Raw genomic sequence first — 117,638 nt, 5'->3', positions numbered from 1 at the left:
CTTTGAACTATCCCTTTATGCTGGCACAGATCTACTACTCACGGGTATCCTCTCAGGATCCCTCACCCTTGAACCATCCTCCTCTACTTTCTTCACTGCCTCAGCATACGACACCTTCTGTACTAGTCTGACCCTGGCCACCTCAACCTGCCTCTCTCGCACGGACACTTCCGATCCCCAGCAATATGGGTACCACTACAGTTGACACACACACAACTTTTTCCACCTGAACTACACATTCCTCTGTCCCATGCCCTCCTGCACACTTGGAATATCCCTCCTACACACTGCTGCAACATGACCATACACTTGGCACCTGAAACACTGCAGTGGGTTCGGATCAAAAGCTCTAACAGGATAACTGATATATCCTAACATGACTTTGTCGGGTAAAGACTCTGATTCAAAACTCAAAAGGACAGACAGTGAGTCCTCTACTTCCCCACGCTCACTACTAGGTCTGCGTGGTACCAAACAGCGGGCGTCACAAACACAGGGAATGTTCACCTTCAATTGCTCTACCTCCGCACCTAACACTACCCCAGAAATCCCTCCTTTCAATGGCACCCTGTTCCTAAGAGCAAAGCAAGAAACCGATCTTGCCCCGAGTTGCGTTACACGGAGTGCCCGCTCCCTCTGGGCGGAAGAATCACACACAAATATCACAAGTCCACTATGGGTTACCTTCACTGAATCAACTGCACCCAACTCCTTCACACCCACCCTGAAACCACAAATGGATCCGCCAAAAGGCATGTATCCACTTTCTCCAAAAATGTCACTGCTGCTGGACCAGATTCTTCTTTATCATGTCCATCGATGCAAGGCTCGGGCTCCGAGCTCTTCACCACACCTTCCACTTCACTTAACAACTCGCCCTCATTCACTTCCATTTCACCTCCAGAACTTGACCTGGCGTACTGCTCATTCTGTTCATACTTTCCACCAGTCTTCTTCGCCCTCCATCTCACTTTCTATCGCCATCTTCATCAAATTCAACCACTGCTTTCCTCATTCGCTTCTTTTTATTATTCTGTTTATATGGCGGTTGGCAACCAACTATAAGGTGCATTACCGCCACCAACTGGACTGGAGTGAGGACTAGCGACAGGGAAGGTCTAAATCCTACCCATTATTCTCGCTTCTTTAAGGAAAAAAACAACAACATTACTCCTTAAATCTGATAAATATCCCTTTCCCTTCCATATTGCTGGCAGTGAAATAACGTGTTCCAGTGTCTCCATCTCCTCCTGACAGTGATTACACTTCCCAGTCAGATGTTTTCCTACCAATTTGAATATACTGTTATCCTTGTGATTACACTTTCCACCCTTCTCTCTCGACCTGAGGACCTCCCTGCCCCCACCTTTTCCTGGATCTTATACAGGTGTCTTCCCTTTCCCCTCCCAATTCCACAACTCTTGCCATTAGTTTTTGACCACTGTTCTCATAAACCCCTTGGCTTCTGTATTACTGATTGACAATTCCATTTCAACACTAGGATGTTTGAGCGCCTGCTTGGCAAGAACATCAACCTCCACAAATTCTTATTTACAATGACGGCCTACACCGGCCAAACCCGGACGACGCTGGGCCAATTGTGTGCCGCCCTATGGGATTCCCAATCACGGCCGGATTGTGATACAGCCTGGAATCGAACCAGGGTCTGTAGTGACGCCTCTAGCACTGAGATGCAGTGCCTTAGACCACTGCGCCTCTCGTGATACAAGTTAATTTAAACTCATTAGTGCTGTGGAGGAGGACCACGGACAGTTACCATCCGCGCAGCCATAGCAAAGAAAACAAGAGCGCAGGCCTGCACGGCCTCCGCCATTTCAGCACCACAAGCTGGCTGGACGAGCATTAGACCTTATGCAGTGTGTTAATTTATTACAGAAAGTATCATCATGGCTTACCTTGAAATTATTTATTCCTCGTTTTCCAAGCAGCAAAATCTGCAACTATGTCCTTGAAATCAAGTGCCTTGAGTACATCATTCTCAAGAACAATAAGAGTCAAATGGTTCAGTCTTTCCTGTCCCATTGTTGATCTCAGTCTGTTTTTGACAAGCGCCAGCTTTGAAAAGAACCACTCCCCTGATGAATTGGTAACAGGTAAAGTCAAGAATATTCACAAGGCAATGTCAACATTGGAAAACACTGCTTGTAGCAGTGGCATCATCATCATCACTACCGTTTCCCTTGGCCACAGTGGCACTGGTGCTCTTGCTGCCGACCACATCATCATCTAGGGACAGTCATAGCAACATTGATTAGCTAATCATAAGCTTAGTGTGATGCATGATGGAATCTGACTGACTTGTTAGCAAGCAAGCCAATACATTTTATTACATATCCCTAACATCCAGATAGCTAAATGATTGAACTAATGGGATCGTCATCATCATGCTAAGTATTGAGCTGGTGGTAGCTAGCTAGAGGGAACTCAGTTAGGGCCTGCCTGCCTACCTGATGCTGCTGGTGTTGCTGTTGGAGGCATGGTCGGACCGTTTCCCTCGGTGTCGCCAGTGGCCTTTGTGTTGCGCAGAAAAATAACCAGTCACTTTGGGTATTTTCAATTTATGTTCTTGCTCCTGCTATTTTATTTATTTTTAATCTGGGCCCAACTCAGGCCACTGTGACTTTTTCCCACCATTTTCAGTACAGAAGATAGCCCTATTTGGTAAAAGATCAAGTCCATATTATGGCAAGAACATCTCAAATAATCAAAGAGAAACGACAGTCCATCATTACTTTAAGACATGAAGGTCAGTCAATACGGAAAAGTTCAAGAACTTTGTGTGCAGTCGCAAACACCATCAAGTGCTATGATAAAGCTGGCTCTCATGAGGACCGCCACAGGAATGGAAGACCCAGAGTTACCTCTGCTGCAGAGGATAAGTTCATTAGTTACCAGCCTCAGAAATTGCAGCCCAAATAAACAGACACATCTCAACATCCACTGTTCAGAGGGGACTGTGTGAATCAGGCCTTCATGGTCGAATTACTGCAAAGAAGTCACTACTTAAAGACACCAATAAGAAGAAGAGACTTGCTTGGGCCAAGAAACACGAGCAATTGACATTAGACCGGTGGAAATTTGTCCTTTGGTCTGGAGTCCAAATTTGAGATTTTTGGTTCCAACCGCCGAATCGTTGTGAGACGCGGTGTGGGTGAACGGATGATCTCCGCATGTGTATTTCCCAACGTAAAGCATGGAGGAGGAGGTGTTATGGTGTGGGTGTGCTTTGCTGGTGACACTGTCAGTGATATTTAGAATTCAAGGCACACTTAACCAGCATGGCTACCACAGCATTCTGCAGCGATACGCCATCCCATCTGGTTTGGGCTTAGTGGGACTATCATTTGTTTTTCAACAGGACAATGACCCAACACACCTCCAGGCTGTGTAAGGGATATTTTAGCAAGAAGGAGAGTGATGGAGTGCTGCATCAGATGACCTGGCCTCCAAAATCCCCCGACCTCAACCAAATTGAGATGGTTTGGTATGAGTCGGACCGCAGAGTGAAGGAAAAGCAGCCAACAAGTGCTCAGCATATGTGGGAACTCCTTCAAGACTGTTGGAAAAGCATTCCAGGTGAAGCTGGTTGAGAGAATGCCAAGAGTGTGCAAAGCTGTCATCAAGGCAAAGGGTGACTATTTGAAGAATCTCAAATATTACATATATTTTGATTTGTTGAACACTTTTTTGTTTACTACATGATTCCATATGTGTTATTTCATAGTTTTGATGTCTTCACTATTATTCTACAGTGTAGAAAACAGTAAAAATAAAGAAAAACCCTTGAATGAGTAGGTGTTCTAAAACGTTTGACTGGTACTGTATATATATTTATCAGTTACCTAATCAAGGCATGACCCCCCAGTAATCACGTGGGCCCCCTAGTTTCCCACGTGGGACCCCTACCTCCTCCCCCCATTTGATGATTAGCAGAGTGGCAGAAGGCAGCATCAGGCTGTCTACTCTCATTGAGAGCGGGTTCCTGAGTCATCCTGTGGTTGGCGGTTGCAGTAAAAAAAATTAAAAACGGAAAGAGATATTCTGCACGTTTTCAAGTTAAAAGTCTCCATTACTCAGTTCAGTTTACTTCACATTTAGTTAGCTAATTTAATGGATTTGTTTGCCAGCGCAAGTCTAGATAGCACTAGCTGTATTATGCCTACAACAGTGAAGTTTCAGTCTGCTAGGTGTATCTCTACACCATGGGCATATCTCTGGGTGACGTGGACATCCCCATGCATGTACCTTATCAAAATATGACTCTGTACCGGTACCCCCTGTATATAGCCTCACTACTGTTATTTTACTGCTGCTCTTTAATTATTATTATTATTATTTTATTTTTTTACTTAACACTTATTTTTCTTTAAACTGCATTGTTGGTTAAGGGCTTGTAAGTAAGCATTTCACTGTAAGGTAAATATACTTGTTGTATTCGCCGCATGTGACAAATACAATTTGATTTGATTTAATTCAATATTGCACTCTCTCATTGTCTGGGCTCTGTCTGCAATCATAACCAGTAGTATCTACCAGGAATAATGAAACACAGAATATTAATAGATGTTTGGTGAATCTATGAATTATGCATGACGACTGGAGTCTTTGCCACTCAAAATATTTTTTGATTGAATATTTTGATATTTATATCACTCAAAATCTTGCGAAAGCATATTCTGTAGGAGGGGTTAATATGAATGTAAAATAATTTGACATCATTTATATGAATCGGGTCATGAACATATGGACTTTGAAATGAACAAGGGAGAGGTTAAACGTAGGCTAAGTCTGGCATAAGCTTATTCCCACACTTTACAATAACTCTGTTGCAGTGGTCTTAGGTAGTCTCCATTTAGGCTATTCCCTCCATCGTGACACTGCTGCCCAGTTGAAGAGCTTGTGATCTCCATGCAGCACCACAGCACCATGCGCCTTCGGAAAAGGCCTATCCCCCCAAAAAAATTGGCCTTCAACTTGTAGGCAATGCAATTTAGGAATTTAGACTATCATTTTGGGTCCTGGTGTCTTGTGGAATAATTTTAGAACTCTATTTGTTGTTGTTTTTATAACTGTTTTTATTATAGGGGCTCCTCTTAAAAAGAGACCCTAGCTCACAGGCCTCTAAATATAGCCTCTAAATAAATGTTTAACAAAATAGTTAAGAAACACATGAAGTGGCTGATAGGGGAAACAGATCTGACAATAAGAATAGGCTATAGATAGTCTTGACCATTTGGGAACCCTTGGCTATTTCGCTCAGGACAGTTTATAGCCAAGACTTAATCAATATTTTGTTTTGTCTCATTTATTGATATGGATATAGCCTCTGTGTGATTGGATTGTGCAACGCAAACGGCTATAACAAGCCTACATACAGAGTGGAATTCACTAATACAACAGTCAAAATGCCTAATATAAGGCCTACAATCCGTACTCCCAAATAGTGGAAAAAGTGTCATTAGGTTACATGATCACCACAATAGCCCCACGTGCTGGCTCCATAGTTCAGTCCTCAAAGCCCCAACGCCCAATCCAGCTATAGACTTTAACATATTCTTACCAGTGGCCGTCAGTGCCGTTTAATATCTGGTGTGTGTGTGACTTCAACTCCAAGGACAACATTAATTTACCACATTATTTATAGGCTAATCCCCCTGCACTTAAGTGGTAGCTTCCACTTGAGCAACATACTAGAAATCACCCCGTTTTCCCAGCCACACCAATATTTGAGCTTTCATTTTGAAACGAATAAATGTACATTTGAAACATTTGAAAAACGATATAAAAATCTCAATTTTACATTGAAGAAAAATCTGAAATTGACAAATGTATTACATTTAAACGAGTGGATCAGACAATTGAGAACTGAAGAAATTAAAACTAATTTTATATTATTCAATTTGAAGAAGTGTTTTAGATTATTAGACTGATAATCGTTACATGGACCGTGAAATGATTTGCATCAAAAATAGTTGTTGTTTTTATCCCGCATCAGATGGAGACGCCCGATATGTAAATACATCTGGGCGGAGATACGCAGGCGCGATTCCTTTCAAAATCACTACGACGACGTTTTTGAATCGCCATTTTAGAAAAGAAGAAGAGCGGTTCGGAACAAAAGCAGTTAGCGACATTCTTCAACGTTTCATTACATTTACTCGACGTTATATTACGTTTATTTTTATCCAGTGATCCTACAACGCAGAAATGTCTCGGGACAGATTTAACATTAACGTTAGAGGAAATAACCGTGGAGCTGGATTTCAACGCCGTGGAGCTGGGCCTGGTGGTCCGATGCGAGGTGGAATGGGTAACCTGAATAATTTCAGACAAAACCAACACCCCTTTCAAAGAGGGCCTCATCCCGGTAACTTTGGAAAACCACCCAACCAGATACGTCAGATAACTCCTCAGAAGCCACTGCCACCTACTATTTCCCAGCCAGGCGCTCAACCGATTCGGCCACCACCTACACCTGGCCCTGCGCTAACCATGAAGGGCCCGGTACAGCAGGCCGCGGCTCCGGCGCCCGCAGCAACACCTCCGGCGGCCGCAGCAGCACCTCCAGTGACCGCAGCAGCACCTCCAGTGACCGCAGCAGCACCTCCAGCGACCGCAGCAGCACCTCCAGCGGCGGCAGTTACTGCTCCGGCGGCTCAACCAAAAATGCAGTCCCCACCTCCGAAGCCTGTTCCTCCGAAACCCGCACTCTCATCTCCCCCACCAAACCAAATGAAGAAACCAGCACTCTCATCTCCCCCACCAAACCAAATGAATAGGAACCAGCAAAGACCAGGACCCGGCAACGCCAATGGAAATGGCCATAAATCTGCACCCGCTAACAAAAAACCTGAACCTCAAACTCAGAATACTTCAATGGAGGCGGAGGAAGCCCAGCACCCCAAGGTTAGTGACTAACGACGTCGACGCGTTACCCAGTCACGCTAACTAACATTCCGTAATTAGCATGTTAACTAGCTACTTAGCTAGAATAAACTGTCTCTTTAATTTAAACTGTCTCTTTAATTTACGTCAGATATGCAACTGTGTTATGTGAAATAAGTGGGCCCATTGAGCTACACGTAACACGTTGCGGAGTTAGCCCCCTAACGTTAGCTAATTAAGCTAGGTGGCTACATGGGAGATACGTCGGCCATTTTGTGTGAGAGTCTAGCGACGACAGTGTATATTTTTTAAAACCACGGGTACATTTCGACAATGTTACTGAAAGCTGATTGCTAGATATGCATCCACACGACACCGTTACAAGCGCATGGAAGAAAGTCACTGAGAAGACGTAAACTAAAACTGGCCTTTTTTCCTCAACTGTACTGGGGGGGGGTAAATCGGTTGAGTAACATGCAACCGGTTGAAACACATACCGTAGGTAGCTAGTAGTACTCACTGTGGATCCTTTCTTTGTCCCCATGATAATTTACATAATTTCATACAAACCAAATAGCTAATCTTATCCCAACTACTTTTACATTTAGGTTATGTTTACTGTATTTGTAATTAACGTTAATCTTAGTCATGTTCTATGAACACAATATCATGGACATTTTAGTATTGGAATTTGAACTGAACGTTGTCTGGGTCTGTAGGAGTTGAGAGCGACATTGTCATCGCTGCGCAGACCTGGCGAGAAGACATACACTCAACGATGCCGCCTTTTCATTGGAAACCTTCCAAATGATATCTCAGATGACACATTCAAGAAGCTGTTTGCGAAGTATGGCGAGCCCAGTGAGATTTTCATCAACAAAAACAAAGGCTTTGGCTTCATACGCCTGGTAAGTGCACCACACTGTAGTTACCATAAACATTGTCCTTTTGGTAATTGGCTCTACCGTAAACATTGTAATTTTTGTGTTTAGTGCCCTGTCTAGTTAAAATGTAAAAGCCTAATTTCTACCATTCCAGGAATCCCGTGCATTGGCTGAGATAGCTAAAGCTGAACTGGATGATGTGCCCATGAAAGGCAGACCGCTTCGGGTGCGCTTCGCAACTCACTCTGCTGCACTGTCTGTGAAGAACTTGTCACCTTTTGTTTCCAATGAGCTACTGGAGGAGGCCTTCTCCCAGTTTGGAGTGGTAGAAAGGGCTGTGGTAATTGTAGATGATCGTGGGCGCTCCACTGGCAAGGGCATTGTTGAATTTGCCTCTAAGCCTGCTGCACGAAAGGCCCTGGATCGTTGCAACGATGGAGTCTTCTTGCTCACCACGTAAGTTATATACATTTATTTGGCAACATTCAGTAGAACATGAAATGCACATGAAGGTTTCTCCAAATGGCTCATGCTGTTACGCTGTAATTAATTGATACTCTTAATGTCTTAGGTCACCTCGTCCAATCGTCGTTGAGCCCCTTGAACAATATGATGATGAGGATGGTCTACCAGAGAAACTGGCACAGAAGAACCACAACTATCATAAGTAACCCTCACTTCATATAACTAAATAGCTTTAATTCAATAGCGTATGGCTTTTTGGGCTTGATTGGTGTGCATATTTTGTTTTCTTATTACCACACCCACAGCACTCCTTTGTGATGTTATGCTCATTTTGAATTGAGATTGGAAGTGCAAATATAGCTATTGTAGCCAGGTGCCGCCCAGTGTGCCATGCAAATTGCACTGCTAACCCTATCATTCCCGAGATCCCAGCAATCTGCTTTTCATTTATGTCCAGCTTTTATATTTAGCCTCACAATTAAGTGTTTTACCATTTTCTTTTCAGGACCACCAGGGCTACAAGTAGAAAACAACAAAACATTAAACAGTTGCATTCATGAGTTTTATTGACATAATAAATTGGCGCCTCCAAAGCAAAAACCAGATGCACGTGAATTTATACATCGACTGTGAGCTTATTACAGTATTATAGACACCATGTCCTTGGATTTCCAATGATCTATGTGGAAGAACCCCTTACCTTCTAACAACTCTTGTGTAGCTTGTGAGTGTCAGAGAGCAAAACATGTTACGTGTTCTTGAGTCTCAGCTTTTAAAAGTTTGTATTAAAGACCCGGGGCCCTTCGGGATCTGTCCGCGTCTCACCAACACCACTCTAGCTCAGCCCCCGTTAATCACACATACGAATGGTTGGTATCTACGGATGCAGAATAAATAGTTGAATCTAATGCCACAACCCAGAAGTCTAGCTCAAACAGTGTTTGAAAAGGGTTAAAGTCCAAAATGAGTGTGCGTTACGGTGGGCCTCATTGGGCAAAAGTTTTTACCAGGGGTTGGGTTAGCAGATGCCACAGCTGTTAAAAACCCATTCCAGTTGATTTTCCAATAAAAGGATTACCCATCTTGAGTACCCCTCTTTGTTGTATGTCTTGGTTACAACTTTCTATTTTAACCAAACTTATGTGGCTGCAGGGAGCGGGAGGAGCCACCCAGGTTTGCCCGTCCTGGCACGTTTGAGTTTGAATACTCTAAGCGCTGGAAGTCCCTGGACGACATGGAGAAGCAGCAGCGCCAGCAGGTGGAGAAGAACATCCGCGAAGCCCGTGAGAAACTGGAGGGAGAGATGGACGACGCGTTCCATGTGCACCAGGCCAACATGATCCGCCAAGGCAAGTTTAGCTGGAAAGAGGCGACCACTTTTCAAAAAAGAAAAGTAGTTAGATGTAGCAGTGTCTTACATGTATGTTCTTGCACTCTGTTTAGATCTGCTGAGGCGGGAGGAGGAACTACGACGCATGGAAGAGATGCACAGTGCAGAGATGCAGAAGAGGAAAGAGATGCAGCTCAGGTATTAAAACTTGTTTGAGTAACTGTTTGTTCCACACACTTCATTTATTCATTGGAATGTTACTGAAACGTGACAGTGTGCATAACAGGCAGGAGGAGGAGCGTCGCATACGCGAGGAGGAGATGCTCCGCCAGAGGGAGATTGAGGAGCAAATGCGCCGCAAGCGTGAGGAGGCCTACAGAAGTGGCAACTTCATGGACAATGTAAGTTGAGCAGAGTACCATACAACCATTCAGACCTTGACATTTGCGTTTGAGATATGAGTCTTACTATTTTGATTTCAGAGGGATATGAGAATGACTCAGGGTGGCGCCATGGGCATGGCTGGTGAGTAGTATATATTTTTTAAATTTAGTATATCTTATAACAATTTGTTTTCATGAACTGTAATTTTTTGTGTGCTGTGTTCTTGCTACCCATATCTTCATTTTCAGCTGGACCCAGAAATGTGTTTTGAAACAAGAATAGGAAGTTTGAGACTGCACTTTATGAAAGCATATGACAACATTGCCCCCTAGGGCTGCCCTGACTCTCATTTTAATGTATGACGTGTAGTCCTGTTGTCCCTACTAGACAATCAATTTGGCTCACCCAACCAGAAGTTCCCCATGGGACACCAAGGCATGGGGGGACCCAACGCTGGGGGAGCCATGATGCCCAACGAAATGGTAATGTATTCCAAATGGATTCCAACACTAATAGGGCCCATTTGGGTGTGGGTTTCTCAACTGGTTGCTGTAGTTGTCATCGGGGAGAGAAGTGGATGGTTTTGCTCCGGTCGGCCCAGTTTGGAAGCGTATGGCAGAAAAATGAAAGCTTGTGTGATTCTTCTGAGGCGTCTGTGCCATGTCGAGATTGAGACAGTTTTCTGCAACAGCATGTCCTCTCAGTTCCTCTACTATTACAGCCTGTATTTCAGCTGAAAATAATCAGCCTGTACTAAACCCGGTGACTTGCTTTCCAGTGCTTTTTCAAAGCTCCTACTTTGTGTAATGGACCTATTGCAAGCCCTGTCTTGTGTGAGCCAGACAGGCACATTTTCTTGGCAAGTGGAAAGATGTCACCCGGCAGCATTTTTTTGTGGCTATTTGTAGAAAACATTTTTAGTTGAAGTACTTTCCCATACTGTCATTGAACTTCATGCAATCACATGAAATGGTACAGATGGTGTCTTGGTGTAACCTGGAAATATTTTTTGGGGCCTCATTGTGAAAAGTGAATTTCCTGCAACGTTCTCTTGTGTCATGGATTGACTCCCTAGTTGTTGTAACATTTCCCCAGCCACCACCTTGTCCAAGCAATTAAAATTAGGGGTTTTAGTACAGGTTGCTTTATGAAGCAAATGTGTCTCTTGACATACCATTAAGCTAATGAGTAAGCTCCTAAGTGCAACTTGCATAACACAATATGAAGAACTGAGGGTGACAGGCATTGCGTTGACTGCTTGGATACCTGTGCTATTTGTACCCTGTGGGTGAAATCCTCTAATTTCATTAAGGCCCAGAATGTGATGAAGGCCTCCGCATTAGGCCTATGGCAAGCAGGTGTGTTAATGCCCTTTTGTATTATAGGCTAAATGCAATTAATAAGTTCACCAGTTAGATATCTGGTAACTTCCTTTATAAATGGTCTGACGCAAAGCTGTTTTAAGTCCATTTTTAAAATAGATACAACTTGTGATTTGTATGAGTTGTTTTTATACTGTCAAGGATCTATCAATTCATGTAATGGAACACAGCCGCTTTGACGTAAGGGTGGCAAACAATCTGACAGGAAAAACAGCACAACAGGTCGGCTGCTTTTGCAATGGTGAGCAGTTGTTGCTTTTCGATACTGGATTGTGCAGTCCGACAACGTATCTGTCGTGTGTCTTACTGATAGCTCCACATGTCAGTTTTTCTGTTCTTCAGTGCAAGCAATGCAAATGAACCAACATTTTAGTGCAGTGATTGCAGAGATTCTCTCTTACTCTGAAGGGAAGATGGCTAGTAGATATGTTACTGGCTAGACTGTCTGGTCTTGCCGCTACACACATGGAAGCAATGACAAATCAGGATGCCATTTAGTCAAGTTGACAGAACTACCATTAATTGGCCAAGCATTTATTAGTTCGCACAAAATGGCTGATATGGCTAAGGCTACCTTACCCAAGCCTGCAACTTTTAGGAAAATTGTGTCCAAATAGAATCAACAATTAATACATAAATTTTTTTACACCATGGGTCTAGATCAACATACTTGTAGGTGATCATTCATTTTGAGAGTTTATGCATTTTAGTGTAAAACATGGCTTAAATCAAACAGAAGTGTTCTGAATACGACTGGGGAAAACGGTCTACAAATTTGTAGAACACCTTAAAGGACATTATTCCTATATCTGAAGTAAATCTCTATTTTTGATGTAAAACTGAAATGTTCTAGAAGGGTCCATACACTTTGTGATTTGGCTTGTTTTTGAGAAACTTAGCCCAGCCGCGATACACTTCCTCATTGCTCCTTGTGCAGGATCAGGGCACGCAAACGACATGAACAAAAGCACCCAAATACATCCATTTAGTATAGTGATGTATGTCTTTAGATGTTGTACACATGAAATTGTCATTTAAAACTTTTTTCGCAACGTTGTAATCCATTTTGGTCAAGTTGCGCTGTTTACCCCACGCAGCTTTGCAGGCCGAGCGTGTCCCTATAGTACATGGACACCGACTGCGCAAAACAGCTGCTAGAAGAAACGGTTTGAGTCGAAGTAAATGGAACATAACGTTGTGGATAAAGTTCGTAATGACACAATGTAATGTGTACAACATCACTATACTGACAGCGTGTCTAAAAGGACGTGTTTTTTTTGTTACGTTTTGTTCGTGTCTTTTGCTTGCTCTGATACTGCGCAATGAGGAAGTGAATTGCACCTGGGGTAAGTTTCTCAATCAAGCCAAAACGCCAAAAAAAGTGTAAGGACCCTTCTATAACATTCCATTTGCATAAAGAAATTGAGATTTACTTCAGAAAAATAAATTTGCCTTCTAAAAACATATTGTATTTTGCCACAAGAAGTGAACAGGAGCAGGGTGGCAATTTGTGTGTATGCAAAATGAAACATGGTATTTTTCATCCAGGAACACCCGCTGTGAAACTTCAGTTTTGAGTCTTTTAACCAGTATGGACCACCTCTTTCGCCCAACTACTGGCATATTTCCAAATATGTGATGCGTAGTAAATTGTAGGTTTGGTTGGTGAAATGGCACTCAATAAAGTCGAGACCCTGCAAATAACATGGCAGGATTAGGCCAATTAACATCTACTTGAATTAGGCCTAGCCTATTGGCGAGCCTGTAGACTTGTAGTTTGTAATGTGAAATTCACCCCCCTGTCCAGCGTATTACTAAGGCCATGAAAGCTTCAAGTGTAACAACTGGGCAAGACTTCATGTAGGCTCATTGATTTAAAATCATATTTTTCCCTCTTTTTTTTTTTACTGCCATTTGAAAGGTCAGCAATACTGTAGTTGTGCAGTGATATCCTACTTGTGTGTTTAAGCAATAAAGGCAACGCAAGCAACAAAGATTTACAGCTATATTGGAAAGTATGCCTGATAGTTCTACACAAAGCATAAAAAAAAAAAAGTGGAATTGTAGCGCTGAAGTGCATTTATCAATTGGCCAGTCTGGCCTACCTATAGGTTTTGGCATTAAACGTTAACATTTGGCCATAGCAAACCGGCAGTCTTCCCCAAAATTCTCCACATGATGCCAGTAGTGAGTGATGTAGCCCAGCCTTTGGCATGCACAGCAGACTATGGTAGGACCTAACTAACGAAAACATTACCCTTTCTTCCTTCTCCGTATGTTACCTGTGGCACCTGTGGATCTGCGTATTGGAACTATTTCAACGAACGTTTCCCTTGGACGTGTCTCCTGCTGTTTATTTTGTCAAATGGCTCTCAAACAAAACCAATTCTCTCTACCCCCTCCCCTGAATATGGACTTGAACTGTGTGCCATCGCACTGCCCTCCCCTCACCCCCTACAATCTGCCTCCTTGGTATGGTCGTTAATCCCAATAGCGAAATGAGCGAAACTTCCCTCAGGGAGGCCGGGGGGGAATGGGTCCCAACAACCCAGGGTTTGGCAGGGTCCGTGAGGAGTTTGATGGGCCTGCCAAGAAGCCCCGCTTTTAAATCTGTTCAGTGTCATTCATAGCAGCGTTTTTTGTGTAGATTCTCTGAACATCTTCACATTATTGAGTCAATTGTTGTATTTAAGTTGAAAGTGTTCTTGCATTTTAGCCTGAAGACTCATTCATTTTTATGGCAAGTTAGGTTTTTTCTTTTTTTGATTTTGTATTTGGAGTAGTGTGAAATTTAATAAATTGGTCACCCTCAGTGATCACATAGTGCTATCCCACCTATGTATAACTTTCTTTCCAGTTGTATCATGCTCTGTGACTCGTGTCGTAAATGGTGATAAATGTCAAATTTTCTCACCTTTCAATGGCTGTGTTTTTTGCCATTTAAGATTTGAAGTAAAAACATGTAACTTTACAATAAAGACTTCAATTGGTTCTCTCCAAACCCTCTTAAAGTTTATTTTAGCCTAATTTCAAGTTATCCTAAATAAGCCCAGCAAGAGTTTACAATACTTTTGCTCTAGCAGCCATCTATTAAGTGGATCAATTACTGACATATATATTGTCTAGTATAACCTGGATTTATTATGTTGGATGCCGGGGTTGACTTTGTTAACTAACACAATGTTCCCATGTGAACGAAATGGAAGAAATGTGTATACTGAGACCGTATTGATAAAGCAGAGAAAGCACATTTAGTCCTAGTAGAAATTGTCTTTATGGAGCCCAATTTTGACAACGGAAATAAGCAGTCCTGGTGTCAAACGTGACTAATGCTTCTAGTAGTGTTTTGTTTATAAAAAATAAACAATCTGGATTTTGTAATGTCCTTGGAAAGTCGCAGTTAAAATGACAGTTTTGGTGCAGTTTTGCAACTTTCATTAACAAAGGTATGACTTTGTGTAGCCCTAATTGAAGTGATATGGTCTTTGACAACTGCTGTTTTTTTTGCGTTGACAAAAAAGGAGTATGTTGGACTCGTCTATTGTTCCCAAGCCGGCTACGTATTGAACAGAGGTCAAAGGTCCACCTTGACCACAGTTAACGTTTCAAAGCAGCACTTCATCAGTGTCTCTTGACATTGCATTATGTCATCTATTTAATTGGAATGTATGTATCATACAAGCGAATGTATGAAAAGGATCTACGAATGTTACCCTAAATAATACCTGTCCCAGCCACTGTCTGACAGATGTGTGTAGGTCATAATTCAAATGGCATGTTATTACGAGAAACTGAGGGGAAACGGTAGCGTGTGCTTTTACCCTTCATGCTACCATAACTTTTCAGCCTCCCTTTTCCACTTTTATGGATCCTTCCATGAATTTCTTTAGTAGCTTTCCTAGCCTAAGCGCTGATGATAAACCAAGTGTGATGTGAACTGATTAATTCCAGCGAGTACCACTGTCACTTAGAATTTTCACATGTGCAGATTAGACAACTAAGTCTGAAACCATCATTGAAATTAACTTTTGTGGCTACCATTTTATGCCTCTGCATCCACTATGATGAAGGAGAGTTTTGCGAGCCAATGCTAGCGTTAGTGCTAGCTTAGCGCAAAGATGAAGTCTTGAGGATGTTAGCTCTACCTGAACGTCCAGTCTGCGTTAAGCTAGTTAGTATTGGCTTGCTAAACTACCTCTTTCTTCATACTGGATGCAGAGACCAATGGTAGCCACAAGTTCATTTGACTCCGGGGAATTAAATAATGGCCTCAAACTTTCCCTTTTTAGGATTAGGGCAGATTGACAGTATTGAACCAATGTTGGCATTAAACAAAATTACAACAAATTGGTTATAACGTGCTGGCACGTTCATACCTCGAACATCTTCATAGTACGTTTGATTAGACCTCTAAATCTATTTTCCAAGTGAGACTTAAGGCGACGCACACCAAAGGCTAGATATGTCAGCAATTAAAACAATCGTTTTTTTTTTTACCAAAAAGGCTACAGAGAAGTGAATGTTTCCTGTGTAGGCATTTTATTTATTTATTAAAGGTAACTTGCTCCTACTAGTTTGAATTGTTTTGTACTGTTTTTTATAGTTATGGAAATAGCACCAGTTACTATGTAATTGAACTCAATAGGCTCTTAAAATTTCGTCTAAATTTCGAACTCAACAATTACAGCAAAAAGATTGATCATGGTTGTGCAGCATGTTACTCAAATGACTACAAACATTCAGTTTATCTAACCCGTTGTCGTCTAAACAAATATCTGATTGGATACCTTGACAAAAGTAATGTAAACCATTCAATGTTGTTCCTGTATGTTTGTTTTCTGTATATTTCTTCTTTGACAGGTTTGGCCACCTTAAAGGTTGCAGTGTGTAAAGGAGACATTTCTAAACCAAGAAATCATAGGCCTAACTGAGTAGCACTTAATACAGTTTACTCCTGTGACTTGTCTTAAACAGACCAACCTGATAAAGACCGTCTTGCCTTAGTGAAGAGTTGGCAGTTAAGGTTCAAGTCACTGTTCAGTAATGTAACAGGGTACCAGTTGGTGAAATGGTTTTGATTAACAAGAAATTGGAACGGACACCCCATCTAATATTCTAACTGGGTGTTATTCCCAATGTATCTAGGTGATTTGGAAGACGATTGAATTAAGTTGGCCAGAATGGCTGAGTAACAAGAAGACCAATGATTGGATCTGGCAATGTTTCTTAGGGTGTATGTTTCTAGGTGAACTCTTTGTCAGCTCTCGCTGGACTACTCACAAAGTTGGTCAACTTGCCATACTAATTAATGTAGGCCTACAGGAAACTCAGTGGGATATAGGCCTCGTAGTAGCAATATACTGAGAAAGAAAGATCAGACATCTTTAAATGGAATTTCAACTTAATCTGTGGAGATCTTATGTTAACAAAGAAAATGACCAGGGGATGCTTTATTTGAGCTTCTTGGGCTGACCAATCAGCCCAATTCTGATATTTTTCCCACAAATTGGTCTTTTGACATCACATCAGATCTTTTCAGAGCTGGTCTGATTGGTCAAAAGACCAATTAGTGAGATAAAATAATCAGAATTGGGCTGCCTGTCTAAACGCAGCACTAGTATCATACTCTTATCTGTTTGCAGATGGAATCACAGATCAGGGGACAAACTAATGGTTAAGATAAATGTAGCTAGCTTTGTTTATATGCACCTGTAGTGGGGATGTAGGCCACCCCTTAGTTTTTATATATAGTACCAGTCAAAAGTTTGGACACCTACTCATTCAAGGGTTTTCCTTACTTTTACTATTTTCTACATTGTAGAATAATAGTGAAGACATCAAAACTATGAAATAACACATGGAATCATTAGGGCAAAAAATGTGTTAAACAATTTTATATTTGAGATTCAAATGGCCACCCTTTGCCTTGATGACAGCTTTGCACACTCTTGGCATTCTCTCAACCAGGTTCACCTGGAATGCTTTTCCAACTGTCTTGAAGGAGTTCCCACATATGCTTAGCACTTGTTGGCTGTTTTTCCTTCACTCTGCCGTCTAACTCATCCCAAACCATCTCAATTGGGTTGAGGTCGGGGCATTGTGGAGGCCAGGTCATCTGATGCAGCACTCCATCACTCTCCTTCTTGGTCAAATAGCCCTTACACAGCCTGGAGGTGTGTTGGGTCATTGTCCTATTGAAAAACAAATGATAGTCCCACTAAGCCCAAACCAGATTGGGATGGCGTATCGCTGCAGAATGCTGTGGTAGCCATGCTGCTTAAGTGTGCCTTGAATTCTAAAAAAATAATTGTCACCAGCAAAGCACCCCCACATGCGGAGATCATCCGTTCACCCACACCGCGTCTCACAAAGACACGGCGGTTGGAACCAAAAATCTCCAATTTGGACTCCAGACCAAAGGACAAATTTCACCGGTCTAATGTCCATTGCTCGTGTTTCTTGGCCCAAGCAGGTCTCTTCTTATTGGTGTCCTTTTTAGTATTGGTTTCTTTGCAGGGGGTTCTTTCCCATCTGAACAGCTGATGTTGAGATGTCTGTGACTTGAGCTCTGTGAAGCATTTATTTGGGCTGCAATTTCTGAGGCTAGTAACACTAATGAATTTATCTTCTGCAGCAGAGGTAACTCTGGGTCTTCCATTCATGTGGTGGTCCACATGAGAGCCAGTTTCATCATAGCACTTGATGTTTTTTGCGACTGCACTTGAAGAAACTTTCAAAGTTCTTGACATTTTCCGTATTGACTGACCATGTCTTAAAGTAATGATGGACTGTCGTTTCTCTTTGCTTATTTGAGCTGTTCTTGCCATAATATGGACTTGGTCTTTTACCGAATAGCAAATAGGGCTATCTTCTGTATAATCCCCCCCCCCCCACCTTGTCACAACACAACTGATTGGCTGAAACGCATTAAGAAGGAAATAAATTCCACAAATGAACTTTTAAGAAGGCACACCTGTTAATTGAAACGCATTCCAGGTGACTACCTCATGAAGCTGGTTGAGAGAATGCCAAGCGTGTGCAAAGCTGTCATCAAGGCAGAGGGTGGCTATTTGAAGAATCTCAAATATAAAATATAGTTTGATTTAACACTTGTTTTGGTTACTTCATGATTCCATGTGTTATTTCATAGTTTTGATATCTTCACTATTATTCTACAATGTAAAAATAAAGAAAAAACCTTGAATGAGAAGGTGTGTAAACTTGACTGGTAGTGTGTATATATACTGAACAAAAAATATAAACGCAACATGCAACAATTTCAAAGATTACAGTTCACATAAGGAAATCGGACAATTGAAATAAATTCATTAGGCCCTAATCCTATGGATTTCACATGACTGGGAAGGAGCGCAGCCATGGTTGGGAATAGGCCCACCCACTTGGAAGTCAGTCCCAGCCAAGCCTAATTTGTTTTTCCCCACGAAAGGTCTTTATTACAGCTGTCCGAGTGGCTGGTCTCCGATCCCGCAGGTGAAGACGCCGAATGTGGTCCTGAGCTGGCGTGGTTACACGTGGTCTGCGGTAGTGAGGCCGGTGTGACAACTGCGCATTTTAGTGGCCTTTTATTGTCCCCAGTACAAGGTGCACCTGTGTAACGATCATGCTGTTTAATCAGCTACTTGATATGCCACACCTGTCAGGTGGATGGATTATCTTGGCAAAGAAGAAATGCTCACTAACAAGGATGTAAATAAATTTGTGGTGAAAATCTGAGCGAAAATAGCTTTTTGTGAGCATGGAATTTTTGGGGGGATCTTTTATTTCATCTCATGGGACCAACACTTTACATGTTGCATTTTATTTTTGTTCAGTATATCTATTTTAGAGTAGTGTTGTCCTGGCTATATATGGATTATGGAAGTACTCCGCTCTGAAATAGTTTTGTTTCAAAGACCTTGTATAACCGATGGAAGTCTATGGTAGAACTTCCCCTTATTCCCCGTCACCCTTCAGCAGACCTGCGTACCTAATAAGGAGCGAGAGGCTTGTCTTTGTCAAGTGTCTTGAGTGCATGGGGGTGCAGTAGCTGTGCAATAAAGTCCAACAGCCAGCCTGCCCCATTCCACAGTAGAGGCTCCAAGTAGAGGCTCCGGCAGTTGGTTACGTTGAGGATCAGTAGTTCAGCAGAAGTCAGTGGACAGTAGAGCCTGGACTTGTGTGCAGCGAGAGGTATGCTTACAGAGCCACTGAAAAGGTAAGTGTTCCTGTTTATGATTTGTTTAAATGCCAAACTTTACTGCTCTACCTTCCTCTGTCACCTGACGTGATGTGACAATACAGGGGTTCTGGCATCACACTTCTGAAAAATGGAATCACAGTGCAGTACTTGTTCCTCCCTCTGTATGTGAACTTGTGGCAATGTTTGTTTTAGCCTGAGCAGTATCTGATATTTTCCCTTCCATTTCTGACTGAAGCTGGTATCTGTATGAAACGACCTGTATATGGATGGCTGTGTCACTGGCTCAACAATGAATAGTGTATGATGGTGTATACCCACAACCCTACTTTAGGTCAGTGCAATAAACTACTTTCTTTGCAGATACTTCTCTTTCAAGCTGTAATGACCTTTGAAACCAAGTGCAAAGGCCTCACAAACGTATTGCCGGGGTGGGGGGGTTGGATTTAGCTGGCAATAGGAGGATTTTGACATTGAATTCTTTGCTTCCTTGGCACTGTAGAAGGGACTCGTAACCAATTGGTAGTCACAGGAAATCCCATTTGATTTGGTTGTTGGTTGGGGGTGCTTTATTGTTGATCATGACATCCTATTTCATCAAGTAATAGATGAAGCGATTTGTGAAGCTTGTCCAGTGTTTGCCTAATATTAAAACAGCATTTACTTTGCCTATATTGCAAACCTCTACAGTAGTCTAAATCATGTAGACCTAGGCCAAAATGTTGCAGGTAAAGTGTATCGTAGTACTCGGGCACAGGACTCTTGACTCAAGTTGGACTAGTTATTTGCAATAGAGATTGTAGCATTGATGAAAATAATATTCAGAGCTTGACATTTGTTGGGGGGGATTGTTGTCTGGGGAAATGAGAATCATACTGGTGACCAATTTATTTCATTTGAACTTCGTGTGCTCTACATGGACTGGCTTTTTTGGGAGTTTACAATGCAACACTGGCTAGCAATATTTGCCCAGTCCATTCAATATTAAGGCAAAACTCGAAGGACCCCTAACGTGTAATTGTCAATGTATTTTAACAGACTTCAGACTCTGTCCGAATATACATACTAGCGTACTACATACTTAAACTGCATACTATGTACTCATCGTCGCATACTATTTAGCACATACTGTTTAGTTAAAAGTATGCAGTATGCTACGGCCGCAACACAGTAGCGGCTCCTGACTGGCTGAGTAGGTGGGACGGGGCAGTGTGGGGGTTGATTTTTAGACTGATAATAGATCATTTCCAATTCAATTAATTTCTCTAAACTCTGAATTAGGGCTGTCCCCAACAAAGTATTTTTGGGTCGACTGATTCGTCCGTTCTTTTGACCAATCGATTTGTTGACATTTTTTTACGAATTTCCCCGTATATAGAAACCCTATGTGTTTTAATAAAATCAACTGAGCTTGTCGAATGCTTTAAGCTTACCGTTTGATGAAATAAGACAAATGACTCGGGAGCCAGAGATCTAGATAACCAGAAGAAGAAAAAACTTAACCATTCTACTCCTTCTGGCTTTCACAGATTCTGTTCATTACTCCTGAAGTTGGCGGTAATAGGCTACACAAGGAGTTTGCAACCTTTTCTCATGTGGAATGCCAATATATTTGACAATTTCTACCGATCTGCGTGCCAGTTATGTTTCCATATGCATATTTTCGTGGAACTGTTTCATTTTAATTTATAATAACGTCTTCATATTTCAAAATCATTGTCATGTGGTTAATCAAAATTCTATCCAAATGAAAATGATACAAACCTAAAAAGTAACTTTACATTTTTGTCATTTAGCAGACGCTCTTATCCAGAGCAACTTCTATTGCCATTACCAACAATGTAAAGATAGCCCACATAAAGCCAACAAAAAAATTGCAGCCTGCAGGTAGAAAGTATCCTGATGGAAAAAAGGGAAAAACATTCCTATAAATTACATTGACTATGCATGGCCTGTCTGCAACGAACTTGAAACATTGTATCAACTTAACTTGGGTCCGCCCCAGAGACTTGCACTAGCGAACTTGCAACATTGTATAAAATATTCTGGGCCCTCACTTTCCTGCGCCAGTGAGCTCGGGACAGACCGGCACCTCAACTTTTCTACTGCTTGAGCTCCGGTTCCTCATAGAATATTAGCTCAAAAGTATTGTGGAGCTCCTGCACCTAAATATAAACAGTACCAGCACCCAAAATGAGTACCGGAACCTATTTCAGTCCAAGTCAAGCGCTGATAAGAAGTAATCAGGTAGGCCTATTTTATGACGTTTCCACTAGATCAGAGCATGACGTTGTTCCCATTCGCGCTGAATACATTGAGAAACTATTGTCATTCTCAATGGATGTAAAAACAGACTTTGTTTGCTTGCTGTTTGAGGTGAATAAAACATTACTTTGAGAAGCTCCACAGCTCATTATTGGTGGTGTGTTAAGCCAATCAAATACTATCGGATCCCCAAATGGGCACATTTATATGCCTACATTTGCACGCAGGCCAGGTAGCCTATAGGCTTATTTACTTCATTGCGTAAACCTTACTCAACATTGATAGGAGCGCGCCAAACAAAAGACAATGACTACATTGAATTGACAACTCGTAAATGGAATGAAATAAACCAAAACTTGTTTCTCACAAGTGTAGCATAGGTTGTGCGCTCTGCAAACAGTGTCCACTTCGACAATGAGAACGGTAACAGACTGGAATCATAAAGAATACATTAAGAAATTACCATAACCAAACAAACGTAGATTAGAAATGATTGGAATTAACTGTAAATGTACTGCTGGTGACATATGTAATGGGGGAGTGATAAACACTAACAATCAAACGCAAACAATTCATACAATTAAGTTATGAAACAATGAATGTGTAAATTGGCGGGAGAGAAGTGCATCTGGGCGCTGCATAGTCAATCTGACGCAGCATTTACGGTAATACAGCCTCTGCGGAATTCAGGAAATTCATAGTACTTGTGCTTTGCGGAGCAGTGCAGAGCTGTTGTGAAGGAAGTGAGTAGAGCTGTTGTCAAGGAAGTGAGTTTGTATTTATACATTATGTACTGCCTCCACTTACCGTCAACCAATCATGTCAATGCAGAGTTATACAGAGCCCTCCGCATAGCCACAACATTTGGAAGGCGCATGGCGATGCGGTACAGAGCTTGATTTGGCCTCTGTGTGCCTCCATAGGCTCCACAATTGTCACACCCTCCATATGGAGCCTCCGACCACATTTTCAGATCAAGCATAAATTGGATTTTAGTTTCTGCCTCCGCAATGGATTAGTTCTCTGAGATGGACGCATATAAAAAAATCTTCGACCAAACAATCGATCAGTCGACTAATTAGGGTCAGCCCTACTCTGAATAGGAATGGAGTTATATGCCTACTCAGGCTAGTTATAGGTAGACTCACTTTTGACCTATACTATAGCCCATTTATCGTATTTAAAAAGGACTGAAGACAAACTGATAATTTGGTTTCATTTCAACATATGTATTAGTGAAACCAAAGTGCTGTAACATGTATAAATTAAATCAAATAGCCTAGTACACATAGCAACTTTTCAAATGAAGGCTTTTGCAAATAAAAACATGGACAATCAAATTTTATGGTGTAGACTTTACAGTGAAATGCTTGCTTAAGAACCTTTCCCAACGATGCAGAGTAAAAAATAAATAGTAACTAACACGAGAAATAAAATACACAAGAATGGAGGTATATACAGGGAGTACCAGTACCAGATCAATGTGCAGAGGGAGTTAGATATGTACATGAAGGCAGGGTGAATTGACTAGGCATCTGGATTGATGATGATGATGATGATAATAGAGTAAATGAAAGAGTAGCAGCAGCAAATGAGTAAAAGTGCATGTAGTGTTTTGAATGTGTGACGGATTTGTGTGGTAGTAACAATGTAGTGAAGCGTTTCAAACTCTGTCCTCGGGAGACAGGGTGCGTAGGGTCAGTGCAGATAGTTTGTGTACCATTAACTATTTAGTGGTCTGGCTATTTAGCAGTCTTATGAAGCTGTCTCGGAGCCTGTTGGTTCGAGTGCCGATGCTCCGGTACCGTTTGCCGGACAGAGTGAAGTCTATGGCTTGGGTGGCAGGAGTCTTTGGCAATTTTGGGGCCTTCCTCTGACACACCATCTGGTGCATCGCAAATTCAGAACCGCTGGACAGCAACATAATACACTAAAGCACTGATCATTGGGAACGAGATAATGACTGCGAAGGCTTGATCCATAAATTGAAATAATTAAATGGGTAGCCTAGCTTACAAAACTAAAACAATCCATATGTTAAAATCAAGAGGCCTAATTTAATGACATCAATAACCCAGACACATTCAGAGTCCCCGGTGCCGACGCATTCAGTAATCATAAGATGGTTTAGTATTTAGTTTAAAAGCGCTGATGAAGGCCAATAGACGAAACACTTTTCAATGAGAACAGAAATCAAATAGACTTCTGTTTTCAAAGATTTAGCCTACGATGCAATACTCAATCATTTTAAGGGGAACAAAAATGACTTAGCCTACATTTGAACACCACCGCAGAAGCTTCGCTATTCGAGATCTTCCCAATTAAGTAGCCTGGTTTTGTTGTTTGGCTACTTGAAGAGAACTAGGGCCAATCCCTCACAGTCCACCTATTCCAATGCATTGTGGAAAAGTGCATTGAATTCTACTAGATGAAGAGCCGAAATGACTAACATTCTGGCATTTAAACCATACTATTTTAAACAATTACAATGCTATGACGCATTCTATTTTCGCATACTGAGAATGCATCATTACATTTACATTTTCGTCATTTAGCAATGCGAGATTGCGTTGTTTCCCACTATTTGATGATTTCGGCAGCACATCCCCATTATCTAATTGATCAGCTGTTGAGTATGACATTTAAATTATACTCGATTTTCTAAATGTTGCATACTAAACTTTTTTTTTTGCATACTCAAATGGCCTATTTAGGACGCAAGTATGGGTATTCGGACTCGGCCACTGCATTCACAATGCAGAAGTACTGGAGCAGTGAATTGTACTAGTATTGTTATTTGGGCTCTTTGTCATAGCTTTTCTGCCTGTCTTGTCACATACCAGTAGCCCAGTTTTTTTGGACATGTACATGATCGGCAACCTCAATTTCTAGATTTTCTTGGTTGTACGGATCATCATTACTCCTGGGATCTTACACTTTTTCATTTGTTCCCCTAGGTAATTTAGGAAGGCTTTAGTTTGACATGACTTTTGTTAGACCCAGCTTTGTTATTATGTGATGAGGTAGTAATGGGAATAACCAACATTAACTTGAATTGATTTCATTTTATACTTGACAGCTGAGTCTAGGCTGGGAACAGCCTAACTTCTGTAGAATGCAGCTTTGGTGTTTTGCTAAACTCAACTAGAACGCGTCATTTTCAAGTGTTAATCCACTGGGCTATTCTTGGGCGGGTGGACAGTCAGGAGACTGGGTTTGGGTCTATTCACATGCTTTGGAACGATGTGTGGCACTGTCCAAAAATGGCATCCTGTTTTTTTTTTTCCCTTGTGCATTTCATGCTTAGAAGTATCCTCAATCGTCCTTTCTTATATCAGTGACATTCTCAAGCCAGTGACCAGCCAGCCAATCGTAAAGGGTTCTTCTGTACAGTTCACAAGGACTGTGCCAACCTTGGTGTAGCAGCTTGTATGTAAACGGTGACTCATGCAGCAAACTTAGTGTTGGTTATCTTGGACTAAGCGTCTTGTGTAGAGAACTACCATGAGCAGTGAAATCAGCCCCAGGGCTGTCGAGTGTGTCTGTCTGCACTGTGATCCATTTCCCCTCTGAAGTATCCTCTTTGAGTGGCCAGTCTGCTTCTCCGTATCCCCTTCAGAGTGTGATGCCAGAACAACCCTCCAGGGCCTCAGGGCCACTACTGGAAGGGCAATGCCCTTTCCAAACTCGCTCTGCAAGACCGACGTCGCAAATGCCCATCATGATGTATAAGGTGAAAGCGTCTTCATAGGTGCAACTCCTCTGACGTTTTGGGGATTTGCTATAACAATACTTTTCCAATGTCAAGCTTATCTTGCTTTGTAACCATTTCCAGTCCTCACGTATTTGCATGATTGGTTTCATGGCTCTTACGCATTTGCCTGTTTCCACGGAAGTTACAAAAAATTAGCTATAATGTGACGTAGGCTACATACCTACTACTTTGTCAAAATGCACCCTTATTATTGGGTTTGCTTTATAATTAATTTGTTTATGTATTTTGGCACAAGTTCTTAAGTCTGTCAGTCAATTACATCTAGTGCATGCCTGTACTGTAGTTTTTGTAATTTAAATTCCCAAAAACCTTTATTTACACTTTCAAAAGTCCTCTACATCCATGTAGTTTAGCCCTCATATCCACAGTTATTTGTATAGGAGTGTCTTAGGATCACTTTCCCAAGTTCCTAGCTTCAAGCTCATTGTTTCTCTCTCTCACTGCAGGGGCCTCGCGTGATTGTAGGAGCCTGAGGAGCTGCTCCTGGTCTAACATATGGTAAGCTACCTGCAGAGTGGTTAGGTGAAAGACTTTGTCATTGTACTAAGCTATATGGAATTTAAGGTCATACCAAGGATAATTTAGCTATTTTATTTTTAATTTTAAGACTAGGTATAAAAAATATGAATAAAGTATTAGAAATGATTTCTAGCCTTACTACTATTACCCCATACAAACGCATTGAATAACCGATTCACTACATGGAACAACAGTCCCAAAAAACATCTAAAGGAAGTGTCCTATCTATCGATCGATCGGGAAACATTTGTTTTTGTATTTAATTCCTTATTTTTGGCACTAAACAGTCTCCATATATACTTCCATAAATTTTTTCAACTGGTACCGGGGACCTTCAGACGAGTCTTGTGAGGCCTGTGGGCATCCTAGAGCAAAACAACCGTCATCTTCCTGAGAGTCTCACCTTTCCACAGAGGGGTCATATTAGTGTATAGCCCAACCTATGCGGACGCTACAGACAAAGTTGGCAGATCGGCTGTACCGACTTCAGACGAGTCCCAAGACGCTTGTGGAGGTTGTAGAGCAAAACGTAGAACACCATCGTGTTCGTGGGAGTCATCTTTCCATAGAGGGGTCATAATAGTTTGTAGGCCAAACCATTTGGACGCTACAGATTTTGTGAGAAGACCGATTTTCAGGATGTCTGTCTGACAAACACTGCTCTAGCTCTGTCACCTTTCACCGCAGATGCAAAAGTGCGACATAAGCGGATGCGGTGGATTGAGACGCATCCAATCTAGCTTAAACTGACGGATTTTGATGAGGTTTTTTGTATTATGCTAATTAGATTTCCACGGGGTGTGGACATCAACCTTATGGGGTTAAGTGCTTATATTAAACAAATGGAAATCTTTTTGTAGGGCTTGTCAAGATTTTTCTTTTCTGGGGGAGTGTACCCCCGGACCCTCCTGATTTTTGCCAACGTTGCTTCGTTCTAAGTGGAAGTTGTTGACTTATGTTATTTTTCTTTGTTGCAGGTTAACTGAAGAGACTGATGTCTGTACAAACCTGAGCAGAGGCCTCTCTGGTCTCTCCTAAAGCAAGGAAATGGATCTGCAGGTTGATGGAACTATTCTTAAACATGTTAGTCTAAATTGTGTGGTTGCGCTGTTAATCCTTGATTCACATTTCCAATGGATGACATTATTTGTAACGACTCATTCCATTTTTCTTATTTTCTCTCCCATAAGGGAATTCTGACGTCGCACCAGGATCCAACCAGCAGAGAAGCTAGAAGTTCAAGAGGAGATTTTTATTTTTTTCTACACACTATTGTAATAAAAGGTTAAACTTGGAGACTTGTGCAGTTTTGTTTTTAATAAATCTGTAATTGTTATAGTGCATCTCTAGAGTTCTATGACTACTATCCACAGGGATGTTTTGGCCATCAAATAGCACTGGTAGCATTTTATTTTACGGTACTGTTTCCACTGGAATTTACCAGACAAAATAGTAAATTATTGTTATTGGTACTAAATTGTGCCTAGTGGAGCTTGTCAAATTGCCATAATTACAATGCCACTTAGTGTCATATTTATAAAGTAAAATAAAGTACTGCCTCTATTCACTTTACTTTCCTTATTCAACAATTTAAATAGAACTGATTGAACTTAAATGTGCAGGTTTTACATGGAAATCCACTTACCATTATCACCAAGTATGATAACATGTTTATAGATCTGCCATGAATAGATTTTGGTAGAACTATTTAGCTTGTTCTGACTGAGGCATTGTGATCCCTGTCTACCAGTATATCAAAGCTTTTAAACTCTGAATCACATACAGTGGGGGAAAAAGTATTTAGTCAGCCACCAATTGTGCAAGTTCTCCCACTTAAAAAGATGAGAGGCCTGTAATTTTCATCATAGGTACACGTCAACTATGAAAGACAAATTGAGGAAAAAAATCTAGAAAATCACATTGTAGGATTTTTAATGAATTTATTTGCAAATTATGGTGGAAAATAAGTATTTGGTCACCTACAAACAAGCAAGATTTCTGGCTCTCACAGACCTGTAACTTCTTCTTTAAGAGGCTCCTCTGTCCACTCGTTACCTGTATTAATGGCACCTGTTGGAACTTGTTATCAGTATAAAAGACACATGTCCACAACCTCAAACAGTCACACTCCAAACTCCACTATGGCCAAGACCAAAGAGCTGTCAAAGGACACCAAAAACAAAATTGTAGACCTGCACCAGGCTGGGAATACTGAATCTGCAATAGGTAAGCAGCTTGGTTTGAAGAAATCACATGTGGGAGCAATTATTAGGAAATGGAAGACATACAAGACCACTGATAATCTCCCTCGATCTGGGGCTCCACGCAAGATCTCACCCCGTGGGGTCAAAATGATCACAAGAACGGTGAGCAAAAATCCCAGAACCACACGGGGGACCTCCAAACTCCACTATGGCAGGTCATATGGCGAATGACCTGCAGAGAGCTGGGACCAAAGTAACAAAGCCTACCATCAGTAACACACTACGCCGCCAGGGACTCAAATCCTGCAGTGCCAGACATGTCCCCCTGCTTAAGCCAGTACATGTCCAGGCCCGTCTGAAGTTTGCTAGAGTGCATTTGGATGATCCAGAAGAGGATTGGGAGAATGTCATATGATCAGATGAAACCAAAATAGAACTTTTTGGTAAAAACTCAACTCGTCGTGTTTGGAGGACAAAGAATGCTGAGTTGCATCCAAAGAACATCATACCTACTGTGAAGCATGGGGGTGGAAACATCATGCTTTGGGGCTGTTTTTCTGCAAAGGGACCAGGACGACTGATCCGTGTAAAGGAAAGAATGAATGTGGCCATGTATCGTGAGATTTTGAGTGAAAACCTCCTTCCATCAGCAAGGGCATTGAAGATGAAACGTGGCTGGGTCTTTCAGCATGACAATGATCCCAAACACACCGCCCGGGCAACGAAGGAGTGGCTTCGTAAGAAGCATTTCAAGGTCCTGGTGTGGCCTAGCCAGTCTCCAGATCTCAACCCCATAGAAAATCTTTGGAGGGAGTTGAAAGTCTGTGTTGCCCAGCGACAGCCCCAAAACATCACTGCTCTAGAGGAGATCTGCATGGAGGAATGGGCCTAAATACCAGCAACAGTGTGTGAAAACCTTGTGAAGACTTACAGAAAACGTTTGACCTGTGTCATTGCCAACAAAAGGTATATAACAAAGTATTGAGAAACTTTTGTTATTGACCAAATACTTATTTTCCACCATAATTTGCAAATAAATTCATTAAAAATCCTACAATGTGATTTTCTGGAGAATTTTTTTTCTCATTTTGTCTGTCATAGTTGACGTGTACCTATGATGAAAATTACAGGCCTCTCTCATCTTTTTAAGTGGGAGAACTTGCACAATTGGTGGCTGACTAAATACTTTTTTCCCCCACTGTAACATGCCTATTCTCACCTGTGTCTGGGAAGCCTCTGATTGTCCAGTTACAATTAAGGCCAAGGTGCAGTGTTTCCCTGTGCTGGATCACTCTTGTATCCTGTGGGTTGGCTGTCAATGCTGGAGATGGTCCAGCTGAAGGTGCACCAGGCTGCAAGCTGAAACCGAGGGAACAGAAGACATGGAGAATGTGGGTCGGTTTTGTTTGGTCTGACCTGCATTACATCCTGGCACTAGTCTCTGTAAGGCTATAGTTATTTGGCCAGAAACACTGCTCCAACATTTCCCCAATGCCCTTGCTCTAGTTATTTAGAGTAGACATTTCATGACACATTTTTTTTAAATCCATATCTGACAAAGACCTTATTACTGCTCTGATGTAATTGTTGCTTTCATGCAGAGCAACTGAAGACAGAGCAGGAAATACTAATGTTAACGTGGGGCATATATGACCATTACATTCATTTAAAGAACCTAAAAGCAGTGGTTTTGACTTGTTCAGATTCAACATGAAGCAGACTGTTAATTAGTCCTTGCTCTGACTTGAACGCTTCCAAATTTCTCAACTCCAAACATCAAAAATACAACTTTTTAAAGTTAAGAGGTGAAGTATGGCCCACATATGCACTATTGCTCCACAAACTTTTTGTTACCCTAATAAGTACAACATTTAAAGAGTGGATCATCAGATACTTCTGCAGCGCAGGACCCAAGTGATATGTTTTACAATACAGACTATATTTAATGTTATGATTATTAATTACATTTACATTTTAGTCATTTAGCAGACGCTCTTATCCAGAGCGACTTACAGTTAGTGAGCGCATACATTTTCATACTGGCCCCCCGCGGGAATCGAACCCACAACCCTGGCGTTGCAAGCACCATGCTCTACCAACTGAGCTACACGGGGCCTATTAATAAATGCAGCTTTGGAATGGTGTTAGGGTGAAGGATTGATGAGTCTCGATTACAAACCCTAATTGCTAAATCGGCAACAGTGATAAGAACTGGATATATTGAGGTCAGCCTACATGTCATTACATTTCTAAGAGGTCCAATAGCCACTTGCCCCTGCACCACCTGTTGCCTGCTAGCCGTGTAAGTTGACCTCTGGAAGAAGGAAAGGGGGGCGAGGGTAAAAAGTAGATGGCGTCCACCCCGCCTGCCTCATTGATGCATCTTTAATGAACATGAATCATTGATCAGTCTCACCTGGCTGCATGCACCCCCGGGGGCGCCAGTGCACACACTGAGACGGCCTGTGCAGTATGCTGGAGACATGAGCACCGCCGGAGCCCGTCCTGGCCTCAGCCTGGACACAGGTGGGCTATGGCACCAGAGAGCCATGCAGAGGAGCAGAGCTCTAGTCCGAACCTACCTCCAGTTCAACTCTGTGCCCCCTCTGCCTCAGCCCAATGGGACCCGTCAAAGGGACACTGTCCGACTGCCTTCCCTAGCTGCCGTTAAAGCCCCGCACAGGCAGACCACCACGACTCCGCTCAGGTAAGCTGATACCCGTACTTCTAGGACCAGCCTGGGGCCCATGCAACCAGTAGAAGCTTGGCTGCAGAATGAATTGTTCTTGCTATTGGAGGACTTAATTGCGAACCAGATATAATGGAGGAACTCTTTACAAGTGAGTTTTGTGCTGTAGTCTCCTCATTGGTGCAATGTTCAAAAGATACATTGCGTAAGAATCCTTTGCAATTGCCTATCTAAACTGTTGTCTTTGTATCTTAAATATATACTGATATTGATTCATAATACAGTATCATTATCATATAGTGAATTGATTAGATAATGAGGAAAGGAAGGATGATGATTATTTCCTGATTTGTCTGGAAATTGTATTTAATTGCCCTAACTAAACTTCTGTTGGGAAAGAAGCTAAGCAAAGCTAATTGTATAGTTCCCAGCAATTAAGTATCAAATGAGGTACTATATACTTTGCTTTGACAACAGAAGCCTTCCTCCATAAATCTCAGGTGTAAGAGGATATGTTTCTGTTTGGGACACTAACTACAATGTGGTGCAAGAACAATGCTGAGTTTGTGTGTCTTGGAGGATAGGAGGAGAAACTGAGTGAGGCACTAAAACACCTCATGAATGGAAACCCAGCAGCACACATCCCCTGACACCACACCTTCTGCTGCAGTCAGTTAATGTCTTCATCTCTAGAGTGCAGGTTTTGAATAACTAACTAACTTAATTCACACTGTCTATCTCAACAAGACTCAATACAGTATTTCCTCAATGAAGATAACAAATGTACAGTATGAATGTATCACTTTTGGTCAACCGCTTCCTTTGGCAGGGTAGGACTAAAATGCTTGTTTGAATGCAATTGGTTTGTTTCTGTTCAGGCCCCTGATACACAAATGATTACAGGATGTTTAAAGTGTGTCAACATTTCATCTTTTACTCCTTCATGTCTAGTTTTACAGCATGTTTTATGTATGTTATTTGCCCGTAGTTGCTGATCAGTGTTTCTCTTTGCCTCTGTCCCACCTTCACCTGTCTGACTCCTCTCCTCACAGCATCAGCAAGCCCTCCCTCTTCACCCCGGGAGAACGAGCCTTGTTCGAGGGGTTTTCCCGCAACCGCCGTCACCCTCTGCCTCTCTGTATGTCCTCTGACACAGTAGTAGGAAATAACCTGAGCCAGAGCAGCAGACCAGTGTACACCCACTTCTCCTACCCCATCAGACCCAACCCAAAGCTGGTGAAGCCCAGATCACAAAGCCTGACCCTGGCCACAGAGCAAGGCGAGCTCTGTCCTCTGGTGATGCAGTACCGCCAGTCGTCACATGGGGAGGGTCTAACAGTAAGAGGAAAGCCCTGCCTGAGCCTCCCCAGCCAACCTTCGCCTCCCGCCGCTCCTATACCAGCACGCACACAGCTTCACATATTCTTGCCCACGGAAGGAGTTGGAGAGGGGGAGGAGGGGGACAGTGAATCTGTGGATGAAGGGTTTATGGACGAGCTGGATAGTAAGATCACTTCCCTAAAACTCCAGCAGGGGAAGGCCAAGATTCACATACACCCTGATTAGGCCCCTGGAAAAATAAAGTGACTTTCCACGACCCACTAAGCAAGTTGACTGGGTTTCATGTTTAGGAACAACAGGTCTTAATTGAGGACGGGTCAGTTATGCAAGCCACTTTGTATGGTGTTCTTTCAGTTGATCCCAGGCATTTAGCCTGAATAGAGCCTTGGATAGTTCTACATTTTCAAAAGTGTGTTACAAATCTTCATACCCTGAAAATACTGTAAGGTGGAAAGGCTCAAAATTAGTGTGATGGGATCACTAGTCCTTTTTTTGGCAATGTGTATGTGTAGGCTCAGAATACAGTGGAAAAGTGCATGAAGCCCTCCACTGGTATTTTGTCACAGAATAATAAATAAATCCAACCACTGATAAGCTTTTTATGTGCAGTACCTGTAAATACAAGTTTCTTCAATTAAACTATGTTATAAGAACGTTAAAGGTTAGATAGAACAGAACATATTATATAATTAAAATGAATGTATTTATACTAGAACAAAACACATGTACACATAAAGAATGTGGTGTTAGTATAAGGAATTATACTCTCAAAAAGAGAACAATAAAGCCAAATCACATATACAACACTATGTACATACACTACATGGCTAAAAGTATGTGGACACCTGCTCGTCGAACATCTCATTCCAAAATCATGGGCATTGATATGGAGTTGGTCCCCCCTTTGCTGCTATAACAGCCTCCACGCTACTGGGAAGGCTTTCCACTAGATGTTGGAACATTGCTGCGGGGACTTGCTTCCATTCAGCCACAAGAGCATTAGTGAGGTCGGGCACTGATGTTGGGCGATTAGGCCTGGCTTGCAGTCGGCGTTCCAATTCATCCCAAAGGTGTTCGATGGGGTTGAGGTTAGTGCTCTGTGCAGGCCAGTCAAGTTCTTCCTCACCGATCTCGGCAAACCATTTCTGTATGGACCTCACGCACTGCAACTGCCTCTGCAACGCAATGCTTCAAGGCAAACGCAGCGTTCCATTGGAAATGAATGTACTTCTGGTGTACCAAAACGCAATGACACAGTCGGTGTGGGAATTGGTAGAATCTTAATGAAAATGATTCACAGCTATAATGGCTGCCAAAGGTGCTTCCACCAAGTATTAACTCAGGGGGTGGAGACTTATCAAATTATGATATTTTCACAATTTTATTTTTTTCTTAATTTCTTTCACTTCAAAAATGTGGAGTAGGTTGTATAGATCTGTAGGGGAACATTTTAATGTCATCCCTTTTTTAAAAAAAAATGTAAGGCAGCAAAATGTGAAAAAAAGTCAAGGGGCTGTATACTTTCTATAGGAGCTGTAAATGCCTCATGTAGAGCTTAGAGAGGATAAGGTAGACAGGTGTGTGTTTGTCATAAATGTGTCACAAGTATCCATTCAATTGCCAAGATTCTCCAATGCAACATCCCAGGTTGCTGAGATTGTAGAACTAAACCAGGGGTTCCCAAAAATGTTTGGCCCACGACCCCATTTCGATATCTGAAAATTCTCGCAAAGGCAACAATGTGAAAAAAAGGATGTAATTAACAGCCAATGTCAGTGGAGCCTGGTGGGAGGAGCTATAGGAGGACGGGCTCATTGTAATGGCTGGAATGGAGTAAATGTAACGATATCAAACACATCAAACATATGGAAACCACGTTTGACTTTGTTCCTTTCATTCCATTCCAGCCATTACAATGAGCCCGTCCTCCTATAGCTCCTCCCACCAGCCTCCACTGGCCATTGTTTACTTTTTTATTTGGGGCTATGCAGTCAATTGAAAAACATTCTAACAGTATTTCTGATTGTCTTCTCAACTCACCATCACATACTTTTAATGTGAGGCTATGACAGTCAATTACAAATTACATAATGTCTCTTATCTCACCACCACTAATGAGATAGGTGTGCTTGAAACATGTGGCGTCGGAGCTTCTCAAAATCAAGGGGCGTGGTCGACAGTACGCACCTAATCTCTGCTGTCACATCCAACCTGGATCGATATTTTGTTTTAATGCAGACCAGAGCACTGAATCCAGCTTCACACAGATATGAAGGGTACCATGAGTTTTCATGCTAAAAGGGAGACGGCCGGGTATTCCCTTTGAGTCAGGAACCAAAACTCCTCTGTAGTGACCCGTGAATGCGTTGTCTGCAGCATTTGGTCACATGACAGCTCGATCAGCTGTTCGAGTTCACTTACCGGCATGTCGACTGAGCCAGGATCACGGTCAAACGGATTGGGAAGTAGGTCCCAAAGTGCTCTTCCAAGCGTTGGGAGGTGAGCAGTCATCACTCGTGTGCTGTTTTATGTTAGAAACATGCACAGCTGAGGGAAGGGGGCATGGTTCTCTTTTGAAAGACTCTCTCCCCAATAATAATAATTTCCTCTGAATCCACTGATTCGGTCACTCATCTGTAGAACGTTTTTGTATTTCCTCTGCATGCTTGCGTTCAGCTCATTCAGTTTCCTATATGTCTGTTACATAGGCAAGGAGACACATTTTCTTTTCATTACACATAAAGTCAACCAAGTCTTTATTTATTTATTATGTTTTACATCCATTGTTATTGACAACAGTTCCACGCTCAATGCGAAACATCTTTCCAACACTCCCCCTCAATAACCACCAAGCCTGGGTGTGAAATAGAACATTACATTGTCATGCTCTGATCCCATATCTCCACAGAGTTTTGCGAACAGGCGTGTGCGCAGTGGATGTAGTTTACAACTGAAGTTACCTGCTGCAGTATATCTCTGAGTTCTGTACTCAGCACTTTTGCCGGCAGTTGCTCTTGGTGGATCATACAATGCGTCCATAAGGCAGAGGGAAACACATTTATAACTAGAGTTTAGGGGCCTGCCTGCTGTTCCGCCATAGATGTAGCCCCGTCTGTGAAAAAGCCAACCATTCGATACCATGGAATCTGTTTTTTCGTCAATATAGCCACGCAGCACACTGAACATCCCCTGTGCCGTTTCATGTTGGGAAATCGTGAGCTAGAACAATATGTCCTTGTGAATAGCATCCCCCGACATGTATAGCGAACAAAAGTAAATGCATGGGCATCTCGGTCCTCACTGCTAACGTCTATTTGGAGAGCATCAGCTGGGGAGTTTTTGAATCGTTCAGTCAGTTTCCTCTTGATTGCTAGCAATAGGCCCTTTTCACGATGACGTCATCTAACTTCCGCCTTTCCGCGTAGCAGGTTAACTTCACTTCCGTTCGCCCGTAACCTGAGACTTCTCAACGAAAATACAACTGTTGACCACTAACTAGCAAGCTAGCTACTTGAAGAAATTCCAAAAGGTACGTTTAAGTTAAATTAGTAAAGTTAAGAGTAATAATGTTTACGTATATGCAATGGTTTGTAACTTGCTAACGTTATTGTTAATTCATAATTGTTCACTGCCTTAGTTACTTAAAAGTGGGCTAACGTTAGCTAACAACAACTTAGTACCAGATACCGATAACGTTAAAAGGTAGCGTTACATTGCTGCCTGGCTGTAATGTAACAAGTTTACTTAGCTAGCTATCTAACCCTTTGTTAGGCAGTTAGTTTATTCATGAATGTATAGTAACTCACCTATTCAAATACTGTTGTGCATGATAGCTAGATAAATATTGATTCCTGGTCAAAGCTGAATGTTAATTTAGCTGTTTCTTTTCTCTCGGTGTCTGTATCGCAACAGTATCCCATCCAACACCGAAGCATGGCACAATCTTCGAGAAGATGCTATTGCAGTGTACCATTTTGTTCAAACAACAAACAGAAATTCCCGTATCTGAGTTTTCACGATTTCCCTGTTGATGGAGAAATACGTGCCCGTTGGGTGAGGGCGATCAGGAGAGATGAGGGACCAAGTTAAGATTCTTCGTGGAGCACCTTTGTTTGCAGTCAGCACTTTCCCCTGAGGATAGATACACATCGGCCAGTGGACGGATCCGTATTAAACAGGGATCAGTGCCGTCTAGATTCCACTGGAATGATTGGGGTAAGGATAGGTAGACAGCGTTAAACGTAATACTACTGTAATCCAATAATATATTACTTGTACAAAATGTTTAATAATTTAATCCTGATGCAATATAGCTGCTACATTTTGTCATTTTAGGGACTGAAAAGTGATTACCAAAATGTATCATGACAAGCATATGGTTAATTTCACACATATAGGAGGCGGCTCACAAGCTCGGGAGTCAGTTTACCAGCGAGCAAGAAAGCGTCTTGGTGTTGCTGTCCTGGATGATTCTGATCATGAGATGCCTGACAGCACAGAGGGTGCTTTGCCTGCAGTGACAAACGATCACGACTATGCCTGCCGTCCTTCTCCTGGTTAGTATTACAAATAAGAGTAACCATGTATCTGTTTGGCAAAAAAGTAAAGTATATGGCAGTTAAGTAAAAATACTATTTTATACTACGATTTGGAGTAACTGGTCTCTCTGTGAAAAGACTTGGCGTTTTAAACCTCATCCATCTTAGAAGCTTCTTCAGTTTTATTTATTGAAAATGGGATGGGATAGATGAGTAATAACTAACCTACCAACATGTATGCTTTTTCTTCCCCTTAAGGTAAACTGGACAGTGCTACTCAAAGAAGAAGAAGTCTTTATTGCCGTCAACAACCCACATCGGTTTGTAAGAATTTCGTTGTGTATTAAGTTTAATGATACAAAATCAGAGCTCAGACTGAGAAACAAACTGATCCACAGTGGAACTTTGTGGAATCATTCTTATTAAATCTGCAACCGCAGCAAAACACAACAAAAATAAAAAACTTATCTATCTTAACCTATCTTATCATAATGTTAGAGAACTGTTTATCTGAGAAACCTGAAGCCGATGAGCCTCCTCATTTTTCTTCATGGACCTGTAACATCGCCCTCTCACTGTCACCTCACCGTTAACTACACTTGAGACTGTTTCAATACAGTGATTGGGAGAAAGGGCGCAGCATTAGCCATTAATACATTACTGACTCTTATCTTACGGTCGATACAAACAGCAGTAATATTAAAAAGAGGCTGCAAAACAGAAACTCGTCAGCTCATAACCTTCGCCAGCATAGGGCTAATTTAAGCTAAATAAAGATAAACACGTACCTTCATAATCAAACAGGTAACCTTCAACGAAGAACTTGTAGCCTTTATCAAGCTTCGATCTTGAAGTAAGGGACCACTTGTCAGCAAGTCGTTCTACGTCGTTAAGTCGTATTGGTGGCAGATGTGAAAGGGACTGGGTGAACTCCATAATGATGTGCTACTAGCTAAGCGTTCCTAAGCGACACCGGATGTAAACATAACCTGCATCGCGGCAGAACGGAAGTTGTCTGACGTCACGTGAAAAGGGCCTATCGCATAAATTCTTCATTTAACAATATTATCTGACAACGGTATTGATGTGAGTTTCTGTGCCTTTTCCTCCCCACTCATTGTTTTTACCATATCAATTGCGGACGGTAATATCAAAGTCTCTGCAATAGTGTGTGGTTTCATAGCATATGGGGCCTAGCCATTCACCCTAGGAATGATTCAAGTGCAAAGGTCAAGTGCTGCCTTTTCCCATGATATAAGGGCACTCTCTCATTGAATTGTATCTTAGATTTTAATCATTTTCATTTAGATTTTTAAGGTTAACCACATTACAATGATTGAAAGACATATATATATATATACATACACACAGCTGTGAAAAAAATTAAGAGACCACTGCAAAACTTTCTTAAATTAGCATCTCTACATGTATGACAGCCATTCAAGTCCAGTGTCTGTTGAATTCCAACACAGGCACACCTCATTCTACTGAATTAGGTACTGATTAGGTGTTCACATGAACCAAATCTTATTTAACGAGGAAAAGTATAAAAGCCACTCCTGTGGTCATCACTATCCTCTTGCAATAGGACCAGCTGGATGGCAAAAACAGTGCTAATAGTACCTCAAAAGTAATATTAATAAAAATACAAAAAACTATTGACCATGCCAAAAGAGTTGAAAAGGAAAGTTTTGAGTGAGGAAAAGAAGGGTTCAATTCTGGCTTTACTGGCAGAGGGATACAGTGAGCGTCAGGTTGCTTCCATCCTTAACATTTCAAAGACGGCGGTTCATAAGGACAAGGTCGAGCAGCAGACATTGGGGACAACAAAGCTACAGACCGGCAGAGGGCGAAAACGACTCTCTACTGACCGGGATGACCGCCTACTCATTCGAATGTCACTCAACAACCGTAGGATGTCATCAAGTGACCTACAAATAGAATGGCAAACGGCAGCTGGGGTGAAGTGAACGGCGGGGACGGTTCGAAACAGGATCCTAGGGGCAGGGCTGAAGTCGTGCAAAGCTAGAAAAAAGCCCTTCATCAATGAGAAGCAAAGAAGAGCCAGGCTGAGGTTTGCAAAAGACCATAAGGATTGGACCGTAGAGGACTGGAGTAAGGTCATCTTCTCTGATGAGTCCAATTTTCAGCTTTGCCCAACACCTGGTCGTCTAATGGTTAGACAGAGACCTGGAGAGGCCTACAAGCCACAGTGTCTCGCACCCACTGTGAAATTTGGTGGAGGATCGGTGATGATCTGGGAGTGCTTCAGCAAGGCTGGAATCGGGCAGATTTGTCTTTGTGAAGGACGCATGAATCAAGCCACGTACAAGGTTGTCCTGGATGAAAACTTGCTTCCTTTTGCTCTGACATTGTTCCCCAACTCTGAGGATTGGTTTTTCCAGCAGGACAATGTGCCATGCCACACAGCCAGGTCAATCAAGGTGTGGATGGAAGACCACCAGATCAAGACCCTGTCATGGCCAGCCCAATCTCCAGACCTGAACCCCATTGAAAACTTCTGGAAATTTGATCAAGAGGAAGATGGATGGTCACAAGCCATCAAACAAAGCCGAGCTGCTTGAATTTTTGCGCTAGGAGTGGCATAAAGTCACCCAACATCAATGTGAAAGACTGGTGGAGAGCATGCCAAGACGCATGAAAGCTGTGATTGAAAATCAGGGTTATTCCACCAAATATTGATTTCTGAACTCTTCCTAAATTAAAACATTAGTATTGTGTTGTTTAAAAATGAACATGAACTTATTTTCTTAGCATTATTCGAGGTCTGACAACACTGCATCTTTTTTGTTATTTTGACCAGTTGTCATTTTCTGCAAATAAATGCTCTAAATGAAAATATTTTTATTTGGAATTTGGGAGAAATGTTGTCAATAGTTTATAGAATAAAACAAAAATGTTATTTTTACCCAAACACATACCTAGAAATAGTAAAACCAGAGAAACTGATAATTTTGCAGTGGTCTCTTAATTCTTTCCGCAGCTGTATATATATATATAACATTTTTTTGCAGGATTTTGGAAATTCACCCTCCACCCCATTTTCATATAAGGTGACTCCACATGGGGTCACGACCCCTAATTTGGGAGCCGCTGAACTAAACCCATTCAATGAACCACATTCATTCACATGTTGAAGCAACATTTTCCTCCTGCTTCTATTCAAATGGTCCAGATTGGTCCAACCCAACAACCCAGGTTGTTGAGATTGTAAAGTTCAATGCTGCCACAGAGTTTTGATGCTGCTGCTGAGATTGTATGACTCAAGCACAGCCTGAAGTGTCGTCGCCTAGTGTGACCTGCCCCTGGTAGGGTATGTTTGTATAGGCCTACACTATCTTATTTTGTATAGTGTAACTGTCAACAGAGAGAATGGGCCGATTAAGGAGGACAATATATTTTATACGCTGTAAGATCGTTGGACCAGGTAGAACACCTATTGCGAGGTACGAACTTCTCTCATCGTACCCAGTCAATCACCAGCAGAGGTAAGGCCAGTAACAGGGATCCGCACAGGGCAAGTACGCCTAACCACAGGGCCCATCAGGGGTGGAGAAGAGGGGAATGCATACAGGCGTGGATGGATACCTGGCTGGGACAGCCTTCATCATGTCCCAGGCCAGCTGTGGTGACATCCCTCTGCCAACCACAAGACCCCCACCCACACTGTGTGGGATTTGTGAGGGTGCTTTGGATGGACTGGAGATCTGGAGCTGTGTATGATGCAGTCTTCACTGTAATGATGCAGTCTTCTGCACATCTTACCCATAAAACCTCACTGTTGTTTTTCCACCATTCATTTTTCCCCATAGGGGATTTTAGAAACACTTAAAGATAAGGGCTGTGCTTCGTGTAGGCTTACACTGGCGAGACGTTTTGATAACCATGTAAATCTCTCGGACAAGGTGACTTTTATCAATATATTTGGCTCTATTTACTCTCTGATTCAAAAATGCTGATTAGCATCAATGTAGACATCATGTAAAACTACAAATCCCTGCACGCTCCTGTACGGCATCTCTAGCTGACACCTTTGCTAACAGGTATTGTGTCAATTCAAAACTTGCACAAGACAGTTCACAGAATTGTCAATTTAAAGAAATTTATTCATTACTACATTTTGCTATCATTAGATAGCTAATCCAGAGATTCTTACCTTTGTCTTGGTTCGGCAGTCTCGTCCAGATCATGGCATTTCTAGTTCTTTATGATAGCCACATTAGCAGCTAATTTTGTGTGAGTGGGGAGAGGGGTTAAATACAGGCGAATATATTGATAAAAGTCAGCTTGTCCTAGAGAGATTAACATTCTTATCAAAACGTCAAACCAGGGTAAACCTACATGAAACACAGCCCTTATTTTAAGTGTTTCTAAAATCCCCTATAGGGAAAACGATTGGAACCACTTCCGTGTTTGACCACTAGGTTTTATGGGTATTATGACTCATACTGTGGTAATCTATTTCGATCATCCTATAGCGCCTTCTCACACCACGTGCGAATTCATTGTCAAGCTGCATACCATGATCATCTATCATAATTATCCAATTAATATGGGAATAATAGGCATTTTATCTAAGAACATTTAGCCTATTTCCGAACAAAGTAGCCATTTTCATTTGCTATAGAAATATATGTAAAAACGTAAATGCTGAGTATATGGCTTTTGCCAGCGCTAACATCCCTCTCGGAAAAGTTGACAATCCCAAAATGCGCGCATTCATTAACACACACGCACAGAACTGAGGCGCAGTCTGGTCAAAAAACTGAAATAATCTCCATAATAATGGACGACTCCACTGACGCACAAGACCAATACGTTCTTGATATTTTGTAGGACAGCTGGGTGAAGACGTTAAAGTTGTTCTGGCTGATACAGTGTATTTACAGGCAGTGAACTATTCAAGTCAGACGCCGCTTTGTGGAGGCGGAGAAGCGTATCTCTCCAAATACTGCTCTCCAAATACAGCGGTTGGAGAAGTTGATGGGTTGTTATTTCTATAGCGAATGAAAATAGGCTAGCCATTTATTTTCTGAAAATAGGCTACGTTTCACCCTCTACATTTTCTAATATAAAAATGCCTATAGGCTAATACCCATATGTTAACAACAGAACACGAATACATTGAAATATTTGTGTTGATGATGTCTTGTTATTTAGGCCTAAGGGTAAGGCTGTTTCGCTATATCCTCCACAACCTTCTAAGGTAGAAGCATTCTTCTGATACAGCATAATGCGTTTTTATTATTATTTCAGATGGCTGTCTATCCTGTAGTTCCGTTTATAGGCCTAATCTAACGCTAAATTGCAGGTTTTGCAGAATATATTGTTGTCTGCAAAGAGCGTCACAGCGGGGTATTGGCGCGCCCTTTGTTCAAGTGATATTCTGAATCTGATTGGATTCATAGTCTCTCCCCTTTAACTGTCGTAATCGCCCCATTTTTATAACCTCAGATGATCAGAGATTGAGTCGGTTGGAGGTGTAGAATTACTGATCTATCAATTGTATTCCCTGCCAAATATTAGGCTTTGTGCAATTAAGATTCGTTTGCTACGCCTCACCTGGTTTAGGCGATTAAAATAACCAACTCATCATCAAGCTTTGATTCATTTGAATCAGCTGTGTAGTGTTGCAAAATGTGCACACAGGGGGGGACCCAGCACCGAGTTTGGGAAACCCTTATTAGAGATAGCTAGCACAGCTGTGAAACAGGCAAGAATAACTAAGTACTTCCAGGTCACGGATTTTTGGAATCCTTCAGAATAAAAGTCCCGTTCTGTATACTTTGTAAATTAATAATAAAAATAGAAAATGTGCATAATTATCGATATATTTTATACTAATTATCATACAAAGAATAATTATAAGTATTTCTATAAATATTATGTCTTTGTTTTGTTTGTTTATTCAAGTCTAAATGATCGACAATGTTTTTTTGTGCGTGTACTCCTATCATTTAATGCACCATACAACATTATCTGTACATTGTGTCGCAGTATAAGGGGGGTTCATTCTTTACTGTGACACAATGAGGCCAAACGATAATGACTATTGTGTAGTTAGAGAGGTGAAGGTATTTGACTTTGGTAAACCAACAGAATGGCATGCAAAATTAATATGCACAGAACTGTTCTGTGTGTAATTTAGCATGCCATCATACTGGGCAAGCTTGTAATTTGAAATCAGTACTCTATATGGCAGGATTCCCCAACTGGTTTGGCCCGCTAGTTGTTTTATTTGGCCCCCCAGGTTTTTTGAGCAAAAAAACCCCACCAAGAAATCAGCTCCAATCGATTTATATTTAAGAAATCTGTTCCCAAGTATTCCCACGCATACTAGAGACACGACGTGATCGTAAACAAATGTAAGCAAGGTTTGAAATTATTATGTTTTGGTCAAACATATCTGTTTGGGCTTCTTGTGGTCAATTTGCAGTCTACAAATTATTTGTAATTATGTTCCAGCCCCCTGACCATCCGCTCAAGAAAAAAATCGGCTGCTATATGGGAACAACCAGTTCAATTTATTGATGTTGCTACATTTGCTAGAGATGAATTTGAATAAACAAACTAGATTAATTGTTGTAATGCGCCCTTGTGTGCAGCCTATGTAACGAGTAGGTCATAGGAAAATAACTATAATAAAGTTAGCAAGAAAGGCATTTCACTGTACTTGTGCATGTGACATTAAAACTTGAAACTTGCATGTGCATGTGGTGGACATGTGGCGAAGTGCGGCACCCCAACTAGCTTTTCGGACTGCTCCTTTGACAATGAATGACTTCCGCCAGAACGCAAAGAGTTTGATACATCTGGTGAAAATGAGGCTTAAAGCTAATTTATATGCTTAATCCGAAAATGTGGTCGGAGGAGCCATTTGGAGGGTGTGACGCAATTGCGGAGCCTCTGGAGGCATGCAGAGGCCAAATTGAGCTCTGTACTACCGTGCACCACCCAAATGTTTTAACAATGTGGAGGGCTCAGTATAGCTCTGTATAGCTCAGCATTTACATGATTGGTTGAGGAGAGGTGGGGGCATGAGGTCCAGTATAAACACAAACTCACTTCCTTGACAACAGCTCTTCTCTTCTCAGCTAAGCACAAGAAATATAAATGCCCTGATTTCTCTGCATAGGCCCTATGCAGTAAATGTTGTACAGCCACTGCAGACATTGGATTGACCATGCAGAGCCTTTTAAAGGTTATGAATGGTCAATCCGATAACTGCAGCATTTACTGTGATATGGCCTCTGCTGAGGTCAGGGCATTCATACCTCTTGAGATTCACATAGCAGAGCTGTTGTCAAGGAAGTAAGTTTGTTTATATGACCTCCCGCCCCCACCTACCATCAACCAATCATGTCGATGCGGAGATATATAGTCATATACAGCCCTCTGCATTGTTACAAAATTCGGGAGGCGTACAGCGATGTGATGTGGAGCTTGATTTGGCCTGTGCAAGCCTCCGAGGCTTCGCAAATTGTGTCACACCCTCTATTCAGAGCCTCTGGAATCGCATTAACAGATCAAGCATACATTGGCTTTTATTATTCTTGCTGGCGGAACTGAGGTGTAGCAGATGTAGACGTGAATCAGGAAATGACATAGCCAGGTCTTCCATGTTTACGCAGACGTGTGTTTCGCTAGTTTCTTCGAGGAGCTGTGCAGAGTGAAAATACAAAGAACTTGACTTCTGTAAAGTTATAACTCACCGGCATTGATATAATCAAAGTTAACATCGTATGCATGGCAAAGCTTAATAACCTTATTTGGTAATTCAAATTAAGACTCGTTTTAGCTGACTACATAGCGTTGCTAGCTGGCTAACGATACCTAGCTGGCATTCTCCACAAGGAGGCGGGCGGAAGTAGCTAATGCATGTTGGCTAGCAAACCTCTGTTCCGTTTGTAGTATATTTTGGTGGACCTATGTTGTGAGTGAGTGACAATAAGATCTAGCCGTCTTTCGCCTTTGGAAGCAAGCCATGGCTGAATCCCAGAAAGCAGACCATTCAGAGGTAAATTACGTTTTTGAATTAATGCTAGCCTTCTAGTTAGTTGTGTCTTCTGCAAGCTAGGTAGCTAGTTACAGTTGAAGTCGGAAGTTTACATACACTTAGGTTGGAGTCATTAAAACTCGTTTTTCAACCACTTTTCTTGTTAACAAACTATAGTTTTGGCAAGTCGGTTAGGACATCTACTTTGTGCATGACACAAGTAATTTTTCCAACAATTGTTTACAGACAGATTATTTCACTTATAAAACACTCACAATTCCAGTGGGTCAGAAGTTTACATACACTAAGTTGACTGTGCCTTTTAAACAGCTTGGAAAATTACAGAAAATGATGTCATGGCTTTAGAAGCTTCTGATAGGCTAATTGACATAATTTGAGTCAATTGGAGGTGTACCTTTGGATGTATTTCAAGGCCTACCTTCAAACTCAGTGCCTCTTTGCTTGACATCATGGGAAAATCAAAAGAAATCAGCCAAGACCTCAGAAAGAAAATGGTAGACCTCCACAAGTCTGGTTCATCCTTGGGAGCAATTTCCAAACGGCTGAAGGTTCCACGTTCATCTGTACAAACAATAGCACGCAAGTATAAACACCATGGGACCACGCAGCCATCATACCGCTCAGGAAGGAGACGCATTCTGTCTCCTAGAGATGAACGTACTTTGGTGTGAAAAGTGCAAATCAATCCCAGAACAACAGTAAAGGAACTTGTGAAGATGCTGGAGGAAACAGGTACAAAAGTATCTATATCCACAGTAAAACAAGTCCTATATCGACATAACCTGAAAGGCCGCTCAGCAAGGAAGAAGCCGCTGCTCCAAAACCGCCATAAAAAAGCCAGACTATGGTTTGCAACTGCACATGGGGACAAAGATTGTACTTTTTGGAGAAATGTCCTCTGGTCTGATGAAACAAAAAATATAACTGTTTGGCCATAATGACCATCGTTATGTTTGGAGGAAAAAGGGGTACGTTTGCAAGCCGAAGAACACCATCCCAACTGTGAAGCACGGGGGTGGCAGCATCATGCTGTGGGGGTGCTTTGCTGCAGGAGGGACTGGTGCACTTCACAAAATAGATGGCAATAGTCGCAAATGGGTCTTCCAATTCGACCATGACCCCAAGCATACTTCCAAAGTTGTGGCAAAATGGCTTAAGGACAACAAAGTCAAGGTAATGGAGTGGCCATCACAAAGCCCTGACCTCATTTCTATGGAACATTTGTGGGCAGAACTGAAAAGGCGTGTGCGAGCAAGGAGGCCTACAAACCTGACTCAGTTACACCAGCTCTGTCAGGAGGAATGGGCCAAAATTCACCCAACTTATTGTGGGAAGCTTGTGGAAGGCTACCTGAAACGTTTGACCCAAGTTAAACAATTTTAAAGGCAATGCTACCAAATACTAATTGAGTGTATGTAAACTTCTGACCCACTGGGAATGTGATGAAAGAAATAAAAGCTGTAATAAATCATTCTCTCTACTATTATTCTGACATTTTCACATTCTTCAAATAAAGTGGTGATCCTAACTGACCTAAGACAGGGAATTTTTACTAGGATTAAATGTCAGGAATTGTGAAAAACTGAGATGAAATGTATTTGGCTAAGGTGTATGTAAACTTCAACTGTATGTCGACCCTCCCCTTTATTTCCCGTGCAAGAAAATCAACAAACTTAAACAAACACTGCACGCTCAAACTTGGTTCTATTTGGTTCTCACCAAGTTGGTATTTAATTGCAAGCATGAGTTGGACATTTCCCTCATGGTTCTTGACTTTTTCCTGGTCAGGTCACGTGGTAAGGGAAAACTCAGGGCCCTACTTATAGGACCATTACTAATAGAATATTGTCTGAACTCAGCATACAGGAGAGCCAAACCAGGAGATTGAGAAGCCATCTCAGGCTGGAGCAGCAATGGATTCCGTGCACCCTGGAGCATCACACAGCAATGCACCCACAGCCTCGGCAGATGGAAACAGTGGGGATGATGCTACCAATGCAGTCAGTGCAAGTACCTCCTCAACTATAGACGGGGCAGGGGATGCTGGTAATTCAGAAACTGTGAAGGAAACCTATGCAGAGGATTCAAAGACAGTGGAAGAAACGGTAAAAACAGATGCCTCGCTGACTGTGGGAGAAACGTCCAGTAAAGAGGATTCACAGACAGAAAGAGAAACAGTCAGTGTAGATGCTTCACAGAAGGAAAGAGAAACAGCCAGTGTAGATGCTTCACAGACAGAAAGAGAAACAGCCAGTGTAGATGCTTCACAGACGGAAAGAGAAACAGCTAGTGTAGATGCTTCACAGACGGAAAGAGAAACAGCCAGTGTAGATGCTTCACAGACGGAAAGAGAAACAGCCAGTGTAGATGCTTCACAGACGGAAAGAGAAACAGCCAGTGTAGATGCTTCACAGACGGAAAGAGAAACAGCCAGTGTAGATGCTTCACAGACGGAAAGAGAAACAGTCAGTGTAGATGCTTCACAGACAGAAAGAGAAACAGCCAGTGTAGATGCTTCCCAGACGGAAAGAGAAACAGCCAGTGTAGATGCTTCACAGACGGAAAGAGAAACAGCCAGTGTAGATGCTTCCCAGACGGAAAGAGAAACAGCCAGTGTAGATGCTTCACAGACGGAAAGAGAAACAGCCAGTGTAGATGCTTCACAGACGGAAAGAGAAACAGCCAGTGTAGATGCTTCACAGACGGAAAGAGAAACAGCCAGTGTAGATGCTTCACAGACGGAAAGAGAAACAGCCAGTGTAGATGCTTCACAGACGGAAAGAGAAACAGCCAGTGTAGATGCTTCACAGACGGAAAGAGAAACAGCCAGTGTAGATGCTTCACAGACGGAAAGAGAAACAGCCAGTGTAGATGCTTCACAGACGGAAAGAGAAACAGCCAGTGTAGATGCTTCACAGACGGAAAGAGAAACAGCCAGTGTAGATGCTTCACAGACAGTCGGAGAAACAGTTGGTACAGATGCACCCCAGACTGTGGAAGAAACAGGCAATACAAATGCTTCACAGACTAACGGAGAAACAGACAGCACAGACATACCCCTGGACATGGGAGTAGTGGATGCTGATGATGAGATGGAGGTCAATGCTATCAAAGTGGAGGATGACCAGAAACAGGAGGAAGACAACTTGGAGGGGATGCCTGTAACAACTGCTGTGGAAGAGGGAAGTGACATGGACTCTTTTAGCAGCAACTCCCTGGATCATGGGGATGAGGTGGAGAAGATGGACACCGGGACCGATGCACTGACAGAGAAGCAGATTGAGGAGCCCAGCAAGACCGGACAAGTGGACAACACTGATTCCATGCCTTCTATTGTGGATACAGGTAATAAGACTGCTGCCTGCATCTTTTTGTTGGCTATACAAGTTTAGGATCAGGATGATCAATTGTTTCCGTAGTTTGCTGAATTAATTTCTTCAGGTTGAATTTGTTTGTTTTACGGGTGTGATGCTACCCTATTTTGCTGTCTTGCATGACACTCCATTGTTGCTGGAAAGCCCCAGTGTCGAAAGTCCTCAAAGTTCAAACACGTCACCTTATTCACACTATCCCACCTCTCAAACATTGTCTCCATGACAGAGGACACAGAGCAACCTGCTGAGCAGACCAGCTTTGAGGAGGCTCCACTAATGGAGCAGGACCATTCTGAAGATGTCAAACCGTTTCACCCCAGTCCCACCTCTAGCGAAGCTATTCTCCCTCAGAACAGAAAAGGTGAGAGGCCACAAGAGTCAGTCTTTGGAATATACAGTCTTTTTAGTTGTATAATGTTCAGACATGACCCGAATACTTGAACGTTAGTGTGGTCCCTCATAATATTCAGATGCTAATGAGTACACTGCAGTAAAAAAATTAAATAAAATACATTCTCAAGCTGAATTACCTGTTGCTTGTTTTTCTGCAGGCACTGGCAGTCCTGCAGGGCTGGAGAATGGAGTGGCAGGACAGCCAGTCAAAGTTGTGAGTGTCCAGTGCAACTCGATTGTCTCTTTGAAAGAAGTTCCTTTTTGTCGGCGAACAAATCAAGATAAATTGGCAACGAAACAATTAGGACCTCCCAGACCAAATTTAATAATTCAACAGGTTTCTACTAAAGGGGGAAAGTCCTACACCCGAGGATTTTCCAAAAATTGGTACGAACGAAAAACCTGGCTAGCAGGCTGCGATGTAGCTAATGCAGTCTTCTGCTACCCCTGCTTACTCTTTCACCCTGAAGGCGGCACGGCAGACAGCAACGCTTGGACAGCGACTGGTGTAACGGACATGCACCATCTTTCAGAAAAGATTAAGAAACATGAGCTGTCAAAGACCCACATGGATAGCTGTTTGAGATTGTCTGCTTTGGGGAGAGTGAACATTGCCACTCAACTGGATGAGGGATACAGGCTAGCTGTCCGCCGCCACAACGATGAGGTTAGCAAGAACCGCCACATCCTCAGCCGGCTAATCCAGTGTGTGAAGTTTTGCGGAGTGTTTGAGTTAGCTTTGCGAGGCAAAGATGAAACTGAGGGCTCCACCAACCCTGGTATTTTTCTTGGACTTGTCAACTTTGTGGCACAATTAGATGAGGTGTTTTATGGAAATGCATATTGTTTATGCAGTGTTGAGGAATGTGAAAGAACACCCTTGATAATTTTTACTGTGATAACTTATGTTGCTTTTGTAAGCCAACACTTTTGAGATCAGTCAATAAATGCTTCTGGTATTGACTTATATGCTGCCCCTGTCTTCATGTTGTTGCTGGACATATCTTTTTTAAAATGTGTGTAGGTCACCTAAATCATCAGAAAAATTGCCCCCCCTGAGAATTTTTTCAGGAGCCGCCACTGCCTGTAACCATTCACGTTAACTCACATGATTCCATCTACAATTCTTATTGAATGTTACATGCTGTTGTTCAATGTTCTCTGCAGTCAGCCCAGTCTGCCCAGCCGACAGCAGAGCCTGTGTCCACCAGCGCTGACACCATCTCCATGGTGAAGGTGAAAGATGAGCCAGTAGATGAGGAGTATGATCAGGCCCTGGCTCCAGCAGTCCTCACAGAGGGCGTCAAGGATGAACCAGACGCAGCAGAGGTACGGCATCTCTAAACTCACTGGCCAAGTTTTAACTGGACATTTCTATTGTCTGAGTTACATAAAAGTTGTCTATTGACATCAATGCATATAGTTCAAGCTGTGTGTGTATTTGAACCCAAATCCTGAATCCTGTGTGCATGTTAAATGTATGTCACCTTTTTGTTATTTACAGGAGTTGAAAATCAGTAACGTCTTCTCTGTGGGCGGCGCCCCTACCCCAATCGGTGAGTAGGGCACTTTGATATTTGTGCACATCAGGACACATTAGTGGTCGCTCAACGGTCAAAGCTCTAAGGGAGTGTTTCTTAATCATGGTCCTCGGGACCCAAATGGTTAGTGGAATCAAGTGTGTAGTGCTAGGGCAAAAACAGCATGTCTAGCTTTTATTTTGGTGATTGATAGTTCTCAAAGATTGTTCTTAAAAAAATATAGGTACATTATCTTTTCTACATACTTTATATCTGGTTTTAGGCGTTAAAGTTTACACGGAAAGCGTTTTTAACATCCCCAAAATTTGATTGACATCTCAACCTGAAAAAATGCTGAGGCGGCACGCACAAGGATTTCCATTGCAGAAAAATGTCTGGGCTGTGGAGTGGATCTTTATAGTCTACTGCAGGCTCTCAAAGAGCAACATTTGACTGACTACCACCTTATAGATGATACATTTCTCTCATACCCCCTTCCCTCAATCTCCACCCATCCTCTCATCCCTCTCCCTCTATTATCCACAGCCACATCCACGCCAGTAGCCGCCCTCTCCAAGACTGCAATGCCTGCCTTGGCCCCGGCCTCCTCCTCCATCCCTCCGCTGATCCCCATGGCTATGCGGGTGGCCTGCTCGGCCTGTAACAAGGTGTTGCTGAAGGGCCAAACAGCCTACCAGAGGAAGGGCTCCTCGGACCTCTTCTGCTCCACGTCCTGCCTCACCTCCTACAGCCCCCCGCCCGTCGTCAAGATGACTGCCCCCGGCCCGGCCAAGAAACCCTGCCACTACTGCCTCAAGTGAGTCCTGCTGTTGTCATGTCAATGGAGTAGCTATGTAGATAATGAATTAAGGAAAGATAAATGAATGTAAAATAAGAAGCCTTCTGACATTGCTAAACTGTAATTTATTGTTCTCCTGTGAATATATTCCAAACTGTTTCCAAAGGTTTTTACCAAACTAGCCCAACTCTATGATTCACATTTACTTCCACTGTGCTACCTTTTTCCACATGCATTTAAATGTAAAGCACTGTGAGCTAACTGACTGTAAAGAAAAATATGTTTATAGATCAATTATGTTGTTATGAACTTATCACCCCCTCAGGGAGATTGCTAACCCCAAGGACGTGATCACAGCTCCTGTGGACACCATGGGCACGGTGAAGGACTTCTGTAGCCAGACCTGCCTCTCCTCATTCAACTTCAAGAGGAACACTGCAGTCTCCACCCTCACCACCATGACTGGGGCCATCAAGTGCAGCATGTGCAAGAAGGCCTGCATTGTAAGGGACTTATGGTCTTTGAGTGTGTCAGTGTGGTAGTCGCTAGGAGTAACAACATTGGCAATATAAAAGTGGTGATGTCAGAGCTGACAGGGAAGTGAACAATCTGCTCCTTGTTCTCTCCCACACAGAGTAAACACGAGGTGATCTTCCAGGGCAGCATGCACAGGCTGTGCAGTGAGGTGTGCTTCACGCGCTTCCGCTCCACCAACAAGCTGTCCATGAACAGCTGTCAGAGCTGCAACAACTACTGCTACGGCAAGGTCACCGTGCTGGTCGTGCAGGGGGTCAATAAGACCTTCTGCAGCGCCGGCTGTGTCACCACCTTCAAACAGGTACGAATCTGATCCTTGAGATGCAGTCAGAAGAAGCTGTTGGACTGTAACTAGGGATGTTTCTAAAAACGTTACGATCTGTCAAATCATTGCTTCCGCCACCCTTGTTTTCTCAATTCCTCTCAAAGCTGTTCGGAGGAGGAGGTCCGAGGGAGGGACCTTGGATCTTCTCCTCCAGTACGTAAGAACCATCTACCTGTAAGTTAATGCAAGCAAAAGAAGTCACTCACTCTCCCTTTGTGGTCGGTCTGGTTTTTTCAGAAAGCTAAGAAGCATGTGGCATGTACTATGTGCCGCAACTTCCGCGCACCGGTGGAGATGGTTGAGAGCGCCGACTCTGACGGCAAGCTGGAGATGTTCTGCTCTACTGGCTGTGTTACAGCCCACAAAGTACAGACCGTCAGCTCCTCAGGTATAGCTAGGCTAACCACCTCTGCAACATATACACCTTACTCTCTCACTCACTCCTCACTCACTCACTCACATGCACTCTCCTTCTTTCGTGTCAACCCAGGTGCTCAGGTAGAGTGCAACGCTTGTGGTCAGAAGACGGTGCCCTCCTTCCACCTGGCCATGTCGGACGGCTCCATCCGGAACTTCTGCACCATGAACTGTGTCGTCACCTTTCAGGTAACTTAAGAGTAGAAATATTGAAAGGACGGCAACTTAATGACCTTCAATGATATTAATTGCGGCTCTAATAACACTTACTTTTGATATTTTACGCTTTGTTTATAAAACATACCCATGTACGCTGTACTTTGCTGTCCTGCACTGACACTACAATGTTATAATATTTCTGTGGCCTGTAGGATCAGTTCAATAAGAGCAACACCCAGAGTCAGATGAACGTGGCCCCGAGCACAGGGACCACAGCTCCCACCGCGGCCCCGGCCCAGACCAGGGACAGGGGATCCCAAGGGACCAGACTGCCCTGCTTCCAGTGCCACCGCCTCTTCTCCTCCAAGCCCGAGCTCATTCAGTTCAAGGTACCTATATGGTATTTAATTTCTCTCTCTATCTATCTCATTCTGTCACTTTTCTTTTTGCGTTTCCCTCTTCCTCCATTTTGTTGAACTCACACTCTCCCTCTCACAAACACAAATCCCCTCTATTTATGTTGACAACCTCGGTTAATGCTGCTATATAATTGATTTAATGTATGTCTGCAACCCTACAGGATAAGATGGTATTCCTCTGTTCAGTAAATTGCTCTGAGGAGTACAGAAAGATCAACTACGAGATGGCGCGCTGCGAGTACTGCAAGATTGAGAAGCCAGCCAAGGAGGTCAAGAGAATCAACAAGAGGGACTACAGCTTCTGCAGCGAAGGTGAGGAGGGAGATCCATACATGTCTTTAATAGGCCTGCTACTTACAGGAGTTTGCACCTTGGTGAATAAAGACCCATTTCCCTGTCTCTCCCTCTTCTCTCCTCCATACCCAGGCTGTAAGCTGCTCTACAAGCACGACCTGACCAAGCGCTGGGGGAAACACTGCAGAAACTGTGCCTACTGCGCCGCCACCGCGCAGAAGGCCATCACAGGCCAGTACGGAGGCAAGATGGAGGAGTTCTGCTCGGACGAGTGCAAGTCCCACTACACCCTGCTCTTCTGCCAGGTAAAGGAAGGAACCATGCTAAGGAACTGAACAAGACACCTAGGGCTCAATGAGGCTCAATACTTAGAAGCAGTCTTCTGTCGGTGTTTATCTCCTTTTCTTTTGATCTGAAACGGCTTAAATACAAACTTTTGTAGAAGACTTGTCTGAAAAGAATACCAGACATTTTGTTTAGATTGTTGTACAGTTCTCTCATATTAGTGCAGGTGGAAGGAAGAAGGTAGGGATAAGAAACCACATGATGAGTGAATTAATTGAACTTTCCAAATGGTACATCCTAAATGGCAGTTGGAATAGCTGTTTGCAGGGCAATTAGTATTAGTACTTCAGTCTCCCCTGTTTTCTCAGCGGCAGCTGTAAACGGCGGTCGTGTCAGCGGCGGTCTCGTCGCAAAACTAAGACCGCCGCCGAAACAAAGACGGTTCTTTGTTCTGCCGAGTTATTCGAGGATGGAAAGCGAGGAAGGCTCCACACCACTCTCACGAATATCTTACCTGGTTATTTTCAGATCTCATTTTGCTCTTTGGCATCTATGTGTGTGTGTGTTTTCTGTACCTGTTTGCTCCTTTCGCTGTAGGCTTTATAGACTCACCCCACCCCTTGGCTGCAACCCTTCTAATTTAGGTTGTGCGTGCAGGGTACTCTGTGGAATTCCTGTTCTCTTGCAGTGTTTGGAACAGCCGAAATGGGGTCAACAATGCAGAGTTCATCTCAGCCGATGCTGCCCTTAAGTCCTTTGACTTTTTGGCCCTGACTGAGACATGGATCACCCCAGAGAACACTGCCCCTCCAGCTGCTCTCTCTTCATCTGACTACATTTTCCCTCACAGCCCGAGAGCATCTGGTCATCGCGGTGGTGGCACAGGGCTACTAATTTCTCCTAAGTGGAGGTTTTCTCTTTTCTCCCCCTCTCACCTGTCCATCTCCTCATTTAAATGTCATGCTGTCACTGTCACTTGTCCACTCAAGCTTAACATTGATGTCATCTATCGCCCGCCAGGTGTCCTTAGAGAGTTCCTCAATGAGCTTGACACCTTGATGACTGTAAGTCGCTTTGGATAAAAGCGTCTGCTAAATGGCATATTATTATTATTATTATTGATAAGCTAATTTCCTGACGATGGCTCACCGCTCTTCGTACTTGGCAACTTCAACCTTCCGACGTCTGCCTTCGATTCTCTCTTTCCTCTCCTTGCCTCTGTTGTTATATAAACTCAGCAAAAAAAGAAAAGTCCCCTTTTCAGGACCCTGTCTTTCAAAGATAATTTGTAAAAATCCAAATAACTTCACATATCTTCATTGTAAAGGGTTTAAACACTGTTTCCCATGCTTGTTCAATGAACAATTAATGAACATGCACCTGTGGAACGGTCGTTAAGACACTAACAGCTTACAGATGGTAGGCAATTAAGGTCACAGTTATGAAAACTTAGGACACTAAAGAGGCCTTTCTACTGACTCTGAAAAACACCAAAAGAAAGATGCCCAGGGTCCCTGCTCATCTGCGTGAACGGATCTTAGGGATGTTGCAAGGAGGCATGAGGACTGCAGATGTGGCCAGGGCAATAAATTGCAATGTCCGTACTGTGAGACGCCCAAGACAGTGCTACAGGGAGACAGGACGGACAGCTGATCGTCCTTGCAGTGGCAGACCACGTGTAACAACACCTGCCCAGGATCGGAACATCCGAACATCACACCTGCGGGACAGGTTCAAGATGGCAACAACAACTGCTCGAGTTACACCAGGAACGCACAATCCTTCCATCAGTGCTCAGACTGTCCACAGTAGGCTGAGAGAGGCTGGACTGAGGGCTTGTAGGCCTGTTGTAAGGCAGGTCCTTATCATAAATCACCGGCAACAACGTCACCTATGGGCACAAACCCACCGTCACTGGACCAGACAGGACTAGCAAAAAGTGCTCTTCACTGACGAGTCGCTGTTTTGTCTCACCAGGGGTGATGGTCGGTTTCACATTTATCGTCGAAGGAATGAGCGTTACACCGAGGCCTGTATTCTGGAGCTTAATCGATTTGGAGGTGGAGGGTCCGTCATGGTCTGGGGCGGTGTGTCACAGCATCATCAGACTGAGCTTGTTGTCATTGCAGGCAATCTCAACGCTGTGCGTTACAGGGAAGACATCCTCCTCCCTCATATGGTACCCTTCCTGCAGGATCATCCTGACATGACCCTCCAGCATGACAGTGCCACCAGCCATACTGCTCGTTCTGTGCGTGATTTCCTGCAAGACAGGAATGTCAGTGTTCTGCCATGGCCAGCGAAGAGCCCGGATCTCAAACCCATTGTGCACGTCTGGGACCTGTTGGATCGGAGGGTGAGGGCTAGGGCCATTCCCCCCAGAAATGTCCGGGAGCTTGCAGGTGCCTTGGTGGAAGAGTGGGGTAACATCTCACAGCAAGAACTTGCAAATCTGGTGCAGTCCATGAAGAGGAGATGCACTGCAGTACTTCATGCAGCTGGTGGCCACACCAGATACTGACTGTTACTTTTGTTCAGGGGCACATTATTCAATTTCTGTTAGTCACATGTCTGTGGAACTTGTTCAGTTTGTCTGTTGTTGAATCTTGTTATGTCATACAAATATTTACACATTTTAAGTTTGCTGAAAATAAACGCAGTTGACAGTGAGAGGACGTTTCTTTTTTTGCTGAGTTTATTGTTTTGGTTGTACTTTTTACCCCTTGTGATATCCAATTGGTAGTTACAGTCTTGTCCCATCGCTGCAACTCCCGTGCGGACTCGGGATAGGCGAAGGTCGAGAGCCATGCATCCTCCGAAACACGACCCCACCAAGCCGCACTGCTTCTTGACACACTGCTCACTTAACCCGGAAGCCAGCCGCACCAATGTGTCGGAGGAAACACCGTACAGCTGGCGACCGAAGCCAGCGTGCATGCGGCCAGCCACCACAAGGAGTCGCTAGAGCGCGATGGGACAAGGACATCCCAGCCGGCCAAACCCTCCCCTAACCCGGACGACGCTGGGCCAATTGTGCGCAGCCTCATGGTTCTCCCGTTCGCGGCCTGCTGCGACACAGTCCGGGATTGAACCCGGATCTGTAGTGACGCCTCTAGCACTGATCAGTGCCTTAGACCGCTGCGCCATTCGGGAGGCCTCTTTTGACCACACCCTCTCCCAGTCCCCTCCCACTCACAAGGCAGGCGATACACTTGACCTCATCTTTACTAGAGGCGGTTTGCCTTCTAATCTCACAGCAACCCATCTCCAGGTCTCTGATCATGACTTTGTTTCCTTTTCTTTCTCCCTTTCCTCCAACCCACTCAGCCCCTACCCAGATGTTCATGCACCGTTGTAATCATCGCTTTCTCTCCCACTACTTCTATCCTAATCTCTCTTCTGCTAAATCCTTCTCCCTTGTGTCTCCTGATTTTGCATCTTCGACCCTACTCTCCTCCCTATCCACATCCTATGACTCGCACTGTCCCCTTTCCTCCCGACCGGCACGGGCCTCCGTGGCTGAGTGACTCATTGCAAGCTTACAGAACAGGGCTGCGGGCAGCTGAGCAAAAATGGAGGAACACTAAACTTCCGGAGGGCCTATCATCCTTTCCCTTCCTCCTCTCTACCTTCTCTTCCTCTGTATCCACTGCTAAAGCCTCTTTCTATCACTCTAAATTTCAAGTGTCTGTCTCTAACCCTAGGAAACTCTTTTCCACCTTCTCCTCCCTCCTTAATCCTCCACCCCCTCCCTCGTCCCTCTCTGCGGACGAGTTTGTCAACCACTTTGAAAAGAAAGTTGACGACATCCGTTCCTCATTCATTCCGCCTATAAATCCTACGACTATTAAGGTCCGGCCGCCCGACAACCTGCCCGCTCGACCCCATACCCTCCTCCCTTCTCCAGACCATCTCTGGAGACCTCCCGTTCCTCACTTCCCTTATGAACTCATTCCTGATCATTGGCTGCATCCCCTCAGACTTCAAAATGGCCAGAGTCACTCCCCTCCTCAAAAAGCCAACACTCTACTCCTCTGACGTCAAACTGCAGACCGGTATCCCTCCTTTCTTTTCTTTCCAAAACACTTGAGCGTGCTGTCTCTGACCAACTATCTCTCTCAGAATTATCTTCTTGACCCTAACCAGTCAGGCTTCAAGATGGGTCACTCAACCGAGACTGCTGTTCTGTGTCACGGCGGCTCTCCGCACTGCCAAAGCTGACTCTCTCCTCTGTTCTCATCCTCCTAGATCTGTCTGCTGCCTTGGACACCATGAACCATCAGATCCTCTTTCCACCCTCAGGGCTTGGCGTCTCAGGCTCTGCACGCTCTTGGATTGCATCTTACCTGGCAGGCCGCTCCTACCAGGTGACATAGAGAGGATCTGGTCCTCTGTAGCTCAGCTGGTAGAGCACGGCGCTTGTAACGCCAAGGTAGTGGGTTCGATCCCCGGGACCACCCATACACAAAAAAAAATGTATGCACGCATGACTGTAAGTCGCTTTGGATAAAAGCGTCTGCGAAATGGCATATTATTTATTATTATTATCTGTGTCTGTACCACTCTCACTACTGGTGTCCCCCAGGGCTCGCATCTAGGCCCTCTTCTCTCTATACACCAAGTCACTTGGCTCCGTCATATCCTCACATGGTCTTTCTTATCATTGCTATGAGGATGAAACTCAAGTACTTTTCTCCTTCACCCCTTCTGATACCCAGGTGATAATTTTAGCATTTTACCTGCCTACTTACCGTAGATCGCAAGCCAATAATAAGTCAATAGGGCTACCTGGCTAGCTACTAGTACTGTTAGCTAGCCAGATAGCCACGAAGAATTGACATAATATGCATTTTAGGTCATTTTTTTCCTATTAAACTATCTGGTTAGCTACATTATTATGATTCACATATACAGTGCCTTCGGAAAGTATTCAGACCCCTTCACTTTTTCCACATTTGGTTACATTACAGCCTTATTTTAAAATGTATTAAATAACAAATATCCTCAGCAATCTACACACAATACCCCATAATGACAAAGTGAAAACAGGTGTTTAGAAATGTTTGCAAATGTATTCTATTTTTTTTACAAATACCTTATTTACATAAGTATTCAGACCCTTTGGTATGAGACTCGAAATTGAGCTCAGGTGCATCCTGTCATCCTTGATATGTTTCAACAACTTGATTGGAGTTCACCTGTGGTAAAATTCAATTGATTGGACATGATTTGGAAAGGCACACACCTGTCTATATAAGGTCCCACAGTTGACAGTGCATGTCAGAGCAAAAACCTAGCCATGAGGCCGAAGGAATTGTAGAGCTCCGAGACAGGATCTGTGTCGAGGCACAGATCTGGGGAAGGGTACCAAAACATTTCTGCAGCATTGAAGGTCCCCAAGAACACATTGGCCTCCATCATTCTTAAATGGAAGAAGTTTGGAACCACCAAGACTCTTCTTAGAGTTGGCCGCCCGGCCAAACTGAGCAATCGGGGGGGAAGGGTTTTGGTCAGGGAGGTGACCAAGAACCCGATGGTCACTCTGACAGAGCTCTAGAGTTCCTCTGTGGAGATGGTTGTCCTTCTGGAAGGTTCTCCCATCTCTGCAGCACTCCACCAATCAGGCCTTTATGGTAGAGTGGCCAGACGGAAGCCACTCCTCCGTAAAAGGCACATGACAGCCCACTTGGAGTTTGCCAAAAGGCACCTAAAGATTCTCAGACCATGAGAAAAACAAGATTCTCTGGTCTGATGAAACCAAGATTGAACTCTTTGGCCTGAATGCCAAGCGTCACATCTGGAGGAAACCTGGCACCATCCCTATGGTGAAGCATGGTGGTGGTAGCATCATGCTGTGGGGATGTTTTTCAGCGGGACTGGGACTGGGAAACTAGTTAGGATCGAGGCAAAGATGAATGGCGCAAAGTACAGAGAGATCCTTGACGAAAACCTGCTCCAGAGCTCTCAGGACCTCAGACTGGGGCGAAGGTTCACCTTCCAACAGGACAATGACCCTAAGCACGTAGCCAAGACAACGCAGGAGTGGCTTCGGGACAGGTCTCTGAATGTCATTGAGTGACCCAGCCAGAGCCCGGACTTAAACCTGATCAAACATCTCTGAAGAGACCTGAAAATGGCTGTGCAGCAACGCTCCCCATCCAACCTGACAGAGCTTGAGAGGATCTGCAGAGAAAAATGGGAGAAACTCTCCAAATACAGGTGTGCCAAGCTTGTAGCGTCATACCCAAGAAGACTTGATGCTGTAATCGCTGCCAAAGGTGCTTCAACAAAGTACTGAGTAAAGGGTCTGAATACTTATGTAAATGTAGATATTTCAGTTATTTTATTTTTAATAAATTAGCAAAAATTTCTGAACCTGTTTTTGCTTTGTCATTATGGGGTATTGTGTGTAGATTGATGGGGGGGAAAAACAATTTAATCAATTTTAGAATAAGGCTGTAACCTAACAAAATGTGGAAAAAGTCAAGGGGTCTGAATACTTTCCCGAAGGCACTGTAGCTGACAGTTATGAAGTAAAACGGTTGCTTTGTGTATGTCTTGTTTAATTTCTACTGCCATTGTTGGCCTGGCTGGAAGACGGTTCAGTGAATGGGTACATCAATAGGGCTAACTGGCTAGCTAGCCATGAAGAATTGGTAGCTACCCACAAAATGTACATCTACCTTGTATGACATTAGTTTTAGGTCATTTTTGCCTGTTTATCTAGCTGGCTAGCTAGATTATTACGATTCACATATCTAGCTGATAGTTATGAAGTAAAACGTTTGCTTTGTGTATACAGTGGGGGAAAAAAGTATTTAGTCAGCCACCAATTGTGCAAGTTCTCCCACTTAAAAAGATGAGAGAGGCCTGTAATTTTCATCATAGGTACACGTCAACTATGACAGACAAAATGAGAAGAAAAAAATCCAGAAAATCACATTGTAGGATTTTTAATGAATTTATTTGCAAATTATGGTGGAAAATAAGTATTTGGTCAATAACAAAAGTTTCTCAATACTTTGTTATATACCCTTTGTTGGCAATGACACAGGTCAAACGTTTTCTGTAAGTCTTCACAAGGTTTTCACACACTGTTGCTGGTATTTTGGCCCATTCCTCCATGCAGATCTCCTCTAGAGCAGTGATGTTTTGGGGCTGTCGCTGGGCTACACAGACTTTCAACTCCCTCCAAAGATTTTCTTTGGGGTTGAGATCTGGAGACTGGCTAGGCCACTCCAGGACCTTGAAATGCTTCTTACGAAGCCACTCCTTCGTTGCCCGGGCGGTGGGTTTGGGATCATTGTCATGCTGAAAGACCCAGCCACATTTTATCTTCAATGCCCTTGCTGATGGAAGGAGGTTTTCACTCAAAATCTCACGATACATGGCCCCATTCATTCTTTCCTTTACACGGATCAGTCGTCCTGGTCCCTTTGCAGAAAAACAGCCCCAAAGCATGATGTTTCCACCCCCATGCTTCACAGTAGGTATGGTGTTCTTTGGATGCAACTCAGCATTCTTTGTCCTCCAAACACGATGAGTTGAGTTTTTACCAAAAAGTTATATTTTGGTTTCATCTGACCATATGACATTCTCCCAATCCTCTTCTGGATCATCCAAATGCACTCTAGCAAACTTCAGACGGGCCTGGACATGTACTGGCTTAAGCAGGGGGACACGTCTGGCACTGCAGGATTTGAGTCCCTGGCGGCGTAGTGTGTTACTGATGGTAGGCTTTGTTACTTTGGTCCCAGCTCTCTGCAGGTCATTCACTAGGTCCCCCCTGTGTGGTTCTGGGATTTTTGCTCACCGTTCTTGTGATCATTTTGACCCCACGGAGTGAGATCTTGCGTGGAGCCCCAGATCGAGGGAGATTATCAGTGGTCTTGTATGTATTCCATTTCCTAATAATTGCTCCCACAGTTGATTTCTTCAAACCAAGCTGCTTACCTATTGCAGATTCAGTCTTCCCAGCCTGGTGCAGGTCTACAATTTTGTTTCTGGTGTCCTTTGACAGCTCTTTGGTCTTGGCCATAGTGGAGTTTGGAGTGTGACTGTTTGAGGTTGTGGACAGGTATCTTTTATACTGATAACAAGTTCAAACAGGTGCCATTAATACAGGTAACGAGTGGAGGACAGAGGAGCCTCTTAAAGAAGAAGATACAGGTCTGTGAGAGCCAGAAATATTGCTTGTTTGTAGGTGACCAAATACTTATTTTTTCTCAATTTGTCTGTCATAGTTGACGTTTACCTATGATGAAAATTACAGGCCTCTCTCATCTTTTTAAGTGGAAGAACTTGCACAATTGGTGGCTGACTAAATACTTTTTTCCCCCACTGTATCTTGGAAGAAGGTTCAGTGAATGGGGAGGTGAGTGAGGTAATACAGTAGGGGGAGTGAGAGTGCTTGTCAAATGTATTGTTTTATGCATTCTCCACACTCTCTTCCTCACAAGAACATACTCGAGAACGTGGTCAGAGAATGCACTCGGCGCATGAGCGTGTGGAGCACAGTAGTATGCATATTAAGGAAAAACACCCTGTATTTTATCTGCAAACATCAAAGCAGTGACTCGTTCATTCTCTACAACATCCTTAGAGTACGACCCTACCTCACACAGGAAGCAGCACAGGTCCTAGTCCATCTCCCGTCTGGACTACTGCAACTCGCTGTTGGCTGGGCTCCCCGCTTGTGCCATCAAACCCCTTCAATTTATCCAGAATGCTGCAACCTGCCTGGTGTTCAACCTTCCCATGTTCTTCCATGCCACCCCGCTCCTCCCCACACTCTATTGGCTTCTGGTGGAAACTTGCATCCACTACAAGACCATGGTACTTGTTTACGGAGCAGCAAGAGGAACTGCTCCTCCTTACCTTCAGGCTATGCTCAAACCCTTCATCCCAACCCGAGCACTCCATTCTGCCACCTCTGGTCTCTTGGCCCTCCCACCCCTACGGGAGGGCAGCTCCCGCTCAGCCCATTCCAAGCTCTTCTCTGTCCTGGCACCCCAATGGTGGAACCAGCTTCCCCCTGAAGCTAGGATAGCGGAGTCCCTGCCAATCTTCTGAAAACATCTGAAACCCTACCTCTTCAAAGACGAAACTTTTGTGAACTAACACTCTCACTTTACTTCCCACCCCCCCTACTAGCGCTGACTTTGCTGATAGCTACTTTGAGGAAACATTTACTTACTATGACTGTGATATGTGGTTGTCACAACTAGCTATCTTTAAGATGAATGGACTAACTGTATGTCGCTCTGGATAAGAGCGTCTGCTAAATGACTAAAATGTAAATATAAATTCTTACTCTGAGGTACTCTAACTGCTATGTCTACATCTTGATTTTTGCTTCTCAGGTGGCCAAGTGTGACGCGTGTGAGCGCCAGGGGAAGCTGATTGAGACCCTGCCGATGCTGGGCGAGGTGAAGCACTTTTGCAACCTCCAGTGTCTGCTCGACTTCTGCAGCCTGCAGACCCAGAACCAGGGCAAGCCCCAGGGCCAAAAGGGTAGGACTTATATAATATGTTATAGCACATTGTAATGTTTCATCATAGGGTGTAATGTTTCATCATGTCATTGTGTTTTGGATTATTTCTTTATATTTAACATGTCATTGTGTTGCCTGCCACAGCTCATGTTTTGGAAATAGAGGTACACATAATGTCATACAGACTTGGAGTCGTCGTCCCCCCCCTTAAACCTTTTGCTGGTAAAAATAGGAATTACTTGAGATTAATTCTGTTCTGACTAGCCTACATCCACCTGTATATCACAGTAAAGAAAAGACAACATAACACTGTGTTCTACAGCAGTGGTTGTCAACTGGTTTTGCATCGGGACCCAAATTGAACCAGTTTGTCTCAGTCGCGACCCAATATTCGCATCGCGATAAAGAAATCGCCAAAATACAATCTGGAAAACTATTTTTAATGCTATATTGATAATAAATGTAGCAATTATATGACAAGGGGACAACTCAATATTAGGAAGGTGTTTCTAATGTTTGGTATACTCAGTACCTATAGAAAGTCTACACCTCCTTGAACTTTTTTCACATTTTGTTGCGTTACCAAGTGGGATTAAAATAGATATAATTGTAATTTTTTGACATTGATCTACACAAAATACTCCATAATGTCAAAGTGAAAAGAAAATTCTACACATTTTGACAAATTAATACAAATGTAATAACTGAAATGTAGTCGTTGCATAAGTATTCACCCCCTTTGTTTATGCAAGTGTAAATTAGTCCAGAAGTAAAAATGTTGCTTACAAATCACAAGTTATATGGACTCACTCTGTGTGAAATAATAGGTGTTGATATAATTTTTTTATGTGACTACCCCTTCCTCTGTCCCCATACATACAACATCTGTAAGGTCCCTCAGTGAAGTATTGAAATTCAAGCACAGATTAAACTACAAAGACCAGGGAGCTTTTTGAAAGCCTCATAAAGAAGGGCAGGGATCGGTAACAATAACAAATCATACATTGAATATATCTTTAAGCATGGTCAAGTTAATAATTATGCTGTGGATGATGTATTAAACCACCTAGACACATAAAAAATGCAGTCGTCCTTCTGAACATAGACATATGCATACAAACACATGATAACATACGCACTATACACACATGTACACATGGATTTTGTGTTATAGATATGTGGTAGTAGAGTAGAAGCCTGAGGGCACACACTTAATATGTTGTGAAATCTGTTATGAATGTATTGTAATGTTTTTAAAATGTATAACTGCCTTAATTTTGCTGGACCCCAGGAAGAGTATGGGGATCCATAATAAATACAAACTGAGCTTCGGGACAGGAATGAAACTCCTTAGGGATTTCACCATGATTTCACCATTGGTGATTTTAAAGCAGCTACAGTGTTCAATGGCTGTGGGGAGAAAACTGAGGATGGATCAACATTGTAGTGACTCCACAATAATGACCTAAATTAAAGTGAAAAAAATAATACAGACAAAAAATATTCCAAAACATGCATATGTATGCAACAAGGTACTGATGTAATACTGTAAAAAGATAAAAATAAAAATAAAAAAACACTGCAAAGGAATACACTTTTTGGCCTAAATGCAAAGCCTTATGTTTGGGGAAAATCCACAACACATCACTGAGTAACTGCTTTTTTTTTTTGTCAAGCATGGTGGTGGCTGCATCATGTTATGGGTATGCTTGACAGGATGAGAAGAAACAGGATGGAGCGAAGCACAGACAAAATCCTTGAGAACCTGCTACAGTCTGCTTTACACCAGACACTGGGAGAGGAATCCAGCTTTCAGCAGAACAACAACCTACAACACAAAGCCAAATCTATACTGGAGTTTCTTTCCAAGAAGACAGGGAATGTTCCTGAGTGGCCAAGTTACAGTTTTGACTTAAATCTGCTTGAAAATGTATGGCAAGACTTGACAGTTGCCGTATAGCCATGATCCCCAACACCTTGAGCTTGAAGAATTTTGAAAATAATAATGGTCAAATATAGGCGATATGCACAGTCGAGCATGACGTATTTCCGGTTAAATCTCAGGATGGATGTAAACTTCCGGTTATCGTAGAATGCTGTGCTACCGTATGCTAGCATTGAATGCTTGTCGTCGAAAACATCCGAAACGGTTAATTTTCGTTGTTGTTGTTGTTTATCTTAATGTTTATGTTAATGTTTTTACTTGTAATACTTCGTCTTTACTTATAACACGATGACGTGTAAACGTACGAAAGTGTCCTTTCAAAAACGGGATGACCGCTCTTCCAGCCATCACTGCTGTGTGCCGCAATGTACAGTGTCTGGCAGATGCAATTCTTCTGTTTAGTTTTTTTTTACTTTTCCCAAAGACAGTGAATTACATAAACGGTGGGTGATTAACATTCGACGAGTCAACTTTCTTACAACAAACACACAAGTCTGCAGCCGACACTTTCTAAGTGAAGATGTGATAGAGCCTCCGACTCCAGCTGGGCGCAGACGTCTGAAGAAGGGAGCTGTTCCAGTGCTGTTTCAATGGAACCATTGTTCGTGGTTTATGCCACTTCTGCTCTGTTTAAGTGCACGAAAGTACAGGAGGGACGACAGACATGCCACATTCTGAGTAATGGGCAGTCTGGTATAGTAATGCAACCAAATGATTGCATATGCCACACAGGAACAGTAGCTTTTAACAAGCACAACTGGCTGTGAATCACGCAATGTCATCTGAAATACACAGAAGCATAATTTAATGGGTTTTGAAAGACGAGGGTCTACAGAAGGAGCAAAACTTGTTCTTTCTACTTTTTACTGGTGTAAGCAACTTATCTACTGTCTTGTCACTTTTGTGCTTTCTGCATCACTTTCCTACTGTCTTGCACCACTTGGCTATACTGTCTCCCACCACTTACCTATTGTCCATTTGCCATTTACCTACCTTCAAACAGTATTGGCAGAGCAGTAGGTGAGTGGTGCAACATTGTAGCCTAGTACCAATTTGAAGAATAGCTGAGTGGAATATGTTACTGTCATTGCAGTCATCAAGTCAGGAAAAAGTAGTAATCTCATTATTGTTTACATTTCAAACCAAACTCCAATTTGTTTACAACAGACCCAACAACAAAGCATGGCAATTCCCACTCAGCTACCCTGGTCTGTATTAGGCTACCACTGTTCAGCTATCGTGAAAACCACTAAAGTTCTAAAGTGTTCTCTTAGCAATGGCAATCAAAGCTGTGGTAACATTAAACGAGTAAAACATGTGTTGAACGGAACCTTGAACAAGTTCAACAGAACTTTGAACGTGTCACTTAATCTAGTCCTACTCTCAGCTGGTGTGGTGGCTTTAGTTTCTTCATTGAGCGGTAGCAGTGGGCTCTCACAGAGATCTCATTTGTAGCCCTGTTTTTACCTGATACTTTCATAAAAGTACAAACACATGAAGTGAGAGGTATATACACACGATTAAACTTTATTTAAAGCATGATTAACCTGAAGCAGGACGGAGTCATGACTTAAAACACCAAAGCAAGGCTTCTAGCTCAGGCTAGCTAGCGTTAGCATATTACCTTCAAAGTTGCAAAGAAAAGAAGAAACGTAAAATGTGAAGCCTTTATCCAGTTTGCTACGTGGTGTCGTACTGGATGTCCGGACGACCCTCCGTATATCATTAACAGATACTTTAGGCAACTCCAGCAAACACCTTGTAAACTTCATCTCTGCCATCATAGCGGTCTACTGTCACTGTCTGTTTTTTTCCGGTAACCGGAAATGCCCAGGCATCCTTACGCCAATGCGGAAGTGATGCGTGCATCGAGCCTATTGCACAATACAGGAGTGCAAAGCTCTGAGGCTTACCCAAGAAGAGTCACAGCTGTAATCGCTCCTAACGTTGTCTTCTAACATGTATTGACTCAGGGAGGTGAATACTTATCTAATCAAGGTATATCAGTGTTTTATTTTTAATAATCTTTATAAAATGTTATAATATTTCTTCCACTTTGACATTTAGAGTATTTTGTGTAGATCGTTGACAAAAAACGTACAAATCCATTTTAATCCCACTTTGTAACACAATAAAATGGGAAGAAATCCAAGGGGGGTGTAGACTTTCTATAGACACTGTATAACGATTGCAACATTTCTCACTATCATTCTCTCTCATTCTTTGTCTCTTCCACTCATCCTTCCAGTGGCCATCTCAATCGCTCCATCCCCCTCCAATACTACCACTGCTACGAGCATGTCTGATCCAGTCATCGCCAATGTAGTCTCACTAGCCAGCTCCCCCATTGGCCAGCCCAACTACACCACTACTGCACTGCAAGGTATGCGCACACAGACTCGGTTACCAGTTAAATACTATTTGCTGTATACACACTGGTATACAGACAAGGTGTTGTACACTATTAAGTGTAACCGGAGAGTGTTCAACCAGAGAGTGTTGATTCATCAGTAAATGTCTTTGAATAGGGTTAAATTGTTGTTGTTAATAGCGTAGCCTGTTGACACCCATTAAGGTGCAGGTTAATTACAGATGATTTTAGATTGATCAATGATCTCATTAGCAGACCTGACTGACTGGCTGTGGTGTTTTTATACTGACTCATGTTCTGTTGCGTCATCACAGGGACTGTTCAAAGCAGACATGTGAAGTATGTTGGAAATGTAAGTTGTGCATATGTTCTTTTTGTGTCAAGAACTGCAACACTGCTGGGTTTTTCACGCTCAACAGTTTCCTGTATGTATCAAGAATGGTCCACCACCCAAAGGACATCCAGCAAACTTGGCACAACCTTCAGAAGCTTTGGAGTCACCATAGGCCAGTTTCCCTGTGGAATGCTTTCAACACGAGTCCATTCCCCGACAAATTGAGGCTGTTCTGAGGGCAAGGGTGGGGGGATGTGCAACTCAATATTAGAAAGGTGTTCCTAATGAAAAAAGCCTTTGATATTGTTCCACTAATTGGTCTTTTGACCAATCAGATCAGATATTTTGAAAATAATTGGGCAAAAGATCAGAATTTGGCTCACTGTGTAAACGCAGCCTAAGTCCTGTATTTATGTCAATGGGAAACTAAGTGAAATTCAAGTGGAATTAGGTTTGGCTCATGGTTACTAACAGTCTGTCTTCATTGTGTGGCAGGCCAGCACACAGACACAGGCTCCTCGGGCCCCTCCACCCAAGGCTCAGAAGAACAAGGCCCTGCTCTGTAAACCCATGGTCCAGAACAAGGGCATCATGTGTAAACCCAACTTCACCACCACAGGGTGCCAGACAGGTACAACACCATACACACACAGCCTATATACCACACGCACTACTTGTATTTATGTGCACACAAGAAAATACAAAACAATATGAAGGTTTAAAAGGTAAACAAACTATGATAGGCCATTGAATACATACACTATACATACAAAAGTAAGTGGACACCCCTTCAAATTAGTGGAATCAGCTATTTCAGCCACACATATCCATGCAATCTCCATAGAGAAACATTGGCAGTAGAATTAGGTCCCCTGTAGCTCAGTTGGTAGAGCATGGTGCTTGCAACGCCAGGGTTGTGGGTTCGTTTCCCACGGGGGACCAGTATGAAAATGTATGTACTCACTTAACTGTAAGTCGCTCTGGATAAGAGCGTCTGCTAAATGACTAAAATGTAAATGTACATCATACAGTACATTTCACAAAATAATAGAATGGCCTTACTGAAGAGCTCAGTGACATTCAACGTGGCACCGTCATAGGATGCCACCTTCCCAACAAGGCAGTTCATCACATTTCTGCCATGCTAGAGCTGTCCCGGTCAACTGTAAGTGCTGTTAATGTCTAGTGGAAATATCTAAGTGCAGCAACGGCTCAGCCGCGAAGTGGTAGGCCACAAGCTCACAGAACGGGACCGCCGAGTGCTGAAGCGCGTAGAAATTGTCTGTCCTCACTTGCAACACTCACTACCGAGTTCCAAACTGCCTCTGGAAGCAACGTCAACACAATAACTGTTCGTCGGGAGCTTCATGAAATGGGTTTCCATGGCCGAGCAGTCGCACACAAGCCGAAGATCACCATGCGCAATGCCAAGCGTCGGCTGGAGTGGTATAAAGCTTGCCGCCATTGGACTCTGGAGCATTGGAAATGCGTTCTCTGGAGTGATGAATCACGCTTCACCATCTGGCATGTGGTCCTCTGTAGCTCAGCTGGTAGAGCACGGCGCCTGTAACGCCAAGGTAGTGGGTTCGATCCCCGGGACCACCCATACACAAAAATGTATGCACGCATGACTGTAAGTCGCTTTGGATAAAAGCGTCTGCTAAATGGCATATTATTATTATTGTTATTATTATTCCGGGTACGAATCTGGGTGTAGCGGATGCCAGGAGAATGCTACCTGCCTGAATGCATATTGCCAACTGTAAAGTATGGTGGAAGAGGAATAATGGTTTGGGGCTGTTTTTCATGGTTCTAGTGAAGGGAAATCTTAACACTACAGCATGCAATGACATTCTAGACGATTCTGTGCTTCCAACTGTTACGACCCGGCTCAAGTTCGTAACAAAAGGGAGACACGTGGAGACAAGGAGTACTCAAAGTATATATTTATTAATTAAAATAAACTAAATCAAATAACAATGGTGTGTGTAATCAGTAATCAGTAGTGTACGTGAGTGTTTGCATGCATAAATGTAATATGGAAAAGTGTTGAAAAAGTGCCAAAGCAAACAACCCAAAAAAGCCTCAAAAAATATCACAACCAAGATCAAAGTATCTGCCTGGAGAGAGTCTCCCCAATGAATGTGGAAGAGGTCCATTTATCCTGGGACACACCCGGCCCAGGTGTTTCCCATGTAGCTGACGACCCCCAACTCCGCCCACCGGCATCCTAATAAGGAAACAAGAGCAAAGAGAGAATACGGCAGACAGAGTGGGAGGGTCGTCACACCCATAAGACCGGGGACCAACAAGGACCCCGGCCCAACGCACCAGCCTTAGCTTTCAGCAAATCTGTCAAGGGAGCGACCACAGTAGAGAAGTTCCTACAAAAACCACGATAATACCCAATCATTCCCAAGAAACGCATCTGTCCTTTTTAGTAGTTGGTAGTGAAAAAGCATCAATAGCTACCACTTTAGCCCGAACAGGACGCACTTCACCCTGCCCAACCACCTTTCCAAGGTATGTCACAGTCGCCTGAGCAAACTCACATTTAGCCAAATTTATCGTGAGACGACCCGCAGCCAGACGTTCGAACAAGGGCTTGAATACGGGACAGATGTTCCTCCCAAGTATCTGCATATCACTACATCGTCCAGATAAACAGCGCACCCGGCCAGACCAGAGACAACCCTGTTCATAAGTCGCTTGAAAAGTTGCAGGCGACATTACGCAGCCCGAACTCATAACCGAATCGAGTACAGACCAAAAGGTGTAATAAAGGCAGAATTTCACGTGCCCTACTCGCCAGTGGCACCTGCCAATAGCCCTTTAACAGGTCAAATTTGCTCACAAACTTAGCTGCGCCGACTTGATCAACGCAGTCCTCCATCCGAGGAAGAGGAAATGAATCCGGCTTAGTGACATCGCGTTTACCTTACGGTAGTCCGTACAAAATCTGTTTGTTCCATCCGATTACTGACCAAGATACAGGGAGAAGCCCAACTGAGAAAAAGAAGGCTCTGCTATTTTACTCTCCAGCATGTACCTGACCTCAGCATCCAGACAACGCAGTTTCTCTGAAGAAACTCTATAGAACCGCTGACGAATGGGGTCAGCATCTCCAATGTCAATATCATGTTCTATTAAGTTTGTACGTGTTGGTGTATCAGAAAACAACCCTGGAAATCTCCGAATCAGACCCACCATCTCTTTCCGCCCATCAACAGGTAGATGAGTAAGAAGACTATCTAAAATCTCCAGTGTCTCTGAATTCTTCAATCTACCCTGCAGTATGCAATCGCTCGGGACCAGAAACATCTTCCTGCTCCTGCACAGACCCTAGCATGACCAGAATCCAGGGAATAAACAGTATCAGCCAAAAGAACAAGCCTTACCGTCCTCTGTAGACTCCCCCTGTTCAGTCTCAGAGGAACGTGCATAATAGGGTTTTAACAAATTTATATGGCACAGTTGATGTGCTTTCCTCCGTTCTGGAGTGGCAACTAGATAATTTTGCTCAGTGTCCTGGCGCACCACTGTATATGGACCTTGAAACTTGGCTTGAAAAGGAGAACCAACAATTGGCAGCAGAGCCAGAACCTGATCACCTGACTAAAGTGACGAGGCTCAGCTCACGATCATATATGCTCTTCATCCTGTCCCTGTGAAGATGATAGCTTCTCTTAGCCATTTCACCAGCGGCTGCCAAGCGTCTGGAAAAATCACACACATATGATAACAGGGACTGAGGAGGCTCGGGAGACTTCCAGTCATCCTGGAGAACAGATAAAAGCCCACGCACCTTATGTCCAAACACTAGGTCATTTGGGCTAAAACCTGTGCTCTCCTGTGAAACCTCCCCCTAGCAGCTAACAGTAACCAAGGCAACCCCCTCCTCCCAATCCTTATCCATCTCAGTACAATAAGATCTCAACAAAGACTTAAGCGTTTGATGGAAACGTTCCAGTGCTCCTTGACTTTGGGCATGATAAGCGCTAGCCAAGTTGTGTTTAATATGGTTGTTGGAGAACCTGTCCAAAGAGATTAGAGGTGAAATTAGATCCTTCATCACTTTGAATGACCTTAGGGATTCCAAACAGTGAGAAAACTGAGTCAAAGCTTTTAACACAGACTTAGTGTGATAGACCTGAGGAGGATAGGCAGCAGGAAACCTAGTGGTCTGACACATCACAGTCAACAAATAATTACTACCCTTTCTGGAACGAGGCAGAGGACCAACACAGTCAATAATCAGATACTCAAAAGGTTACTGAGTACAGGAATAGGGAACAGTGGTACCCGGCTTAATAGCTTGATTAGGTTTACCAGTTAATTTGACAGGTGTGACAAGTTTTGATGAAATCAGAAACATCCCTCTTTAATCTTGGCCAAAAAAATGTCGTAATATGCGATTGTAGGTTTTTCTCACACCCATATGCCCAGCAACGTCGTTGTGAGAAGTTGTCAGACTTCATCACGAAGCTTAACTGGTACCACAACCTGACTAATCGCCTCCCCCAGAAAACAACTACCATGAGACATCCACTTTCTCATCAGGACCTCCTCTTGGAGAAAATAGCCTGTGCGACATCTCCCCAACTGTTCCACAGACACAATTTGGTCCCGCAACTCTTCTAATGTAGGGTCAGTCCGTTGCTTTCGATTAAATCGGAGCGGATACAGATAACGGGATAACAGGGAAAACAGTAACAGACTTCTTTATGGTATTCTCGTTAGTGCAAGCCTCCGTGACCAGGTCGCTGTGGATCATAGAACGCGTCACTGCACACGCGAGAAAACACCTCTGGGAAATTCTCGCACTCTCATCAGAATCCCTATAATTGACGGGGCAGTGGAAACCACTAAAGATGGAGACACGATAGGCCACACACGCTCCCCAGCCAAAGTTATTTAGGATCACGCCAATACCCTCACAGGCAATGAAGGATGACCCCCACAACAACCTCACCTTTCACCAGTCCACAATCCAACATCAGTTTATGCAATGGAACTGACAGAGTGTTCAAACCTATTCCCCTGATTAGAACACTATTCCCCGAATCAGTCTCCCGTGAGAGAAGGGTAAACACAGACTCCAACACAAATGATTCAGAGGCACCTGTGTCTCTTAGGATCTTTACTGGCACTAGGTTCTTACTTCCTACCACCTAGACACAAAACCCTCCGTACTCGAAAGGTAAATAGTCGGGATCAATATAACCCTTCACCTGGCTCCGGGCAGGAGAGCAATGCGTCATGAGTGAACTGATGTGGAACAGGCGCGGCTAACGCTGCAGGCCTCGGATTTACCATAAGCACCTGTACTGAATTTACCTCCTAGATCTAAGAATCGGACATTCATTTTTCCAATGACCTAATTCTGACAGTAGTGACACTCTTGACCAACGTCCAGTTTTACCACGGGTATCAGGCTCAACCCTATTTGAATGAAAACTCTGCCCGGGAACCAAGTATCTCGGCCGAGCGAGGCCCAAATCTCTGCGAACGCCCCCCACTCACTCCGAATACGGGGTTCTGCAAAAACATTTTTGTGAGTCAACACATATTCATCTGCCAAACCGCAGCTTCAGCAACAGTCTTTATTTTTCGTTCGGTAATGTACGCGCTATACGATCAGGGGATTGTGTCCCTTAAATTGTTCTAACATAATCAGATCACAGCCCTTGGAAAGTCATAACTGCAGAGGCAGAACACCAGCGATTGAACTGTGAAGATATTACACCAAACTCAACATGAGTCTGCTGATCATCCCTTTTTAAAGTTCTAAATCGTTAGCGGTAAGCCTCAGGGACCAATTCGTAACTCTGTAACACAGCTGTTTTAACCTTCTCATAACTAACACTGTCTGCTACGCTAAGAGCTGAATATGCTTCTTGCGCTTTACCAGTCAGCACACACTGCAACATCAAAGTCGATCAGAATCAGGCCAACTCCTAGCGTCAGTAACTCGCGCAAACAACGAAAAGAATGTCTCGGGTCCTTTTCATTAAACTGGGGCAACAACCGTAAATTCCCTACAACATCAAATGTCTCTGGATTCAACGACCAAAAGAGGAACGACCCTAGGTAACTCTGGGTCACCTTCCCAGAGCAAACTCTCCCCTGAGAGCTTTCCTTCCCTAACCAACTCTAGTCGCTCTTGTTGCAGCTTGATTTTAGCACGCTCCATATCCTGTTTAAATTCCAATTCCCTTTCATATTTTACACGATCATGCCCTAGCTGTAACAGAAGCAGTTCTTTCTGCTGTTCAAAAAGAAGACTACTATGACTAACCGATGGAACGGCCATTGTAACATATCGGGGAGACAACGTGTCCTCAGCAGAGGCTGCCCCAGTGGTAACATCCAGAATACCACTCTCCATCAAATTGGCCTTCAATATTAACCTAATAGAATTTTTGGACGATCACTAATTTCAACCTTGTAGTGTTCAGCAACCTTCAACAGCTGTTCTTTAGTACATAATTCTAACAGTTCTTCTGATGGAAAGCGTAATGAACTCGCCTACATTAGACGCCATAATCAGGGAATTTTTTTTAAATATATATAGATCATAATAATCTTGCTCAACCCTCTGCTGAGCACACCAGACACAAGAGAAAATACAATCACACCGAGCACCACAGAAAAGAGCTGGGAAGCTTCCCCAAAACCTACAATAACTCAACCCTAGTCTTACCGTGCAGATTTGCGGTGGGTAATTACGCACTGTAGCCCGCTGGCAAGAATTAAACCCCCAGCACGCTGGTAGATTTCCCCAAGCCACGGATGTGCCTTCGAGACAACTGCTCAGTCCACTGACACCACACAAAAATAACAAACATTTAACCATGCCCAACGTATCCCAAAACAAAACACGTCACTAAGCCTATCAGGGGAAAAAGCTATAGCTCGGGTAGCAAATGTCACTACCCTACCCAATCTCCCACTGAGGTACACAGCCGATTGTACTCACCTCAGACCGATGTCCCAACAGCAGTAGAGCAAGAGTTTCCAGGCTGGGCAGGGACTGAAACTAACCAATGTACTCTCTCCAACGCAGTACAAAACCCAAAGGCAACCAATACTGGCCTATCAAACCAAACAAACTAACAAAATTACAAAGAAAAACCCTACAGAATTGGACATTAACTCCACGTTCTCCCAAACACAACCAGTTCAAAATCCCAGACGAGCCCCCCACTTGTTACGGCACCCGGCTCAAGTTCGTGAACAAAAAGGGAGACACGTGGAGACAAGGAGTACTCAAAGTATATATTTATTAATTAAAATAAACTAAATCAAATAACAATGGTGTGTAATCAGTAATCAGTAGTGTACGTGAGTGTTTGCATGCATAAATGTAATATGGAAAAGTGTTGAAAAGTGCCAAAGCAAACAACCCAAAAAGCCTCAAAAATATCACAACCAAGATCAAAGTATCTGCCTGGAGAGAGTCTCCCCCAATGAATGTGGAAGAGGTCCATTTATCCTGGGACACACCCGGCCCAGGTGTTTCCCATGTAGCTGACGACTCCCCCAACTCCGCCCACCGGCATCCTAATAAGGAAACAAGAGCAAAGAGAGAATACGGCAGACAGAGTGGGAGGGTCGTCACACAACTTTGTGGCAACAGTTTGGGAAAGGCCCTTTCCTGTTTCAGCATGACAATGCCCCCGTGCACAAAGCGAGGTCCATACAGAAATGGTTTGTTGAGATCGGTGTGGAAGAACTTGACTGGCCTGCTCAGAGCTCTGACCTCAACCACATTGAACACCTTTTGGGATTAATTGGAACGCCGACTGCGAGCCAGGCCTAATCGCCCAACATCAGTGCCCGACCTCACTAATGCTCTTGTGGCTGAATGGAAGCAAGTCCCCGCAGCAATGCTCCAACATCTTGTTGAAAGCCTTCTCAGAAGAGTGGAGGCTGTTATAGCAGCTAAAGGGAGACCAACTCCATGTTAATGCCCATGATTTTGGAATGAGATGTTCGACGAGCGGGTGTCCACATAATTTTGGTAATGTAGTGTACATATTCAAAGGCTCACACATACATCTACATTTTGTATTTCTATTTAACTTGACATTGTTGGTCCACAGATGATAATTTCCCCAAGGTGATCATAGTGCCTGTCCCAGTACCAGTGTATGTCCCAGTCCCCATGAACCTGTACACCCAGTACACCCCCCAGCCTGTTGGACTCCCCATACCGGTATGTTAACACCCAACACTACCTAGCCTTCACCTCAGTCAGTCACATAGTCACACAGATTTCTCCTCAAATTCTCTCAAACAAGAGCTGTGTGCTCTGGACTAATTTTAAAACCAACTAGCATTGAATAGTAGTTTGAGGTTAGCTGATACATGCTCTTGCAGAACAGAAGAGCAACATGAACAAAACATTGCAGCCCTCTCAGCCTCCACATCTAACCTTTTATCTGTCCCGTTTCCAGCTGCCCGTGCCCATGTTCCTGCCGGTGACCCTGGACAACGCTGAGCGCATCATGGAGACCATCCAGGACATCAAGGAGAAGATCCCCTCTGACCCGTTCGAGGCAGACCTCATCCTCATGGCCGAGATGGTAGCTGAGGAGGGGAGGGAGAAGTCCCCACAGCGACCCCCTGAAAGGCCAGCCCCAGCAGTACAAGACGGTAACCAGGGGAGGGAGTCAGGGAGTGGGATTGGGATGAGACCTGGGTCATGTTCATTATGCACTAAATGGAAGAAACCAGACTGCAACATGAAGAGATTACCTAGACTTGCAAAACATTTTCTGTTGCGTGGCTTAATGAACATGAGCCAGTTCGGTAATCAGAGTTAAACAGTAGGCACTGGCTTTGAACCTGTGAGACCCTCTCTATGGCTTCATAGGCCAAGCTACAGCTGTGAAAGCGTGATATAACTGGGGTTTCTTGGCGCTTCCACCAAGTCGCTCTTTTAAAAGCAATTCACAGCTGAATGAGACTCTAAAATGCTATTGGTCATTTGAATTCCGCGTTATATTTCAGGTAATGTATTGGTTCATTGAGCTTATTTTCCCCCTTTTCAGATATGAGAAGTTTGCCTCGCCTCACTACTATAGATTCCTCTTTTTTAACCCTTATTGTAGGTAAGTTGACTGAGGATATATTCTCCTTTGCAGCAACCACCTGGGGAATAGTTGCAGGGGTGAGGGGATGAATGAGCCAATTGGACAGCTAGGGGTGATGTGGTGACCATGGTGGTATGTGGGCCAGGCTGGGACTTTTAGGACTTTGTCTATCCTAAGTTGAATGCACCAATTTGTAAGTCGCTCTGGATAAGAGCGTCTGCTAAATGACTTAAATGAAAATGTAAATGTCTAGAACAAAAAAGAACAACCAAACTCTGAGGGATGTGGGAGATGATAGGTAACACTTTATTTTACAGCCTAGTTTAAGATGGTACTTACCTGGTGTTTACAGTGCCTTCAGAAAGTATTCACACCTTGGATTTTTCCACATTTTGTTGTAACCAGAATTGAATAAAAAATAGACTTGATATGTTTTTGTCACTGGCCTACACACAATAACCCATAATGTCAAAGTGGAATTACAGTGCATTCGGTAAGTATTCAGACCCCTTCACTTTTTCCACATTTTGTTACAGCCTTATTCTAAAATTGATTAAATTGTTTACCCCCTCATCAATCTACACACAATACCCCATAATGACAAAGCAAAAACAGGTTTTTATAAATTTTTGCAAATGTATTACATTTTTTTACATAAGTATTCAGAACCTTTACTCAGTACTTTGTTGAAGCACCTTTGGCAGCGATTACAGCCTCAAGTCTTCTTGGGTATCATGCTACAAGCTTGGCACACCTGTATTTGGGGAGTTTCTCCCATTTTTCTCTGCAGATCCTCTCAAGCTCTGTCAGGTTGGATGGGGAGCGTTGCAGCACAGCTATTTTCAGGTCTCTCCAGAGATGTTTGATCGGGTTCAAGTCCGGTCTCTGGCTGGACATTCAGAGACTTTTCCCGAAGCCACTCCTGCGTTGTCTTGGCTGTGTGCTTAGGGTCATTGTCCTGTTGGAAGGTGAACCTTCGCCCCAGTCTGAGGTCCTGAGCGCTCTGGAGCAGGTTTTCATCAAGGATCTCTCTGTACTTTTCTCCGTTCATCTTTCCCTCGATCCTGACTAGTCTCCCAGTCCTTGCCGCTGAAAAACATCCCCACAGCATGATGATGATGCTGCCACCACCATGCGTCATTGTAGGGATGGTGCCAGGTTATGATGGTGCCAGGTTTCCTCCAGATGTGACGCTTGGCATTCAGGCCAAAGAGTTCAATCTTGGTTTCATCAGACCAGAGAATCTAGCTTCTCATGGTCTGAGAGTCCTTTAGGTGCCTTGTGGCAAACTCCAAGCGGACTGTCATGTTCCTTTTACAGAGGAGTGGCTTCCGTCTGGCCACTCTAACATAAAGGCCTGATTGGTGGAGTGCTGCAGAGATGGTTGTCCCCCCTGACCAAGGCCCTTCTCCCCCTATTGCTCAGTTTGGCCTGTCGGCCAGCTCTAGGAAGAGTCTTGGTGGTTCCAAACTTCTTCCATTTAAGTATGATGGAGGCCACTGTGTTCTTGGGGACCTTCAATGCTGCAGACATTTTTTGGTACCCTTTCCCTATATCTGTGCCTCGACACAATCCTGTCTCGGAGCTCTACGGACAATTCCTTCGACCTCATGACTTGGTTTTTGCTCTGACATGCACTGTCAACTGTGGGAACTTATATAGACAGGTGTGTGCCTTTCCAAATAATGTCCAATCAATTGAATTGACCACAGGTGAACTCCAATCAAGTTGTAGAAACATCTCAAAGATGATCAATGGAAACAGGATGTACCTGAGCTCAATTTCGAGTCTCATAACAAAGGGTCTGACCACTTATGTAAGTAAGGTATCGTATTGTTTTTTGTATTACATTTGCAAAAATGTCTGAACCTGTTTTTGCTTTGTCGTTATGGGGTATTGTGTGTAGATTGATTAAGGAACATTTCATTTCATCCATTTTAGGTTAAGGCTGTAACGTAAGGTCAGAATACTTTCTGAATGCACTTTTTCATTTTTTTTGGGACAAATTAATGAAAAGCTGAAATGTCTTGAGTCAATATGTATTCAACCACTTTGTTATGGTAAGCCTAAATAAGTTCAGGAGTAAATATTTGCTTAACAAGTCACATAATAAGTTGCAAGGACTGTGTGAAATAAGTGTTTAACATGATTTCTGAATGACTACCTCATCTGTGTACCCCACACATAAAATTATCTGTAAGGTCCCTCAGTCGAGCAGAGAATTTCAAACACAGATTCAACCATCCCTTTGAGCATGGTGAAGTTATTAATTACACTTTGGATGGTGTATCAATAAACCCAGTCACTACAAAGATACAGCCGTCCTTCCTAACTCCGTTGCTGGAGAGGAAGGAAACCACTCAGGGATTTCACCATGAGGCCAATGGTGACTTTAAAACAGTTACAGAGTTTAATGGCTGTGATAGGAGGAACCTGAGGATGGATCAACAACATTGTAGTTACTTCTCAATACTAACCTAATTGACAGAGTGAAAAGAAAGAAGCCTGTACAAATATTCCAAAACCAGCATGCGGTTTGCAACAAGGCACTAAAGTAATACTGCAAAAGATGTGGCAAAAGCAATTCACTTTTTGTCCTGAATACAAAGTGTTACGTTTGGGGCAAATCCAATACAACACATTACTGAGTACCCCTCTGCATATTTTTAAGCATAGTGGTGGCTGCATCATGTTAGGGGTATGCTTGTAATCATTAAGGACTGGGTGGTTTTTAAAGATAAAAAAAATTAACGGGATGAAGCTAAGCACAGGCAAAATCCTAGCGGAAAACCATGTCTGCTTTCCACCAGACACTGTGAGATGAATTTGCTTTTCAGCAGGACAATAACGTAAAACACAAGGCCACATCTACACTGGAGTTGCTTACCAGTTTTGACTTATAGTAAATCTTCTTGAAAATCTACGGCAAGAACTGAACATGGTTGTCTAGCAATGATCAACAACCAATTTGACTGAGTTTGAAGAATTTAGAAAATAACAAATGGGCAAATGTTGCACAATCCAGGTTTGGAAAGCTCTTAGAGAATTACCCAGAAAGACTCACAGCTGTAATCGCTGCCAAAGGTGATTCTAACGTGTTGACTCAAAGGGTTGAATACTTACAGTATCTAATCAAGATATATTAGATTTTATTTTTTTTACAAATGTTAATGTCTTCCACTAGTATTTTGTATAGATCGTAAAAAAACTAAAATAAACGATTAAATCAATTTTAATCCCACTTTGTAACAACAGAATGTGGAAAAAGTCAAGGGGTGTGAATACTTTCTGAAGGCACTGTACATAGTATTAACAAAGAAACTTATGTAGTAACAATAGTTTCTGGTACTTACCTCAAATAATTCAACACTAGTAACTACATGGTGATGTCAAAGAAACTATGTAATTAATAATACAATTTTAACAAGTAGTTCCTACTTAACTGTCAAGTAAATAACGGGCTGTAAAATAGAGGGGTTACCGATTTTAAAAAATATTTTGAGAGCTGTCCCATAACTTGAATGCTTTTGTGTTTTCTCTTCGGGGACCAGACCAGGGCAGCACCTACAGTGGAGACCTGGACACAGAAGAACTGAGCAACTTCCTCACCACTTGGGATGACGTGCCACCCCCCACCCCTGGCGTCTCCTCGCGCCAAAGTCGACCCTACGCCCACGAGACACTCCGACCCATCATGGACATCCAGTCTCCCACCACCCCCCCACCCCCCATCATGGACATAGAGGCTGACTTCCCTGTCCGTGAGTGAGGCTCGACTTTTACACCTCCCCGGAGTTATCAGGGATTCCTGATTTGAGCATTGTTTACATGGACCCAGTCTGAGACCTTTTTTCTGAAGTTTCCCAGTATGACTTGTAGAGTACTTATACCTTGGTTGAAAACTGTCAATCTTTGATGAGGGTAATTATATGGTCAAAACATATTTGCTTTATAGTGAATGGCTTCTAGCTCTATATAGTTTCATCTTTCAACTGTCATGTTATGTTTTAACCATGTAACAAGCATCAGTAAGTCAAACCCTTCTTTGATACTACACACTGCAATTCAGCTGGCCTCATTCTCATTGTAGTCTATGTTGTAGTCAAATATCTGTATCCTTTTGTCAGAAACCCTGGAGCTGATGGCCCATTGGAGGGATCAGGAGAGGGATAGAAGTCCCAGTCCTCCACCTTCTCCTCCACGACGAAGAGCCAGAAGGAAAGCTCGGGATGGCTTGCCACAGAAGAAAAAGGTACGAGCCCCAAAAAGTAGTCTAAATGAGACCCCTTTCAAAGAGCGCCTTCAGCTATTTATTTCCGTATTTCGACTCCCAGCAGTACTTTTTTAATTTCTTTCAATTTCCCTCATTCTTTGTAATTGTGGGTAACACTTTACTTGACGCTGGGCTTCAAGTAAAGTGTTACCTAATTCGGTGGGTGTGTGTGACTACCCCGTTGACCCCACAGAGGCGTAAGTCGAGAGCAGCAGAGACTGGATCAGTGGTGGCGTCACTGGGTGAGGCACAGAGTGACGTGGTGCCCGGCGAGCCCCCTAAACTGCAGCACGTGTACGGGGTGGACGCCTGGAAGAGATGGGTCCAGTGGAGCAAGACCCAGCCTGACCTGGAGAAGCCTCGATTTGGCTGTGAGTCTGCTCACTGATACACTTGTGCTCACACAGGCAAACATGACTATTATGACTGTCAATTTGAATTCATTTCCTGAAATCCTGATATCACACATTTTGTTGAATTTCTTCTTCCTCACTTACTGCATCCGTATGAATTGAACCTACCTCTTAATTGCCTATGGGAATCATTTAACTCGGTAGACTGAATAAGTTAACCTTGGCGTTCTGTTCCCCCTGTTACAGCGCGGCCAATGGAGATAAAGGAGGATGTTTTAAAGTGCACTACAGCGGAGCTGGGCTACGGTCTCTGTCGGTTTATCTGTGAAGTTAAACGACCCAACGGAGAGTCCTACAGCCAGGACAGTCTGTTCTATCTCTGCCTCGGCATCCAGCAGGTAGGACACACACACTGACAGACATTAACACATTCACACACAGATACACACACTCACTTCTGATTATGTAATTCTGTTAAATGTAATGCATAATGGCCCCTCTTTCTGCAGTACTTATTTCAGAATGGGCGCATGGAGAACATATTCACTGATCTCTTCTATGGCAAGTTCACGCTGGAGATCACCAAGCTGCTGAAAGGCTTCAAACCTACCATAACGGCCAGTGGTAAGACAACACATATACACACACTCATAAACCCAGTGGGGAAAGTAAAGTTTAACAAAGAAATGATAATAAGGCCTTTGCTTTGACCTCTCTTATTCCATCTCTTATCTCGCTCATCCTTCAGCTTAACTCACTCTCTCTCTCCCCCTCTCTTGCTTTCCTTTCATGTATGGTGGGCTGATGGCGTTGGGGTTGTGTTATTAGTGTGCTTATTGAAAGGTATTTTAATGTTGGAATCTTTCTCCCAGGCTACCTGCACTCGCGGGTGGAGGAGGAGTACCTGTGGGACTGTAAACAGCTGGGGGCCTACTCTCCCATTGTACTGCTCAACACGCTGCTCTTCTTCTGCACCAAGTTCTTCCAGTTCAAAACAGTGGCCCAGCACCGCCAGCTCTCCTTCGCCCACGTCATGCGCTGCACCAAGTCCATCCACGACAACACCAAGTCCAACTTCCTGCGCTTCTACCCGCCCATCCCCAAGAAGGACCTGGCTACCGAAACAGCAGGTGCTTTGTCTATTTAGTTTTCTCCTCCTTCACTCTCTTCTCTACCCTTCGCTCTTGTCTTGTTCATGTATTTTTTTGTGCTTTCTGAAACTGTGTTTTGCATATGTTTATGCTCCGATAAAACATTGCAGGTTTCTACTTTTATTTTTGTTCTAGTTTTTTTTCTAGTTTTCTTAATCAGTTTGTTTCGTGCATTACAACATACACCCGAGTAGAACTATTGGAATACGAATCTCTGGGTACTCACCGTCCACCCGACCTCCCCGAAATCCCTGAGACCGCAAAATAATGGACTAGCTTCTTCGAGGCGCCGAGCTGCTTGGGAGTCCTACCGGTGAGTAGGAAGTGTAGACGCCGATGGAGAGGCAGACGTGGGGGTCTCAGTGAGATTAAGACGCTGGGCTACCAGTCCTCCATTACCAAGCATACTACTCGCAAATGTTCAAACATTAATGAACAAACTTGACAAACTCAGAGCGAGGATCTCCTTCCAGAGGGACATCAGATCCTGCAACTTATTTTTCGGAGACTTTGCTTTCCTTCGACATCCAAATGGATTATATACAACCATCGGGTTTTACAGTTTTTCGAGCGGATAGGAAGCGGCCTCTCTCTGTCAAGAGCAAAGGTGGTGGGCTCTGCTTTATGACCAACAACCTATGGTGCAACGGAGGAAATGTACAGGAACTTGCGAGCTTCTGCTCTCCCCCGACTTGGAATACCTGGTCATCAAATATCGCCCTTTTTTACCTTCCGAGAGAGTTCTCAGGGATTATCGCCATGGCTGTGTACATCCCGCCCCAAGCCGACACCAAAAAGGCTCTCAAAGATCTTCATTGGACCCTGAACAAACTGGTGACCGCTTTCCCGGAGGCAGCGTTCATTGTTTGCGGAGGACTTTAACAAAAGTAATTTGAGAACCATGCTCCCGAATTATTACCAACACATCGACTGTCTAACTCACAGAAATTCTACGCTTGACCACTGCTACACGCCTTTGACACGGGTATAAGGCCCTCTCCCGTCCTCCTTTCGGCAAATCCAACCATGACTCCATCTTGCTTCTCCCCGCCTACAAACAAATCCTAGAGGGAAGTTCTGGTGGTCAGGTCTATACAGCGTTGGTCCGACCAATCAAAATTCACACGCCAAGACTGTTTTGATCACGTGGACTGGAATATGTTCCAGGTTGCCTCTGGAGATAACATCAATGAATACGCCGACTCAGTCACCGGTTTAATAAAAAAATGCATAGATGACGTGATAGCGATAGTGTCTTTCAAAACGTTCCCGAATCAAAAAACGAGGATTGATAGCAGCCTTGTAGGAAAACTGAAAGAGATGATGCTTATAAACAGGGCAAGGTGACCAGGGACAATAGTTTGGTTAAAGTACAAATACGACCTACGCAGATCGATCAAGATGGCGAGACACAAGTATAGGGACAAAGTGGAGGAGGAATTCAGTGGGTCTGACACAAGGAGTATGTGGCAGGGGCTCCTAACCATCATGAATTACAAAAAGAAAGCCAGCCACATCGGTCACCAAAGCCACCCTACCGGAGGAGCTAATCACCTTTTTCGAGCATAATGACCCTGAGCTGCCGGCCCTGATGACAACATGGGCTACACACTCAGTGTCCACTGAGGACGTATGTAAGTCATTCAAACGTGTTAACCCTCGCAAGGCTGCCGGCCCAGACGGCATCCCTAGCCGTGCCCTCAGAGCATGTGCAGACCAGCTGGCTGTTGTGTTCTGACATTTTCAATATCTCCCTAGCTCAGGCCGCTATACCCACCTGCTTCAAGATGTCCACTATCATCCCTGTGCCCAAGAAAGGGAAAGTAACTGAACAACTAGCGACCAGTAGCACTCACTCCCGTCATCATGAAGTGCTTCGAGAGGCTATACAAAGAACATATCACCTCCTGCCTCCCAGACACTCTACCCTCTCCAATTTGCCTACCGCCCTGACAGATCCACAGGCGAAGCAATCGCCATTTCACAATCGCCATTACACTGCCATTACCCACCTGGACAAAGGGAATGCATATGTGAGGATACTGTTTATCGACTACAGCTCGGCCTTCAATACCATAGTGCCCTATAAGCTCATTACAAAGGTCACGGCCCTGGGTCTGAACTCCTCCCTATGCAACTGGGTCCTGGACTTCCTGACGGGCCGCCCCCAGGTGGTGAAGGTAGGCAACATTATCTCCTCGACACTGATTCTCAACACGGGGGCCCCACAAGGGTGTGTCCTCAGTCCCCTCCTGTATTCCCTGAATACCCATGACTGCGTGGCCTCACACAGTTCCAACTCTAACATCAAGTTCACTGACGACAAAACAGTAGTAGGCCTGATTACCAACAACTACGTGACAGTCTACAGGGAGGAGGTAGGCACTCTGACGGTGTGGTGGCAGGTAAACAACCTCTCACTCAACGTCAGCAAAACAAAAGAGCTGATTGTGGACTTCAGGAGGAACCAGGCTGGACACGCCCCCATCCTCAACGGGGCCGCCATCAAATTCATATCTGAGAAGCTGAAATGGTCTAACCACTGGACACTGTGGTGAAGCAGGCACGACAGCAACTCTTCAACATCAGGATGCTGAACAAGAAATTCGTCCTGTCCCCGAATGCCCTCGCAGTGTTTTATAAGAGCACCATCGAGAGCATACTGTCGAGCTGCGTCACAGCCTGGTACGGCAACTCCACCGCCGCAGACCGCAAGGCGCTTCAGAGGGTGATGCGTGCAGCCGAACGCACCATTGGGTGCACACTACCTGCCCTATAAGACACCTACAACACCAGGTATCGCAGGAAGGCCAAGAAGATCATCAGGGACCCCAGCCACGCCCTGTTCTCCCCGCTTCAATCACTTAGACGCAGGCAGTACAGGAGCATCATGGGAAAAAAAATATTTCACTTGGTCACTTGGTCCCCACGCCCCCTCAATGGTCATGGTGCTCCCCCTATGGTCATCCCCCCCCACCCCCCACCCCCTAAACAGTCTTTACTCTGCCTCACCCCAACAGTTAAGCTGTATATTATGCTATTTCTATTGCTGTTTGTTTATTACCATTTTTCATTTTATTTCACTTAGTCCTGCATGTTGGAGCTCCCGGCCTAAGGTTTTCACTGTACCCTGCCATCACACCTGCAACCCTGTACATGACTATTAAACACTCAATCTCTGAATCTGAGTGTTGCCCTCAAGGTTTCTTCCTAATTAGGGAGTTCTTCCCTTGCCACTGTTGCCTTGCCTAACGGGATTTATGTGTGGGTTGCTGTTTTTACTAATGCATTTGTAAAAAGTATGACAGATCAAATTGGATTTGTATGTAATCATGGACCTGTGTGTGTAGCAGATGCAGACGGTGTGGCAGCGAAGAGGAAGCGGGATGACGAGGAGAAAGAGGAGGTGCTGGAGATGATGGAGAACAGTGAGAATCCCCTCCGCTGTCCTGTCCGATTGTATGAGTTCTACCTCTCCAAGTGGTGAGTGACACAGGCACACTGTATCTCCCCATGCTGCAGGCCAATCTAACCTAGTAGTGTAACCTCAAATTGTTCTTGACATTGCTTTTCAAAACTCTGAGATCTTTCCTCATATCACTGAAAATGAGCCCTCTCTAACACAGAGCTCTCCTCACCCTCTTCTGTCCTCCAGCTCGGACTCTGTGAAGCAGCGCACCAACGTGTTCTTCCTGCTACCGGAGCGCTCATGCGTCCCCAACAGCCCCATGTGGTTCTCCTCCCAGGGCCTGGACGACCACACTCTGGACACCATGCTGACACGCATCCTCACCGTCAGGGAGATCCATCTGGGAGACCCCCAGAGGAACAAGCCCCAGTCCAAGGACCCTGAGTGGACCCCCGACCAACACAGCGACAACTCGGATTGACCATGATGAGTGGTACACACAGTTAAGCTTTTGTTTACACACTCACACTACGTGTTGATCCGTAAGGACTCCTGGGATCCACCTCCAGCCGTGTGTGAAGAGGAGTGTGTTCACACAGTTATAAACTGAGAATGTGTCATGTACACACATTGTGTAGGAGATGTGTGTACACGCAATTATAAACTGATGCTCAACTGCTCAATGGAGACACTGTTCATGCTGTCTGGTCACTACAAGGCAAATGGAGGAAAAAGTAGGAGAAATCACTTTAAGAACCTCCATACTGCCTTTGTCAGCATTATTGCGGTCATAGAGAAAAACAAGTCTGGTTAACAAGCTCTTTAACTTCACCATAGGAGAGAGACGATGCTCTCCAGCACTATTAACATGGACTCAGATTGGGAAAATGGTAAAAAGATTTGAAGAAGTTGGCAATCCCATATCTGACCAGGCCCTTTCTACTGCTTATATTCCCTGTCTTCTCTTTCTGTATTGGATCACTACAGAAATTACGATGTATTGAAAAGAATGCCAGTGATTACAGTCAGTAAAGTTGTTTTATGTGATTTTGTATGTTAAAGAAAATATGAAGACTATTTCTGGGATTAGCCTTGTTGTTTTGGGAATTAGATAATATTGTACTAACACCGAATTATATAATTTGCTGTCAGTGGTGTTGTCCATTGCCTACTAAAATGGATGGCTGGCAGACATTCCTTGAATTGACTGTGAGTTATATTTGGAGTCATATCAACTTGTCAAAATGCTTGATGTCACATCAGTGCTCCCACATGCATACACAAGCAAGCATGTATAATGTTGGAGGAAAGAATGTGTCATTCTGTGTTTCCTTATTTAGAACACTTGTGATGTCAGGAAAGAGGACCTAGAATTGTTTGTTCATTTGGAAAGACAAGCATTTACCTTGCAAGTGCTCCCCATACTAGTTCAAAATTGCTTTTTTTAATAAAATATTATTTTTAAATAAATGCTGAAAAACAAATGTTTACCTTTGGAAGCTTTATTAATGCAAATAATTTCATATGATTTAGACCTGAAAACTAAATCTAAGAAGCATGCTCAAAGTGAAGCTCTGATACATTTTTGGTCAGTCAGTTTTAGAAGGCAGTTAGATTTACAACATAGCAAAGCAGTATTACAGTAAAACTTCAGTCATCAGCTCACAAACCCTTTTACTTCTCATTCATCAATGCTAGCAAACTTGATACTTGAAATGTACTATTTGAAATATATAATATTCTTTCTATTTGGATCTAGAGGTGTGTTGTCCACCCAGAATTCTATACTATTAGTTATACACAGTAGAATAGCCTTAAATTATTGTAGAAAATGTATAATTGTATTTACAGCTTAGGAATTTAATAGGAATGCAATTGCTCCAGATGCAATTCATTACATTGTCAGTCAATAGAGTCAAAGCTACATGCTCCTCTGGGCTGTCTATGATGATCAGGTGTCCCCCCCATGGAGACAGTCATCCTGACTCTGTCCAGGTCAGTGTATTACTAGATAAACAATACTTAAGCCCATCATGCATCCAGCCATCAGCACATAGTGCCTTCAGAAAGTATTCACACCCCTTTACTTTTCCACATTTTGTTGAGTTACAGCCTGAATTTCAAATTGATTAAATTTAGATTGTCACTGATCTACACACACTACCCCATAATGTCAGTGGGATTTTGTTTGTAGAACATTTTAGAAATTAATAAAAAATGTCAAGCTGAAATGTCTTTAGTCAACTATTCAATCCCTTTGTTATGGCAGGCCTAAAAATAGTGCTTAACATGATTTTGGAATAACTACCCCATCTCTGTACCCCACACATACAAATATCTGTAAGGTCCCTCAATCGAGTAGTGAACTTCAAACACAGATTCAACCACAAAGACCAGGGAGGTTTTTCAATGCCTCGCAAAGAAGGGCACCGATTTGGTAGATGTGTAAAAATAAAAAAGCAGATTCTAAATATCCCTTTGAGCATGGTGAAGTTATGAATTAGGCTTTGTATACACCCAGTCACTACAAAGATACAGGTGTCCTTCCTAACAGTAGCCGGAGAGGAAGGAAACTGTTCAGGGATTTCACCGTGAGGCCAATGGTGATTTTAAAACAATTCCAATTTTTAATGGTTGTTATGAGAACTGAGGATGGATCAACATCAGTTACTCCACAATACTAACCTAAATGACAGCAGTAGGAATACAAGGATACAACTCTATAGAAAATACAGGAATGTCTACCGGGGAGGTGTTGCTGTATATATTCAGAGCCATATTCCTGTAAAGCTCAGAGGATCTCATGACAAATGAAGTAGAAGTGCTGTTCACCTGCCTCATCTGAAGCCTCTTTTAGGGTGTTGCTATAGGCCACCAAGCGCAAACTGTCAGTATCTGGAGAATGTGTGTGATTTTAGATAAGGTCTGATGCTAACAGAGAAATGTATTTTCTTGGTGACCTGAACATTGACTTGTTGTCCTCTCGAGGAAGCTTCTTACTGTGACTAATGCCTGTAACATGACCCAGGTTGTCACTCAACCAACTAGAGTGTATGCAACGTCTTGGATCTGTGACATCCACTTGTATTGATCATAACTTTACTAATGATGCAGAGCTTTTCTCCAATGCAAGTTCCTTTTGGCTGTAGTGACCATAACATTGTGGCAATAACAAGGAAAGCCAAAGTACCAAAGGTAGGGCCTAAAGTTATGAGATCATACAAAATGTTATCAGGACTCTTTTGTTGAAGATGTAAAACATTTATGTTGGTCTGATGTGTATAAGGAGGAGAATCCAGATGCAGCACTTGGAGTATTTGTAAAATTATTCTTGCCAATTGTCGACAAGCATGCACCTGTTAAGAAACTGTGAGAACTGTTAGTGCCCCTTGGATCGATGATGATTGAAAAATGTTATGGTGCAAAAAACAGGTGGCAAACAAGTCAGGCTGCTCAGCTGATTGGTTGACATGCTCTGACATGTGGACACCTGCTCGTCGAACAGCTAATTCCAAAATCATGGGCATTAATATGGAGTTGGTCCCCCCTTTGCTGCTATAACAGCCTTCACTCTTCTGAGAAGGCTTTCCACTAGATGTTGGAACATTGCTGCGGGGACTTGCTTCCATTCAGCCACAAGAGCATTAGTGAGGTCGGGCACTGATGTTGGGCGATTAGGCCTGGCTCGCAGTCAGCGTTCCAATTCATCCCAAAGGTTTTCGATGGGGTTGAGGTCAGGCCTCTGTGCAGGCCAGTCAAGTTCTTCCACACCGACAAACCATTTCTGTATGGACCTCGCTTTGTGCACAGGGGCATTACATTTACATTTTAGTCATTTAGCAGACGCTCTTATCCAGAGCGACTTACAGTTAGTGAATACATTTTTTTTTTATATACTGGCCCCCCGTGGGAATCGAACCCACAACCCTGGTGTTGCAAACGCCATGCTCTATCAACTGAGCTACATCCCTGCCGGCCATTCCCTCCCCTACCCTGGACGACGCTGGGCCAATTGTGCGCCGCCCATGAGTCTCCCCGTCGCGGCCGGCTGCGACAGAGCCAGCATTGTCATGCTGAAACAGGAAAGGGCCTTCCCCAAACTGTTGCCACAAAGTTGGAAGCACAGAATCATCTAGAATGTCATTGTATGCTGTAGTGTTAAGATTTCCCTTCACTGGAACTAAGGGGCCTAGCCCGAACCATGAAAAACAGCCCCAGACCATTATTCCTCCTCCACCAAACTTTACAGTTGGCACTATGCATTGGGGCAGGTAGCGTTCTCCTGGCATTCGGACTGCCAGATGGTGAAGCGTGATTCATCACTCCAGAGAACGCGTTTCCACTACTCCAGAGTCCAATGGCGGCGAGCTTTACACCACTCCAGCCGACGCTTGGCATTGCGCATGGTGATCTTAGGCTTGTGTGTGGCTGCTCGGCCATGGAAACCCATTTCATGAAGCTCCTGACGAACAGTTCTTGTGCTGACGTTGCTTCCAGAGGCAGTTTGGAACTCGGTAGTGAGTGTTGCAACCGAGGACAGACTATTTTTACGCACATTCTACTGCCAATGTTTGTCTATGGAGATTCCATGGCTGTGTGCTCGATTTTATACACCTGTCAGCAATGAGTGTGACTGTAATAGCCGAATCCACTTATTTGAAGGGCTGTCCACATACTTTTGTATATATAGTGTATGTCTGTTATAAAAATATGTTCTGCATTTGACACGCAGATCAACTGTACTAGTTGTTCATGCTCTGATCTTGTCCCATCTTGATTACTGTCCGGTAATATGGTCAGGTACAGCAAAGAAAGACCCAGCAAAGTTGCAGATGGCTCAAAACAAAGCAGCACATCTTGCCCTTAACTGCACACACATAACTAACATCAACAACATGCATGATAGTCTTTTATGGTTGAGGGTTGAGTAGAAATTGACTACTTCTCTTGTAGCCTTTTTAATTAACATTTGTGTGTTGAAAATGCCTAACCACTTGTATAATCTATTTATATACACTTCAAAACAGACATACTGAGTATACAAAACATTAAGAACACCTGCTCTTTCCATGACGACTGACCAGGTGAATCCAGGTGAAAGCTATGATCCTTATTGATGTCACTTGTTACATTTACATTTACGTCATTTAGCAGACGCTCTTATCCAGAGCGACTTACAAATAGGTGCATTCACCTTAAATCCACTTCAAATCAGTGTAGATGAAGCGGATGAGACAGGTTAAAGAAGGATTTCTACTCAATAGTAGGAAGGTGTTCCTAATGTTTGGTATACTCAGTGTACATACCCCACCAGACACGCCACTATGCGTTTTTTCACTGTACCCAAACCCAAAAAAGATTTAATGCTTCACTCAGTTATGTATAGAGCCATGTCATCGTGAAATGCTCTGCCACCAGAGGTTACTCAGGCAAAAAGCAAGTTTAACTTTAAAAAAACATCACAGCGCCTCTCCTCTTTCTAAAGATCTAATTGAACTGTATATAAGAATATAAATCTGTATATATGAATAGTGTGTAAATAGTATTTTTGTTGTCTCTTGGTGTCTGTCCAATATAAACTCAGCAAAAAAAGAAACGGCCTCTCACTGTCAACTGCGTTTATTTTCAGCAAACTTAACATGTGTAAATATTTATATGAACTTAACAAGATTCAACAACTGAGACATAAACTGAACAAGTTCCACAGACATGTGACTAACAGAAATTGAATAATGTGTCCATGAACAAAGGGGGGGTCAAAATCAAAAGTAACAGTATCTGGTGTGGCCACCAGCTGCATTAAGTTCTGCAGTGCATCTCCTCATGGACTGCACCAGATTTGTCAGTTCTTGCTGTGAGATGTTACCCCACTCTTCCACCAAGGCACCTGCAAGTTCCTGGACATTTTTGTCGTAGCCGGCCGCGACCGGGAGACCCATGGGGCGGTGCACAATTGGCCCAGCGTCGTCCAGGGTAGGGGAGGGAATGGCCGGCAGGGATGTAGCTCAGTTGGTAGAGCATGGCGTTTGCAACGCCAGGGTTGTGGGTTCGTTTCCCACGGGGGGCCAGTATGACTAAAAATAATAATGTATGCACTCACTAACTGTAAGTCGCTCTGGATAAGAGCGTCTGCTAAATGACTAAAATGTAAATGTAATGTAAATGAATGGCCCTAGCCCTCACCCTCCGATCCAACAGGTCCCAGACGTGCTCAATGGGATTGAGATCCGGGCTCTTCGCTGGCCATGGCAGAACACTGACATTCCTGTCTTGCAGGAAATCATGCACAGAACGAGCAGTATGGCTGGTGGCATTGTCATGATGGAGGGTCATGTCAGGATGAGCCTGCAGGAAGGGTACCACATGAGGGAAGAGGATGTCTTTCCTGTAACGCACAGCGAAGAGATTGTCTGCAACAAGCTCAGTCCGATGATGCTGTGACACACCGCCCTAGACCATGACGGACCCTCCACCTCCAAATTGATCCCGCTCCAGAGTACAGACCTCGGTGTAACGCTCATTCCTTCAACGATAAATGTGAATCCGACCATCACCCCTGGTGAGACAAAACCGTGACTCGTCAGTGAAGAGCACTTTTTGCCAGTCCTATCTGGTCCAGCGACGGTGGGTTTGTGCCCATAGGCGACGTTGTTGCCGGTGATGTCTGGTGAGGACCTGCCTTACAACAGGCCTACAAGCCCTCAGTCCAGCCTCTCTCAGCCTATTGCGGACAGTCTGAACACTGATGGAGGGATTGTGCGTTCCTGGTGTAAATCGGGCAGTTGTTGTTGCTATCTTGTACCTGTCCCGCAGGTGTGATGTTCGGATGTACCGATCCTGTGCAGGTGGTGTTACATGTGGTCTGCCACTGCGAGGACGATCAGCTGTCCGTCCTGTCTCCCTGTAGCGCTGTCTTAGGCGTCTCACAGTATTGCCCTGGCCACATCTGCGGTCCTCATGCCTCCTTGCAGCATGCCTAAGGCACGTTCACGCAGATGAGCAGGGACCCTGGCCATCTTTCTTTTGGTGTTTTTCAGAGTCAGTAGAAAGGCCTCTTTAGTGTCCTAAGTTTTCATAACTGTGACCTTAATTGCCTACCATCTGTAAGCTGTTAGTGTCTTAACGACCGTTCCACAGGTGCATGTTCATTAATTGTTTATGGTTCATTGAACAAGCATGGGAAACAGTGTTTAAACCCTTTACAATGAAGATCTGTGAAGTTATTTGCATTTTTACTAATTATCTTTGAAAGACAGGGTCCTGAAAAAGGGACGTTTCTTTTTTTCCTGAGATTATAACTCTATATGTTTTTTTAATGTAAAAAATGTTTTATTTGGGGGGTGGGATTTAATGTCCTTGTCTATAACTGTTCTGTACTTTCATGTATTTGTACATTTTATGTGGACCCCAGGTAGAGTAGCTGCTGCATGTGCAGTAGCTAATTGCGATCCTAATAAACTAAACTAAACGTAATACTGCAAAAAAAAATGTCAAAGAAATGAACTTTATGTCCTGAATACGAATCTTTATGTTTGGGGCAAATCCAACATAACACACTGAGTACCACACTTCATATTTTCAAGCATGTGCTTTCATGTCATGGGTATTCTTGCCATCGGCAAGGACTGCTTGTCAAACACAAGGCCAAATCTACACTGGAGTTGCTCACCAAGATGACATTGAATGTTCCTGAGTGGCCTAGTTACGATTTTGACTTAAAACGGCTTAGAAATCTATGACAAGACTTGAAAATGGCTGTCTAGCAATGATCAACAATCAACTAGACCAGAGATTGAATACGTTCAAAAAGAATGGGCAAATATTGTACAATCCAGGTGTGCAATGCTCTTAGTGACTTACCCAAAAAGACTCACAGCTGTAATCTCCTTCAAAAGGTTATTCTACAAAGTATTGACTCAGGGGTGTGAATACTTATGTAAATTTGATATATTTCTAGGGCTGACCCCATTTAGTCGTTTGGTCGATAGGCTGTTGGTCGACCAAGATTTCTTTAGTGGAGCAGTAGCAAAACATTTTAATAAAAATATCATGGTGTACAAGACACCTGTCTGATTCGCGCCTGTCTGAGTGGACTAATCCATTGTGGAGGCCGTGGGGATGGCACAGTCCATCACTCTTAGACATGTGCTACTGCAATTGTATGTGGTTATATTACGTAGGAACAATGGTGCAACACTAATAAAAATATAATTTTATAACAGATGCGCTTTTTCCCGCGTTGGATATCGGTCGCTGTCCGCGGTTCTGAAGCACATCAGTGCGCTGTTGAATTGGCGCATTTTCCTGGATGTTGCTATGTGCATAATATAAAAGTTAACCAGCATATTGGTGTTGAGAACAATGCTGTGGCGGCAGCAGCAGATTGAGCAGAAGAGAAAACAGCCCTTGACTTAATTGTCTAAGAAAAGTGAGGAGAGGAAACCAATTTAATTAGGTCTATATTCAATAGCCTAACTGTTAAATGTGCCTGGCTTTATAAATCATCCATATAAAGTACCAATCAAAAGTTTGGACACACCTACTCATTCAAGGGTTTAAAATTTTTACTATTTTCTACATTGTACAATAATAGTGAAGACATCAACACTATGAAATAACACATATGGAATCATGTAGGAACCAAAAAAGTGTTAAACAAATCAAATTATATTTTATATTTGAAATTCTTCAAAGTAGCCACCCTTTGCCTTGATGACAGTTTTGCACACTCTTGGCATTCTCTCAACCAGCTTCATGAGGAATGCTTTTCCAACAGTCTTGAAGGAGTTCCCACATATGCTGAGCACTTGGCTGCTTTTACTTCACTCTGCGGTCCAACTCATCCCAAACCATCTCAACTAGTTTGAGGTCGGGTGATTTGTATTTGTATTTATTATGGATCCCCATTAGCTGCTGCCAAGGGGTCCAGCAAAATTAAGGCAGTTATACATTTTTAAAAAAACATTACAATACATTCATAACAGCACACTAAATGTGTGCCCTCAGGCCCATACTCCACTACCACATATCTACAACACAAAATCAATGTGTAAGTGTGTATAGAGCGTATGTTATCATGTGTGTGTATGCATGTGTCTGTGCCTATGTTTGTGTTGCTTCACAGTCCCTGCTGTTCCATAAGGTGTATTTTTATCTGTTTTTTAAATCTGATTCTACTGCTTGCATCAGTTACCTGATGTGGAATAGAGTTCCATGTAGTCATGGCTCTATGTAGTACTGTGCGCCTCCCATAGTCTGTTCTGGACTTGGGGACTGTGACGAGACCTTTGGTGGCATGTCTTGTGGGTTATGAATAGGTGTCTGAGCTGTGTGCCAGTCGTTCAAACAGACAGCTCGGTGCTTTCAACTTGTCAACACCTCTCACAAACACAAGCAGTGATGAAGTCAATCTCTCCTCCACTTTGAGCCAGGAGAGATTGACATGCATATTATTATTGTTTGCTCTCTGTGTACATCCAAGGGCCAGCCGTGCTGCCCTGTTTTGAGCCAATTGCAATTTTCCTAAGTCCCTCTTTGTGGCACCTGACCACACGACTGAACAGTAGTCCAGGTGCGATAAAACTAGAGCCTGTAGGACCTGCCTTTTTGATAGTGCTGTTAAGAAGGTAGAGCAGCGCTTTATTATAGACAGACTTCTCCCCATCTTAGCTACTGTTGTATCAATATGTATAATTGAGGTTTGGAGTTTAATGAATGATTTGTACCAAATAAAATGCTTTAATTTTAGAAATATGTAGGACTAACTTATTCCTTGCCACCCACTCTGAAACTAACTGCAACTCTTTGTTAAGTGTTGCAGTCATTTCAGTCGCTGTAGTAGCTGACATGTATAGTGTTGAGTCTTCCGCATATATAGACACTGGCTTTACTCAAAGCCAGTGGCATGTCATTAGTAAAGATTGAGAAATGTAATGGGCCTAGACAGCTGCCCTGGGGAATTCCTGATTCTACCTGGATTATGTTGAAGAGGCTTCCATTAAAGAACACCCTCTGTGTTCTGTTAGACAGGTAACTCTGTATCCACAATATAGCAGGTGGAGTAAATCCATAACACATACGTTTTTCCAGCAGCAGACTATGATCGATAATGTCAAAAGTCGCACTGAAGTCTAACAAAACAGCCCCCACAATCTTTTTATCATCAATTTCTCTCAGCCAATCATCAGTCATTTGTGTAAGTGCTGTGCTTGTTGAATGTCCTTCTCTATAAGCATGCTGAAAGTTTGTTGTCAATTTGTTTACTGTAAAATAGCATTGAATCTGGTCAAACACAATTTTTCCAATAGTTTACTAAGGTTTGGTAACAGGCTAATTGGTCGGCTATTTGAGCCAGTAAAGGGGGCTTGACTATTCTTTGGTAGCGGAATGACTTTTGCTTCCCTCCAAGCCTGGGGGCACACACATTCTAGTAGGCTTAAATTGAAAATATGGCAAATAGGAGTGGCAATATCGTCCGCTATTATCCTCAGTAATTTTCCATCCAAGTTGTCAGACCCTGGTGGCTTGTCATTGTTGATAGACAACAATAATTGTTTCACCTCTTCCACACTCAATATTACAAAGTCTGTCTTTCATAATTTGGTCAGATATACTTGGATGTGTAGTGTCAGCAATTGTTGCTAAACTTGCTGGAGGCCAGGTCATCTGATGCAGCACTCCATTACTCTCCTTCTTGGTCAAATAGCCCTTACACAGCTTGGAGGTGTGTTGGGTCATTGTCCTGTTGAAAAACAAATGATAGTCCCACTAAGCGCAAATCAGATGGGATGGCGTATCGCTGCAGAATGCTGTGGTAGCCATGCTCGTTAAGTGTGCCTTGAATTCTAAATAAATCACAGACAGTGTCACCAGCAAAGCACCCCCCCCCCCCCACACCATCACACCTCCTCCTCCATGCTTCACGGTGGGAACCACATATGCGGAGATCATCACGGTTGGAGCCAAAAATCTCACATTTGGACTCATCAGACCAATGTCCATTGCTCGTGTTTCTTGGCCCAAGAAGTATCTTCTTCTTATTGGTGTACTTTAGTAGTGGTTTCTTTGCAGCAATTCGACCATTGGGTCTTCCTTTCCTGTGGCGGTCCTCATGAGAGCCAGTTTCATCATAGCGCTTGATGGTTTTTGCGACTGCACTTGAATACATTTTCCGGATTGACTGACCTTCATGTCTTAAAGTAATGATGGACTGTCGTTTCTCTTTGCTTATTTGAGCTGTTCTTGCCACAATATGGACTTGGTCTTTTACCAAATAGGTCTATCTTCTGTATACTACCCCTACCATGTCACAACACAACTGATTGGCTCAAACGCATTAAGAAGGAAATCAATTCCACAAATGCACTTTTAAGAAGGCACACCTGTTAATTGAAATGCATTCCAGGTGACTACCTCATGAAGCTGGTTGAGAGAATGCCAAGAGTGTGCAAAGCTGTCATCAAGGCAAAGGGTGGCTACTTTGAAGAATCTAAAATATATTTTGATTTGTTTAACACTTTTTTGGTTACTACATGATTCCATATGTGTTATTTCATAGTTTTGATGTCTTCACTTTTATTCTACAATGTAGAAAATGGTAAAAATAAAGAAAAACCCTTGAATGAGTAGGTGTCTCCAAACTTTTGACTGGTACTGTAAATCTACAGAAATAAGACAGATTCAAGGTAGCAAGACCAATGTTTTTGATACAGTCCTGTCCCATCTTAGAGGTGACAGAGACCCCTCTTGTGTTTATGGTGTCACGGTTTCTGCCGAGGCTGCTCCTTCTCCTTGTTCGGGCAGGCTTCGGCGGTCGTCGTCCCCGGAGTACTAGCTGCCACCGTTCGTTGTTTCTGTTTGTGTTTGGTTTGGTCTGTTTTGGTACACCTGTTTCTCATTTTGTCTTGATTATGTGTCCTTTAAGTTCTCGCAATTGCCACCACATAGACAGGGGGATTGTGCGATAGACCTCCAGGTAGGAGCTGCGCTTCCGCGGAGCCATGTGTATCCTTTGTCTCAGGAGGAGAAGAGAGCTATGGAGACTTACATAGCCGAGTCTCTGAGACAGGGATACATACGGCCCTCCACTTCCCCTGCGTCCTCGAGTTTCTTTTTTGTGAAGAAAAAGGATGGAGGTTTGCGCCCGTGTATTGATTACCGCAGTCTCAATCAGATTACTGTGAAATACAGTTATCCACTCCCTCTGATTGCGACTATGACGGAGTCTTTACACGGGGCGCGGTTCTTCACAAAATTGGACCTCAGGAGCGCATACAACTTGGTGCGTATTAGGGAGGGAGACGAATGGAAGACAGCATTTAGTACCACCTCGGGTCATTACGAGTATCTCGTCATGCCATACGGGTTAATGAATGCTCCTTCAGTCTTCCAATCCTTCGTAGATGAGATCTTCCAGGATATGCAGGGGCAAGGAGTGGTCGTGTACATTGACGACATTCTGGTGTATTCTTCTACCCGAGCCGAGCTTGTAGCCTTGGTGCGACCGAGTGTTGAGGAGATTGTTGGAGCATGACCTATATGTCAAGGCAGAGAAATGTCTGTTTTTCCAGGAGTCTGTCTCCTTTTTGGGTTATCAGTTGTCTGCGTCAGGGGTGAAGATGGAGGTTGACCGTGTGTCGGCCGTGCGTAATTGGCAAACTCCAACCACTGTTAAAGAGGTGCAGCGGTTCTTGGGCTTTGCGAATTACTACAGGAGGTTTATCCGGGGTTTTGGACAGGTGGCAGCTCCCATAACGTCTCTTCTAAAGGGAGGTCCGGTGCGCTTGCAGTGGTCTGCTGAGGCTGATAGGGCTTTTGGGAGACTGAAGGACCTGTTTACCTCAGCGCCGGTGCTGGCGCATCCGGATCCCGCGCTACCATTCCAGGTCGAGGTAGACGCGTCTGAAGCCGGTATAGGGGCCGTGCTCTCGCAACGGTCTGGCACGCCACCGAAACTCCGCCCCTGTGCTTTTTACTCTAAAAAGCTCAGTCCGGCGGAGCGAAATTATGACGTGGGGGACAGGGAGCTGCTAGCCGTGGTCCAGGACCTAAAGGTGTGGAGGCATTGGCTTGAGGGGGCTCAACACCCTTTCCTCATTTTGACTGACCACCGAAACCTGGAGTACATCCGGGCAGCTAGGAGACTGAACCCTCGCCAGGCTAGGTGGAACATGTTTCTGGCCTGGTTCGTTTTTAAGATCACGTACATCCCTGGGTCCCAGAACGGTAAGGCAGATGCCCTGTCCCGGCGGTATGACACGGAGGAGAGGTCCGTTGAGCCCACGCCCATACTACCGCCGTCTTGCCTGGTGGCACCGGTGGTGTGGGAGGTCGATTCCGAAATCGAGGGGGCGTTGCGTACCGATCCTAGCCCTCCACAGTCTCCTGTGGGTCGGACGTACGTTCCGCTCGAGGTTCGGGATCGACTTATATATTGGGCTCACATGTCACCCTCCTCTGGACATCCAGGGATTGGCCGGACGGTGCACTGCCTTAGCACTAAATACTGGTGGCCAACGTTAGCCAGGGATGTGAGGGTTTATGTTTCCTCCTGCTCGGTGTGTGCCCAGTGTAAGGCACTCAGACACCTGCCCCGGGGTAAGCTACAACCCCTGCCCGTTCCACAACGACCCTGGTCTCACCTCTCGGTGGATTTTGTTACTGACCTTCCCCCCTCCCAGGGAAATACCACCATCCTGGTCGTTGTGGATCGGTTCTCGAAGGCCTGTCGTCTCCTTCCCATGCCGGGTCTCCCCACTGCCCTACAGACCGCTGAGGCACTATTCACTCACGTCTTCCGGCATTCGGGGTACCCGAGGATATAGTGTCTGATCGAGGCCCCCAGTTTACCTCTCGAGTCTGGAGAGCGTTCATGGAGCGCTTGGGGGTCTCGGTGAGCCTTACCTCGGGGTACCACCCGGAGAGTAATGGGCAGGTTGAACGGGTAAACCAGGATGTGGGTAGGTTTCTGAGGTCGTATTGCCAGGGCCGGCCGGAGGAGTGGGCGAGGTATGTTCCCTGGGCCGAGATGGCCCAGAACTCCCTTCGCCACTCCTCCACCAGACTAACTCCTTTCCAATGTGTATTAGGGTTCCAGCCGGCTCTGGCACCTTGGCATCAGAGCCAGATCGAGGCCCCTGCGGTGGATGAGTGGGTGCGGCGCTCGGAGGAGACGTGGAACGCTGCTCACGTACATCTGCAGCGGGCCATCCGTCGACACAAGGCGAGCGCCGATCTCCACCGCAGTGAGGGACCGGTGTGCGCACCGGGAGATCGAGTCTGGCTCTCGACCAGAAACCTGCCCCTCCGCCTGCCCTGCCGGAAGCTGGGTCGGCGGTTTGTGGGGCCTTTTAAAGTCCTGAGGAGGTTGAACGAGGTGTGTTACAGATTACAACTACCTATTGATTATAAGAATATTAACCCCTCGTTCCATGTGTCTCTCCTCAGGCAGGTGGTAGCTGGTCCACTCCAGGACTGTGAGATAGCAGAGACTCCTCCGCCCCCGCTGGACATCGAGGGGGCTCCGGCGTACACAGTTCGGTCCATCCTGGATTCGAGACGCCGGATGGGGGGTCTCCAATATCTCGTGGAGTGGGAGTGGTACGGTCCGGAGGAGCGGTGCTGGGTGCCGAGGAGAGATATCTTAGACCCGTCCCTTCTGACTGAGTTCCATCGTTGTCATCCCACGCGCCCTGCTCCGCGTCCTCCTGGTCGTCCCCGAGGCCGGGGTCGGCGCACGGCTGGAGCCGCGCGTCAAGGGGGGGGTACTGTCACGGTTTCTGCCGAGGCTGCTCCTTCTCCTTGTTCGGGCAGGCTTCGGTGGTCGTCGTCCCCGGAGTACTAGCTGCCACCGTTCGTTGTTTCTGTGTTTGTTTGGTTTGGTCTGTTTTGGTACACCTGTTTCTCATTTTGTCTTGATTATGTGTCCTTTAAGTTCTCGTTGTTTCTGTCTTGTGGTTGTGTGTAGTTGTTCCTTGTCATCAGGTGTTTCCAGTCAGTTTGTGCTCATTTTCTGTTTTAGGTAGAGAGTCCGCACTTGTTGTGCGTATTTTGCATTCATACGCTGAGTGCGTTATTTTTCTCGTGCCTCCGGCTCTGTTTGTAGCCGTTCATTCTGTGGACTTCAGTAAAGTATTTTGGACTAGCATCTGTGTCCTGCATCTGATTCCTACACCACACCTATGCCCGCTCTGACACCTTTACTAACATGACAACACAGCTTTGTGTGTTAAGGTGAGGCACCACTTGCTGAAATGACATTTTTGCATCTACTTTTGGGTATTTTGGTCCCTTAATATTAGTTCCTTCAAAAAGTAAACATAAAAAGTCAAAAATTTGATGTAAATTTATATTTTATTTAGTTTATCATACTACCATCGACATGATATTAATTTTAACCACATTCAAATGGGCATAAATCCATTTCAAAGTGTTAATCACACTTTGTTGAACTTCTGTCTCTAGTTCCTACTTTCTGAAAAGAAAATAAGTTCTCACAATAATCCTGAACATTCATCCTGTGTATTGCGATACATAATCATTACCATCAAGTTCTGAGTTTAAAATTAACCTTCATCTGCCCCCTCAGTCCTTTGGTGATTTATTGTATTAATGTAGACACTTGTAGTCAAAGACGTTGTTGATTCTCTCCATCTTTCAGCAAGTCAAGATGAAGACTAGTTCTAAACACTCAATGCAGAGACACTTAGAATAGCCTAATACATCTCCCCAAAACAGACACTTCCTCTACTGTATATGATTGGACTGAAGATGTGTGAACACCCCAGCTGTTCCTCTATAGCGAGTCTTCTCTTTCTCTGTCATACAGTGCCTTCAGAAAGTATTCACACCCCTTCACTTTTTCGACATTGTGTTACAGCCCAAATTTTCAATTGAGATGTGTCACTGGCCTACACACAATACCACATCATGTCAAAGTGGATTTTTTATTTATTTAATTTTTATAAAGTAATAAAAAGCTGAAATGTCTTGAGTCAATAAGTAGTCAACCCCCTTTGTACAGTTGACATCAAACCAAGAATTGAGGTCTTTAGTACTGTCACGCCCTGACCATAGAGATCACCTGTATTCTCTGTTTGGTTAGGTCAGGGTGTGATCTGGATAATATCTAGTTTATCTATTTCTATGTTGGCCGGGTGTGGTTCCCAATCAGAGGCAGCTGTCGTTCGTTGTCTCTGATTGGGGATCATACTTAGGCAGCCATTTTGCCTACCTATGTTGTGGGATCTTGTTTCGGTTTAGGCTTGTTGCTGTTAGCGTTTAGAACTTCACGTTCAGTTGCTTTGTGTTTATTTAATCAATTAAACATGTAAGCATACCACGCTGCACCTTGGTCCGATCCTTTATACAACGAATGTGACAAGTACCCCATTCTAGCACAGTCTTCAGCATTGAGATTTTCTCCTGGCCAGATATCAGGCTCATTCCCATACCAGAAGCTAGGGTAGAAAGATGGTAACGCATAAATAAACTACATTTTTGGGGTAACATAAACCCTCATGATTTCTCCAGTATTTGTGTGTCGTGTCAGTCATGGAAAACACATCACAATATACTTATACATGGCAGAAATATTTAACTGAATGATCATGCTTTATGTATAGTGAGTTGTGATCTAAAGTAAATGTTTTACTATTTGAATACAAAATATCTGACATTTTATTTTCGTCTAGAGGTGTGTTGTCCAGCCATAACCACTTTTTCTCTTGTTGTGCATCCATTAGCCCGATCCAGAACTTGATGTCGTTGTTAGGCATATTTTAAAGAACTTTCTCATCTAAAAATATCTTAACCAGAAACATTAATTGAAGATGAATATTAGAGTACTGCTCTGGGTTAACATTGAGACATCTGAGGCCTTAGTAAAAGGTGATTTAGGTGTACTTTATTATAATGTCATTCAACCTGCTCCTGTTCGCTGTCTATGATGAGCTGGTGTCCCCCCATGGAAATACACACATCCCGACTGAGTCCAGGTCAGTTTATCAGTGGAGAAGTAATAGCACTTTCCCCCATTAAGCTCCCAGCCTTTGACACAGACTGGTATTCCATGTGGAGGAAGGGAACAGAAATAACCCTAATGCCATTTTCAGTGTCCCACATCAATTATCTATATGTCTACAGTCACATTCCAAAAAAATAGTATTTATGTACTAATATACCATACTATATCAACAGGTACAATGCATTAGTCTTTCATGTTACTGATAGCATAGATTCATATATTGACCTGAGACAATGTTGTTTTACAACTGCCATTATGAATATGAGCATATTAATTTACTTTCCATATACATTCACCTGCCTATATAGGAATAAGGAGTGACTAAAGCTTAAACCTAACATTTCACCTATAAAACCATTGTTTTCTGTGTATTTCTTATTCCTTTTTGTATCATGGAAATTTACATTTGTTATATTAATTCCAATTTAGTAAATTCTATAATGTAAAACACATGCCTATTTAACATTTAAAGGTTTTAGGTAATACTTTTAGGTATTACTGAATAGTGTGCCACCATTTGAGACATTCCTGCATAGTATAATCTACTCACCTGTGGTTGTGGGGCAAGTGGGTGGAGTTCTCTGCTCAATCAATTCTTGATTTAGTTTCAAAACTGCTAAGAATAAAGAAAACCTAGTCACATGACTCCCACTTCGCACTCCTTCTTGTTGAATCATGATTTTAAATGTTGCATCATGAAATCCATAATTTACTCATAAATGCCCGTAACATAAAAGCACTCTTTTCTGATATACTTTTTATAGGGATGAAAATTTAAATGGAAACATTGCACTGTTCAGTGTTCATTTTAGCTTCAGTCATTTGATCCAAAGCTCACCTGTAGTAAGATTATTTTCAATTGAGTCTGAGATTTTGAAGAACGCTGTAGTTGGGTTGTTGGCTACTGACAGTTGTATCTGTGTGACAAAGACCTACAGGTTTATTTTAAATCTACAGTAATGAGTTTCACCCAACTTCCCTCCAGCTAGCTTGTCCCGCTGCATACAGTGGGGGAAAAAGTATTTAGTCAGCCACCAATTGTGCAAGTTCTCCCACTTAAAAAGATGAGAGAGGCCTGTAATTTTTATCATAGGTACACGTCAACTATGACAGACAAATTGAGAAAAAAAAATCCAGAAAATCACATTGTAGGATTTTTAATGAATTTATTTGCATATTATGGTGGAAAATAAGTATTTGGTAACCTACAAACAAGCAAGATTTCTGGCTCTCACAGACCTGTAACTTCTTCTTTAAGAGGCTCCTCTGTCCTCCACTCGTTACCTGTATTAATGGCACCTGTTTGAACTTGTTATCAGTATAAAAGACACCTGTCCACAACCTCAAACAGTCACACTCCAAACTCCACTATGGCCAAGACCAAAGAGCTGTCAAAGGACACCAGAAACAAAATTGTAGACCTGCACCAGGCTGGGAAGACTGAATCTGCAATAGGTAAGCAGCTTGGTTTGAAGAAATCAAATGTGGGAGCAATTATTAGGAAATGGAAGACATACAAGACCACTGATAATCTCCCTCGATCTGGGGCTCCACGCAACATCTCACCCCGTGGGGTCAAAATGATCACAAGAACGGTGAGCAAAAATCCCAGAACGACACGGGGGGACCTAGTGAATGACCTGCAGAGAGCGGGGACCAAAGTAACAAAGCCTACCATCAGTAACACACTATGCCGCCAGGGACTCATGTCCTGCAGTGCCAGACGTGTCCCCCTGCTTAAGACAGTACATGTCCAGGCCCGTCTGAAGTTTGCTAGAGTGCATATGGATGATCCAGAAGAGGATTGGGAGAATGTCATATGGTCAGATGAAACCAAAATAGAACTTTTTGGTAAAAACTCAACTTGTCGTGTTTGGAGGACAAAGAATGCTGAGTTGCATCCAAATAACACCATAGCTACTGTGAAGCATGGGGGTGGAAACATCATTCTTTGGGGCTGTTTTTTCTGCAAAGGGACCAGGACGACTTATTCGTGTAAAGGAAAGAATGAATGGGGCCATGTATCGTGAGATTTTGAGTGAAAACCTCCTTCCATTAGCAAGGGCATTGAAGATGAAACGTGGCTGGGTCTTTCAGCATGACAATGATCCCAAACACACCGCCCGGGCAACGAAGGAGTGGCTTCGTAAGATCTCAACCCCATAGAAAATCTTTGGAGGGAGTTGAAAGTCCGTGTTGCCCAGCGACAGCCCCAAAACATCACTGCTCTAGAGGAGATCTGCATGGAGGAATGGGCCAAAATACCAGCAACAGTGTGTGAAAACCTTGTGAAGACTTACAGAAAACGTTTGACCTGTGTCATTGCCAACAAAGGGTATATAACAAAGTATTGAGAATCTTTTGTCATTGACCAAATACTTATTTTCCACCATAATTTGCAAATAAATTCATTAAAAATCCTACAATGTGATTTTCTGGATTTTTTTTTCTCATTTCGTCTGTCATAGTTGACGTGTACCTATGATGAAAATTACAGGCCTCTCTCATCCTTTTAAGTGGGAGAACTTGCACAATTGGTGGCTGACTAAATACTTTTTTCCCCCACTGTATGTGACCAGCCAGTTTGGGACTCCTGCTCTAGACTCTCCCACTATGGGTCTATAGTACTTACAGAGAACTCCAAGTCCAATGATGGCACATGTCAGAAGGACACAGAGTCACCAGGACCACTCTGACAGGGTCACATCCACCTGCTCTGACCTTTGACCCTTCCTGAGACTCAGGGTCACTAGCTGAGGAGACAGAGGGTATGAATTATACTGACAACCTATTAGATGTTCTACTTAATTTTATTGTATGTTAGATATGAAATCATCAAAACATGTTTTAAAAAATTATGACTTGTGGAAAAAGTAACGTATTTTGAGGCTGTAGAGAAAAGGATGACAAAAAAGCTACATGTAATTATGTTCTGCATGGTGTAAACTTTTTTTCTCACCCATTTGTGGTTGAGATATTTTCAGTTGCCTGAAAGAAAACGTCCTAATTGTTTTGCCTAACTTGTAATTTGCACTGACTTCATCTGACCCACACAACCACGCACGCATTCACTGCACTCATGCACACACACACACACTTATCATTAGGGTCTGTTGATAGCTGGTTGCATCCAGCTTTGGAAATTGAGATTTCAGAGTATGTGGTATCATTCGCTGTGGATGCTGTTGCTGAAATGCAATCATGAAAGTCTAAGTACAAGACAATACTCCTCTCATCACATTGGCTGTTCAAGAACCAGCATTTTTAGCACTGAATTTGTTAATGTATAATAATTGGCACAGTCTTGTATGCAAACCAGTTAAAAATATGTTTCTCACAAACCCTTTGCATAGACATGGAAAGTAGCAATTGAAATCCCTCAAATATACAGTGGGGAAAAAAAGTATTTAGTCAGCCACCAATTGTGCAAGTTCTCTCACTTAAAAATATGAGAGAGGCCTGTAATTTTCATCATAGGTACACGTCAACTATGACAGACAAAATTAGAAGAAAAAAAATCCAGAAAATCACATTGTAGGATTTTTTATGAATTTATTTGCAAATTATGGTGGAAAATAAGTATTTGGTCAATAACAAAAGTTTTTCAATACTTTGTTATATACCCTTTGTTGGCAATGACACAGGTCAAACGTTTTCTGTAAGTCTTCACAAGGTTTTCACACACTGTTGCTGGTATTTTGGCCCATTCCTCCATGCATATCTCCTCTAGAGCAGTGATGTTTTGGGGCTGTCGCTGGGCAACACAGACTTTCAACTCCCTCCAAAGATTTTCTATGGGGTTGAGATCTGGAGACTGGCTAGGCCACTCCAGGACCTTGATATGCTTCTTACGAAGCCACTCCTTCGTTGCCCGGGCGGTGTGTTTGGGATCATTGTCATGCTGAAAGACCCCGCCACGTTTCATCTTCAATGCCCTTGCTGATGGAAGGAGGTTTTCACTCAAAATCTCACGATACATGGCCCCATTCATTCTTTCCTTTACACGGATCAGTCGTCCTGGTCCCTTTGCAGAAAAACAGCCCCAAAGCATGATGTTTCCACCCCCATGCTTCACAGTAGGTATGGTGTTCTTTGGATGCAACTCAGCATTCTTTGTCCTCCAAACACGACGAGTTGAGTTTTTACCAAAAAGTTATATTTTGGTTTCATCTGACCATATGACATTCTCCCAATCCTCTTCTGGATCATCCAAATGCACTCTAGCAAACTTCAGACGGGCCTGGACATGTACTGGCTTAAGCAGGGGGACACGTCTTGCAATGCAGGATTTGAGTCCCTGGCGGCGTAGTGTGTTACTGATGGTAGGCTTTGTTACTTTGGTCCCAGCTCTCTGCAGGTCATTCACTAGGTCCCCCCGTGTGGTTCTGGGATTTTTGCTCACCGTTCTTGTGATCATTTTGACCCCACGGGGTGAGATCTTGCGTGGAGCTCAGATCGAGGGAGATTATCAGTGGTCTTGTATGTCTTCCATTTCCTAATAATTGCTCCCACAGTTGATTTCTTCAAACCAAGCTGCTTACCTATTGCAGATTCAGTCTTCCCAGCCTGGTGCAGGTCTACAATTTTGTTTCTGGTGTCCTTTGACAGCTCTTTGGTCTTGGCCATAGTGGAGTTTGGAGTGTGACTGTTTGAGGTTGTGGACAGGTGTCTTTTATACTGATAACAAGTTCAAACAGGTGCCATTAATACAGGTATCGAGTGGAGGACAGAGGAGCCTCTTAAAGAAAAAGTTACAGGTCTGTGAGAGCCAGAAATCTTGCTTGTTTGTAGGTGACCAAATACTTATTTTCCACCATAATTTGCAAATAAATTCATAAAAAATACTACAATGTGATTTTCTGGATTTTTTTTCCTCAATTTGTCTGTCATAGTTGACGTGTACCTATGATGAAAATTACAGGCCTCTCTCATCTTTTTAAGTGGGAGAACTTGCACAATTGGTGGCTGACTAAATACTTTTTTCCCCACTGTATTTGTGATGCTGTATTAGTATTGTTAGATGGGTAAAGATAAAGATTTTTGTTGGGGTATTAACCCTGCCGATAGGAGAAGAGTAGGATAGAGAGAGTACCGCTACCAGATACACACACACCAGCAGAAGAGACTACCTAGAGTGTAGCCTGTTTGCCAGATAGTCAGTGGAGAGAATGGTTACCTTATATTCTTCAAGAATCAATGCCTATATATCATTAATTCAAAAGTCATAAAATGTATTTACCAAACCCAGATTGCCCCTTTAACATTAGATAGATATTGATGCAGATAGAGGAAGCTTTATGTTGAACATCCTGAGCATACAGCATGTCTATAAAAATATATTTTTTAGTGACATATTTTTGTTTAGAACATACCACCATCTTTTCCTTCAGTCCTTTGTTGCTTTTTGAACTTCACATCAGCGTAAACTACTCCTTCAGACATACTTACCTATTGTAAGTGTCTATCTTTCAGTGGGTTGAGATGGTTACTGATCCTAAACACTCATACCAGACCCAAAATAGACACTTCTTCTATGTAATGGGGACTGAGGGACAGAGGATGTGATTTTTTATTTTATTATTTTATGCAGTTCTGCAATGACAAGACTTCTCTTTTCTCTGTTTATAGCATTCATTCAACTAACATAGGTTAGCTATCACTATTAATTATTAAGTGGTAGGCCTATTCATATCATTGGTCATCACAGCTTCTTCTCTTATTGACATGTAGCTGAACTACAGTACCAGTCAAATGTTTAGACACACCTACTCATTCAAGGGTTTTTCTTTATTTTTACTATTTTCTACATTGTAGAATAATAGTGAATACATCAAAACTATGAACTAACACATATGGAATCATGTAGTAACCAAAAAAGTGTTAAACAAATCAAAATATATTTTATATTTTAGATTCTTCAAAGTAGCCACCCTTTGCCTTGATGACAACTTTGCACACTCTTGGCATTCTCTCAACCAGCTTCACCTGGAATGCTTTTCCAACAGTCTTGAAGGAGTTCCCACATATGCTGAGCACTTGTTGGCTGCTTTTTCTTCACTCTGCGGTCCAACTCATCCCAAACCATCTCACTTGGGTTGAGGTCAGGTGATTGTGGAGGCCAGGTCATCTGATGCAGCACTCCATCACTCTCCTTCTTGGTCAAATAGCCCTTACACAGCCTGGAGGTGTGTTGGGTCATTGTCCTGTTGAAAAACAAATGATAGTCCCACTAAGCGCAAACCAGATGGGATGGCATTATCACTGCAGAATGCTGTGGTAGCCATGCTGGTTAAGTGTACCTTGAATTCTAAATAAATCACAAACAGCGTCACCAGCAAAGGACCATCACACCTCCTCCTCCATGCTTCACAGTGGGAACCACACATGCGGAGATCATCCGTTTACCTACTCTGCGTCTCACAAAGACACAGTGGTTGGAATCAAAAAACTCAAATTTGGACTCATCATACCAAAGGACAGATTTCCACCGGTCTAATGTCCATTGCTCGTGTTTCTTGGCCCAAGCAAGTCTCTTCTTCTTATTGGTGTCCTTCAGTAGTGGTGTCTTTGCAGCAATTCAACCATGAAGGTCTGATTAACGCAGTCTCCTCTGAACAGTTGATGTTGAGATGTGTCTGTTACTTGAACTCTGTGAAGCATTTATTTGGGCTGCAATTTCTGAGGCTGGTAACTCTAATGAACTTATCCTCTGCAGCAGAGGTAACTCTGGGTCTTCCTTTCCTGTGGCGGTCCTCATGAGAGCCAGTTTCATCATAGCGCTTGATGGTTTTTGCGACTGCACTTGAAGAAACGTTCAAAGTTCTTTAAATGTTCCGTATTGACTGTCCTTCATGTCTTAAAGTAATGCTGGACTGTCGTTTCTCTTTGCTTATTTGAGCTGTTCTTGCCATAATATGGACTTGGTCTCTTACCAAATAGGGCTATCTTCTGTATACCAACCCTACCTTGTCACAACACAACTGATTGGCTCAAACGCATTAAGAAGGAAAGAAATTCCACAAATTAACTTTTAAGAAGGCACACCTGTTAATTGAAATGCATTCCAGGTGACTACATCATGAAGCTGGTTGAGAGAATGCCAAGCGTATGCAAAGCTGTCAAGGCTATTTGAAGAATCTCAAATATAAAATATATTTTGATTTGTTTAACACTTTTTTGGTTACTACATGATTCCATATGTGTTATTTCATAGTTTTGATGTCCTCACTATTATTCTACAATGTAGAAAATAGTACAAATAAAGAAAAACCCTTGAATGAGTAGGTTTGTCCAAACTTTTGACTGGTACTGTACATGAGGCATCTGATTAGTTTGATTAAAAGTATGTTTCTCTTTTTTGCTTCTAAAAACATCTTCATTTAGAGAAAGACTGTGGTTTTGATAGACGTTTGTTGGTTTTCTTGTTAGTTGGAAAATGATTATTTGAACAACCTTTAATCAGGGGTTTGCCTACAAAGACATCTGTGCCATTTATATCTAATCTGGGGCGGCAGGTAGCTTAGTGGTTAAGAGCGTTGTGCCAGTAACCGAAAGGTCGCAGGTTCTAATCCCCGAGCCGACTAGGTGAAAAATCTGTCGATGTGCCCTTGAGCAAGGCACTTAACCCTAATTGCTCCTGTAAGTCGCTCTGGATAAGAGCGTCTGCTAAATGACGTAAATGTAATCAATGCCTGTATTTAGACACAAATAACAATGTTAATAATAATACTTATTATTATTTATTTAACTTGTATGACGCTTTTCATTGCAGAAAACAATCTCAAACCGTATAAAAAGCTAAACAAACAAACAACAAATGGAGATTGATAGGACATTGAATGTCTCAATTTGGCTTCGGTTGAAAGGCTGGGAGTTGAGGCAGTTTGGATTGAAAAGGCACTGTAGCTTCAGCAGAGGGCGCATCAATTGTAGAGCCAGAGAGAAACAAACAGTCTGACAAACAGGCCCTGAGCGCTTCGTCAGTACACGTCATCTGCTTCTCCGAGATCTTCCATAGGACCCGCTTCTCCGTAGGTACTGGTCCTCCATTGCCGAACCCACCTGGGTGATGCCACGGCTGCTGAAAAAAAGCGACCACATCTTGGCAGTGGTTAAGAACATTCCCTGAGCCTCGACTGGCATCTCTACACACAGTACATTTTTTTCATTTTTAGTCATTTAGCAGAGGCTCTTATCCAGAGCGATTTACAGTTAGTGAGTACATAAATTTTTCATACTGGCCCCCCGTGGGAATCGAACCCACAACCCTGGCGTTGCAAGTGCCATGCTCTACCAACTGAGCTACAGGAGGCCTGAATTATTCCCGACAGATGAAACAATAATTATAATAATAACAAAATTACTTAATTATTAAATAATAATAACAATAATAATAATAATAATAATAATAATAATAATATAACAATTAATATTAATATTAATAATAATAGAGGTTTCTCTAACAGTGTAACTAATAACAATGGTCATTTACATTTCTATGGTCCCTCACCAAAGAAGATCCATAATTGCATATGCAAAAACCGGATGTTATAAAAAGAAATTGGCTTACTATTTCAGCAAATCAGCTTGTCGGACACTTGACTGAACCAACTAATGACCAATGAGAGGGAAGTATTTTCTAATAAGGGGCGGGCTTTAATCCTATACAGACAGAAAGAAGTCGGTGACACTTCCTTTCTTGGTCGAGTTGGCAGAAAATAAAAGTGGCAAAAGGACGATTAAAGTGAACATGGCCCCCAGTACGCAACTGAATGAAGCAGTGTCCGACGTAAAAAAGGGAATTCGGGCAATCCTTCTCGGACCCCCTGGTGCTGGGAAAGGAACTCAGGTGAGTGAGATATGCTAGCTTGCTAAGAAAGTGCAGGAATGGGAAACCGCATGGCTGACACTGCCACCTAACTGTATAACGTTACACCCTGTCCTGAAGTTCATTCTGAATTGGCTTGCATAGATGGCTATCTCTGCTAGCTTTCCCAAGTTTCGTGTAATTAATTGGGTTTATAGATCAGACGAAGAAGGAAGTATAATAAAAGTTGTTGCTAGCTAGCCTAGCTAACTGGTGATGGGCGTTTGTTAAGTTGAATGTAGCTATTTCCCTTCGGACAATCTGGTGCTGGCCAGTTTGAATGTGAACTTTGCAACACCTTGGCACACAGTCAATGTGGTAATCGTCTCTGGATTCGCATGCCACCATATTGTGTGAAGGGACCTTTGAACTATAACTTTCAATGTCCCATTAGGTGACTGTATGCTAATCATACTCTCCAGCTGGCCAGAGCCAACTACTTTCACTTGATCTAACCAGGTTCAATGAACGTGTAGACTCTCTTGACTTCCCTGTCAATAAGCTCAATGTAATTATTATTTAACATCTGTGAGTCTCTGGTCCAGGTGAATAACTGGTTGTGAAGGGTTTTGTTAGAGGTATGTGTGTCAGGTGTGTTTAAGATGGAACAAAAGCTGGCACACCTGCAGCTTCCCAGGACCGGAGTTGGGGATTTCTGTACTTCCTTGTGTTAAGTTGCGTTAATTCAAATCTGGTATAGGAACAAAAAGAGGTCAATACACGTCTTCTAAAATAGACTAGTATTTTAATTAATGCAAAACACTTCAATGGTAAATATGATGTTCGTATATACGGGTCCACTGAAACACCACGCAGGGCAGTCAGAGAACTGAGCCATTGTTATAAGTTCTTCTTTAAATACTCTGACAGAGATAGTTCCCGCTCCCTGCTGGCCTATCAGAGTAGAGACTGAGCGTGGTTTAGACTTACTCAGCCTATCGTTGGTGCACAGGCTGGTCCCAGCCCCTTGGCGCTTCACTGTTGCCAGGCATTAGTTGTTATCTCCACAACTTGTCTCGAGTCAGCAACCTCAGACATCTTTGTAGCAGAACACATGTCCTTGAGCGGTTTAACAAAGAGGCAGTGTGTGTGTATGTGAGACACAAGTCTTATCTCATCCTACCCCCTAACAGTTCCCCACATTAATCACAGCTTGTTATATTAAACAATCTATATCAGTACAGTACAAACCTATTATGTTTAATCATTAATGTATTCTTTCTAAGCTAAGCATCACATCTAGTTATAAGAAAATAGATCCCCACAATCCCCCTTTTCACACCCACTGGGTGTGAACCCAAAATAAGAAAACACAGGGTGTCACTCATTAAAATACAATACAAACAAAAAGAATCACACTTTTATTAATAGGCAATAATGATAATAAAAAATTAAAACCCTAAGTCCTTCCATCTACACCAACTTGTACTAGGTTGGCTACCAGCCACCCAGGAACTTCAAACCTTCACATAAGGAAAGACAAACATTCACAATGGTTAACTTGATTAATAAAGCATAAAACATAAACAGGGAAGTAAACTTTGGCCCCCTTTAGACACCCACTAGGGTGTCACTCCACCACCTCACCAATAGCAAACCAAGGGTCATCCTTTGTCAACCCCAGTTTCTTCCGAAAGCTAGACTCAGTGTCTGCATCCCCTTCTTGAGCCCCTAGGAGGGGCATCATACCAGCCGCATGCACGACATCTGTAACAGACTTTCTCAAACAAGGAATTACACAGGCAGCACAGCACATTAATATTAGAAACACAACTACTAGGGTCAGAAATCCAGTAACCACCAATGATGCGAACTTACCAAACCACTCCCCCAACCAGGAGAACAGTCCGTTTCCCTCCATTCCAGCCATGCTCTTCATTTCAGCTGATAGTTTATCTAAACCAGCTAGGGCTTTAGAGACACTCCCGTCAGGACTGGTATTGTTAGGGATAAACTTACAACAATGGCTTACCATTCAATAGACACCACCCCTTTCTGCCTGATCTAGAGCCAACCTCTTTTTACTAAGTCATAAGAGTGAGATGGCAGATAATTGTTCAAAAGATCCCTTCTGTTGCATCCCTAGTCCAGCCAATAAATCGTTGTTGGTCGTAATAGATATAATTAATCCAATTCACAATTTTGTTTATTGTCACCCACCAAAAGAACGTGGTAGTAAACCCTTCCCCTAATTGTTTCATAGCTCGGTATCCATCCGATACCCCCCTTGGTATCCCAATCACATCCATCTAAATAGGGCTAATCTCCTTCTTGTTAAAACTCCTCCTACATCTGTTTAATCCTTGGTTCCTGGTGACTAATTCTAACTAGCTGAACCAGTAGAACCAGGGCGTATGTATCTAGCCACCCCTTTGGAATTCTCTGCATTACACTTCCCTTACTGGCACACGCCCACCACACATCGGTTACAGGGGCTGTAAGGTTTAGAATTCTCTCCTGTGCTTCCGAACTTAAGTCTGTCACATTACTACTATCTCCAATAGGCCCTTTTCACGTGACGTCAGACAACTTCCGTTCTGCCGCGATGCAGGTTATGTTTACATCCGGTGTCGCTTAGGAACGCTAGCTAGTAGCACATCATTATGGAGTTCACCCAGTCCCTTTCACATCTGCCACCAATCGACTTAACGACGTAGAGCGACTTGCTGACAAGTGGTCCCTTACTTCCAAGATCGAAGCTTGATAAAGGCTACAAGTTCTTCGTTGAAGGTTACCTGTTTGATTATGAAGGTACGTGTTTATCTTTATTTAGCTTAAATTAGCCCTATGCTAGCGAAGGTTATGAGCTGACGAGTTTCTGTTTTGCAGCCTCTTTTTAATATTACTGCTGTTTGTATCGACCGTAAGATAAGAGTCAGTAATGTATTAATGGCTAATACTGCGCCCTTTCTCCCCAATCACTGTATTGAAACAGTCTCAAGTGTAGTTAACGGTGAGGTGACAGTGAGAGGGCGATGTTACAGGTCCATGAAGAAAAATGAGGAGGCTCATCGGCTTCAGGTTTCTCAGATAAACAGTTCTCTAACATTATGATAAGATAGGTTAAGATAGATAAGTTTTCTTTTTGTTGTGTTTTGCTGCGGTTGCAGATTTAATAAGAATGATTCCACAATGTTCCACTGTGGATCAGTTTGTTTCTCAGTCTGAGCTCTGATTTTGTATCATTAAACTTAATACACAACGGAATTCTTACAAACCGATGTGGGTTGTTGACGGCAATAAAGACTGGGAAAGATTCTGTGATAACTCAAAATGTTCAAATTTTCGATAAGTGTTGGCACTACTTGTGGTGATGTCTTTATTTCTCTTTACCCCCTTTCTGGATGTTCAGTCCCACCCGGTCTCATATCCCCATCCCCAAGTGTGTTTAAACACTTGAGTCTAGGAACAATCTGCCGTGGGGGCCGAACACGAATATAATGGGATTTTATAATCCCAAACTACTTATTGACATGTACCCCACCCGTTGGCTACGTCCCTAACCCTTATTTTGAATCTGACAGTCTGCCCTTCTCTGACTCCCATTTTGTAGGCCACTCGTCCCAAATAGCCAGGCCCCACTTGATTTGGTAGCTCACTGCCTAACTTCACTACTGCTCCCCCTCGCCCTGGGCAACATTCCAATGAGATAAGCTAATTCTCTTTCTCCTGGTGATACATTTTGTTAACCTTCAATTACCATCAGTAATCTAAAGATGTTAGTACACATAAAACATGATACAGATATCCCCAGTCCTAACCCATCAATAATTGTTTGTATCAATCTAATTCCTCATAACTAATCCATAAAACCACTCAAAATTCCTTGAGTATACAATTATTATTTAATTGATTACCCTAAATCTGCTACATGTGATCTCATCTCAAATGATCCATTATCAATTATTTGATCAACCCCCTAGGAAAATCTGTCTCCCCTTCTATTGTTCCTGTCCCCCCTGTAAATGTCATATTTCATTTTTTAGCCAATACAATCACGGTTACATCAAATGTTCCCTCCTTTGGCCATTTAGTTACTATCTTTCTGGTCCTTTTTCTCATTTGTTAGAGATATTACCAATATCTTCACTATTTTCTGGGAACCTTCTCTTCATGATTGCTACTGGTGATCCTTCCATCTCTACTTCTGGTGTGGTCTAATGTCTATATTAGGGTGTAAGGTAAATTATTCCTGTTGTCTTTTTCAGCTAAACGTTTTATATCCCTCAGTTAATGGTATTTTCTCCCTAATATATCTTCATACTCTGCTTCTTTCCCTAAATGAGATGTAATCCCTTGCCTTTCCTCTACTATCCTTCTATCATTACTGGATCAATGACAATAACTGTAATAACTATTAATAATAATTGTAATAACTATTTCACATTAAATTGTGCCTTTTTCTGATAATGTTATAATTGTAGCCTATTGCATTACTTTAGTTTAAAATATAAGTTTGTTTATTTAACAAATCTAGAACCCACTATAGGTTAGTTAAATAAAGGTAAAATAAATAAATAAATAAAACACTGTGCAATAATAGTGTAACACATTTTCTGAATGACTACCTCATCTCTGTATCCCACACATACAATTATCTGTAAGGTCCCTCAGTCGCGCAGTGAATTTCAAAAACAGATTCAACCACAAAGACCAGGGAGGTTTTCCAATGCATTGCAAAGAAGGGCACCTATTGGTAGATGGGTAACAATTTACAATAAAAGCTGACATTGAATATCCCTTTTGAGCATGGTGAAGTTATTAATTACACTTTGGATGGATGTATCAATACACCCAGTAACTACAAAGATACAGGCGTCCTTCCTAACTCAGTTTCTGGAAAGGAAGGAAGGCTCAGGGATTTCCCCATGAGGCCAATGGTGACTTTAAACAGTTAGAGTTTAATGGCTATGATAGGAGAAAACCGAGGATGGATCAACAACATTGTAGTTACTCCATAATACTAACCTAATTGACAGTGACAAGAAGGAAGCCTGTACATAATAAAACATTCCAAAACATGCATCCTGTTTGCAACAAGGCACTAAAGTAATACTGCAAAAAAATGTGGCAAAGCAATTAACTTTTTGTCCTGAATACAAAGTGTTATGTTTGGGGCAAATCCAATACAACACATTACCGAGTACCACTCTCCATATTTTCAAGCATAGTGGTGGCTGCATCATGTTATGGGTATGCTTGTAATAGTTTAGGCCTGGGGAGTTTTTCAGGATAAAAAAAATAAACTGAATGGAGCTAAGCACAGGCAAAATCCTAGAGGAAAATCTGGTTGTCTGCTTTCCACCAGACACTGGGAGATTAATTCACATTTCCTAAAACAAGGCCAAATCTACACTGGAGTTGCTTACCAAGAAGACAGTGAATGTTCCTGAGTGGCTGAGTTACAGTTTTGACTTAAATCTGCTTGAAAATCTATGGCAAGACTTGACAATGGTTGTCTAGCGATGATCAACAACCTATTTGACAGAGCTTGAAGAATTTTGAAAAGAATAATGGGCAAATATTGTACAATCCAGGTGTGCAAAGCTCTTAGACTTAACCAGAAAGACTCACAGCTGTAATCGCTGCCAAAGGGAATTCTAACATTCATGGGTGGGCTATGTTGCAGCTGTAGCTGGAGGGATGTTTCAATCGACGACAGCCAGCCATTTAAGATTCAGCACGACTTTAATGCCTTGAAGGGCTCCCACCTGTTGTAATAGTTTGACAGGTTGGGGGGTGGAAATGCTTTGCCTTACTCTTCTCTTCAGAGTTGTCAAGTTACGATTTTGAAACATGAGACATGTCTACATAAATGCTACCCTTGTTGCCTTTGTAACATTAGGCCTAATGCCAATACTCACCCTCCCTCCCAGGCTCCT

The 117,638-nt window shown here is 43.2% G+C and overlaps 3 protein-coding genes across 8 annotated transcripts in view; all 3 read left to right on the top strand.

Moving 5' to 3' along the window:
- The first annotated feature begins 6,076 nt into the window (after nucleotides 1-6,076).
- On the top strand, nucleotides 6,077-27,401 carry LOC121571514 (splicing factor, proline- and glutamine-rich). Of its 3 annotated transcripts, none has more exons than XR_006001719.2 (12): nucleotides 6,078-6,927; nucleotides 7,626-7,814; nucleotides 7,945-8,246; nucleotides 8,362-8,457; nucleotides 9,408-9,604; nucleotides 9,699-9,783; nucleotides 9,872-9,986; nucleotides 10,068-10,110; nucleotides 10,357-10,451; nucleotides 26,035-26,086; nucleotides 27,085-27,166; nucleotides 27,298-27,401. XR_006001719.2 is itself a non-coding variant. In XM_041883012.2 (10 exons), exons 1-10 carry the CDS (start codon nucleotides 6,229-6,231, stop codon nucleotides 13,957-13,959), a joined length of 1,935 nt encoding a protein of 644 aa, XP_041738946.2. In that variant the 5' UTR covers nucleotides 6,077-6,228; the 3' UTR covers nucleotides 13,960-14,352. The 3 variants fall into 3 exon arrangements, 1 of the variants encoding a protein (XP_041738946.2); XR_006001720.2 differs by having other exon boundaries at nucleotides 27,085-27,190; XM_041883012.2 differs by lacking the exons at nucleotides 26,035-26,086; nucleotides 27,085-27,166; nucleotides 27,298-27,401 and adding an exon at nucleotides 13,846-14,352 and having other exon boundaries at nucleotides 6,077-6,927.
- A 16,925-nt stretch (nucleotides 27,402-44,326) lies between these two features.
- LOC121571515 (zinc finger MYM-type protein 4-like) lies at nucleotides 44,327-87,355 on the top strand. 3 transcript variants are annotated; one of them, XM_041883013.2, is made up of 29 exons: nucleotides 44,327-44,917; nucleotides 46,777-48,262; nucleotides 48,518-48,652; nucleotides 48,843-48,898; nucleotides 49,852-50,013; nucleotides 50,189-50,240; nucleotides 50,751-51,021; nucleotides 51,329-51,506; nucleotides 51,638-51,841; nucleotides 52,103-52,253; nucleotides 52,356-52,471; nucleotides 52,654-52,830; nucleotides 53,022-53,172; nucleotides 53,287-53,459; nucleotides 62,802-62,952; nucleotides 67,127-67,261; nucleotides 67,564-67,601; nucleotides 68,079-68,214; nucleotides 75,689-75,801; nucleotides 76,043-76,241; nucleotides 76,640-76,699; nucleotides 80,233-80,442; nucleotides 80,809-80,933; nucleotides 81,148-81,325; nucleotides 81,554-81,705; nucleotides 81,817-81,931; nucleotides 82,180-82,437; nucleotides 85,812-85,941; nucleotides 86,114-87,355. In XM_041883013.2, the coding sequence occupies exons 1-29, from the start codon at nucleotides 44,885-44,887 to the stop codon at nucleotides 86,346-86,348; spliced, it is 5,580 nt and encodes a 1,859-aa protein (XP_041738947.2). In that variant the 5' UTR covers nucleotides 44,327-44,884; the 3' UTR covers nucleotides 86,349-87,355. The 3 variants fall into 3 exon arrangements, with proteins under 3 accessions (XP_041738947.2, XP_045077701.1, XP_045077702.1); XM_045221766.1 differs by having other exon boundaries at nucleotides 85,809-85,941; XM_045221767.1 differs by lacking the exon at nucleotides 76,640-76,699 and having other exon boundaries at nucleotides 85,809-85,941.
- A 24,192-nt stretch (nucleotides 87,356-111,547) lies between these two features.
- Nucleotides 111,548-117,638, top strand: part of LOC121571516 (adenylate kinase 2, mitochondrial) — an 11,360-nt gene continuing 5,269 nt past the window's right edge. The window contains exons 1-2 of one of the 2 annotated variants that reach the window (XR_006001721.2): nucleotides 111,548-111,738; nucleotides 117,633-117,638. The exon at nucleotides 117,633-117,638 is cut by the window's right edge and continues 120 nt beyond it. Coding sequence is in view for 1 of the 2 variants with exons in the window: in XM_041883015.2 (XP_041738949.1) it covers nucleotides 111,640-111,738; nucleotides 117,633-117,638 (105 nt within the window). In the remaining variant the exon portion in view is untranslated. The remainder of the gene's footprint in view (nucleotides 111,739-117,632) is intronic. The other variant, XM_041883015.2, reaches the window with a different exon arrangement.

Source organism: Coregonus clupeaformis, chromosome 8 (genome assembly GCF_020615455.1).
Source record: "Coregonus clupeaformis isolate EN_2021a chromosome 8, ASM2061545v1, whole genome shotgun sequence".
NCBI classification, from domain to species: Eukaryota; Metazoa; Chordata; class Actinopteri; order Salmoniformes; family Salmonidae; genus Coregonus; species Coregonus clupeaformis.
Note: the sequence above shows the minus strand (reverse complement) of the source record. Positions and strands in the feature narration are given on the sequence as shown.

Coding starts and splice junctions, on each gene's coding strand:
- LOC121571515 (XM_045221766.1), top strand. CDS start 44,885: ATGGCTGAATCCCAGAAAGCAGACCATTCAGAG. Junction 48,899..49,851: donor CAGGACAGCCAGTCAAAGTT/GTGAGTGTCCAG, acceptor TGTTCTCTGCAG/TCAGCCCAGTCTGCCCAGCC. Junction 52,472..52,653: donor ACTGTGTCGTCACCTTTCAG/GTAACTTAAGAG, acceptor TGTGGCCTGTAG/GATCAGTTCAATAAGAGCAA.
- LOC121571514 (XM_041883012.2), top strand. CDS start 6,229: ATGTCTCGGGACAGATTTAACATTAACGTTAGAGGAAATAACCGTGGA. Junction 6,928..7,625: donor AGGAAGCCCAGCACCCCAAG/GTTAGTGACTAA, acceptor CTGGGTCTGTAG/GAGTTGAGAGCGACATTGTC. Junction 8,247..8,361: donor GGAGTCTTCTTGCTCACCAC/GTAAGTTATATA, acceptor TTAATGTCTTAG/GTCACCTCGTCCAATCGTCG.